Source organism: Falco biarmicus, chromosome 15 (genome assembly GCF_023638135.1).
Source record: "Falco biarmicus isolate bFalBia1 chromosome 15, bFalBia1.pri, whole genome shotgun sequence".
Classification (NCBI taxonomy): domain Eukaryota; kingdom Metazoa; phylum Chordata; class Aves; order Falconiformes; family Falconidae; genus Falco; species Falco biarmicus.
Genome location: NC_079302.1, coordinates 18,103,611 through 18,247,789, shown reverse-complemented (window position 1 = coordinate 18,247,789; position 144,179 = coordinate 18,103,611). Strand labels below are relative to the sequence as shown.

The 144,179-nt window shown below is 39.3% G+C and overlaps 1 protein-coding gene and 1 long non-coding RNA gene across 7 annotated transcripts; one reads left to right on the top strand and one right to left on the bottom strand.

Annotated features, from left to right (window-relative positions):
- The first annotated feature begins 30,126 nt into the window (after positions 1-30,126).
- TOX3 (TOX high mobility group box family member 3) lies at positions 30,127-135,788 on the top strand. 4 transcript variants are annotated; one of them, XM_056360976.1, is made up of 8 exons: positions 30,127-30,241; positions 54,353-54,480; positions 110,805-110,870; positions 114,827-115,078; positions 129,377-129,646; positions 131,006-131,233; positions 132,525-132,605; positions 134,787-135,788. In XM_056360976.1, exons 2-8 carry the CDS (start codon positions 54,382-54,384, stop codon positions 135,522-135,524), a joined length of 1,734 nt encoding a protein of 577 aa, XP_056216951.1. In that variant the 5' UTR covers positions 30,127-30,241; positions 54,353-54,381; the 3' UTR covers positions 135,525-135,788. The 4 variants fall into 4 exon arrangements, with proteins under 4 accessions (XP_056216951.1, XP_056216950.1, XP_056216949.1 ...); XM_056360975.1 differs by having other exon boundaries at positions 114,824-115,078; XM_056360974.1 differs by lacking the exons at positions 30,127-30,241; positions 54,353-54,480 and adding an exon at positions 58,785-59,726.
- Positions 30,238-58,826, bottom strand: LOC130159392 (uncharacterized). 3 transcript variants are annotated; one of them, XR_008825722.1, is made up of 7 exons: positions 58,714-58,826; positions 49,225-49,311; positions 48,113-48,665; positions 44,050-44,188; positions 42,153-42,203; positions 40,361-40,565; positions 30,238-39,725 (listed from the first exon to the last, which is right to left on the bottom strand). It is a non-coding gene; the product is annotated as an uncharacterized LOC130159392 (long non-coding RNA). The 3 variants fall into 3 exon arrangements; XR_008825720.1 differs by lacking the exon at positions 30,238-39,725 and having other exon boundaries at positions 39,767-40,565; XR_008825721.1 differs by lacking the exons at positions 30,238-39,725; positions 42,153-42,203 and having other exon boundaries at positions 39,767-40,565.
- Positions 135,789-144,179: the final 8,391 nt, after the last annotated feature.

Genomic DNA, 144,179 nt, shown 5'->3' with positions numbered 1-144,179 from the left:
CCAGAACGACATTAGACCAATGCAAAACACTTTATTCGAAGAGAGAACAACTCTAAGCAGCGGCTTGCTGAAGTATTATATCTGAATGTGCCTTTGGGCATTTCTTTGCTTTTTAAGGTTGTTGCCTACTGGCAGGCTTTGAATAAGGATATGTTCATCAAAGGCTGGATGGGGTGGGAAGGGCAGGAAAACATTTGAGAGAAGTTAGACAGTATTTTCCAGTATGGCCTTGGACGTAGCAGAGCCTAGGTTTGTCTGTAGTGTTCATAAAAAGGCACTGATATATGAAAAACCAAAGACAGGATTGAATCAAAGAAAGACTTTTCATCTTGAATCTGTCCTGTGAAATCCAGCTTCATTTAAAGAAGAAACTTCTGGAATTCCATCACCCTTTAAAGCCAATGTCTATTGGTTCTGATGCAGTTTTCTATAGGCAGACATATTAATAGACAAATGCTTCTAAGATTCAACTGTCTGGCATTCCCGTATGGGTCTTTCTGAATGCACAGCTTTGTGGATGGAAAGAGACACGATTAAAAGACAATGAAGAGTAAACAAATATTTCTAAAAATCCAGCAGTTTATCATTTGACACTAATTTTCTACATGTATAATAAAAAAAAAAACCCAACCAAACAACAGGGCAAGAAAATAGAATTGTGTGATACTCACTAGTGCATAGGATTATTTTTCCATTTTTTTATCATCAATGAAATAGATTGCTGATAGTCTGTGAATTTTCCTGGGTGAGAGCTTCCTGTGAAAGTATTTCCTTTCTGAAGCCAAGGAAATATATGCTGGAAAATTACCCTGTTTATCTCTACTGATGATGCCTGCCTAGTAAAAGTGTTATTAATTGCCCTTGCCTTCTAGAGAGGCAGTTCTTATCATATCACATTGTCATGTAATCTTCCAGGGCCTATAAATGGCATATGGGTTTATTAGTGGGTAACATCTGAAGTGGCGCAGTTAAAGTATACATAGAGCTAGTCAGGATGCTTCAGACCTTTAGGATCAACATGGATGATCAGTTTGAGAGCTAATGATTCCTATTTTTAAAATGTACATAGCTGTCCTCAGCAATGTTCACACTTTAGTGCTTTTATCCCTCTAAAGCAAATTAAATGATAAATTACATATAGTGTAAATTTTATACCACAACAGGTTTTAATAATAGAATTTTCTCTTTAAGGAAGTACTTCTGATCCAGTCTCACCAAACAAAAGAGTCTGCCTTAAAAAAAAAAAAAAGCAAAAAAAAAAAAGCTGTTTCATTTTATATTGGAAAAATACAATGTGACATCTGGAGAATAAATTGTTCAGTCAGCCAGAAATACTCCTTGTAAAAATTGCTTAGGTTTCTGTAACAAGATTATTTACTGGGACTGTTCACCTATAATACAGCACACTTCTGAAATGGACCTTTTATGAAACACATCAAGCACTGTGGAAATGTATTCAGTGCATTAATCTACAACACTACACACTTTACAACACTTTTAGAACAGATTTTGAAACTCAGATCATCTAATGAGACAGAAAGTTTTTTCTTTATATTCATTCCAGTCACGTTTTATGCGAAGCCCTCAGGGTATTTAACATAATGCAATAGTTTTTTTAGAAAATACAAACAAACAAAATGTATTACTTTTCAGATGACTAGTGAGCTCAGACTGTTTTCTGTGCATATTTCTGTTGCCTATACAGAAGGCAAATACCATGTGTATCTTTTGCTCCAGAGCTTTATGAATATTTAAGCACCTCAAAATATATCATAGTTTTGTGTAATTAATGGCAACAACTTGATTATGATCATAGTAGAGCCGAAGAAAGGGCCTGATTCAGAGAGGGTGGAATTGATTTGCTATGGTTGTAGGTGTCTTGAGTGAAGTAACATCGAAAAATGGAAGCAATAAAAAGGATGCATTTATGCCTTATTTTAGGCACTAGGTCTGCAAGGAGCTGTGTATTTTCTGTAATAAGGTGGTTTCTAAGTCTGAATGAAATCATAAGCAGAGATAGGATGAAAGCTGATTCAGGAAATACCCAGATGTAACAATGAAAAATTAAATTTTATTCATGATATGTGTGAATAGCTAAAGTCTAAATCCCAAGCAAGATGACAATAACAAAACAGATTTATTTTTGCTTGTAAGATAGGTTTCAATGAAGTTGCAAGAATGTAGGAGGGGTTTCTTGATAGGCGATTCAGAAATCACTGCATTCAAGTTGTGAGATAGACACTGAGTTAGTTTTTTAATGCAACGGAAGAAATGATGGTCACAAAAGAGGGTGTCTTTCAGTTTTTAAAAACAGAAGGCAATCTTTAATTGCTCTCTTGCCTGAAAATATGAAGAGTATTCTCTTGACTGGTAATAACATTGCATGAATCACACATTGGAATGCGTGATTCAGGCGCTGGGTCTGCTGTACTTTGGCAAGTCAGATTGTCCCAAAATAACATTTTTTTCTCAAGTCCATTATAAAAATGAGGATCAAGATCATAAAATTCCTGAACTGTCAATTGTCATTAAGAATGTAGGTCATAAGAGAAACCAGCTGGAACGTAAGAATGCAGTGTAAAAGCAAAAAGTATATAAAAATGCACTTATCTTTCAGTTTAGCTGCCCCTCTGTTCCAGCAACATGGTTTATGGGAAGATCTGAGCACAGGTGAGCTATAGGTCCACCTTCAGCCTTTGGGGCATGCATCCAACCTGTCCGCATTTCCTGCTGGTTTGAGTTGCTTATTATGAGTACTAGTCCAAAATGTGCATCAGTGTAGGATATTAACTTGGAGATTGTAACTGTGGATTGCAATTGCCTCCAATATTTTATACCAAGATATTACATTTTCTTTGTTGCAAGATGATGGTGCCATATGGGGAAGGCTAAAATTCACCAACTGGAGGAAATGAACTATCGGTTCTTGAATTTCTAGTTTCTGCTACTAAATTAGTGATTGGAACTCTGAGATAACTTGTATATCACCTTGGTAGTCTAATATTAATTTATCTTGATCATGAATTGTACAGTGTTTTGCATATATAAACTACTGTATTCATGGGTTTGCTTTTATTTAAATTATTTATTATATTAAGACAAACCTTTCTTAGGAATAAAAGTAATTTATGGCAGTGTATGGTAATTGAGAGGTGATGATATCAGCCAGAAATTGTCACCTGTCTTCTTGCTTTCAAAGATATTTCTTAATGTTTCTTCTGCCTTGCCACTTAAAATTAAATCATTCCAAGACTGTGAAGTATTTTTCTTTAGAAGCCTTCTGATGTTGTCATTTTTGTCAGTCTTCAGATGTTCAATTTTTGCAGTGCTCCTGATTTCCTGCAGATTTTATTCTTTCTTCACAGAATGATTCATGTCATTTTCTAGAAGTGGTGTCTACTGTATGTTTACTTCTTCTGTCACCAGAACACCCATGCCATTAGAAGTCATACCGTTTCCTGTAATAACCTCTGGTTTCTTTGTACTTAAAAAATATTGTAATTTATCTCAACTGCTGCTACAACATTCTTTTTGTTTTCCACCTTTATTTTGCTTGATTGCTTTTACACTCCGCTCCATTTTGCAGTATTGGTGCTTTATCTGTCTTCTATGTCTTTTTTTAGTTTTGGCTACGTTCTTGTTTCATGTCATTGATTTTCCGTATACACAATGACTTTGAGTTTATTGTTCGCTGAGATATATATGGAAAAGTAAGCATACGCTAACATATACTGCATGTAATTATGAATGGAAATAAATGAGATAATACATTCTATGTAACACGTATTCTAAAAGACTAAATAATAAAGAATGAGTACAAGATATAGAGTGAAGCAATTGCTTTACCCAATACCTACTTTTATGGTCAAGTAGCAAAGAGAGAACTGAATCAAAACCAACCCAGGGAGAAAAATTTCACCTCTTCCTCTAGAAATTCCATTACACCCTTTAACGTTCCAGCTAGAGTTTCCCCAAGAACTACTGTGTTTCTCAGCTTTTATGCCCCAGTGATTGGTGCTGTTGCTTAGGGCAGCCCTGAGACTTGTGTCAATGAACTAAGAAATGCATTGGCTATAGGAGCTAAAAAATAATGTAAAAAGTTATTATCGTGCTATTTAAATTTCCCCTGATTTGGAATTTGATCTTTCCATCACTAACTGGGATTCTAACTCCATTACAAAACTTCTCCCAAGAGGTGTGCTCTGTCTTGTCCCTCATCCTTTATGTCTATAATATATTGAAGGGAAAAAGACCCGAACTATCAAGAAGATACCAGCTATTCCTACATGGCAGGAGAGGGAGCTAGGCAGGCCATTGGCCTATGGCCAATCCAGATGTTTTTCTGCTGCTTTTCAGACTCAGGTAAATCAGGTGTTTCAACATATGATCAGCAGACTAAATGCAAACTACAATAATACTAGGCAGAGAGAACAAAGGGAGGGAGGGCGGGCTCAAGATATTACTGATATTTCACTGTACAATTGAATTAAAACTAAACCAGCTTGCTGGATGTGTGTATATATCACAATAAAAAACAGAAATCAAAAGAAAGTTAACTTCTTGAGCTACTAAAACTGGCAAAGCTTTTTTATGAAAGAATCACTGAAAAAACTGTTTCCCTGTACACATTCTACAGATGGAGTGCAGCAAGATGACTTTGCTTGTGGATTCATGGTTACAGCATTAGACAGCCTTTAAAACTTCCAGAGATTTTTCCTGTTCAGTTGTGATCCTGCAGTGAACTGACAATATTCGTCTTTCTGTACTCAATAATCCTTGGTCAGCTACCTGGGCTTACAAGATCATTAATTTTTTTTTAAACCAAATCCCATTATTAAAATAAAAATCCACAGTAAAAGGACATGAAATAAACAAGCTTAGGCTCTGTAAAACCTCATATAAACACATACAGTAAGCTAGCACTATCGTAGTAGCTACATTATAATGTGTACTGTAAATCAGTCCTTACATAGCAAAATGTAAAGACTATTAAAGCATAATGCTTGGAATAGGAAAATATGTGTATTCTGGTATTAAATTTAGTATCCATATGTAATAGCCATTCCTCAAGCCTGCACAACTGGTATCCATAGAACCTGCAGAAAATCAGCCTCTAGTTCTGGAGGAATTTGGTCTTGGGCTCCAGTAGCACCACTAAATGTTTAGATTTCTTAAATAATTATGGTTGCATATGTCAGGGAAAGATGCAGCTTGTGGTAATCTTGCATTCCCGTGCTGTAACAACACCATTTAATACAGCACTGTGGCCCTTTTTATAAAGCATGAGTTGGCTATTTCCAATATATACAATATTTGAGAGGGAAGAGGATACACTACTGTGCCATAACTACTTAGTGTGTTTTCTCTCTGTTGCAGACGTCAGGTGCTACCTTTCCTTCGCTGCATGGGTGGACATAGGAGGGTCATGTAACCCTTGTAGTGTTGTCTTCAGCCTTCCCTCAGCCACATCCTCCCTTCCCACGTCATTACGTGAATTGGTGAGTGTGATCTCATGTTTTTGGGAAGGCAAGGTTGGGACCAGAAGAAAGGAGTCTCCTTACTTGACCCAAAAGATTGTTGTGGTCTGGCTTCCTGAGCTGTAGGGCAGATCCGTGAAACGTCTCATGGAGATTGTGTACCAACTGAGAAGATGCATTGGGGTAAATAGCAATAGGAAAGGCAGTAGGATTGGGTTAATAAGGAATTGAGGCTTTGACTTGGAATAATGAATCTGTTTGGGCTAGACTAGTTCTGGGGGATATGGGGTGGAAATCTGTATTAGCAGGAAATGCACCGGTCCATTAAAGTGGGGAAGTGCCCAGCTGATTTGGAACTGGGGTTATCATGCTTCCATTAGCGAAAGAAGGAAAAATGTATAATATTTTAATAAAGCTTTCTCCAAGTAGTAGTGTGACAGTTCACTTATGCAATAGTTCAGCTAGGGCGCTGTGAAAAGACAAGTCTCTCCATCAGACTCAAAAACCTGAAGGACTCAGAAAAACTATTGGCTGAAAAACTGTCAAACGTACATATTTTTCTCTTAAAATTTTTATTCCCTTAAAAATTGGCAGTGAGTGATCTGAAAAGGGTTCTCTTGTGTGAAATTATCTTAAATATATTTTTCAAAATTATCTTACCTGGCAGTTCAAATACGTGCAAACATTCTGTTAGTGTGTGGAAAATCATTTTGCTTAAATAGAAGAAACCTTCAGCTTTCTCATGACATTTTCTCAGCTAGTAAGGAAGCTAAAAGCCTGGTTAGAAGTACTTTTCCCTGATATAAGTGGGAAAATTTCTCTAGTTCTTACAATTTGTAGCATGAGTTTTGACTGTATAAGGCTTATTAGTCTGATGTGTGTGAGCATTAGGTTACTTATTTCTGATAACTGCAATCCAATATATTAAAGAAAAACAGCCAATATCCAAGAATTAATATTACAGCTTGTTTTACAGTCCTACAAAAAAAGTCCAGTCAGGAATTCTGCCTATGTCTACGTATAAAAAATGGACTAACTTTACAAATAGTAAGTTTCACATAATAATGAAACAAGTTAAATTGTTCCCCTACTTAACAGCAAGGTAGGCTGGCAGGAAGAACAGTTGTAATTGAAGCTCCAAGTCTGCCAATACTTCCAATTTTCAATTTTTCAAAGTATTTATAAAGATCTTAATCTTATTTCAGAGTTTCATGGGACTTCTCCTTCAGTAGAGCCTTTGCACCAATGTACCTTACACATATTTGACAGATTGATCTGAAATCACACAACTTTGTTTTTCTACTCTGCTTCCTCTCTCTGAGACAATTGTAATGAATTTGGTTGCTCTGCTCTAGACATTTTGGTACATATAATCTACAGAATAATTTGCAGCATTATGTTATAGTTTAAAAAATGCTCCTTTGAAACAAACCCCCCCAACTTTAATCATTTATTGATTGACTGGTACTGAAATACTATAGATCTCTGGCACAATGTAAATTAGTATTTTATATCTGATGCCACATTGCAAAATATTAGCATTCAGATTAAAAACAAGTGCACTCTGCCAAGAAAAGCTAGATTTAAGGCCAAAGCAATTGGATTTTGAAATACATTTATGCTTATTTTTTAAAGCATTTCAATTTTGGGTAAATGAAATTGAGGGTAAGCTTTTTGCCCAGTACTGTGTACATCAGGGGTTTACCCAAGGGGATAAAAAACAAGCCATGAAGTTAATTTTGCTTCAGTACTAGACAAAAATCTCTTGGCTCACACAAGCAATGCTAAAGGTTGAGAACAGCTGCAGATCTCTTAAAATCATGCTTTTTCTGCAAAATTAGTTTTTGTATTTCTATATGCACCATCTATTTATAAATATTTCTATGGCTGTGTATCTTCCTCTTTATAAATGGGTTATTTTAGTAACCATTTGATCTACATAGAATTTATTTCAAGGTCAGGATTAAATTTAAAGAGAAAAGTGCTTAAAGAGTGAGATTTTTCTTGGGTGTTATTTCAAAAGGTGGTCTTTCATGGGAAAATCCAAGTGGTTTGAAATACTGTCTGTACGTACCTCAAAATATTGAAAATACTTTTTATTATATCATTTGGGTTTTGCTCTGAAAGAAAATCTAACTGTGCTAATTTCTCATTGGTTTTATTGATGAAAAAACCAAGAGCTGATGAAAACCAGTTCCTTCAGCCTGCGCTTTTGCAAACACTGCTGAGCAAAATCAACTTTTGTTTTATAAAATTAAAACAGTATTTTTAAAAGCAGAAAAGTAAGTGTAGAGAACCAAAATGTTGTGAGCCCCTCAGTCTGTTTCATTTTTACTAGAAATAAATAAAATAAATGTTGCTTGTGTAAAGAAAAATTTTTATATAGAGATAATTGGTTTTGCTAAGCAGAAATTTGAAACACCTATTGAAAGGTGCTGCCATTAATATTTGAAAATGCTATCATGCATGGAGTTTCCAGAAAGTAAATTTTTGATCAAGGGGTATAATTCAAAATTACACATTATATTTATTTATACGTGCCATACTAATTGAATTGTCAGTAGAATTTTTTTGTAGTTTCTCCAAAATGTCATCTTATGTATATGTAAATTCATGCATGAACTCAGCTTGGTTTTGCTTTTGAGTACTAATCTCCTGTACATATTTTGGCCTTTACTATAAATATATTTTGAGGAAATAAAATTTGTATATAAAATTACTTACACCACCTTGATGTCACATTGCAGGAGGTAATTTGTCTTCTGAATTTTTCCAAGTGTTATTTATGCTGAGTATTGTTAGCTTCACACAAGCTGTAGTTACTGTAAAAACGAAGCAGAGCAGTACGTTCTGATCTGCTGACTTTTATAGATTTTTTTGGGGGTAGTCTTTTATTCTTATTTTGCCGTCCCAAATAATTTTTTTGTTGATTTAGTTAGCTCAGACAGGGGCTGCTAGCTTGGGGTTCAAGTCTGCAGATTACATTGCTGACCGGTGGCAGTAGTTAGCCTGCAGGATTGCGAAGTGAGTATGTGGTAGCAGTGCAGCGTGAACATTTCCAAGTATTCAGCCCTAATGGACAAATCCTGCTACAGTAGGATTAATGGCTATGGACCTCACTGGTGTGGTTAGAGAAATGGTAAATGGCTTAATCTTTGTAAATACATCATAGGTGATCAGTTACTCATAGATTTAGTAGAGCGGTTGTAACACCATGCGCGTTCTTCCTGCTGATAATACATTTTTACCCCTTCTTGTACTGAGTGTATCTTTCGTCACAGTGTGTTAGTGCACAGAATGTAAATAATGCCAAGGCTTTTCTCTACCAATTTCTATTAGCATGCTATTTATATTAATAAATCAGTAAATCAGAAATTCTTTTCAGTGCCAACTGCAGTGGAGGCTTAAGTGTTCCAATTTTAAGACATCATTCATGTGAAGAACTATCACATAATGCCAGATATCACAGTATTACATGCTATAGCCTGTGTGATAGTAGAGCTTGATGTTGTCACCTGCTTGGCCTCTCTTATGTGTAGAGATATCCTAGCATCTGCCTTTTCACAGCTGCATGATTTGCTCCTCATCATGTCACGATAATACATTTTCTCTGCTCGTGTATACAATTATCTTGCCCAGTATTTGAAGTTCTCTAGTGTAAAATATCAAGTACAAAGACTCATATTATCTTGTGTTATCAATAAGCTAGAAAAAAACTGTTAGTTTCTTGAAATTGTTGCTTTATTTTTGAGCTGTGTTTTGGTGATAATTTACAGTCACCAACACGATACCGAACTCTCTCCCCCTTGCACAGCCATACATGCATACAGCCACATGTTTTTACCTGTCAGCTGATGAAGGGCAGAATTTTGACTCAGTTTCTGAAAATCACGTTTAGATACAAACTACAGAGCACTGCTTTATTGAGAACTATGCTAGTAACACTGAGTGAATTAAAAATTCATGCAAATTTCAATTTAAGAGAGTTTTTAATTAACTAATCTTACATTATTAGTTATCAAAACAGCTAGAGTATAACATGAGTATTTATGACTAAAGGACTGTTGTATTTTACCTTCTCTTTGGCAGTTAATAATTTTGAGATAAAAGGTTAATTTAGGGGTAAAAGGTATTTTTGAAAGCATTTTCAGGAAGTACAAATATATTTTTTCTGAAATTTTTCATAGGCCATGTTTTGCTTTAAATCACAAATGTGTTTGTCCTTAGATACTCTGCTCTGCCACCCCAGCATCCTCTGTTGTCCAGGTTTAATTGTCTGGGCAATTCTCTTACTTGCTGTGTTGCATTCAAAATCTACAGCATCTTTGAGAGCCTGAGTTCCTGATTTTATTCCAATATTATTGTATTTTAATTAAATGGTATTTCAAGTGACAGAGCTTGTCTAGAACTTCAGATTTGGCCAGAAATCCCACCCCCTGTATTACATATCACAATCACAATGAAAAGCTGGCTTGCAGAGTTAATGTTAGCCTGGGCATGCCAGTCCGTGAACGTGCATCTGTGTCATGACTTTCAGCAACAGCTCAAGCTTCCATTTTGCTTTATTTATCAATTCTACCAGTTAGCCAGTGTTGGTTTTTGACAGCCCTCATTGTTAACAGCATGAAGAAAAGGGAGTAGTACATGGACCAAAAAACAGAGTCCCAGAAGCTCTGTGAACACGGTAGGTATAGTTAACCAGTATCACAGGTTATTGGGATGACAAGTTCACTCCAGCACAAAAGGCACAGTTCATTGATGTGTTCCCTGAATCATTTGGGAGGTTAAGGGACTTGCTGATAATTACTTCACCACTGTATTGGAAAATACTTTTCTTTTTAAGCTGAATGATCCTATAATGATCTACAGGGTTTTGAGGCCAGAGTAGAAGACAAAAATAATAGCACTAAAAATAAATTAGGAGTTTTAAGTCGTAATTTTACCTCATACTTTCACTTTTACAAAAGATACAGCATGACAGATAACTTTAAGTACTGTGGGAAGGGATAGATATTTAAAATATCCTAACAGTACCATGAATGATCTCCAAGCAAAAAGTGTAGAAAAGATATTTTCCAGACTATGTCCCTTCCTCTTAAAATCCACAAAAAGCATCACTGTTAGAATGGAAAATGAGTATTTACTTTGGAAAATTGCTTGCTTTTTGAATAAGTCATGTTGCACAGGGTAGAATGGAATAACACACATCATAAATTAATGCTGTTAAAATGAATACTTGATATGAATCCTGGGAAATGTTCTTTGCCATCAGTGTTTGCAAAAAGTAGGAGCTGTGCAGAAGCCAAACCAATTTGCATTGCTTGAAAACACATAGGTTTCCCACTACTGATGAATTAGCAAACACTTTGGATTCACTCCATCTTGTAGTGTTGTTAGTGTTTACCTAAAAAGCAATAGTGCAAGAAGGTACAGTATGTGATTTGGAAGTAAATCAATACTGGAGTTCAATAAAGAATTATAAGTTAGAAGAGCAAAAAGAAATGAAATTCTGTGGACCTAAACACCTGGCATAGGCCAACAAAGGTTGTCCAATGCACAGTTTCTGTACACTTGTGAGGAGACATTTCTTTTATTTTGTATAAATCCTATATTCCTGCTAGGCCAAACCATCAATTACAGGATCTCCTCTCCAGTTTTGGATCTGTTCTTACAATTGTCCACCTTTTTCCTTTTTCTTCTCCTGATTCCATCCAATTTATTTCTTATGCTATTTTCTTCCCATTGCCCTCATAAATGGCTGAATTCTTCTCAGTACCTGAAATACTCCGATGTAAACTTTTTTTATGTTTTGTGATGAATTATCAAGCAGCTACTTTCTGTCTTTTCTGTATGAGTTAGTGGTTTATTTTTCCACTCAGAAAAAAAATGCTCTTTAGGTTAACCATTGTAAATTATGCATATTATTTGGTTAGAATGGCCAAACTTTGTTCCTGAGCAGCATTGCCATTGAAAAAGAGACATCCAATGACATTCCTGGGCCCTGTGACTTCAACATTTAGGAAAGAAATGTAACAGACCTTTGCTCTTTATCCATAGGATCACGTTTCCCCAGGTTTTAACTGAGCAATTGCTGTATTTCCTACTATGACAGCTGCTGTTTTGGAATCCTTCATGATCAACATTTTAAAAAATGATCTGATGACAGTAAAAATAGCTGGTAAAGATGGAGGAAATAAAAAGTCTTTGTAAGTTTCTTCCATATGGAATCTCTCCTCAATTGTGGTACATGTGGCAGTAAACCTTGAGCAGGAGTAACTGGGAAGCCCCGTAGTTTGCTCCCTGAGTTATCCCCTTCCCTTCAACTCCCTGACCCTAAACCTGTCTTTATCCACCTGGCAGTGTAAACTCATACCTTCAGCTTCATAGCCATGAAGAGTAACGTTCGAAACATAAGTACGTGGGAATTACTACACTGAAGGAGAGCTCTAGTATGGCTTAGTCCAACATTCTTCTGACTAATAGGGGTCATCTGTGAAGCGCTTATTAAGTTTGTCATAATATCTGAAACACGGAGATTTAAATCACTTCAAGTAATTCTTTGTCAACATTAAGCAAAACTCTTGGTTTCAACCACTGTGTATCTCAAGAATTTATCTATGTGAAATCTAATCCCTCTGTGAATCTTTTAAAATTTATGGCCTTAGCAAAATGCCGTGGCAAGGAGTTCCAAAATCTAATTATGTGTTGTGTGAGAAAAATTATTTTCCTTTTATCAGTTCCTAATTTGCCCCATTTCAATTTAAGAACTATCTCATTTTATTGTATTATGGAAGAGAAGAAGAAAAGCTCCCAGTTGACCTTCTTTACAGCTTTCATTACTTCTTAATACACTTTTTGTCATGCCTGTTCTTATTTGTCTTTTCTTCAAGAAAATAAACAAAATAAGAGTCTAAAAAGCAATTTATCCTTATCTGAGTGGTTTTCTCTGCTTCCATCATATTTGTCTGCTTCTGTGAACCCCATATCTTCAATATCCCTTATGAAATGCAGAAAATCTGTAGGGTTTCTTTTAATCCATGTTATTTAATTCTTCTCCTTATATAGTAAAACTTTTAAAAAAATGTTACGAGCTCGTTCCTGCTACAGGCCATCCTTCAGGTCTTCACAATATTGGTTAGGTGCCCTTCCCATAATGTATCACCTCATAACTTGCTAAGATGAATGACTAATTTCCATTATTTCTACAATGTACGTTAGTTTTCATTTATCAGTAATGAATTTTTTATGCAGTGGCTTTCACCTAGATTATTAAGCCGTTTGAAAGATACTTACAGTTGTCTCAACCTGAGAAACCTGAATAACTTTGTAAATTTTACTGCCTTGTTTATTTTTAGTTCGTTAAGTATACCAAACACCAGATTTTGTCATCCTTGGGGACCATTGGTGTTTTGTCAAAATGAGAAGTCCAAACAGATTTGAAGCTTGATAGAATTATAGCAAAAATCTCCATTCTTTCCTGACTGTTTAACTGAAGCACAGGATGAAATCTTTTGTGGTATTTGTAGACATACATTTTGGGACTAAATGAAAGACCTTGCTCTGGCATGATACTGATGAGATCCTGAGATGGATTTCTGATCTAGTTTGGCTGTCTTAGAGTGGAATCAAGGTTTGTAAGCGATCATCCTCTGCCGTGATATCTTGTATCAGGATTTCAGTGAACCAACCTTAAATAGACTTTACAACTGAACCGCTGGTAATGTAAATGAGCCATTATAACTCACTGCCCATTCTGCCCCACTTACCTATTTCTCCCCCTGCCCCACTGCCACCCCCCCCCAAAACAAACAAACAAACAAACAAACAAACAAACAAACAAACAAAAAAAGGCTGGCACAAAAAGCGTAGGAAACAGAACTGGAAATTTTTGTATTGAGCTTTGAGTATGTCCTGATTAAAGGTCCTTTCTGAGCTCAAGATCCTTTGCAGTTGTTTTTATAGTCTGCCTTTTAAATGCCAGGGAAAGGATGCCAGGGTGTCTTCATCATCATGATGGTAGAAATTTGCAACAGCTCAGCAAGAAGGCACTGAACTGTTTACAGGGAGTCTGCGAGAACCCTTTCCCTGTTCATATTTCATGTGACACATAGATTACCTTCTTGACTTCTTGTATTTCCTAAATCTAAATGCTGTGCTATTTGTCTGATGTGCATCTTAGTCAGGATTTGGCATAATTCTTATGAACTGATTTAACAGTCTTTGTCATCTGTTTATTGGACTTAAGAGGTCTAAATCTATCTGTCACTGAGCTGCACTGTTTCTTATCACTTAGCACTGCTTTTTCTTCACCTTCCTCGGCTCTGTAGTGTGACTGGTGCATTTTTGGCACTAAATCTGGCCCTGCTGCTCCCTCGACAGCCTCATTAACTTTATCCTGAGGTGTGGATTTTTGTCAGTAGCCTTTTCTGAACCCAGTCTCATCAGTAGATCAATTGTAATTGTGCTCTGAAGTGGTCCTTGTTGCAATTATTAAAGCTAGAGTATTTATCCGTTTGGTTTTAGGGACTTGGGTGCAAGTAGTGCTTGTTCCTCTTGCTTTACATCCTCCTGACATAAGCAGCTATTTTTAGGTGTGTAACTTAGGTTGTGAGCATCTGATGTAGAAGAACTGCTTACGGAGCAGGAGTATGTAGTTACAGAGTGTGTACCCACAGTATATGAGTGTTCCCATGAATTCCTCATTTTATTCTTCACTGACACTGTATCTGTTGAGTTTCAAGGGCATTTCAGAGTGGCAGTGGGGGTGGGATGTTGAAGGCAGCTTGCTGCTGACAATTCTGGCATAAGCATTCTTTGTAACATACATAATTTGGATACCAGGCTGATTTTTCAATGGTAATTAACAGGTTGAGTAACCTCAGCAGTTGTTTATAAAGTACCTGCAGAAGCTGTTCTCTAGAGGGTGGGCATTTTAGCATTGAGCAATTTATACTCTGGCAGATAAACTCTGTAAGTGGCATTTTACCTAGATCCAAATTCACATTAAATTAAAGTTGAGTTGGGTACAAGCAGGTTCCCCGTAAAAGCATTAGAGGTAGAATTATCACAAAACAATTTGTGGTAAATTTGGAACAATATGAGAACTCAAAAAATAATAGTTTTCATATTTCACATTTGCATTTTTTCTGGAGAAAAAATATTGGTAAAAATATTTTTAATTAATATTTCTATGTTCCAGCAAAAGCAAGCCTATTGCAGAAGAGACGCACGCAGAAAGCATGTTTTGAATACATATACTAGATCCACTGAGCTTTAAAATATGCCAAAATTTGGCATGTTTCTAAGGGCATTTTCTGAGCGTTTCTATGTATGTCATGTAGAATTGCTACTGCAGTAATTTTTTGTCTTGTTTTTCAGAAACTCTTGAAGTTGGTTTGGTAGAATTAGTAGCAAAATAATGTGTCTGCACACAAAATGATCAGAACGTTGTTAGTATCTTTAGGCCAGAGAGTGAAATAATGTCCTAGTCAGTTTGTGAAAGCTTGTGTTCTTAAATGGTGATCAAAATCACCTCATAACAGAGACCTGGGACTAATGTGATAAGCCACAGTCTCAGAGGCATCCTATTCAAAGAAGTGAAGTAGGTGCAAGAACCTTAGCGTTTGGGTCCTGTTTCAGGCTCGGAGGACAACTCTGTGTATTCTGGATTAATTTAATGCAACATAATTGTAATTTAAATCTCTGACTCACATGGCTGTTTGGAAGACTTTGTAAGCAGAAGGAAAGTCTCCCTGCAGTGAAAACCCAGGAACAACACCACAGTTGCCTGTGTTGCTGTTGACACTCACATCTGATCTATGCGGATGGTTTGATTCAGGTTTGAAGCTAAAAGAACTAAACCAGCTGGACAGTATTAACAAGCGAAAACAGCTAGGAACAACTGTATTTTGGAATGCTAATAATAACATTTAATAGATTTCAACTAAGAACTGGTATAATTTAGATACAGTGCTGCTGCAGAGGTAAGAGCTGAGCATGTTGCAGCAAATCAGGCACCGTGATGTGCTTCAAAAGCACTTCCATCAAGCCATCTAGATTCAAGCAGCTATCACTATTGATTATCACTTACTCTACTGTGAGTACTAAAGAAGATCGCAAAATGCTCCAACATATACCAAAAAGAATCATAGATTTTATTTTCCAGGTTTTTGTGACTGGGAATATAATGTGCTTCAGCATGTTTGTTTGAAAACATGTACAAAAGAAAGGAAATGGAGCTGGCCGAATTTATTCTCGGGGGAAAAAAGCTTAGGAGGTGAAGCCTCATGATGTCTCTTAAAATATCTTAAGGTATAATAAAGAGGGTTTGAAAAAAAGTCAGAGGTATTAAAACAAGCTTTCATATGCATGCATTCAGCAATGCAGAAGTAATAACATCAGTATAGTATGAGTCTTTAAATCCAATAGCATTACTGAAGAAAACACTACACAAGATCAAAAACGTAAAGTTTAGATTTTCAGTTTTCTCTGTTGCATTGCAATATCCTACAACAATGCTACATAGACAAAGATGTTCTTTTTGTATAGGTTAAGCACGTATCATTTACATGTGTTGTGGTTTAACCCTTGCTGGCTATCAAGCCCCACACAGCTGCTTGCTCACTCCCCACACAGTGGGATGGGGGAGAGGATCAGAAGAGTAAAAGTGAGAAAACCCGTGGGTTGAGATAAAGACAGTTCAATACATAAAGCAAAAGCTGCCCACTCAAGCAAAGCAAAACAAGGAATTCTTTCGTTACTCCCCATGGGCAGGCAGGTGTTCAGCCATCTCCAGGGCAGCAGGGCTCCATCACACGTAACCGTGACTTGGGAAGACAAACGCCATAACACCAAATGCCCCCCGGTTCCTTCTTCTTCCCCCAGCTTATATATACTGAGCATGACATCATACGGTATGGAATAGCCCTTGGGCCAGTTTGGGCCAGCTGTCCTGGCTGAGAACCCTCCCAATTTTTTGTGCTCCTCCAGCCTTCTCGCTGGCACGGCCTGAGAGATGTAAAGACCTTGACTTAGTGTAAACATTACCCAGCAACAACTAAAACCATCAGTGTGTTTATCAACATCGTTCCCACAACAAATCCAAAACACAGCACTGCATCAACTGCTTAGAGGAAAATTATCCCAGCTGAAACCAGGACATACTCATACCTTCAAGAATTTGAAAACAGTTTCTCTATGGGCTGCAGCACACATCAATAGTAAAAAGCTAGTTGTTCTTTTGTCAGTTTTTATTTTCTTTCTCCCCATCTTGTTCTTAGAAACAATAATCCAAGCTTCTTCTCTTTCTGCCATTTGAATGCCTGTATTCTGTATTGACTACTAACCAATCTGAAAGCTATGAATCTGTATTCTTTTTAATCACGTCTGTCATTATAGGAGATGGTCACCTTAGCAGAAAGATCACTATAATGGGTTGCTAATGGGCTATTAAGGGGCTTTCAAGTATCAAGATGATCATCATAAGTAAGAACTGAGAGCCATTCTTTATTTCTGTGTAAGATTAATTTTTCCCAAGTAATTCTGTGGATTAATAATGCAAGGTTTGTGCACCTCAGGAACCGCTTCACAGTTTCTTACCATATGCTATGCAAATTCAATAATTAGCTCTTGACTTCACAATTTAAAAATAAGGTGCTACTAACTCTATTTAGGGATGGGGAAAATACCAAGTCGAGCAAGCATTCTGAAGGAAACAGCTAGATGATATACTCAAAAGGGGGCTTGATTTGATCAGAGTTTTCAGAATTACCTGAACACATATTCAGCTATAATCCATAATCATTGTTCAATGGCACAAATGTGCAAAATATTTGTAACCTCAAGTCCTGTTTTATCATTGCTTTGTTCTCAGATTAATTTCTGGATACTAACACCTTTGAGAGCTTTGCAGACTATATAGAAATATCTGCCTAAGCTTGTGCTCTCAGAGTTGATATCCTTTCAAAAGAAAGCAGAAAACATGGGAAGTGGCACTAGACATTCAGATGTGAAATACTGAACTCATACTTTTGCTTATATAACAAATGGAAATGAAGAATGTGGGTTCTTTGCAGTCCTAGCTGGTTATACATCTTATAACAAACTGTCAAACAATTTGACTTATGTGTCAGATTTTGCTTAGGTATAGCTCTCAGTTTCTTCAGAGTTGAACGGGTACCCTTCACTGACAGGCAAAAGAATAAAGGGGCTTACCTGCACGTGGACCTTTCAGCTTTATAGGTTACCATTCCAAAGTTGTACATATATATGACAGACATATACAAAGCATTTTTTTCCCAGCAATAAACTTATTCTCAAACTCTTCTTTCCAGTTAAATACTTTTTTCTGCCTTCTTTTGGATCTGCATCTTGATCAACATGGTCAGCGCGCCATTTTAAATGGCTTTCTGAAGTTGCTCTTGTGATTCTGCCTGTATTTTCTGACAAGCCAGAGTCGCCCCATGTTGCTTCTCTTCCTCTCCTTTACTATTCTAACACTATCTTGGAGGGTAAGTGTCAGCAGGTGTAAACAGGAAAAAGACAAGTGGCACCATTACAGCATTGCTTTCACTTGAGAGGGGCTACTTTTAGAAAAGAAAGCACTTGCAGCAACTCTTATTTGATTGGCATCATTGTCTAGTGAAGCTGGCACACCATCTTGTGAGCAGGCACAATGCCATCATAACAGATGGGCATGTGAATAGGAAGCCAAAAGATAATGTACGAGTACCAAATGTGTGTATTGGAGGGCAAGTTTCCCAGTCAGGAACACCAGAATGGCAGTTTATAAGCTTCTGCACCTATGTTTAAGGGAGATAAGGTACACATTGCATCTTTACAATAGACGCGTGGGTAATGCACTCTGAAACAGAAAGGGACGTGCGACTGGAATTCAGTGACTGCAGAAGGAATTGTGAAATTTGTGACTTCATGTAAGTAAAAGAGCCACTTAAAACCGAAAGACGATGTCTCTGTAGTTGCAAACTAGGATACTGTTTCTGGCTATGACATTGATCAAGGGGGGATAACTGAAGATGGAACCAGGGACTGCATGCAGGGGTCCTCTCCATGGTATACCTCCCAAGGAAAACTATCCGAGCTGAAGTTTTCGTGTGGACCGTTGTACTTAGTAACAGCTAACTTAATTCCATGAATTCGTGTTACATCTTTATGAATCCATTTATACTTTCAGATTCCACAATATCTTATCTTAATGAGTTCTAGAAGCACATTATTCAGCATAAAATGAAGGAGCGCTTCCTTTGATTTCTGTTAAACTTGCCACTTGACCAGTGTTATGGGGTAGCTGCATAGTTCTTACATTGTCAGAAATAACTGCTTCTTATTCATCTTTTCTATATTGCTTGTGAATATAGACTTATACAATAGTCCCCTGCTGCACTAAGTTATATTTGTACTTCATGGCTATCATTTCAGGCCTCCCAGATTCTACTAGTAGTGGAATGTAAAAATAACAATGGACCAAGGATATAGGAGTTATACAAAGACCTGAGAAGATGTATTTCTCGGCAGACAGACACACAATGCATCGTTCCCTGTCAGCCCACTGCATACCGGCAAAATTACATAAAAGTTTTCATTCATATTCTCAACTCATTGCTAAATATTTTCTTAAGCATAGCCTGTTGGGTCTTTTTTCCTTATTAGTAACCAAAGGATAAACAAGGCTGTGATTATAATCTATCTGTTTTCATACTACCATAGGGATTTTTAATTCTTCTAACTGGACACCTGAGGTAGGACACAGCAATGTCCTCCTCTATTCCCAAGAACAACAAGAAATGGACAACTGCTCTAAGTCTAAATGCTTAGTATTTGTACCAGTAAAATTTCAACAATGTCACACAGCACAATATTTTTTAATACAGATAGCACGTTGTCCTGGTTTCATCTGGGATAGAGTTAATTTTCCTCTAAGCAGTTGATGCAGTGCTGTGTTTTGGATTTGTTGTGGGAACGATGTTGATAAACACACTGATGGTTTTAGTTGTTGCTGGGTAATGTTTACACTAAGTCAAGGACTTTTCATCTCTCAGGTCGTGCCAGCGAGAAGGCTGGAGGGGCACAAAAAATTTGGGAGGGTTCTCAGCCAGGACAGCTGGCCCAAACTGGCCCAAGGGCTATTCCATACCGTACGATGTCATGCTCAGTATATATAAGCTGGGGGAAGAAGAAGGAACCGGGGGGCATTTGGTGTTATGGTGTTTGTCTTCCCAAGTCACAGTCACGCGTGATGGAGCCCTGCTGCCCTGGAGATGGCTGAACACCTGCCTGCCCATGGGAAGTAACGAAAGAATTCCTTGTTTTGTTTTGCTCGCATGCACGGTTTTTGCTTTACCTAACTGTCTTTATCTCAGCCCATGGGTTTTCTCACTTTTACTCTTCCGATCCTCTCCCCCATCCCACTGTGTGGGGAGTGAGCAAGCAGTTCTATGGTTCTTCATTGCCAGATGAGGTTAAACCACAGCAAAGTAAAATGCTGGAACAGAAGAATGATTATTAATGCCAAGATTCAACAACTGAAGATATCAGTCTCTGCATAGGGTTCTTGTAGCTTTTCAAATTAATTTTAACATTATTTCTTTTCCAGTGGAATATTGCTGCTTCATAACAAAACAGGAGAGGTATCTGTATGGGAAAAGAGAGTGTTTGGGGTCTTACACTCAACACAGTAAGCAAGGCTGAAGATTAGGCAATCACAGAAGGTGAAGTGAGCTGCCTAAAGTGTCCAGAAAATTAAGTATCAGATCTGGAAATATATCTGGCTTCTGAGTTCCAGTGATGTCCTGTCTGGGTCAAACCATTACCTTGTGTGGGCAATAGGTTGGATAATGTCTAATTCACTAATATCTTGAAGTGATTGGACCTGGGTAAGCAGTGATAGGACCTAACACCTATATAGAGATGAAAAGGTAATAGTCCATGAACTCATACTGGCTTTGCAAAGAGAAATAGAAAGTTTTACATTCATAGTTTAAATTGATCTAGGAGAGTATCTGATATTATAGAAATACTTTATCTGTTCACAACTAAAGATATTTCACAATGTGAGAGTCCTCTTTAGTCATAGAAAATGCATAAAATCTCTATTATATGAAAAAAACCTGAAAGCCAACTTTTAAATTTCACTTTACAGAGAACAATAAAAGTCAATCATTGAACCAGAAAAGCTCAAATAAAGCTTTACTTATAATTCACATCCAAACAATATACATCAAACATTTTCTGAAGGAGAGAGATGTGAATAAAGCTTTGCTTATAATTTACATCCAAACAATTTACATCAAACATATTCTGAAGGAGAGAGATGTGAATGACTCATTGGAAAGTGTAATCTAGAATAACCCTTGACCTTCTGCTCTCTAATTCAGGCTGCTGAGGCTGTTCATTTAATGCAAAAGCAGCTCCATTCTTCTAAGGAAGACTTGAATCCATTGCATACTAGCATTATTGGGACATGGGATTAACACACTGTAAACAAGATTTGTCTTATCACAACTCATAGCAAGACACTGCTATGTAGAACTGTAAATTGTCATGAAGCTGTCTCCTTAATCCTTTCTGCATTCATTTTTATTAGATTTCTTACTGCTTCCTTCAATCATGTTTGCAGATTATTAAAAGTAGAGTTTGGGAAAATGCAGTCTTTTGAGCTGTCAACTCTGACACTGCTGCACAGACAGAATACATATACATAAAACCCTTCCTAATATTTACTTTAGTATTTTCTGGCATAGTATTGTGTGTAATTGTGCTGTTAGCTGCAAGTCCCCAGGTGAGATTGGAAGTGATTTTGTCTCCCTTATCATGGCTTGATGACTTTCGTAATACTGAGGGAACGCTCTCATTTATTAGAATGTCAGGCTGGGAAAACTACCCGGTTGATATTGAAATCACTTTGGTTTGTTAAATTCTTATCTTCATTTCCATTTTAACAGTTCAAACTTTCTGAGTTTGTCAGCAATAAAGCACCTCCAGCAATAAAAACAAAGTAACGGAAAGAAAAGGGAATTGTGTTCAAAGCAGGGGAGGAATGGGAAGTTTGTTCCCTCCATACAGAGATAAGGGAGAGACACACGGGAATACCATGCTATAATCAGAGTTTTTTTGTCACTGAGTGGCAGCTTTAAGAAGTCGTGAATTTAATCAAGGATGGAAGCAGACACAGCACACCTGTATCTCTCGTGCAGCCTTCTCTCTGAAGTTCAGCAAAGTCACCTGAGTGTGCTGCTGGTTTTATGTTTGCTGTAGCTGCCCATGACCTTGTAGGAAATCTCCCTGCCTTGCCCTGGCAGGAGAACCCTTCCTCCCCCTCAGCTTTTGCTTTATAATCCTCTTTCTATTATTCTTTTAGGAGAAGATAGCAACCCTTTCTCATTTCAATTTCTCTGCCCTCTCTAGAATATTTAATTCTTTGATAAGACTGCCTAAGCACCTTCGCTGTGCTCATTTCACACGGCAGGTAGCTGACAAAGTTTCCTTTATTGACAACAGGTTGGTTTTTTTCTTTCTAGCTCCTGCATAGCTTTTCTTCTCTAGAAAGCAAGAACACACCAGCCCTCCTTTACAGAAACCTTAAAAAAGGTATGTCTTCTTGTTTACTGGGTTTTTATGGGTTTCCCATTCCTGATTCACAGGTGTCCTTCCTCCAAGGTAGAAGACCACCCCTGTAAGCACCTTTGCCTCCTCAGGCAATCGTTACAGGTTGGATTTCTTCTGAGCCCCATCATGGGCCTGATATAAGCCTCCTTTTATGCAGCAGGTAGTTAGTATATCATTTATAGTAAGCTGTTAGGAATAACACGCTTCTGCTTCAAAACAAAATTAACTAATCACAGAAATGAGTACAAGTGAGTAATTAAATGGAGAAAAAAAGTTTAATTCGCACCAATGCCTAATTATTGTCAGATTATTACAATTTTCAAAATCTCTTACATATCTAAGTTGCTTTTGAAAGTGTGAAGGCAGCTTCTATGTCACTTAAATGGTTTTGGAAATTTTATACACCAGTTCTCGTTTCTTCCATTGAAACTATTTTATGTGTTCATGTTGAATGGTTTATACGCAGCTGCCTGTAACAGTACAGACTAGTAGGGTGCTGGATCATTAAGTATTAGGCCAGTGTTAAACTGGACCAACTGAAATGCATTTCATTGCCTGAGAAGGGAGAAGAGAAAGTTGCAGATGTCTATTTTATGATAAATGATCTTCACATGATTTACATTAATTTATGAGAGAGCAAATGTGTCTAGGGGTGTCAGGGTGATTAGAGAGAAGTATTTAATGGTTTACGACGAAGTGAGCTCTGTTTACTTTCAGGAGTGAGGCCTGCATGTGAGAAGATAAATGACTCTGGTACCATAACACATTTGATCGGATTCATTATGTGCGGCTTTACATGTCTTTGAATTCTGACTGAATCTGCAAAACCGAAAGGGCAACATCATGTTTTGGGGTGCACTCTAATAAGCAAGCTTTTTAAAATATACATATTTACCTGCACTGTGTGGGGTTTAAACAGCAAAAGAGCTAGAGGGCTGGCTGATTTTCCTCAAAGGGCCATTTCCAATGTTGTGTTACCTTAATTTTCACTTGTGGTTTGGGGAAGGATTTTTTAGGCCCAGCCAGCGTGGGTTTATGAAAGGCAGGTCCTGCCTGACCAGCCTGATCTCCTTCTACAACAAGATGACCATCTTCGTGGCTGAGGGCAAGGCTGTGGATGGTGCCTGCCTGGACCTTGGAAAAGCCTTTGGCACCATCTCCCACAGCATCTGCTGGAGCCAGCGGCTGCTCCCGGCCGGGCCGGGGGTGCCCTGCGCTGGGGTAGGGGCCGGCTGGGCAGCCGGGCAGTGGGTGGTGGTGGATGGAGTCACATCCTGCTGGTGCTGGGCACACGGGGGTTCCCCCCAGGGCTCCGTGCTGTCACACGTGTCACCCCGTGGGCACAGCGGCTGGGAAGCTGCCGGCGGGAAGGGGCCTGGGGTGCTGCTGGCGGAGTGTGAGCCGGCCGTGTGCCCGGGTGGCCAAGGAGGCCAGCAGCACCCTGGCCTGTATCCCAAACGGTGTGGCCAGCAGGGCCGGGGCAGTGACCGTCCCCCTGCACTCGGTGCTGGTGCGGCCGCCCCTGGAGCCCTGGGCTCAGTTCTGGGCCCCTCAGGGCAGGGGGACGCAGAGGGGCTGCGGGTGCCCAGGGACGGGCAGCGGGGGTGGGGAAGGGGCCGGAGCACCAGGCTTCTGAGGGGTGGCCGGGGGCACTGGGGGGGCTCAGCCTGCAGAGGAGGGGGCTCAGGGGGGCCCTGGTCGCTCCCTACAAGTACCTGACAGGAGGGGGTGGGCAGGGGTCGGTCTCTGCTCCCAGGGAACAAGCGATGGGACAAGAGGGAACAGCCTCGAGCTGCGCCAGGGGAGGGGTCGGTTGGGTGTGGGGGGAAATTTCTTCACCGAAAGGGTGGTCAGGCATCGGCACAGGCTGCCGGGGAGGCGGTGGAGTCACCATCCCTGGGGTGTTTAAAAAACGTGTAAACGTGGTGCTCAGGGACACGGTGTGGTGGTGTGGGCTTGGCAGTGCTGGGTTAATGGTTGGACTCAATAATCTTAAAGGTCTTTTCCAACCTAATCTGAGTCTATAATTCTGTGTGTAGAAAATGGAAGGGGAATGAAGAAAGTACATAGAGGAAGAGATGCTGTCAGACATGGTGGCTATATCAGGGGCTAGCTGAAGGTAAAGGGGGTAATTTATTGCCTGGTGGTGTATCCCTGCTTCCTTACATAGTTTGAGCTATGAAACATAATCTGGGCCGCTGGGTCACTCCCCAGCACTCACCCTGGCACCTGGCTGCTGCTGCTGTCTTTTTTTCCTGTGTCCATGGGCTCTTTCCAGACTCTTTCCTTGGTCAAAACAGCAGTGAACAGGGCTTAGCCTTACTGGATCTAAGGGAAGCCTTTTTGCCTCTAAAGTAGCACAGACATATTTTGTTATGTCTGCTGTAAGCATCGCATCTTGGAGACAAATCATGAAATTACAGTTTCAGCCCATTTGAAAAGGACTGCATTTTTCTTAGATGGACATTGTGGCTGTTAGGAAAATTTGGAAGTGTGAACTGCAGACACCCATGCTAACATAGGAAAAAACCACCTTAACAATCATTAGCTATTAAAAATCACAGCATTTTAAGCTTGTTTACAATTCATATGTACATGCTGTGAAATGTTTCACCTTCATTCCTATGTTTGTCTTCACCTGGGGTAAGCTAACTTGCATGGTAGAGGATTGCAGCTCCAAAACCTTAGACTGTCGCTGTTTTCACTAACAAACTAATACAATATAGTTTTCTGATTGTTACCACTTAGCTACAAAGACAAGTCAAGGGGAGAATCTGACTTGGTCCGATAGCAGTACTGTTAACCCCAGGCATGCCAAAGTCTTGATGCCAGTTTAAAAAAAAAAAAAAATCACTTATACTTAAGGAATTAGTAAATGTTGAGACCCCTGTATTTGCTTCTGATTTCTGAGGTTTGGGATTCTTTTATTATTATTTCTGAATTTAGGGAATGTTCCTGTTGCATTTTTTCAGCCTTTTTTTCCACAACAAATGAAGTGTAGAAGTATATTCTCTCTTTTTAATGTAAGAAAATCAGTGTGTTCAGTGGGTAGGGCATTCTTGTTTCTTATGTTTCTGATTCTGCCATGGCCCTGCAGGGTGATTTGGATTAGCAGTTTTCCTGTACTTACATGCTTTGCAAAGTAGGCTGAAAGCTGTGGGTGTGAGTTACTAGAGACCAATCATGTTACAGGGTTATCTGGATCCAGAAGATTTTCTTCTGTCCCAAATTCCTGGTAGGCATATTTCCTGTTCTCTCATGTACACCAAGGAACCACAAGAAACAATGGGTACTTTTTACTCTGATCTCTCCTAATCCTTGGCATCATTCCTCAAACAGTCTGTATATCTACCAGTATATTGCACTGCTTAATATTTACCTCTTTTGTGTTTATATATTCATTATCTTGTCTTTCAGTAGAAGTTTATGCGAGTGATCAACTTGCTTTGAAATGTTTTTCTTAATTTCACTTCTCTTCTAAAATAATTAATATTGGAAATGAAGTCCACATTTTATATGTCCTGGTTGGTTCTTTTTGCTCAGCTCTGGAATACTTTCCCTCCCAGTGAACAGTATATTTGTGTCTTCCTTTCTGTAACCTGGGGAGAACTTGGGAACAGTATCCATTCCTCAAAGTGTTTTCTTTAAAGTTTTTGCTCTGAGTTCGTTTGGTTTGCCTTAAATGTAACAATAAGCATTTCTCATAAAAGAGAGGTTCAAAGAATACCAGCTATGACTCAGTAATGTTAACTTTATTTTCCCCTCCTCACCCTTATGAAAACGTAGAGCTTCATTCTTTATTAACTATGTGAATTTCCTTAGATTACAAGGAACATATAAACCGTTTTTAACCTGCTTCTTTAAATGACTGATATTATTGGGGAGGGGAGGGCTTTGCTTCCAAAAAGCTTTTGTTCTCACTCTAAGTGAAATTGCTCATAGCATTTTAAATGAACTACAAACTAACACAGTTTCTCCTTAGCAACTGCTGTCTCTGCCAGTGTACGAGCTGTATTCTGAGATTTGAATATGCAAAATGACTAGGTCAGGCTGTCTTGAGGATATAAAAAATACTGGATGAAGTAAAATTTTGCCTGAAATTAAATTTACAGAAAATCAAATATCTGTTGTTTAGTTCTAAGCAGATGTTGAAAAGGTTTTCCTGGATGCCATCCTTATTGATAGTATGTCTTTTGATCTGAAGCCAAATAAGAAATCTGGATGTTAGTCTGGATTTGGAAATTTTCTTTAAATAAACATATTAGTTAAGTATGTAAATCTGCTTATCATCACTTAAGGAATGTTGCCAGAGTAAGAAACATCTGGAGCTCAATGTCAGCTAACTTATTAATTCACATTTTTAGTATGTTTCATCTAGAGTATTGTAGGATTCTGTTATCTCAATTGCTTAAGTCAGCTTTATCTAAAAGGCAATTAGTTGTAAGTTCTGTTGTTTACATTTAGACTCACATGAAATCCATGGAGTGTAGTCTTATAGGCCCAGTTACTTAGCTTTCCAGATCTGTTCAGAAGTAAGCCAATGCACACTGTGGTACGAGTGAATCAGAGCTAAAATAATCATGGCTTTGAAAGACCAGTGCTTTCTTTCACAGGAGACAGATTCTGAAAATTAATTGTTACTGTTTAGGATTATGAATTACATGGTCTAGTTTATTTATCTGAACTCATCACCATGTAATTCCAAGAAAGGATTATTTGACCTGTTCTTGATAAGGGTGTAAATATAGATACAAATAGATATACAAATACATATATAGATATACAAATACAGCCTTCTGCCATAACGTTTCCCCAGTTTTATGACCACGTTTCTCCTTAAGCTTAGAAAAGGTTCTCAGTCTAGTTCAACTTTAAAACGTATAGCAAACTGTTTGTATGTTAGCGTTTTCAAAACTGATGGATGCTGAATGTGTTATAGTGTACTTTTGCTAGCACAGATGATAGGTTTTGTTAACCCATGACATGGACCTCATAGTTATGGAAGTAAGAATGGCTAATGGCTGAACTTTTATATGTGAAAAGCCTGTTAAATTAAGGAAATGTGCTGTTTAAGGAAATACTATTTATTGTTGGTGAGAAATTACTATAAATCTCTACACAAAAAAAAACCCTATATTGAAACTATGAGTCAGAGCCTTAGAACTGCACAAGCAAGCATGAATTTGCACTTCTACATAATTTTTATAGAGTCTACCTAGTTCACATACTTGTGTTTGGCTGCACAGTTAAGTGGACTATGAAAAAACAAAGTGCATAACCTTCTGTGTATACAAATTGCATGCACATGATTCTGAAACTCAGGTAGCAAGATTTATTTTAAAACTATAAATACAGCTTTGTTTCAAATTTTTTTGCAATGAAGTTTGATGATAATAGTATATTAAAGGAAAACTTTGCAGACCTACAGAGAAATAGGAAATGTATGAGCTCCAGTGAATATCCTAAAGAGATCCAGGCCTTTCCAGGAACTTGGTAACAATGTAAGGTAGTTCAGGTTTGTGTACCTTAAAATTAAAGATCGTTTTTAGCTGCGTGCTCTTGCAAGAATATGTTTATGTTTTGCCTTTACTCCGCCAGAAGAGGAGTTAAGCACATGCCAAAGCATACTGTTCAACGTTCAGTGAGGTCACAATCACGTAGCAGTGGATCAGAAGCATTGGTCTTGTGTCCTTGAGCAAATCATGTAACAATTTATGACTACCTAGTGCTTGAGGTGGTATCTGCTGATTAATCTAAATACAGTCTTACAAACAGACCTTAATGATCAGTATTACTGCTTTTAATAACTTGGTTATATACAAAGGCTTTGGAGCAGGGGTTGCTTTGCTGTTGCTTGGACTTGTCATTGTGGAAGGGAGTATTGATTCACATTTCCTTGGTGCTGCCGTGAAATGAAAACTAAATAACAATTATTAATAATAATTTGGAAATGTAAGTCAAGTGATTATTTTAGTTTCTTAAGATGATTTTCTGTCTTTTTCTTGCTGCTGCTTTGACTATGGAAAGTCACGTTAGGGGAAAGAGAGCTCACTCATTTTTATATGAAAGGCAAAACTGAAATATCTTACTGATCATGAAATTAATGAAAGAATTTTAATACTAAGTGAGCAAACAAAACTAGTGGATGTGACCCTCTGTTACTGTTTAAATGATCATTATGTTTCTGCTTCACAACGTACCTACTGTGTGAGTTAAGCTGTTCCAAGTCTTTTTCATGACTCAGATCAATTAAGAATAGAAGATATCAGTGAATATCAGTGTTTGTGTACTCATAAATACAGTTGCAGTCTTCCTCTAGAGAGTGTATAGATTAGAAGAGGCATTTTCTGGAAGGAATAGACAGAATAGATCTGGATGACAAGAAATTACTAGCGCAGTATTGACAACGCATTTCCTACATGAAACATAGAAAGTGTATTAATTTGCATGGTATCCAGTAACTATACACTGCATTACTCAGCATGTCATGTACCTACTTGTTTTATTTCCTTATAATGTTATGTGTCTATATAATAGATCATAATTTTCTGCTGATGAAGATGAAAAAACAAAAGGAGTATGAAGCAGATATAACCCAAAAGTAATATCTACTCATACAGGAATATTTCCAATCACTTGTTTTTCGAAGGGATCTCAGGGTTGGACTGAGGGAAACCTATCTCATGTTATTTTAAAATCTTTTTCGCATGCATCTCAGCATTGGAAAGAGCAGTGGAGTCAAAGTAATCTTCATACTGGCTTTCTTATATACAGGCAAAATATCTTTAACAGGGAGAATTACTGCTATTTTCTATTGTGGTTTTATCTAATTCATGTTATTTCACCTGTGTACAGACGACATACTGGGTTGGGTTCATAATGTGTCTGTTATTGTGAATCCACTAACTTCAGCACAGCAGTATGCACAAGCTGAAACCTGTTCTTTGAATCATGTTACACCCAAGTGTAGGCTTATTTGTATTTATGTTAGTTTGGACCGTCTCCCCTTTCTCCTGTCTTCCATTTCTTAAATAGTGAAGATGCTTACCCAAATCATGGGGGAAAACTAATACCTATTGTGTAAAGAAACAGTTATCTGAAAAGAAATAAATCTGTGATACGGTTAATCTTGGGCAGGGGAAAGGCATGAACTGCCTGGTGCTCTCCTTGCCTTACTTCTTGTTCTGGATGAAGCATAGCAGGAGAAGGTAAATCATTAGTATGTTACAGGAAAAATGCAGCTCAGTAGTACACTCGGTGGAGCAGACTTACTGAAATGAGTACTGTTAGGAAAACACTATTGCATAGGCAGTGACGGGTCTAAGACTGCTTTTCCAGCCCCTAAATGGTCAATTGTATGCATGTAAATGATCACCAATGTAGCTTTTAGGCTGAAAAGTTTTGACAGAGGTGTTCAAACAACCTCCACGGAGCACTGCAAAGACAAATACTCTTTCTAATGTCATTGGGGGTTACAGATTGTTATTTGCTGAATGAAAATGCTTTCACTCACACAGAACACAGAATTTCATCACATTCATGTATCTGAAATAAGCTGTTGAAAAGGAAGATACTGGAATTCAGAAAGAATTTTCTCGAGTTCTTATGGTGATAATAGGCTCTCTTTCTCTGATGCATCACTCAGCAGGTGTCAGCACTGAAAATGTGGTCCTAAAATTTTCACATGGAGTTTTCTCCATTATGTTATTATTCTTTAAAAATAATATAAATAGTGGGTTTTGTTGAATCCAAGGAAGAAATTTGTTATGACTGTAGAATGTGATTTTGTAGAGGAACAATGTGTAATAGCAAATAGCCAATGAATCATACTTTCCAAACAAAAACTAGTGTAAAAAAAAAGATCAAGGTTTATTATACCTCACTTATTATCCAAGAAAAATGTACCGGCAGATGCAATGTTAGCAAATTCATGGTGCACTGTTCACGTTTCCACAGCAGATGAATGACTGTCATTGATAAACTGGTCAGACAGACTGGAACAAAATAACGTTTATCTTTTACAGATCAAGGATTCACCTTCTTTCTTTTCCAAGAAAAACATGAAAGTTGGAATGAAGTTTATTGGAAGTGATGCGCCTTCATTGTCAATAGCAGGCAAACATGTAGTGGAGTAACAGAAGGTAAGCTCAATGTTCATATTTAATATTTTATTGCTAAGAGGCGTGGGATTCTGCGTCATTCACACTTTTAAGAGCAAGATTGAGCAAGACTCAGTGTTCAGTACCAAGTGATGAGGCCAAATGATTTTTGAAAATTTACTGCGTGGAACAAAATCATTCAACTGCTCAGTGTATCTCAGGGTGTGCGGCATGGACTCAGCAATATGGAAAATAACCATGAGGTCCTCCTTCAGCCATATCTCCTTCTTGCTGGATGGTATTTTTCTTTATGGTATACCTAATGACTCCATGGTTTTTTTGAGGGACATTCCTCAGTGTGTTTAAAATGTTCTTGAACACCACAGGTTATCTTTGTACATCAGAGGAGATGAGCCCATCCACACTGGTAGAAGAGATCTTGGGTCCACACGCCTCCCCCCTTTGCCCCAGTTAGACTGTATGTTTTAGGTACAGGAGAAATGCCATAATAAAATGTTAATATAAGGACAGTTTTTGTGGACTTTGGTTGTCTTCCAATCTTTTGATTTTCTTTACAAGAAAAATACTGTGCCTACATAATGTACTACTCTAAATTTGGAAACAAGGTAATTCCTAAACGATAAATCTGAGAGCTAGGTCCCCGCTTTGGTTTGATTACAGAAAAAGGTTGGAAAAAAATATATCTTTGTCTTTCAGTTCCTGCTATGCAGACTAACTCATCTCCTTGTTCACATTAGTGTGTTTCTTTTATAATACTAAATGTAAACAGGCACTGGAGAACTGAATCCAGTGATGGCTTTAATGGGTACTCACTATATTTGTAGTAGGAAGAGGCAATAACTTAAAACTGTGTGAAACAAGCAGAAGACAAAGTTGGTGGTCTTATAAATCTAATTTTATCCAAAAATTTCCAATTCAATCAAGGATTTGCAGAAAAAAACCCATTCTTTCAATAAATATCTGTTATTCTTTAAAAAAAACACAGCATCGGGGGTACTGAAAAAAAATAAGGGAAAAGGGTTTTTTTGCTGCCACGCTATCTAAAGTGCACAGCCTTTGCAATGAAGAAATCCAGTATAGAAAGTAACTTTTCTGATGAGAGCTGAATAAACACTAGGCAGTTGGGCTTCATTTGCAAACTGTTAAATTTTCAATAACCCTCTTTAAACACTATGATTCTCTACTGTACTTAGCTGATATATTTCTTTTTTGCGGTATGGCTGTGTCCTTTCAATACGTGTTGTCATACCTCTGATAAAATGGAGTTGAGAGTGATGACAAAACCAGAAACATCTGGGAAATGAAAACAGAAAAGCTAAGTGTCAGATAGCAATCAATGGATCACTTACGGCAGTTATGCTTAGAAAGTGAAAGTAGTTCCTATGATGCAATTTGCAGATGATCAGGCTGGTGAAGGGAGTCAGTGCCGCTTCCCTTAGGCTGTTACAGAGATGTCTGTGCAGATGTCTGTCCCAGAAATGCCACGCATTCAGGAGAAGCTGTCAACTCCCTGAGGTACCACCCACTTCAGATGAGACAGAAGAGGGCATATGCCCTGTGGCAGTGCCATCCATTAGAACAGTCTGTGTAAGCTACACTGTAAAGAAATGAGCAAACTGGAACAGAATGAAACATGAATTGTAAAGCATGGAAAAGTTCTCCTTCCAGTCAGTTTAAGCTTCCTGACTCAGTCCAGTCTCGACACCTCTCCACTGACACATAACTTCCTCTGTTTTGCCAGGTCTGCCCTTTCCCATTTGTCCAAGTTTACTTTTTTGTCATTTCAACTTAGCCCATTTTCCTTCTCTACGTTTTCTAGTGCAGTTAATGTAGTGATTTTGCTCCTTTCCTTTTCACATCATGTCCCAAAATCACTTGCCTATATTTCTCTTGCCTCAGTTTGGCTAACGTTTCTCCTATGCAACAATTCAGCTTTATGCGCCACCTCCCCTTAGCGCCCCTTCCCGCCTCCCCCTTATTATTTATTAATAGATTGCACAACTCTTCACCAAGAACCTTGACATATCTTAAAGACGTTCAATAATTAAGCCCCACAATGAGCCTATAAAGGGTGCAATTATATTATCTATTTACCAGATGGCTAACCAGGAACAGACAGAAGTTAGGTAAATTGCCCTGGGTTAAAAGTTGGGGAAAGGCAGCACTGGGAATAGAATCCAGTGTCAGTTGAGTTTCTTTGCCAAAAGCTTGTACTACTACAAAGTACATACACCAGCTGTTGGGGAATCGCTGTGCTGGCCCAGAATTGTCCTGTTCTAGCTAAGAGCTTAAGATCTATTATTGAATAGGTTTTCAAACTCAGTCCTTGCCCTTCTCTTTCCTAAGGGGACAACAGAAATTGTAAACTTAAAATAAAAGCCTGCCTATGTTTTCGGGTCTATCCTGTTCTGTAGGTTAGTGAGGTCTATGCATAGCCGTTTTTTTTTTTTATTATTATTATAAAATGTGTATTAGCAGCAAAACTGTTTCAAGAAGAGAAGGTCATTGTCTGTCTGTCTATCAATCTATCTATCTATCTATCCTAGTGTGAGCCAGTCAGACAGTCTGTCCATAGCATCGAAAAGCTAGGCTAGATTTGTTATCTGTGCAACCATCTGGACTAAATACTAAATTCTCTGTCACCATTAAACAGATGAATCACACTTTGTAAATAGTGAGGTTTTGCTAGAGCTACTTGTTTTGAGAGGTTTGCAAATTCTTAAACAGTCCTTGTAAGATTAGGTCTTTTTGAGCATGTTCGTCCTATTATCATGTGTATGATCCTCTTTGAGATGTAGAATTTTGAACAGAATATAACCTGTTGAATATTCTAGATGCAGGGTTTGCAGGACATCTGTGAAAGCATTGACATGGTGCTCTAACCATTTTCATGAAATATTTTAGGTTGATTTTAAGCCTTTTTTGGGGAGTCAGTGTTGCATTGCAGTCTCCTAGTCATTACATGATCAATTAATACACTGTGATCTTGAAATCTCATTTTAGAGTAGATATTCTTAATTTTCATGATGGGAATTAATCTATGAAGGATAATGCTTATGGTGGACAAAAGTTCTGATTCTCTGCTGCAAAAAGCTGCAGGCCAAAGCATGATCATTTCTGTAAGGTGGGTCCCATCACCAGACATTGTGTCCCTGCTCTCACTGTCCTAAACTGCACTGCCTCTATGAAGGGAGAGCTGGCGTGCAAAATATTGCCATCATGCAGTTGAAAACATGAAGAAATGCCTTTTGGTCATTTTGCCTTTTGGTTTTTGATGTTTGCCTTGAACTATTTGTGGGTTCCTGGAAGCTTTCCAGTACAAACACTGAGGGCAGTAATCTCCAGGTGTTTGGTGTTCTCAGCAGATATCCAAACCTTCAGGAATTAGTGCGTTCCAGTGCCCGAGGTGGTGCCTTGCAGCAGGGCTAGTTGCAGTATCTTGCGTAAACTCAGTGGAGTTGCAGATCTGTAGGGGCCATTTGACGTTTTTGCAGGAGAAAGACTGAATGCTGAAATATAGATTGTCTTTCTATTTTGTGGAGGAAAGAAAGCCCATCCATATGAAATTGTGCTCATTACTGAGGAAAATAAATTCTTGTCTCTCAAGCAAATGGCCAGCCTTTAGAAGTGGTTAGACTTGCATATCAATTACTAGGGAAAAACACCACCTGTGTACACTAATTATTTCTTTAATGGAAGGTTTTCAGATATAGAGTCAAATTCTCCATTTGCATCAATTGTATGCCAGAAAAATTTCATTGTTGTCAGTGAGATAACTACTGATTTACATTGGTAGGTGTTAGAGTAAATTAGGTGAATAGTATGTTATTGCATACAACAGGAGTGGCATCCATAATAGGTGATGGCTTTAACTTTTAAACATGTACTTTATATATTCTTACATGATCAATGTCCCTTTAAATACTATTTGAGTTAAATTGAGTACAGTTTTATTTCTTGCCTTTGTCTGATGTTTGTTGACTTTTTACTCTCCTTACTACTGTCAAAAACATTTTGATGCTATAAATAAGAGCATGGATTAAATACATTCTTTGTGACAAGCACTGTGCAGTGTATTCACTTCATTCTTCTAGACGATATATTATCTTTTTTATTATTTTGAATCTGCACTCTTCCGTTATTCTGAAGATCAGTAGAAGTACCTCTGAGACCCAGTTATGAAAAAATGATGTGTCTGTGTGTGTATATATATACACACGTATACATACATATATTATCCTTGTGACAGATATATGCTTGCACCTGAAAATATCCACAGTCATATGAACTACAATTTTAAGGAAGTTGCAGATGCTGTGTTGTTGGTTTTATTCATTGGAGGGGTTCCATACGATGCTGTGATACCATATCTTGTGCTATGATGAGATTGCATATGATTAATAGGATAAATCAATTAGGCTTTAAGTCTTCCTTCTGGCTAAAGAGTTAGGTATGCAAAGGATCAAAATTGGAGAGGTCATCATGCATTGGTTGTACCTCCCTGTGCCCAGGCACTTGGGTTGTGTCTTAATTCCCACCACAGCCAAGCATTCTGCAGTGTCTGATGTTCTGGCAGGTATGTTTATGATTTATACAGATATGACCAAATCTTTTGCACGTGTAAGTTGACCGGCGTGAAACTGTGCCTGTTTGCATTAAAAGAAAATATCACCGATGATGTGCATTATACCCATTGCACAGGGAGACTGATGCCTTTTGAAAATCTGACCTTGTTACTCCCTGTGGTGCACAGTACAGTAAGGATTCACTTTAAATAAAACCAAGATACACACAGGAGGAAGCATCAAGGGCAGTTAGGTATACATTTTAGGTGCAGACAGCAGACATTGGCAGACATTGTATATTTTCAGGTCATATATTTTCACTGACTATTAGGCCAGTGATTTGCAGGCAGGCGGAAGACAGAAAAAGTCTTTCCCTGTGTAACTGTCGTAGGGCTTGCAAAGTCCAGTGACTATGAAGTCTATTCTCGTCTCAGGCAACTCTGTTTTATATTTGTCTTCATTATTGAGCATGCTTCATGTTCTCTTCCTCAGCTCACTGCGGTTTCATTTCTTCATTTTATGTATCAGGAAGCCGGACAAAGTCAGCTGAGCTGGCAGCAGAATTTAGACTTTTATTAAATCAGATAGGAATCATCTCGCTCAGTAATCTGGGAAGACGGTGAAATTTGTGGGTTTGGCACGATGGTCTTTTTTAATTACTGTGGATTTCTGATCTTCTGCATTTCCCTGCAGTTTAGTATATAGTTGTGAACTTGCAACGTGAGTGTCAAACTCCCCTCTAGTGGTTGCTCTACACAGAGAATAAACGTTGATTTACTCGACGAGAACTATTTAACTCTGGACTGAAAAAGATGACAATTCATATGAGTTTCTGATGATTGTGTATAGCAAAATTTGTTTTTTGTCTTTCTTCCTCTTTTAATGATTTAGTTACTTCACATGTTGAAATACTGCAATTAAAACATGACTCATCGTCAAAGCAAACAAACAAACAAACAAAACCAGACAAAAAGAATTATGGCACTAGACTCTGCAAAATGCGAATGTGCCACCTATCGGCGATGGCTCTGCAATTCCTGATCACTCTCCAGCAGGTCAGCAGCAATGTCACCACGAACAATGTCATTCGTCCCATGCAACACAACAGAGCCGCACACAGCCCTGTGCACAGTTGTATTAATGCAGTACTCGTGCGACAACAATATAAAAGCAAGAATTGAGCAATAAGTGTGAAATAAAGAACTGAGTGTTAAAAATGTGCAAAGAATAGAGTGACTCATTAAGTGTCATTAAGATTAAAGAGTTCCATTTCTCGCTAACAGAGTTCTTAGCAGCAGATTGTGGAACCAGAAATATACTCTACAAGGCAGAAGTTTTTTGCTATGTGTGAAGAGGAAAGATATGGTGAACTTGTGTGTTTCTCAGCCATCTGAGCTGTAAATTTGCACCTCTACAATCCTCTCAAGAGAATCTGTTAATAACTTTTTGGAAGCTATTCTGCTCAAATCTTATAAGGCACTAAGATTGGACCTTGCATGCACAGGGTCCATGCATGGAAAGGAAAAAGCCTAGGGACATCTGACTTTGCAAACTCTTTTGTGAAGGTTTTATTTCCCAATTTTCAAAAGGAGCCTTCGTTCATCCTTTCTGCATATTCAGAATTACATTTGTGTTGATTATACGTTTTACGCAGATACCCCTGGTCTTCTGTAAGTGCCGGTAATTACACTTGTGCATGCAGAAGTGAAGACTATATTTTAAAAGTGTAGTTCTTCTAATTTAATATTCTTAAGTTTTACATAGCAGTTATCAATTTTTCCAACTCTCCAGGATAATATTCAATCACTGCTTATGGTACAGTACCACTTCTACTTCATTTTATTTAGTAGGAAAAAATTTAATTGTAATATTACTGGTTTCCTCAGTCTAAAAAAGAAAACCTGCTGTTTAGTAAAAATTTTCGAAATACGTTTTTGCTCATAATCTTGCTGCTTCCTCACAGCTTAGTTTTGGTGGTGGTTTGGGGTTTTTTTGTTGGGTTGGGGTTTTTTTGTGTGAGTGGCTTAGCTTAGTGAAAGGACAGAGTCAACCCTGACTGGCTGGAATAAGCTAAGCACTGGTGTGTGACATTAAATGTACACACTAGAATGTAAGATGTCAATGAAAACAAAATCAGTTCTGGAGAGATAAGGTAATAATGATAGCTAGCATACAGCAAGCATGATTAAAATACACTGCAGTATAATATATGACTAATCATCTAAAAATATTGTTTTTCCTTAAACTTGAGATTTTGTCAGAATAATAAACCAACCCAGCAACCTAGGTAAAGCTTGGAATGAAGAACCAAAAAAGCACGTTTGAAAAGATGGGGTATGTTGTTATACCCATAAAGATTGTAAAGCAATAGCTGTGTCAGGTCCTCTTAAAAATAATATGCTTTCATCTTATGTCTTAATGTAAGACCGTCTTTTATAGCAGATGTTCGGGGAGCACACCCTCCCTTACGCAATGACAGAAGCATACCAATGCTCCTAGAGAGGTTTACCTTTCAGAACTGACAAGTGTTAAAAGAAAAGGGGGGTGAGAACAGGTTTATAATCTACATCACAGATATGTGGGAAAGGGTTTTAAAATATACTGTGTAAGGGAGAGGAGAAAAAATCAGACACATTAAATAAAATCTATATAAATAGTAACAGTGAAGTCATACAATGATCTTTAGCAAAATAAGCCCCGCTAAAGCAGGCCAGGAGCAGTGAGAGCCTGCTATTTCTTATGGGATGCAGTGATAAAGAAATTACATACTTATTTGAGAGGAACATAAATAAAGATTAATAGGTTAATGAGTTATTTTCCTTTCATTACTATACTATTGTACTTTATTATAATTGCTTTGCACTCATTTAATTAAATTTGAACTAGGGCCAACACAAGATAATTTGTTTTCCCTGTACTAAACAATGAGTATGCAGATTGGAAGTACTGAAGCAGTAATCAGCCCTCTGTTTGCAACACTTTTCTACTCTGAGTAGACATTATAATTGATAATTTGATTGTTGCAGCACTCTGTGCAATATATTTTAAAGCAACATTAACATAATGGAAATTATGTTGTGTGCCTAATCCGAGCTTTTCACTGTGTAAGTATACGAATCCCATTCTGTAACGAATTAGGGCACTATCCACCAAACGTTCGTACAACCTTTGCATGCCTCATTTTGGAATAGAGCTATCTGCTTCTAGTCTCCATGCAATGCCTTCCCTATCAAGTTATATCACTTAAGTTGAACACAAAAAGAGCAAAAGTCACAAGCTAAAACAGCTAAGCTAAGCATTTCAGTAAAAACTGATTTGTTCTGACATAAATCTGTCATTAAAATTAAGTAGTTTTTGTATAGTCCCTGTACAATTCTTGCGTTGTTTCAAAGCAAGATATTTATCCAGTCCATTAGAATTTATCTTTCCATTGTCTCTTTCCAACTTCTGAGAAACCTGGTAGCAATTGACCTGAGTAGCAAAAACATGATGTGACTCAGATATCAAGGTAGGACTTTTCAATACCTGTAACATAAACAAAGCTACCTCAGGCTCGCTTTTTTATATTTTTATATGCATTGGACTTATTTTAGAAAAAACAGTATCATCTGTGCATGTTCTGCAAGAATAAAAAGAAGGCTGGGGTTCTGTTTCATCTTTGCTTTATCCCAATCACGTGCCCACCATGCACTTTTAACATGTTGCTTCCTGGTGCCCCCAGTACCTGCTGAGGACTGCGTACGTCCTGACTGAATGAAATGCTGAGAACGGTGGGACAGTCCTCAGCAGTTGTGTGCCACCTCAGCAGTCACCAAGGTTACCTTGCCTTTCAAGTCTGGGCCACGAAAAAGAAGTGGAAAAACAAAGTGAAGTGCCATGGCTTATAAAACTCTGCCAACACTGAACTTTATTTGTTTTCTGGCAAAATAAGAGTGGCTTTGCTTGCGTAAATGTTTGAGTCACCTCACTTAATATTTGCCTATTTACTTTTACGGCCTGAAGTGTCCCTGTACTGAAAAGGTGAGTTGTGGGTTTGCAAAATAAGTTCAGCTTCTGTGAAAAATTGTTGGTAGAGGAGAGTATTTCACTTACTGTCTTCTAGGGCTGAGCTTGCAAAGCCTCCTATGATCTTCCTTAGGCAAGGAATCCTACTGAAGAATAATCATGATTAGTATTTTAGATAAGTCATCATGAGGTTAAATGCGCCTGTTGGTACGCTAAATGTGTCTGGTCTGGTCTGGTCACTCTGCTAGTGAGTGTGGGGTGTCCAGGTTGCCCGCACAAGCTTCTTTTGTTCTGTACCAGGTTTTCAAAGGAATTTTTTTAAGAAGGCAGGAGACCTGACTGACACTTTTTTGGTTCTAGTGTGTTTCTCTAGGAGAATGCTGTGGGAGATGGTGTCAAAGGTTTTTCCAAGGTCCAGGTGGACAACATCCACAGCCTTTCCCTCAGCCACGAAGGCATTCATCTTGTCATAAAGGGAGATCAGGCTGGTCAGGCAGGACCTGCCTTTTATAACCCACGCTGGCTGGCTCTGATGCCCCAGCTGTCCTGCCCATGCTGCCTGATGGCCCTGGGGGTGATCTGCTCCATAACCTCCCCCAGCACTGAGGTCAGGTTGACAGGCCTGTAGCTCCCCAGGTCCTCCCCTTCCCACCCTTCCTGTAGATGAGCATCCCACCAGCTAACCTCCAGCCTGCTGGGACCTCCCCGGTTAGCCAGGGATGCTGTTAAGTGATGGAGAGTGGCTTGGGGGAGTGCCTCCACCAGCTCCCTCAGGACTCTTGCATGGATCCCATCCATCCCCATGGACTTGTGCATGTTTAAGTGGAGAAGCAGGCCACCGACCATGTCCTCCTGGACTGTGGAGACTTCATTCTGTTCCTCATCCTCAGTCTTCCAGCTCAAGGGGCTGAGTACCCAGAGGGAAGCTGGTCTTGCTTTTAAAGAGTAAGACAAAGAAACCATTAAGTACCTCAGCCTTTTCCTCATCCTCTATGGCAATGTTCCCTGACACATCCAATAAAAGCTGCAGATTATCCTTGGCCCTTCTTGTGTTTCTAATGTATTTATAAAAACTTTTCTTGTTATCTTTTTCAGCAGTGGCCAGCCTGAGTTCTGGCTGGGCTTTCGCCTCTGTAATCTTCACCCTACACAACCTCCAGACATCCTTACAGTCCTTCAGAGCTGCCTGCCCCTTCTTCCAAAGGTGGTAAACTCTCCTTTTTGCCCCGAGTTCTGGCCAAAGCTCTCTGTTCAGCCAGGCTGCTCCTCTTCCTCACCAGCTCGTCTCTTGGCACGTGGGGGCAACCTGCTCCTGCACCTTTAAGCCTTCCTTCCTGAAGAAAGTCCAGCCTCCCTGGACCTCTTGACCCTTCATAATGATTTCCCAAGGCACTCTGTCAACCAGGCTCTTAAACAGACCAAAATTGGCCCTCTGGAAGTCCAAAGTACTGGTTCTGGTCACCCTCCTCCTTACTTCTCTGAGGACTGAAAACTATCACTTCATGATAGCTATGCCCAAGACATTGTCTGATCACCACATCACCCACAGCAGGTCCAGCAGGGCACCTACCCAGCTTGGCTCAGTGACCAGCTGCATCAGGAAGTTATCTTCCACACACTCCAGAACTCATAGGCTTTTTCCTCTCTGCTGTGTTGTATTTCCAGTGGACATCTGGTAAGCTGAAGCCCCTACGAGAAGAAGGGCTAGCTGTCTTGAGACTTCTCCCAGTCGCTTGTAGAATGTTTCATCTGCCTCTTCGTCCTGTTTGGGTGGCCTGTAACAGAGTCTCACCATGATATCTGCCTTGTTGGCCCTCCCCCTCATTCTTACCCACAAGCACTCAACCCTATTGTCAGCATCATTCAGTTCCAGGCAGTCAAAACACTCCCTGACATACAGAGCTACTTGGATTTTTGGGACTTCTGCAGATTTCCAGCCTTGTAATAGGTACTTGGGGAATCCTGCCCCAGATAGTCTTTCTCTCTCACATACTGAGGTTTCACTAATTTGCACCCTCAAGATCTATTTAAAGTCCAGAAGTAATGAGGTGGACTTCGTGTCAGTAAAATGAGATGGAGCTAACTGCCAGCGGTGAGGCACGTACGTCGGGACGGGGCTCGGAAGCCAGTGTCCCATCTGTAGGTTAGCATGTAGGGGACCTCCTCTCTTCTTCATTCAAAGCCTGTAGGCAGGTTTCTTTCCCACAGATAATAGCACAAAGCACAGGAGCCTTTTGTAACCTGTTTGCTGTGAGGCCTAACCAAAAAGTCTCCTGAGTCTTAATAAAGGTTGCAATCATCCTCAGTGCAGTTCAGTTTTGCAATAAAGGCTGATGCATTTCAGCAGCTTTTGAGTTTCCCAGAGACAGGCTTTGCCTGAGCAAGGAGACATGGGATCTGTGGAAGACAAGGCATCATTTAGTCTTCATCTCAAGGAGTGGTGGGATTTTTCCACACCACCTTAGAATTTGTTACGGTGGGTTATGCCTTCAGAAAAACTAATTTATATTTCTCAAGTAGAAAGTGGATCATAAGTGCTCTCTCTTTTTATACAAAGCCAATGCTATCAGCCCACAAGGCAAATCCAGGGAGGTTTCTGCTTTCCATTTACCGTACTTTTCAATTGATTGGTCAGTGGTGTGTATCCTTTTTCAGTTTCTTTATTCCCTCTCTTTCAGACTTGGTATATCATTGCCTGAAATCCTGAGGGTAACATTATAGATTTCTTTTTCTTTCACACAGAGACCTTTAAACACACAACATGCCTGAATTGCCCCTCCATCTAGCTTTAATTCAGTCTGGGTGTGTAGCCCAAATCACAGACTGAACACTATAATATTGCTTCTTTACACAATTTAAAAGGTTGGACTAAAAAAGGGAACAATCCTTGTCATAGGTGTGCATAACAAATATAGCACAGCTGGAGGTTTAAGAATGGGAGAATATCTCAATATGAGGTGTTACAACCAAGTTTGGTTTGTAATTAAATCAAAAAGTACATGAAAAAAGAAAAGCTTTAGAAAGCATGAGGATCATGGAAAGGTATGGGTGGAAAATAAAATAGGAGATTTTCAAAGCTAAAGTTTTGTAGCTAGAGAATTACACCTGCCATCCAGTGTGGATATTTATTTGGGATAAATAAAATAGCAGTTGAGACTGCTGAAATGCATATATCAATCATCGGCAAGATAAAGCTGGTGGGGAAGATTGAAAGATTACAGAACAAAGGGAAGAGTGCAAGCAAAAGGAACAAAATAAAAGAAGTTTGTGCAAAGAGCTAAGATAAGAGACTTTCTGAATACAAAAGAAACGAGGTCACTGGAGAAAGCAGTAGAGTTTGAGACATTGCAAAGGTAACCTACCTTTGGTTAAGAGAAATGTTTTTCAGATGTTAAGCGTTTTGACTCAGTTTTCTCAATGAAGATAAGGATAATACAAATAAGAAAGAAACACAAACAGAAAAAGAATAAGGCATTAATATAGACACAATACTGACAAAATCCAGGACTTTAAAAAATCAACCCCGATTTCTGTGAGAAGTTCAGACACTCAGGAGCAGACATGAAGGTGCTGACCATGTCATGGGAAATAGCGGCTGGCTGGAAATGCCTGGTGACTTGAAGTGACTTCTAATTCTTGGCAGATTGTAAATCATGCCAGATGTTTTGGACAGTCTGTGGTTACAAGATAATAATTTTGCACACAGCAGTTTCCATTATCCTTGTGTACTATGTGCTTTCTTTTTTTTTTTTTTTCTAGTTTGCTTTAGAGAGAAGGGCATCAAAATGGGACCAAGTTGAGGCTGATGTGGAGGAGCAGTGATGAGAGGCCACAGACTCATTCTGTTTGAGCAGAGTATTTAATGGTAAATTTAACAAGTAGAGCAGTTGAAGAGGAGAAAGAATCTGCCAAAGCAAGGTTTCCCAGTGCTTTGCTAGTGCTTGTGTTCATCATACCATACATAATCTAACCCAAATTCTTCTATTATAAATACAGTAAGGAAAATTAGACATATGGAGTTTCTGTACAGGCAATTTTGGGTTGTATACACTCTTAAGTAATATGTATCCTATTCATCATCATCCCATACAGTTCCAAATGCTAGGCATATGTAAATTCTCCTTAGAAGGAGAAAACACAAAGATATGCAATGACAATTTTAGATGGAAGTAGAAGTAATTTTAAGAAGCTGACTTAAAAATGTGAGAAAACACAATGAACAGTACCGAGGAGAACAGAAAAGACTATGAGCTCACAATCAAGTAAAGAACATATGAATTATGCCTTCAAAGACAGCACAAACCAATGGACAGCAGTAAGGCTGAAGAGTTTTCAACAGCAAAAAAAGAATGAACAAAAACAATCACAGCAAACTGTGAAATGCAAATACAGAAGCTTCAGGTAGTCTGATATTGGTGAGAGATGACAGTCTTATGGTAACGCTCAAAAGACCAGTCTCTGGTTTCAGTTATTTTAAAGAAAAGTTATCGTACAAACAGACAAGGTTCAAAACCAATGCTAGTATGGTCCAAGGGCAGAGAGACCTTAGTTATTTGTTAAAGTTAGAGAAAGCAGGTCTGTAGAAGAGAGGAAATGAAGAGGTTATCTCACTGAGTCAGAGATAATTCTGAAGGGAATAGGCAGGATAAATGCTACCAGGTTAGTTGAATTCTTCTGAGATGCAAGAAAAAAGGAGCGTGCATGAAAAGAAATCGATGGCAAAAATATTTAGCTGGAATTTCTGACACAAATGGGGGAACAAGTGCATATATAAAATATTTCACTCATGGCAGCAAAAGGAAAAAATATTTGAATCAATGATTTGAAGGGTTAGGGTATATAAGGTTTAAAAATTACAGACATTTAACATTAGCATGTGCAGTGAGCTCTTTTCTTTGCGAATAATTATGCATAATCTTTTTGCAAGGCAGCTCAATTTTAATACAGAGTAAAAGAAGGCAGAAAAACTTTTAAATAGAAATTTTAATTTAGAGGTAGTTATAATTCTGGTTATTGGAAAATTTTATGCAATGATTCCCCAGCAGCACAAGTGTGTTCCATGGAAAGGGGGAGTAAAAGTTACTTCACTAATATATTTTTGTGTCTACCATTTACCCAGTTTGGAAACATGTACAGCAAAAGGCATTGTGTCATCAGAGGAGTTATTTGTTCCTTTAAAAACCCAATAATTTAATCTTGCATCTATGCAGAGGAGTACACAATTGCACACACCAAATAAAACACAACTCAGGAATTTACCTGTTGTAGCTGTGAAGAAAAATTGTAAGAGCACTTCAGGGATGGTGCTTCCTGAGAGCCTCCCTGTTTCACCAGCAGCTCCCCTTATGCTTCAGCCATGGCCCTCTTCTGTAGCACAGCTCTTAATGGAAAGTGCTAACTGGAATGTGAAGTAAAAGGAACACATACATTAATTTCTAACAGGAGACAAGAGACCTCCTGGTTTAATGGCAAAATGGAGCATTCCACCTGTGGGTGCTACAGCCTAACACGTGCTGTATTTGCTTTTATACTTAGGAGTCACGCAAAAGCTCAGATGAGGCTGTAACATCATGCCTACAAATGGGAGCCTTTCTTCCAGGGTGATGATGGATTGTGAGATTCACTCTATCAGACAGAAATCTTAATCTTGAATAAATGAAGCTCAGGTGTCATGCAAGACCACTTCCATGCATCCAAAGGTGACCGTCTGTATAGAAGCTGTCAGCAGAGGTCCCTATGGTCTGCCGAAACCTGGATCTTCCATTTTTCTCTGAGGATATGAAGATGGGCAAAAATGTAAATTAATAGTAAATGATGAAGCAAATTGAAAAGTGGAGAGGTGTATGATTGTAAAGATGATCGAATATTGAATTGCTGTACATTGACACAGGAACATTGATTACTGTAGATTTTAAATATGCTGGGGGGGGGGGGGGGGGGGCAGGGAGGGGGGCATCCTCTGTCCAGGACATGTGCTTCTAGTATGTGTGCTTAAGAAGTTGAAATAGATGTGCATAACCCTAAAAAAAAACCCTATAGACTCAGAACCGTTCCTGAAACCTGCCTAGATTGGGGTTTACTTCACTAAGCTTATAGAAAAGAGAGGATTCTCCCTTCTCCTTCTCAGGCAAAGTGGGTCCCAAATTGGTTTGAATCCTGGTAATCCAGCCTGAGGAGTGAAATATTCTTGAAAAAAGGGGGTACGCTGTCTGCAGTACAGACTATGCCGGGGCTGCTGCCCTTAAAGGCATATCCAAGCTGGCTTTAAATTAGGTTGCTCAGCTAGTAATGTAGCCACGGCAGCACAGAGCCGGCATAGGGCAAGCTGTTTACCCAGTTTTTCAGCCATGGAACAACATTCACATCAGTGAATGCAGTGGAGACATACCCAGAATAAGAATGTGATTTATTCTTTCAATGTGAGAAGCAGCTATATGTTCAACAAAGGCTTTCCTTAGACTAATGGCCAAAGTAGGCCCCAGTGCAGCTCGTCTATAGACTATAGAGAAGAAAGGATTGTTTGTTGAGGCCCAACTGTCCCCAAAAACCAGTCTGCTGAGTGGATTCCGTCATGTATGAGTTCTCTGCTCACTTCATTGTCACGGGTGTTTCCGCAAGCCTGCCATGCACAGCATAACTGGGGAATTTACTACAGCAGTTGCTGATAGAGCAAATAATTCAAAGTCCTGTCACAGCTTGAAAAGAACAGATGACTACTATAAACCAGTTTAATATATATAAGATATTGTTTACTGATGGAATACAGGACAATGTGATTTTCTATAGAACCTCTCATTCTCAAGGAACGGCAAAGCATTTAATGAAGGGATGAGTTAGAGTCGTGGTTGTTCAGGCCAGAGCATGGCTGGTTTAGCGTTTCAATGCAAAATCATTATGTGCTCAGCAGTAGCTCACAGGGCCATGGCCAGCACGGGCTGTCATGCTGAGGCAGGGGACACTGGCCCTGAGATTGTCTTTGTCCCCTTGAACTGTTTGTGGTATTGCTTACCCTCTCCTTGGATGGGTACCAGAGGAAGAAAGAAGGAAACTTTTGTTAATTCTGAGCATTTCCCCAATGCCAATGACAATAACTTTGACCATGTGGCACCTTTAATAGTTAATTGCAAGGGCTGCAACTGGGTGAGCTCTAGTTTGTGTGTAGGAATTCTGTTCTCCACAACTATTTTCTTGGTCAGCATGTGCCTTCTGTATTCTTGTGAAACATGGGCTCTCCTGTTCCAGTGAAGATAGCTACCCTTCCCAAACAGTTGAAACAGCCAAGAAGTACAAGTACACCATTTTCTTTCCCGGGAAACTTGACTTCAGTTATATTTGAAAGCCATTTATGCATCTAATTCATGTAAACTAATGCTCCTGAAAACTGCTGCTTTTTAACCCCAGTTTATTATGTCACTCATTTTGGATGCTACTCATTTCCAGCCTTTTGAAATACTGATTTCGTTTGCATATCTCTAGCACTGATTCTTGGATGTAACAGTGCTGTTTCGTTTGCCTTTCTTAGTATTAGGTTCAGGTTTAGGTTATCATTACAGAAAAGCAAGACCACTCTTCCCAGCAATGATGTGTCTCACCAGTGTATTGCAAGTACATTCAAGCACGTGATGCAGAGCAAATGGTCATGCTTGAACCAGCTTGCATGTTTGAACTGCATGGGTTTGGTGTTTGTACAATTTGCAATAAACTTGGCTGGAAGGGTAAGATGGAAGCAATCACCCTTAAATAAAGGCAATCAGCTGAAGGACGTAGTGTAAACCTAGGAAGCTTGCAGAAGAAGGGAAAAAACGCATGCTTTCAGTTGTCTTAGGTGAAGCTTGGTTATAAACCATGTGCTAGAGCAGAGACTAGTCCAAAAGGGGCTAAAACTGCTGAACCAGAAGATCATACTGCTCATTTGACATAGAAAATGGTTTTACTCTGTTCTGCTGCCTGCCGTCTCTGAATAGCACATGCAAGTTTTCCATTAGTGGGGGAAATTTATTTAGTTGGACTAATATTGTTCTTTTTCTGTCTGTAAATAATACCAAGGTGGCACTGAAATCACAGCTATTAACCTTTGAGATCTATATGGCCTGAAAACAATGGAAATGGCTTTTGTCCTATGCTGCTGTCATTAGGGACATTCAAATCGCTCTCCTTGGTCTGCAGCAGACAGTATTGTTCTTATAATATTCTGGGAACCTGAACCACAGTGTGGATGAAACAAAGCCTACCAAAGCTTGCTGAGCAGATGCACAGCCTTGGATGTTGCAGGCAGTGTGGCTCATCTCTGAATTGCAAGTGTTTCCCGAGTTCAGCTCTGTGGCAGATGAGGCAGAACTCCAGGAGCAGTGTATCTGCCCATGGCTGGCCACACGGTATCCCTGTATGGGCGCTGTGGCTTTATGGTAGCAGCAAGCTGTAGGTAGGTAAACGTTGGGTTTCTGAGGGAGGTAGCTGGAGGCAGAGTTTCATTCCAGAACGCCCTGCAGTTTCTCTAAGCATGCAGCTCTCGGCACAGACGAAGCCCAGGCTTTGTGAGATTCTGACTTACTATTTGTCCCATGCATTATGTACTTACTATGCAGGCACTGGCAACATGCAGCTGGCAGGACATGAAGATGCCATGGCACCATGGTCAGAAATAGCTGGACTATGATGGTAAAATGCAAAAGATCTGGAAAGACCTGAGAGGATGATTTCTCAAGGGACAGGGAGCAGTTTATGGAAGTTGCTAGCTACCTACAGTAGCTGCTTTGGAGCTGCTGGGGTCTTAGCACATTATTAATGAGGGGCACTGAGTGCCTTTCTTCAGTATCAGTTTTCTGGCAATTATTTCAATACAAATTAAAAAAAAAAAAAATTGTCCATTCCAATTTTTTAAATACTTCCACTCAGTGATTGTTCAGGCAGCTCGCAGTTGTCTGGGAGCTTTGTCTTGAACAAATACATAACAATAGAATATTTGCAATACTATTTTCCCCATTTAAGACATCATACATTGAGGTTGCAATAAAGCAGATGTGGGGGAGCTAACAGTCTTTTCTGGAGAGCCCTGAATTTGCTCTTTCTGGAATGGCATGCTTTTTAAAGCTAAATTACCACTAATCCTTCAACGAGTGAGTTTCAGGACAAATTTTAAGTTACTTGTTGGAGAATATTCATCTAGAGTTATTCTGAATAGATAAATATGAGATTTTTCAGAAGATGATCAATTATTTCCACTTATCCCTCACAAAGAAGAGCAACTATACATCCTGACTGCTGAAGCCAGTAAAAGGCAACAAAAGAAACCCAGTCTAGGCATTTCACAATAGATACTCACATAAATACTCACGATTTATAGGCCAGTAAGGTCTCATGCTTGGGAGCATGAGACACATTCATGGATCCCCAGCTTTGCTCTCCCTGGTCCAGCCCTTGTGTATCATGCTGTGGTGGCTCAGCACAGAACCGTAGCTGCTCTCCAGCCCGGGTGTTTGCTGGCCCACACATGGTGAGTGGAGCCCCCGAGCAGGACAGGGGTCATGGCTTCATGATCCGCAAAAGCAGAACTTCTCCTCAGAAGACTGTTGTGCAGGTCTTCCTCAAATGTGGCTTGTCATTACGGGGCCTCAGGCTTCAGTACTCAGAAATGCGAGCGGTCTGGTTTCAATCCGTGTGAACAGATGCAGGTTTATTGAGAAGACAATACTCATAGGGGTTCTGGTTCAATCACTTAAGCACATCCCTACCTTAGCTGTCTGGTCCATTTAATATGTAATGATACGTACCTTTGGAGAAAGCACAAGCTGTTCATGACACTTAGTGGACAGAATGGGAGGCTGTGCGTGTCAACTTTTTTCTGCTGGAAACTATTCATTCAGGTGACCCTTTTACTGTAAAAGTATGGAATTGGGAGTGAGTCACGCCAAGTCCTTGAGGGGTAGAGTCACCCCATTGCATGCAGAATGTGGAAGAACAGGCGAGAGGGTGGGGAAAAAAGAGCTGCTGCACCCTCGTGCTCCTAATCCCCAAAGCACTGCATCGGGCACCGACGCTCCGCACCCTGGTACGGCGCCCGGGCTGCCGTCGTGTGCTCCTCTTGCTGGCCCAGCCCCGATGCTTCCCCCCACGTTAAGAAGCTGATTTCACAGTACCTCTCTGTGACTGTTTTGCCTGCCTCCCCCCAAACGTCCCATGGTATTGGTGGCCCGCAGTGTCACTGGGCAAATGCCCTTCCCCCTGGGCACACTGTGGGTAAAGCTGCCCCCACTGCCCCCTGTCCCCCTCTCAATTCACCCTGGGGGGAAGAGAAACTTTGCAGAGCTGAAGCCTTGATTGCCACGAAGGGCCTTACAGTTACCTCAGCAGCTGGATGGATGTCACTGGGAGCGAGAGAAGGGAAAAAAATAACCCCACAAAACAAGTTTTGGAAAAATCCTTGTCAGACAATACCTGTTGTAGGAACTGCTTTCAGCGAGATACGAACACATTATCCTTTCCTTTCTGCAACAGTTCTGAGCTGCTTCATTAATAACAGACCTGTTTTGGAGAGTGACAAGATGGGAACCAGCACTGTAATTACACACTGCTCTTTTTGTGAGGACTGCCATAAAAACAACTGTGTATTCTCATTACCTCCAAAGACAAGCAGCAAAACAAATTTCTAACACCTTGCCCTCCATTACAGCTGGACACTGTTCCAGAATGGCATGAATCATTCAAAAGTGAAAATGTAGCCAATAGAAATGTTATTCAGTAGACTTCATACAAAAGAAGGCATTTCTACTTGCCTAATTAAAGGATAATGGAAAAAAATATGTATCTTCTTGGCAGCAGTTGTGGAAGTACATCGCTTTTTTTCTCAAAAGTCAGATCATCATAGCACAAACAATTTGAAAAAGAAAAATGTTTCCTTTTCCTGGAGTTGAGTAATTAAAAACTTTCTCCCTGATCAATTCACCAAACACCAAAGGAGACATTCCATGGCTCTTTAGTACCTGGAATGCCATATTTATTTATTTTTTTCAGTTGAAAAACTGTATTAGAGTTAACCAAAATACACACGGCTTACCTGTGCTCTTTAAATAAAGCAGGAATAATCTTTATCATTACTCTCTTGACTTTGTTTCAACATGCTTTTTAATGCAAATTTCCTAATCTAACTTGTAAAACATTTAATATTTAGAATATACTCCTTTAAGATCCATCAAAAGAGGCAAAGCTGCATAACAATGCCTGGTGCTGGAGCATTGTGAGCCTGCTACAAAGGAATGAGGTGATTCTTTCTTTCAGGTCAGAAGGTCAGGCTTCACTGCATTAATTTTGCTGAGTCTCTTTGTTATTTATAACAAACAAGGTCATTTATTTTCATTTCCTTGTTTCTAATTGCATGCATCTCCTTTGGAGTATGAACTCAGTAAACAGGTGGCTGAAATGCTGGGGAAAATGCTTGAAGCTGTTCCAGAAAAAAGGGCATGTCCCACACTGGTAAAGCAATTTGATGAGTTAGAGATTTAGTCATAGCAGGATGTGCACCTGCTTGAAAGCAAACACGCTTCTCTTTGGCACACACAGATACATGCAAATTAAAAGAGATTATTTCACTCTGAATGGTGGGTTGATATTTGATCAAATTTAACATTGTATATTTTAAATAAAGCCTTGGTGTATATTAGTGAAATACAATCTCTTTTCAGCTGCTTTTGATTTTTTTTCCACTTCTCTTTGATGAGTATTACAAATGAATGATTTTTTTTTCACTAGCTGAGCCTACAAAAAGAGTATGTCTCCGGAGGAGAACTTTATCAGAGAATCTTTATGATGAGAACTACCTCCATGCACTGCAAAAACTGGAATAATGAAAAGCTAGGATGTTTGACTGACAAGGAATAAACCAGATCTTAAATTTTTAATTCTTAAACGAACTCCCACAAATTAAAGGGCATTCATCGCAGTGATAGTAATATGTCTTTTTAATCCAGTAAGACCCACGTTTCCAGGCAGCCCAAACAGAACTCCTAAATATATTCATGGGCAGCTTTTGCATAGGTAGTTATTGAATTTGCATTGAATACAGGCAGTATATGGCTAAATCTGTGCCTGCTTTGTCCTGAAAGGGGTAGGTTATGGACTACCTTGATTTTAGGGGCAGTTCAGAATGTGGCAGGAAGCATTAACTGTCTGGCATGGTTGGGCTTTTCTTGCTGATAGTTGAGAAGGGCTGAATCAAGGGAAGCAGAGGGAGCTCGTTTGGCAAGGTCTTCTACTTCCCTAAAGAATGGGAAGGACTGTGCCCTACGTCCACAGGCTCTGTGGCAAGCTCTGGGGTTTAAGAAACTACCTCTAAGCCAGGGGGAAATGTGGGATGAAAGCTGGAGAGATGGTCGCGCCATTCCAAGGGACAATTGTTTTGTCCATTTTCTAAGATTGGGTATTCTAAGATTGGTGGGGGGCATTTGGAGGAAGCACCACAAGGTCATGTATCCTCCTGCTCTCCCTGTCATTTATCTGCAGATTATTTCCTAAGAGTGGTACAGGGAAGGCAATTTGGTTGTAAGGATTATGCTACAGCTTTCATTGTTTAGGATGCATACTGTAGCCTTTCTATGAGAAGATTACTGTCCTGGGCTTCTTTCTCCATGCAAACACACTTTGTAATTTTAGGGATAAAATATCTTTAAATGGAATGTTAGAGGAAAGAAAATATTTTGTATCTTGAAAAAAGACAAGAATCCAAACCCTTTCTTAGTAGCAAAATATTTGTTTCTTGAATGTAATTATAAATGTCATTGTACATTCTTCCTGACTTCAATGCTTATCTTGAAGAGTTCAGTGAAAATAAATTGTTTTCATGAAAGCAGAGAAGCCATTTGATAAACACACTGTTTCAGAAAATTGTTCCTGAAGCAGAGGTCGTTCTCTCACTTTAAAAGAGAGTATGTTTTAGAAAACAAGCCAGGCAGCAGAAATAAGCATTTTTTTTGTTTCAGTCAATTCATTTTAAAAAGCAATGTGTAAATCACATGGAAAATTCTGCATTGATTATTTTGACTGCTGTAGAACCCTGGAATAAATGGAGTTGAAATGGACTTATATCAAAGAACATTGCATTTAGTAGCAAGTTGGAGTGTTATTTTAGTACTGATTTTTCTTAGATTTGGTTTTGTGATCAGATGTTTTATTAAATATTAGCCGTTCATGGAAATGAGGGCTGATTCTTTAAGAACAGCTTGGCACATACTGTTTATGAGCTTGGGGAAATAGTCTAGAGAACTGGATGAAATCTGTCTTCAGCTTTTCAGTGTTGAAACCCAGTTCATCGAAGCATCAAAAACAGAGGTTCCACTCTATAAAATGAACATAAGTCTCCTGAATGAAAGTATAGCAGTTCAGTTTTGAGATGTTTTTGTGGTCCCTAGATCACACTTCTAGAAATCTGTTTGTTAATTTTTAATCTGATGAATTTATATATGCGTCTGTTACTAAGTCCCAAATTCTATTGTACAAGTACTTATAAAATAGTGTTTTATTTTTTTAATTCTCAGCTAGAATTATGCTGCTATTAATACCAGAATTATTAATATGCTCTCAAAAGACTACATTATTAATTAGGAGACCTAAAGTATAACTAATGAGCCCTTTGGAAGACTACTCCCAGTTATTGTTGGGACCTGATCAATCTGAGTAAAGCTGTATGTCTAATGTGGATAAATTTTTGTTTATCTTCACATATTTTCTAGCATTGGCCACTAATTATTTTACAGTATAACCTGTGCTGGTAGAAGGTGGCATTAATATCATGATAAGTCCCTGCAAAATTTGAAAGGGCCATGAGAACAGCAGCATTCTTAAATAATGGCTTCTTTTTTAAGGCATTACTATGAAAATATGCATGGCTTTTTACTTTAAATCTTGGCAGCATCTCATCAAGTCCTTCAGTGCCTTCCAAGCAATGACCAAAAGCCCATCCCCTCCATACCCACCAACAAAAGATGTGCACTGTGGTCACTGAGAACGTACACAACCGCTTGCACAGCTGCCGGGGACAGCCAGGGCACTGCTGCTCGCAGCTCCCCAGGGTACCACGCAGGCTCTCAAGGGTAAGCGTGCCGTCCCTTTGGGGAAATACAGTATCATTGCATTGAACCCACCAAAGCACAGAAAGAGATTTTCTTGATTACTTCAGGAACATCGCCACAGCCTTATTTAGATGCTTTATAATGAAATGTGTGCACCTGAAATCACCAGAGGTCCTATAGGTATATGCCGTAGATCTCAAATAGCTACCTAATAGAACACTGGATGAAATTAAAACTGAAAAACATGTATGAGTGAATCTGGTGCAGATACAAAGATTAAATGTAACTTTTCACACCTGGAAATACTCTTCATCATATCTTACTAAGACTTTTCAGATAAGTTTCATTAAAATAATTCTTTCAGTAATTAGCTTTGGTTCTCCTGTAAAATGGAAGTTTCTGCCTGACAAATTCCACTAGACTAAGACTGAAATTTAAAGAAGAATTTGGGTTGCTCATGATGAGCATATTTTTCTTTCTGTAGATACTGTCCTTGTAAATTCCTTTAAAAAAGTATATGCCAACAACACCCCCCCCCCCCCCCCCCCCCCCCAGTCATTCTTTTAGTTTAAATTCAGCACATATATGAATGTGGAGAGGGCTGGAAGAGGGAAACAAACAAACAGAAACATACTACACAGCTTTATGTCAACAGATGATATAAATACTATATATATACATATATACACACAGACACACACAGAGCCATCTCTAAGCAAGTTTTTCTGTCTTGCTTTAAAATGGCATCCCTGGAAGAAAGGAGTACATTGCAACAATTTCTTAGTTTCAGTTAAAGCTTTTATTCTTTAATGCTAATCTAGAAATGACACTGTTCCAGTCATTGTTCTCTTAAAGAAGTCAATTTTTATATTACTGGACAGTTCCCTTTCTGTTTTCAGTACTGCAATCAGTTTGTTTTTCAGCGTGGTCTTTATCTCACAATAACTGTATACTAGTATGTCAGGATACTGTAACACTGCAGTCAATAGCAACAGGATATTCACCCTGCCAAAAAGTAATCCTATATTGTCCATTACACACAGGTTATTTTGGAGGGTTGTGGAATACTTTCTTTAAAGCGGCAGAAACCTTTTTGCTGTAACATAGTTCAACACTATTAGTGGTTGTCTCTGCTCTGTAAACAACTCAAATACCTGTTTTTCTGCTAGAATATAGTTAAAGCTGTCATATGTGAGTTGATGTGGTAAAATACTTCAGGTAAGATAAGAGACTTCAGAATCCACAGAAACATCAAAGCAGGCACATGTAAATGTTTGAAAAGTTTAATGTTTGTTTTTCCCAGTTTCACAAAGTGATGCGTTTCCTGACTTGGGCCTGAAAGAAATAGAATTTTCACAAACCAAAACCTTCCAGTTGTCATTATTTTTTTCCCTGCAACACTCCATACTTGTATTTTGAAGTACTGGTTGGTGTTTTTAAGGAATGACTATTAAAAATACTTTTTTTTTTTTTTTAAATCCTTTGATCTACAATTTTTTTAGATGCAGCAACTGAGACAAAGAGAAGGTAAATGATCATCTGGCAGACAAGCACTAGACTCCAGCTCCCCCGATTATTTGGCTGTTCCCATCTGCTGGCTGACATCCCCTCCTTTACTTCAGGAAACATGGTCAGTGACTAATAAGTGTTTATTGATCTCTGCTTGAGATACTTGCTGAGAAATGTAGATATCAATGAGTATTTGATCTGAATTAATGCTAAGAACAAAAGTTTTTTCTTCACTGCCTCATTTATATAGGATATTCATGCCTGCATGATCACTTATAAATGCCAGGCAGCTGACTTTACAATCTGATGAGAAGGGGACTTCAGTGAGATAAACTCTAATGAATTAATATGCCGTTAATTGTACTTTTTCTTAGCCAAAAGTTACCGGTGTAGTTGTTGCTTTGAGGGTTAAGTCAAAATTTTATTGATTCTCAGCAGCTGTACTTGATAAGTAGAATATAGGTCTAATTCAAAGCCCATTGCAATCAATTAAAAGGACTTCCTATTGATTCTAGGAGGCTTTAGATTATTTTCTAAACCAGACCTGGTTGGTGCTCTGTCTTTCTCTTCTTCTCCTGTGTTCCATCCTTTTTGTTTTGTGTCCCTTTCAGCCTCCACATGCTCTGGGAGGAAGGGGCTAAGACACTGCTCCTTAATAAGGTGACATCAGGGATGTTGTATTTGTCCATCTCCTCTCGTTCATCCCAGTTCTCATAGGAGCCAATAGGTGTGGGCCCTGCACTGTGAAAATGAATGTCAGTTTTTTTAAAATGTGGATTCTGCATCGTGACACTGGAGTGAACGGCCGCAGTCCAGCCTCGGTTCATTCCACCCCTTCTCCCCTCATCCTGCCCCCTCACACACGTGCCGTCTTTGCCAGTGAGGGGACATCGGCAGAGACGTGGGGTTGTTGAGGTGCAGTACTCGGGGAAGGCTTGGCTGGCTGGCTGAACGTTTGGGTGTTAGGAAGCTGGTGTGTCTGCTCTTATCTCTGAGCTTTCTTCCTGACTACTACTTGTTGGAGTAAATCTCCTCCCAGTGCCTTTGACTTCTCTATAGTAAAAAGAAAGAAAATGTTACCAAGCCTCTGGTACTTGATAAATCAAATGAGCTGTAACCATTAAGAATGTTCCCGTGCTATATCCCGGTACAAAGAAAAGGACGTGCTAGGCGTGTGTGGGAATCAGCTAGGCCTGGAACATTATATTTACCTGTGCAAGCTGAAAGGTTTCTGAGCAGCAGTGAGAATTTGTGCATGCACACTTTCAAGTTTGCGTGTGACTGATTCACTTCAATACAATTTCTGCACTTACATCAGAAAAGCAGTTTGAGTGTCATTAATGGCTTTTAAAATTGAATTGTGATGATGAGTCAGAAGTATAGCTGAAGATGGAACAAAGTCACAGTTTGTGTGTTACTGCCTGAATCATAATTGTTGGCATCTGTAGGCATATATTCCAATCTTTATGGAACAATGCTTTTCAAAGTTTCTTCGAAATCATGGCTACCTAGGACCAGGGAAATTACTGGAATACTCCGCTTACAGATGCTTACTTTTATTAAACCAGCAGAAAAGAAGGGAATACTTACTCAACATTGCGAACACTTCATATTTTTAACTGCTCTGAAATACGAAAATTAAAAGTAGAATTCCAAAGCCATAGTTTTACTGAAGGACCTTAAAGAGAATAACTTGAGAGAAGAATTTGTTGGATTCCTTTCAAGTGATATGTACAGAAAGATATAAATACTTTTGCTCATATTTCATCTTTAATGTACTTCTGAGATAAATGCATTGTTACTATACATCATGTATATGGATTGAAAGTGTAGCACAGATGACTCAAGTTTACTTATTTTATAAACTATATCAAGGGAGTGTTGAGAAAGGAAAACACACGTCTAGTTTTTTTAGTTTGTAAAATTCTCTCTGGCATGACATCACACAAAACCTAATATTTTGTTTAAGAAGAAAACGAAATTAGCATATATATCCCAGTTTCTCTTCTGTTTTTCTTTAAATCACTCATTAATCTCACTGCAGTCTTTCTAGTTTTGCAAAACACTTAATTTGGGCACTCGGTAGAGGTGCCAAACCTAGATTATAGTCAGGAACTGGAATTTTTTTTAGTTGGAATTATCTCCAAATTTCTGTATTTTAGTTTCATAATTGCATAAATAGACAGTATTCCAAAGCTTTTCACCAAATATATTTTTGGGATAAGTCTTTTGCGTACCTGGAATTTAATTTTATTTTTTTAATTCTGTCTTGTTCCATTTCAATTTTACATTAACTTTCTGTGCCAGTAATGTCAAGATGGAATATTTTTGGGTTTTTCTATTGCACCTGTTTTTTTATTTTCTGAAGAAACTGTGTTGGAAATGGTATATTCCATCAGAATACTTAAAATAATCATTATTTACATCACCAGCATTTGCTTATGTTCTGAGTTTAGGACTTCTAACCCAGAGGCAGTAGTTGCCAGCCCACCATGGCACCGTGCCTGCTTCCTGGGTGCCACCTCCTGCTCCGCAGGCGCCTGTTTCTGCCCCTGGAGCGGCGGCCAGCGCCAAGGCTGTGGGACAGGAGATGAGCTGGGCTGGTCAGCCTGGGCGTGCCCTGTCAGGCAGCCCCCACCAGCCAAGGCAGGGTTGTGCAGCAGCCAAAGCGCCTGTAGGCCCCGTGCTGCCCAGAAGCCACGCATTATGTAGGTCTGCAGCCTTTCAGAGGCTCCTTTCAGTACCATAACGGGACCAAACCCTGAACTTGGGAATATTTGCTGCTCATTCCTCACTGAAGCAATCCCGTTCTGAATTCAATGGGAATACGCTTTCAGATTTTGTTAAAAGTGTAGAGCACCAGAGCAAGGCAGTCTGGAAATACCTGTGTTTACATAGCAGAGCACCTCGGAACTTGGTGCCAATGATCCGTTCCCATACCTGAGAATCTGCTTATTCTAACGTGTGCACGTGGGTTTACAGAACGGCTCATCACCCAATGAAGAAAACAAAGCAGGAATTTCTTTATTAGCCTCGGTTGAAATGAGTAGGCTGTGCCTATACACTACCACTTTTCTGTCACTGCTTTGGAGGAACGCTCTAACGCAATGTCACATTCTGAAACAGATTCAGTATCGTCGTGTTTCCGAAAAATTTGTTTCTCTTAGGAGCATAAATTATTTTTGCCACAGGTATGGGGCGTGCCCATGTGAATGCTCTGCGCTGGATGTTCCTCAAGCATTTCCCTTCTAGCAACAGAGGAGATTTTACATTTTTTCCCCTTTGGTTAAAAATGGTTGACACAACAAATATGAAATTGGATTAGGTATTTGACAGAATATTCCTGTCTTCTTTTCTACCAAGACATTTACCACGTACCGATGTATATCTGTGCTATGTTTAATTCTGCTCTTAGTGCCAAATGTCACTTCAGAGATCTTTCTTCACTTCAGACTGTGACACTTCAGGATCAATACCCTGGATAAGGGTGATCTGGTGTTTCCTGTGCTAGCAGGAGCTACATGTGCTGCTGTAAATATTGAAAATCAGATTTCTAGGAGTGGAGTTGGGAAGATGTTCCCTTTCTACAAGTCATAGCTACTACCTGTTTTACGGTTTGCTCCCCATCTATCTAGACAGTGCAAAATCATGCCTGGACACGAGGAGTGGGGCATTAAGCTCCTGAGCAGCTTCAGTCCGAAGCGGGACTGCAGCACAGGCCCAGGATAGCTGCCCTCGGCAGCCATGGCAGAGACCTTCACAGAACATCTTGCTGCTGTTGTACAGTTAAACCTTGTGTACTTGCGCTGTCGCTGCTATTTGGCAACCGCATGGAGTAAATTCAGTCTGGGGTGTATTTCCAGTTGGGCCATAACCACACAGGTGCCAGCCCCAGACCCAAGAGGCGATTCTCTCCCTGGCATAGAAGCTTTGAGGTTAAGGGCGCATTTTCATCCTTCTTCCTCACATCTTGTCTGCAGGGCACAACTCACCAGGTCAAACAGCCTTTGTACTGCTTTAGTGTTTCCTCCAAAAGTTCTGGAGCGGGATTTTGGGTTAGGGTAGCTCCACGCAAGGCGGCACGTAGGGCTGGGCAGTGCCCATGGCTGACTAAAATCTGGATTGTTGGGGGATGCTTTGAATCAGCATCCAAGGGAGAGCTGAAGAAGGTTTCTGTGAGGCAGGCTACCGTGTCTTAAAGTCCTGCTCTTGTCAGTACGTTTGGAAAAATCTCCTTTTTCTGCCACCAACCTGACGCAGCAAGGCAGCGGTGTCAATCAATAAAGTGCATTACCAAAAAAAAAAAAAAAAAAAAAAAGGCAGAAAACTGGTGGAAGCGGTGAAAGTTACTCACCTAGAACCTTCCAAGGAAGAGGAGAGCCATGGCAAGGGCCGGCTGCCGCTGCCGGCCCCGCTGCCGGCCCGGGCTGCGAGCAGCGGCGCGGCCCCGCACCGGGCGCCGGGGGGGCAGCGGGCGGGGCGGGGAGGGGCGCGGACCCCGCTCGCTCCTCCCGGAGCGCGGCCAGCGCGGCGCCGGCTCCCTCGGCACTTGGCCCCCGCGCTCCCCGCCCGCCCCGGCCGGCGCAGCCCCTGTTGCACCAACTCCGGGGCGGCTGCCCCCTCTCCGGCGGCCGCGGGGCGGCTGTGGCACCGCAACGCCCGGCACCCCCGGCCCCCGCGGGAGGCGGCGGGGACGGGCCCCCCCCTCCGCCTTTGTCGGCGGTGCGGGCAGGGGCTGCGGCGGGCAGCGGCCGCCCGTCCGTCGGTCCGGCCGCCCGGACGCGTGGCTCCTTTGTGTACGGCAGCTGCTCCTGAATGCGGAGGCAAAGCCCGTGGCTTGGCACTGAGCTTTTAAAAAACAACAGCCCTCCCTCTCTCCCTCCCTCCCTCTCTCTCTCCCTCCTTCTCTCTCTCTCCCCCTCCCTCCCTCTCTCCTGCCCTCCCTCCTTCCCTCCCCTCCTCCCGCCGAGGCGGACGGGCACCCACCTGGGCTCCGCCGCCCACCTCTCCGCTCCTCTCCTCCTCTCCTCCTCTCCTCTCTTCTCCTCCTTGTTTACCTGCACTTTTCCTCCGCCTCTTCCCCTCGCTGTCCCCCGCCGTCTCCCGGCCCGCGTTGGTGCCCGCTCCCGGGAAGGCTCGGCGCCCCGCCGCGCCGCTCCCCCGACGCTTTGCCCGCGCCCCAGCCCCGGGGAAGGCACCTGAAGGTGGATCTATTAAACCTCCCGGCGGCCTCTCCAAGTGCACTTCTGGGACCAAAGCACCGGCATGGATGTAAGATTTTACCCGGCTGCGGCGGGCAGCGCGCTTCCCGGAGACCCCTCCAACCTGGACTTTGCCCAGTGTTTGGGTTACTACAACTACAACAAGGTGATTATCCCCGCGGGTGTTAATTCCTCCTGCCCGCTGCCAGGGCCGGTGCCCCGCAAGCCGGGGCTCCGTCGGGGCGGGGAGGCTCGGGGCTGGGGGATGCCCGAAAGCCCGGGGCGGCGGGGCGCGCCCGCGGGGTGCCCGTCCCCGCAAAGTTGGCGGGGGCCGGGGCAGCCGCGCCGCTCCCCCCCGCCAACCCGCCGCGGGGCTCGCCCCGGGGGACCCCCCCGCCAGGCCGCGGCCGGCCTCCGCCTGGCCCCGAGCCGCGAGTTCGAAACCCGCGCAGCCCCGCCGGTAACTTCGGGGTGCGCGTCCCTGGGCGCCGCGGCCGCGGCACAAAAGGCGGCTTTCCCCAGCGCGCAGCGCTCCGCGGCCCGGCCCGGGACTCGCTGGAGTTGTCCCCGGGCTGGCGCCGCAGCGGCTGCCCCGGCGGGTTGGGCAGAGCCCTGATGGAGCTCGGGCGTCCCTGCGAGGGAGGGAGGGAGGGGAAGGGGCGCCTCCCGCTGCTCCGCTCTGCTCCGCCGGGGGATTCCGGCTCGAACTAAGGGGTTACTCCAAGCAGGAGGGTACCGGGGGCGCACCGGCTGCTAGCAGGGGAAGGCAGCCACATCTCGGTGTGCCGAGGATGGGCTGAGAAGTTGCGGTACCACTTCCCCCTGCTTGCACCTCTCTGCGGCATGTGTAGTTTCTGGAGTAAACGTTACGGTCAGAAGCAATAGTCGTTTCCCGGCGCCTACCTTCATTTACCAAAACGTGTTTTAATCATACGGGGATGATTTGTTTCACAAATTGCCCAGATCTGGGAAAGGCAAAGTTAAGAATGACACTGTGAGTCATGCTATTTTGAAAAAGACTTAGCTGTTTGCACTGGGATGTGTCAATAGCACATTGAGCTATTAGCACTGGGCCCTCACACATGCACATAAAGATCCCTTTCACACTCTGTTTTTCCTGGTGCTATGTTTGTCCAACCTCTGGGGCCTTTTGTGAGGCGCTCTACGAGATGCTGGGGAGAAGAAGGGTGCTGCAAAGTCTGAACTTACGTTAAAACCTGGCCTTTTTAGAGTCCTTTCCCAACGGCTAGGTAAAGTTTGATGAAATACAAAGATGACTTTCAGAGAGAGGAGCAACGCGGGCACAAATAAAGAGATTCGGTAGCCGAAGAAAGCTTCTGCTAGAGAAATTGCATCTAGGTAGATGTCGCAGGGGTACTTTCCTGTTGCTCTTTGCGATAACCTCCGGCTTGGTTGCTGCGACGTTCAAGTTTGTCGGTACCGATTTGGTGGCTGCCTGCCTTGTGGAAAGGCACAGAGCTACTTTTCAGCGGAGACACAGCCCAGCGTTCCGTGGAGCGTGCACAGCCCCTGCCTCGCGCATGCTCGCTGGGCTGGGGCTATTAGCATGCTGCTTTGTTAGTAGTTAATATAGAAAGACACAGGAGCATGAATTAAAGATGAAATGTCAGCCTTAACTCTGAATGCTGCTAAGGACTTCAAGAGCTTGAAAAATGCATAGTAAATGTTCGCTGTTATCGGATATGCCAACTAATTTTGGAAACTTGCAACACTTACTGACAAACAGCATGCTTACTGTATATTTCACTTATTCAGTGACTTTATTGTGTTATGCATGGCATGCGTTTTTTCAGGCTGTGTTACAGGTTACTGTATGGGTTCTTTTTTATTTTTTTTAACATCCAGATTCTCAAATGTCTTCTGAAAACCAGTAGTTTATTGTGTCCATTAACTTGCTGCAAACGCACAGTTATATATAACCTTTTGACTGTATTTCCCTTCATGATACAATGAGAACAGAGCACGCATTCAGAAAAAGTCAAAAGTAACTAACTTTTGACCTATTCAAAAACTCATTTCAGTTGCTGTGCTCTCGAACATAATTTTGGCAAGTATCTCGTAGGCCAGGCTTCCAATCTGCAGCAGAAAATATTTTAATTAACAGAGTGCAGCTCATGATGCGTGTGCCTTATAATAGATATCTTTGTATGCAAAAGGCCCGAGCCAGAGCAGGCTGACACATGCAAAACGGTGTTGCTGTTGCTGTGAGCTCTTCTTCGGCTCAGCTGGGAAAGCAGCAACGTGGTGTACAGGTGTTTCAAGGACAGAAGAGGAATTTGTGAATGAGTTCCTAGAAAGGAGGATCTTAACTGCATTAATCTAATCTCATGTTCTGCATTGTTTCTAAACAGTAACTATAGGGATCATTGTAAGTTGGGTGGGTTTGGGTTTTTGTGTTTGTTTTTTGAACTATTCTGACAAAAGAGTACATTTCTTTTGAAATCTTTCCTCCCTCCCTCGCTTTCCGTCCATTCTGTCCTTTCCCCTGTGTTCATAAGGAAAATAAATGATTATTCTGTTAGGCTCTGAGATGACCAGAAGGCATAGAAAAAAAGAGTTGAAATATTTACTCGGCCGAAGTAAATGGGAGAACTGTTATTGATTTCACTAGGGACAGTATTTCACCTCAAGTCTTTCTGAAACTCATTTGAGTAGCCTGCCCACTCATCCGTGCCTGCTTCATTGTTAGGAGCTGAATCCATATTCTCCTTGTGACAGTGACATTGCCTGTGACAACTGCTGGGAAGCAGGAAGTGCGATGGGAAGAGTAAACATGCTGCGTGGTTGTATATATGTGCAAAAGCAGAATTATTTATGGGAAAATATTCTCAGGAACATTAAGACATGGAGTTGATGGCATGTGGCCTACCTGTGGAAAAGCAGACCTTGTGTCACAATGCCTAAAGACACTGAGCATGAAGCCGGTTGGCGTAAGTGCGTTGTCTCGGCCTGTGAGACAATGCTGTCTTCCACCTGCATGCTTTAAACAGATTTTCCCAGGACTGCACAGCCTTTTTCTTCATGCGGGTATAGCACCGGCAGAACCGTGGCAGGCTTACTGATGGCTCCCCGGGCAGGTCTTGGGGTCTCACGTTGCCCGGTGAGCAGAAGACTAGCAGTGGGTGGGGAATGGCAGCGTGAGCCCTGGGCTTGTAACCACATGTGCCTGGGAGCTGCCCCGGCCCGTACCGGCAGGTCCCCTTCGGTTCCATGCCTTCTCCACAACTGCTCTTTAAGAGCAACGTTGTGCTTTTGAAATTGGTTGTCAGTACTGGATAAGTAGATGTAAGGGTAAGGGATGTCGCCTTGGGTTTTTACGGGGGGGAGTGTTAGTTCTGAGTATATGACTTGCGTATCCCTGCCATTATTTGTAGTACAGCAGTTTCTAGAAGATTCTAGATTGGGATTATTTTTGTTGAGAGGGTGTGCAACATGACAAACACACGTGAAGGGCAAAAGAGAAATACGGTGATTTGTCCAAGGTTACACAGTTGGTCACTGACATAATCAGGGCCACAACCAAGGTATTCTGAGATTCAGTCCAGTGGTTTATGCTGAATCTCATTTACTCTAATAGGATTACTTACATGTTTAAAGTAAAGCATGTGCTTAAGTGCTTTGCTGGATCAGGGCCATATTTGATAAGTTTTTAGTGCTGGTGTGAGAGTACATAACTTGACCCTGCATGTGTCTGGCTGGTGGTAGTTTGGGATAACGGCGATCCACCTCCACTTCATGGAATTGCCCAAGTGAAATTGTGGTCTGCCTGCTTCTAGAAGAGTCCTGCTGTCGTGTGCTGAAAAAAACTCACCAAAATGTAGCTATAAGAATTACAGAAAGTTGAAAGAGACCAGCTGTTGTAAAACATTCTGCTTCTGTTTTGAGCCCTTTTACGGTTCTGCAGATGGAAAATGATTTTGGACATTCGCTATGGTTGAGTAGTTTTTTTCTAAACAAACTTTTTCACTTACTAAGTTACATATCACGTACTAAAAATATTTAGGGAATTCATCATAGCAAATACATTTTTTTGTTAAAGGAACCATAATTCTTATAACACAATTTGAAAAAGGGAAAACTCCAAAACCTAAGCACGTACAGCTCAGTGCTTGAGTTATCATTATGTTAAATTCCAGAATTTTTACTTCATTATTTAGCTGTCAACATTTTATAATGTTTATCTCTTCTACACAGATTGTCCTTGAAGGATACAAATTTCAAACATACATACCTTAATTTAGGCACTAGCATACATATGTGAATGTCAGAGCATGATGTTTTGGGCTGAAATATTTTGCATTTCACAAAGGAAGCTCAGGAGGGTTATCTTGTTCTTCCAGAGGTAAAGCAAAGAGAGTGGTAGTTTGGTAGCACGCTAAACTGGGGCTGGAAGTCATTCCTATTAGTGCACGTTGTTAGGAAAAATGGATTACAGTTATGCAAACAATTGAAAATTACTCTTCTTGCAAATTCAGTGTTGCTATATATGCATAGGTTTTTCTTTCATATAGCAGATGGTGGTGAGAGACAATGGGTGCATGTATGCTGTTAAGATAGAAAGCTCACTCATCATCTGCCCTGCATATGTGTTAGTTTACATCTGGGCTTTGCTCTGATGCAGACGGCATGGTCTCTGGTGTCCAGAAGGTGATGCATGCTGCGGTCATGCATGTACCTATGGTCTGACCGTGACAAGGGTGGCCCCAGGTGATGGGAGAGTGCCAGAAAGCACCAAGGAGCTCCCACAGGGTGGAGAGTAGAGATGCATAAGCAGAGACACAAATATGGGTCTCACTGGAGACAGCTGAAGGAAAGGGTTGGGAACGTTCTGTTGCAGTGTCAACTCAGTAAATACCATTTTATCTTCAGTATTTCCCATTGATCTTCTGGCACATGTGGCAGGTATGCTGAACTGCTGCTGTCCCAGAACAGCCCTCCCCTGCCTCCGATGCCTCAAAACCTCAGGACTACGCAGGCAAGTGCTGCTGGGGAGCAAAGAAGTTCCCAAAATACTTGGTTGTCCAATCCAGCATTAAAAATGTTGGATATATGATTCCTGGTGCTTGGAAGAAGAAGTGCAAGGATCAGATGAGTACGTCCACAGGAATAGAAATTATAATTTGTATCCTTACCACGGCTTGCATTATTTCATGAGCAATCATCCCGCAGGTTTCATGACATATTTGGAGAGCTAGCTGTGAAAGGAAACCCCTGTATGCCAAAGGCATCAACTGGGTGAGAACCTGTGCTGCTCAGAATGAAGATGTAGAGTGGTGATACTGGCTGGATTGTGCAGTGTACAATTTTTCTGTTGCTCAAATAATGCAGTTCCTATACTGAATGTACCATCTGTTATCAAGACATAAGGAATTGGTTGTACACAAAGTATACCTAGCAGAAGTCAATTTTAGAAAATATTTTTTCGGAAGTTTTCATTACAATGGGGTTACGATTGTATTAGTAAGATATTTGTAATAATGCACAGTAATATATGAATATATGCTTAGAGGTAGTCTGGAGTATTTATGGCATGTGTGGAAATGACTAGTGGGTGTGTTTTTAAAATAATGATAATTTGTAGCAGTCACAACTCTGATGTGTGGGTGCTGTGGACATGGACACCCACTCACGTCTGGCTCTAGAGTGAGGAAATATTGACTAAATCCATGAGGATGATAAGAGGCTCGTTCCCATAGCATCGCCTGCATCAAGCCTTGGACTTCACGGGGAGGTACCGTGAGTCCAGCCTAACCCTATAATGAATTATTGTGAATTTCCAATAAAATCCAAAATAGAAAGACAGGAAATAACAGCTTCTATTCTTTGGCAGATAGTGGAGATGAGAGGAGCTTGCGTTGACTGCAAGTTGTGTGACTCATTTGTTGCAGTTTTGTGCGGTGTCTGGCAAAGCAAGGCTAATCGAACTGTGACCTTTGTTTTGTGCTGCCGGCTTTTATTAAATTTACAGTTAATACATGCCTATATATTTGTTGAATTCTGACGCTCCCTCAAAACCTAACTAATGCTATTGAATGATGATAATCTAATTTAAAGAGGAGAAAAATTTGTACAGCACTAATCCTACCTTTTTATCTGTAATCACATTTCTCCTGCCGTAAAATTGAGTCCTGTTGTACAGACCTAATGGCAGGGTTGAATTTTCAAATGCTTCAAACTCTTATCTGATAGCCATCTTCTATACTGTTACCTGTCTGTGTGATGTATTTATAGAGTGCCAGTCACCATAGTATCTTTGCGATGATTGCTACCAAAATTGAGAACTCCGAGGTGAAAATCTAATCAGGACTTTAGATAACAGTGTCACATAAGCGCCTTCTGGTCGTTGCCACTATGCTCCGTTTAGATGAAGGCTTTGATGAGATCATGCTTGCTGCCGCGTTATTCATTATTTATTTTTGTAACAAGATTTCTAGGCCATATCTTTTCCACTGCACGTTAGCACGTGTCAAACCAATCCAAATCCTGTTTTGAATGTGTTCTCTCTGTTTGGACCTGGAACAATGTATGGAAAAATACAGGCATTACAGGGCTGCTGAAGTGGCAAAACCAGGAGGGGGGGACTGTCGTTACACAACTGCTTCTGCCGCAGGTACCTTGGATATCTGAGCAGGTGTTTTCATGAACTTCTTCAGACACTTTGTGGTAATGGGCAGGCAGGGCTGAAAGTACTATTTTCATCACATTAAAAATAAAAATGAGTTTTATGAGCAGAGTGCTGGAGGTATGATTGAGCAGTGCTGCAAACTCGGTTCCGTTGGAAGAGGTATGCTCCTAAAACTAGACAATATTGGTTTATTATTCAAAATGAAAAATATCGTAGACAATTAATCTATTTTTCAGTTTGTTTGTATAGTTCATGTGCCAGCTATTGGCATCAGAGTTCTCTGTTCACTCCTGCATGGCCAGTTTGCCCAGCAGACCACGTTTTGTTGAATAGCCCTGCATAAGTATGAGGAGGGAAGAGAAAAGCAGTCCATTCTCAAAAAATGCAAGTTGAAGGTATCCTATAATATCCCTTTAAGTTTGGTTAAAACACAAAGACAGAAATCTGATTATTCCCCTCCCCCCCCCCCCCCCCCCCCCCAACATCTCAGCTTTTTTTATGCTCATTGGAGACTGATTCAGTGTGGGCATCTTTCACTTACTTATACGGGCATTACATCAGGCTTGCTCTTGGCATTTCATGGGAGAAATTTGTTATCAATTTGATGTTTTATTTTTGCTGTTGTAAAGTTATAGCTCTTCTTACTGTCTGGGTCACTATGACCATATATTATCGTTCCTGGCCAAAGACTTGTGAGAGCTAAGACTAAATCTTATGGCAAAGAGTGGGTTGTGACATAGTGAAGTTAAAAATGAAGGGTATGTTGGGATGAAATGCCAGGGTTTGGACTGGCAACCTCTAAAGTAAGGGATCTGTTTGTCTTCTGCTTTTTTCAAATTATTTTTTGTTGTTGTTGGCATGACCTTATCTTCTACTGGCTGAGGTGAGAGCTGCAGAGGCAATAGCATGGGTATTTCCTCGCTTTCCTCATCTGCTTTACAAAGTGTGTAATTGATGATTATGTGAAATCATTATGTTAAAGCAGAATATTGCTTGAACAGACACATTTACATTGGGATTTTCTTTTCTCTGTATTTAATATTCTGAAGAGTTCTGATCGTCCGGGCAACCTAACAAAAGGTTGCATGTATGTAAAATTACCAGTACAGTGGGATTTGTGGAAAATGAAGTCTATGTGCAGATGTTTTTGGTCACTTCAAGCAGGTTGTCTTTATCTGTTGGTTTCATTTTCTTACAAAAAATTTTCAAGAGTATCTCTTAAGTACTCTTTTCAGCACTTGAGTTTAGCACTCGAGGTGGATGTAGTTTACACTGTAATTCTGTAAACAATATGACAGAAATTACATATGGATCTAAGAAACCCTAGTTTTAGATATGCAAATAATAAAGTATTAGGGTTTTTTTTGTTTTGGGACATTTTTGTTTTGTTGTTTTTGGTGAGTTTTTTTTGCAAGGAACCCACGTATGGGAGGCAACTTGAGCTGTATGAGTCATCATTTCTGTCCCAATGGGACAACTCCTAGGTTTAAAGTCACTGAATTATATAAAGGTTTGTAGGTTCAGGACATATTTAAACACCTCAGTATTGATTAACTGTCTAATTTTGATATGAAAAATTGTGTTAAAACCATGCAAAAATCAATTGCCGCATGGTGGAGTAGCTTATTTTCAGAGCGGAACATATTTATCTGCTGTTCTTATGCTACTTTCCTTACATTCATGTGGCTTATATAAATAGTTGAATTTTGAATGGTTTAGGATTCTGTATTTCAGCATTACTCTGTTATTAATAAAAGTGCTTTTGTTATACTGTACTTTTAATCAGTAAACTTTTATTGATAGAGGATTAGCAGACCTCTTTTTTTTAAGCAATTTGCTTTCTTAAATAAAAATTTGATTAAGCGTGGGAAAATAGGCATTGTGTTTGCTCTAGTAGGTTAATGCTGTTACTTTTGTGGGTACTTGGTAAGCGTGTGATAAAATTATATTAATAATAGGTGATATTAATTGCCTGTTGTAATGTAAATATGGGGCTGTCATGGTATTGGTTTGTTCTAGTGAAAAACTTGATAGTTGTGGTTTCCTACCACAACCCAACATGGTTCTGTTTTCTCCTATTCTTTTGCTTGATATGGTTTGAAATACATTAACCTTGCATTAAAATAAAAAAAGAAAAAGCCTACTGTGGCAAAATAAACAGAAATTTACAATGCATTTTCTGTTCTTTTTCACAGCAGAACTGTACGTAAAGGCAAGACTGATCTCAAGACTGCACACTGGACATACCACAAACGGAAATACTTTGTGAGGTGCAAACACAAGAGCTTAATTTAGTCTTGCACTACAAAGTAATCATTAAAGTAAATAGTATGTTTAGACCTATATGACTTTCTGTTTGTGGTTTTCTGAGTGTGTCTTTATCAGTTTATTTTACAAGTACGAATAATTATTAGTGGAAGATACTATTAAGTAAAGGGATTTAACAGACGCTTCTGCTGTGCTTTCCTTCTGACATTTTTAAAACCTACTTAAAGTTATCTTTATTCTCCCGTGGTGGTGCAACTGAGACCCAGGGAGCACGCGTGGAGTGATAAATCAGACTTTACTTTATACAAGGCAGCCTGGCTTCCTAAACGGTGGCTTGCATCATTGCTTCCACGATAGAGACCTGCGTGTTGTTTATGACATAGCAGAAGCACTGGTAAGGAAAGCCGCCTTTGGTTCTCATACCTTAGTCTAAGCCTTTTTTAACATAATAGCTTTGTACTGGGATCTTGGATGGTGTTTGTAGGGTGTCTAGGGTATTCTGGGGCTTGTTGAAAATATGGAATTGTTGTTTCAAGGATCTGACAAGCTGTATGTCCATGCGTTCTCAGTTCTGATGGTTGCCTTGCCTTGGTCTTTTTAAAGTAACGTTTGCATCAGATGTGTGCAACAGTGGCTTCAGTGAAGTGTTTCAGTACCCCACGCTCTCCCAGTTGTCATGCCTTAGGGGAATGATGACTTGCTTCTGAGATTGTGCCTTTGTGAAATCAGCTTTGTGGGTGCCTTTCTCTGTGAGGGGACCTTTGGAGCACGCTCTGCGTCAGCACATTCCTTGGGTGGCTCCCTCATGTCCCCTTGGCTCTGCTGCCTGCTTTGGCTTGGGCTTGCTGCCTGACAGCACAGAGCAAAACCCTGACGTTCGTGGAGCCACCCACAGCTGGGGCAGAATTTCAGTTGTTGTGCAGCTCTGAACAAGGTGAGAGGCCCGCAGAGTCATCTAGGGCTAGATGTCATTGAGAGACATTAATCAAAGATCATATGAAAGGAAAACATGGTGGTTTGGTTCATTAAATACATACTCAAGTGTGCAAACCAATAACACTTTGATATTTTGCATACACCGGTTTGTGGGATGTCCTCTGTACAGCTTTGGGATCAGTCTTGCTCTTCTACCTGTAATTCCTCCCCAGAAACAGCTATGGAATCGTATTGTGGGTTTCTGTGTTTATTTTGCCTCCGTCTCTGGCTATAGCTGCCCAGTTTAAGTAGCAAACTGTTTTTCTAAATTTAGTCAGCAAACAACTTGTGATAGGATAGCAGCCTTTTTCTGTCTTGTCTGTTAGAAAGTGTTTGAGTAAGGATGGCGAAGATTGGCTTTGATTTCTATCAGCACAAATATATTGCTGGCGATAACGTATCATACGAGTATGCTGCCTATCTTCCTGTATTCTTGTCTCTAGTAAATAGCAGTTTTTCAAGGAAGGTCTCAGAATTTGCCCTTTTGTTAACAGTCTGGTGGAGAGTTTACATACCAGAAAAGATTCCCGATTCTTCACTTGATAATGTATTAAAGGGGTGGTTTTCTTGAACTTTGTGTTGGTTTTTGTAAAGAAAATTGGCAGCTGTTACTTGTAACGCATGTAACTAATAAAATGTGACTCAAAAACGTGACTCTTGTAGAGTCACACATTTTTAAAGCGCAGACAGTGTGTATTGGTCTGCATCACTTGTAACCATCTTCCACTGCCTGGAAAATGTGGGGAGAGGCTGTTTGCTGCTGTGCAGGGCATGTGCATCAGGACACATCCATCTTCTCTGGACATCTTGGGGCTCCTTAACATTGCTCATAACTTTTGGATTGCTAATTAACTGGATTGCACTGTAGCTCTCTGCATCATATTCCATGCCATTTGTGTGTTTATGAGGAATTACTTGGAAATAAAAGTATTTAAGGTTATTCCATCATGAGGCATAAGAGAGAGACAGTGATGATAAAGAACTTGATTCATATTATGACTAACTGCAGGTGAACGTTATGCTGTTATGCCCTATTCTCAGTGTTTCTGTGACTCAAAAATGGTAATAAACTCCATTAAATACCGTGACATCAACACAGTGAGTATTTAAAATACATATGAAAGGATAAAGTATAGAAATAGTAAGAAAATAGAATAGCTATGTAATTTTAGACTGTATAAAATATTTGCAGATCTTTGGAGTTTCATCAATTATCTGCGTGGGTGAGAACTGATAGGAGCATACACCTTGCTTTCTGCCCCCCAGATGTAACCCTTTTCTTTTAAAATAAATGTGAAAGTGAAAAAGAAGGAACAATTTTCATGGAGGAAAATAAATTATAGTCCTTCAGAATCATGAACTCAGATTGATACTTCTCAGCTATAGCGCATACGAGCAATGCACCACAAATCTGGCACAGAATTTTGACAGTAAGAAATATTTGATCTCCTACTTCTTTAACTACAGTTTTCCTATGTCTTCTTATTTTGTTATATTTTACTGTTTTACTCCATCTTCCACACTGCTGTGGTAGGAAGCAATCATTGCATTCTCTGTTGCCAAAGGAAATGACCATTCATTGATTTAGAAAAGAATAGAGAAATGGCTGTGAAACACCTTAATGAGGGACTGGTGGCTAGGGAACACTGCTAAATACTTATAATTTTAGTATTCAGTATTTTCAGGTCTGTCTGAGTTCCTAACCTTCCTGAAGTTCTGAGTGTTTGGGTTTTGTTGTGGGGTGGGGTGGGGAGAAGAGGGTTAAATTACATATTATTCACATTTCAGGATTTCCTGTACATTTTGGAGAACTGATCTTGGGGTCTCATTTGATGAAAAGAAAGGTTCATGTTTGCTTCTCTGTTGGGTTGGCTTACGGCACCCAAACAGAAGAGCTCCTATTCTGCAGCCTTTTCCCAAAAACTCTAGTTGCCAGGGATCTTTGAATGTAGAAAAAGAAATAACAAGGTTTTAGGTGATGAATCTCAGTAGGTATGCTAGAGCAAGGCTGCTTGCTTTATTGATCCCAACTACCGAAGTTTTCCCTGTGAAGATGATTTATGTTTATCTTAAAAAAAAAAAAACACAAAACAATCAATGATACAAACAAACTGAACTTCATGTAAGAACTGATTTAAAACATACTCAACTTTTTCTTTCTCATCCTTTCTAAAATCTTCTATGGATTCAAAAGAAATGGGTGCAGTCCTGCTCTTGCACATAGGAATATATACCCCCTTTGAAGAACAGAGATGTTTCTGCTTTTGAATTGAGCTTCGTAAACTTGCTGGAAAAAAATCAGCTCAGAGGGTGTATTTTGAAGTAGTAGTTTCTTGGGCACTGAACCATTCATTTCCTAAAAGGGTAAAGTCACTTTGTACCTGCTGATGAGACAGAGGAATCAGTACTGATAGTATGTTACCAACCTTACAGCCTGTCCCCCATGTAAGCATTGCTGTGGCTGCTGGAAAGCACCAGTTCTATTTGGTCCCTTATCCTTACCGTAAGCAACACACCTGCTTTGCTGGAAATCATAAAAATGGTCTCCAATTGGTTTAGTCTGCACACTTACTAAATAAATGAACCATTATTATGTTTTCTCCAGCTTAGATGCAAAATGCTACATTCAGCTGCTTCAAATTGAGAAGGTCTAAAGAATCTTCATCTCTGAAGTGTGAAAGAACTGACACATAAAATTGCAGATCTGGTAACAAAGTTGTGGGGTTTATATATATATTTAATAAGTACCGAACAGTTGGAGAATTTATTTTTCTTAAGAAAAGAAGACATAAGGGACCTGAAGTATCTCTGCTTTAACAGTAATGCTGGAAACAGCAGGGTGAGAGAGAAGACCGTGTTGTTCCAAGTGTGGCTGTATAAACACTGGCTATGAGCTGTAAACAATGGGAATGAGAGGAAAACCTTCCGGAGGAGTAGGGTGCTGAGGCAGCCTTCCCGGGATAGTGGGGACAAAGGAGCAGCAGACACTCTCAAGGCGCTGAGTTTATACCAAGTATTGTACTGTGGTTGGCTGAAACAGGGACCAGGGGGTTGATTGTAATTTTAATCTTGTTCAACGTAGATCTTTTAGGCTTCAAGTTTATGTTTGTAAACTTACGGTATTGAAGTTGTGTTATGCACTCTGTGATGACGAGTGAGCCTCTGATTTGGGCGACCGTAGACATGAGAGTTATTTACAGACTCAACAATTTTGGAGTTACGCATAATGGCTAGTAAAAAACATTCATGCCTGAAGTCTAATTTTATAGTGAAAACCTATTATAAATGAGATTTACACATGCTGCGGAGTTACCTCATACCTGTGACCATGGAGAGATTACCCAGGTCTTCCTGCAGAGATGGTGTGCTCTTCTGTGGTGCTGGTGGGGAGGGCAAGGCTGAAAGTGTCTGAAAGGTGACGGGAAACCCCCACCTCTGGAGATTTGACAGTCTGCAGAGCCGTGGGAGTGACCGATTACCTGGTTTGTCTTGAGGTGGGTGTTTTGAGAGTGCCCATCAGATAATCATCTGCTTCCTTCCCTCCATGCTCTGCTCACTGGTACCTGCCTCAGTTCAAAGCTTCTAAAAATACTCTGGTCTTGCGGATCTGAATGAGAACTTCATTTCCAAAAAGCATTTGGACAGCAGAACTAAGCAGCCCTTTGGAGAGGTGTATGAAACACGCCAAAATTTGCAGCCCATTTTAGTGTCCATTTGTGTTCTTTAGCAATGCAAGTCTGTTTCTCTAGAGGCATAAAAATTGAAAGTGATCTTTATTTTGCCTTTAATCCATAAAGACAGAGTATGTAGTCTTGTTTGTGTAAAAAGTTCCATCTGCCAGCACTTATGTAAATATTCCAGCTGCGGAAGGAGCAGCTACTACAACTGTGTGGTTCTTTGCAGATAGACTTCCACCCCAATTTGGACACTTAATTACCTGACCTGATTCATTTGTGTGGCAAAGGGAAGACTCGTATTCCCTCATCCAGTTGGTATTTTTTGCCATTGCAGAACATAACCTTGTAATTTTTAAATTTAAGCAAAGCTGTTGACAGTACCAGTTGGTTTTATATATATGAGAAAAGTGGAATTACAGTAAATTAAGAATAAAATTAAATTATGGATTACTAGTTAATACCAAAAGTACACAGGTACAGCATAATTCCATTCTTTCAAAATTTCGAAAAGTCCAGTTGATAGTCCTATTAGATGGCAATTTGATGCATTTTATACAACTCCTTATATAATTTTATAGAGTATTTGTGCTTGTAGACATAGTAATGATACATATTTTTGTCTAGAGTTGCAAGGAGACTTCTAGCCTAGTTTAACTTTGCTAGACCAGTAAATTAATTCAAAAGGAATTTAGTTCTAAAAGAAGTCTTGTGTCAATTTTCTGTAAGCAAATCGCAAGTTTTTGAGAATGCAGCATGCCCAAGAAATAAGGGTTTGTGCTTTATCCTGTGATGTTCACTTGTATCTGTATTTAGTTCAGTGTACAAAAATGACAGCATAATTTCTTATCTACCGTACAGGGAAATTTCTACTGTCCTCTTACTATTATTATTATTATTAATTTCTAATTACTTTTATGATATATTTTGTATATTGCCTTTTCCTGGCCTATTATATGATAGAAAAATGTAGGTGGCATGTTTGTTCATTTTAAACAAATAATGTCTGGTGACTTCCTAGAGAGTCATCTGGTTAGAGTATATAAACCTGAACCTTCCTCCAATTCATTTTCTTTGAAAAGCTGCATTAAATAAGGGTGGAACTGAGCAGAAGCTGCATGTCAACAGTCAGTATCTTGAGAATTCTTCAACTGGGGTGGAATCAGTTTAGTTATTGTTTACAAAAGAGATGGCCCAAACGTGTGGTACGGTAGTCCAAGACCTGGTAGATCATAGACCTGTTTGAAAGCATCTCATTTGCAGCTCTGGATGTGGCGGGATGATGTTGCTGGAAGCGGTCATTCAGTTGAACTGGTTTTGAGTCTCAGGCTCAAGAAATCTGTAGATTGATTTCAGAAGTCCAAAAAAATTAAAAAAAAAAAAAAAAAAAAAAGCAAATACCTCCTAGTTCTGAGGTTTTATGAATTGGATGGCTCTTTTGGGACACCAGTAGCCTCATTTCTAGAGGTCTGATTGTTTCCAGCATGATTTCTTGGGAATTACTGAACTCTGAAATCTCCCGTAAAGATTTGCTGCTTGGTTATAAGGCAGTTTGAGTGCAAAAATCTTACTGTCAAGTTTCATTGCTGCTGTTTCTTACTGTGTCCTGGGACAGGTATGTAATGCTGTGCAATTAAAGTGTGATTAAAAACCAGTATGCAATTTTTTAAAGAGGGTTCTAGCTTTGTCCTTTTTTGAAGTGTGGGTTCTTTTGTTGTTGGAGTTAAACTTTGAAGCAGGTGGCTATAGCTGATGTAAGTTTTCTTTAAAGTGTCAGTTATCCAAAATAATGATTCTTCCTACTTCAGCTGCTTAATGCTAACAGTAGGATTTTATCTGTTGTGCTTGCCCGTTATATTGGTAATTATTTTACCTGGGCAGAAAAAATGGAAAAGGAATTTTTCTTTCTTGTAAAGTGGACTTTAAAAAAGGGTCTGGGAGACCTGCGAGGCACTTTTAGCATGGCAGAGCCCTGAAGTTCAATGTTGGTGCATTTATCCTTGGCCTAATGTATGAAAACCTTGTTATTGTGTATTGGCTTGAGAGAGAACTGTCTGGGGAGCAGATCCCTTGAAAAGGACCAGTGGGTCCTGGTGGATAGTAACATAAATCAACAACCTGGAGCGAGTTCCTGGTGGGCTGGCAAGACGGTCAGTCCCTGGCACCCTTGCCCTGGGAGCAGAGGCTCAGGGGGTGGGATTTGTCCAGCCTGGGGAAGGGAGGACTCGGGGGACTCGACAGCAGCCCCAGTACCTGCGAGGAGATGGAGTCAGGCCCTTCACAAGGGTACCTGGCAGGAGGATGGGAGGCGGCAGGCACAAGTTGAAGTGAGATATTCAGACTGGACATAACAGGGGGGAAAAAATCACATGGAAAGTAACGGGGTATTGGAATAGGTTGCCCAAAAGGGTTGTGTCTATCCTTGGCAGTTTTTAAGACCTGACTGAAGAAAAGCCCAAGCAATTCCTGACTTTAGCGTGGCCTGTGCTTTGAGCAGAGGTTGATTAAGAGACCTCCTGATGTCCCTTCCAGCCAGAATGCTCCTAGGATTGCACAGGTGAATAGGCAGCAAAGATTAGCTAGATCCTCCCTGTACTATTTTAGAAAGACATGCCTCTGGAAGAGCGGCATTGTTTCACCCTTTGCCTGGAAGGTCCATGCGGTGGGAGAACTGGGCACTTGGTTCATATTCAGGATAGCTATCTTAACTCGTCTGGTGAAGAGTTGGCTTCCAAGTTGAAGAGCCAGGCTGGGGATCCCAGTCCTGTGAGGTGTGCAGGTGTGGACTGGTGTGAGCGAGCTGATAATTGTGACCTGTCTAGAGCATATAGATTTAACATAGCCAGCTGGATACTCCTCCCTTTATAGTTGCATGTTAACTCATGACATCCTAGAATAAATTATTTTTGTTTAGCTCCATGTAATCTTGCTGTGAGGGATTGCAAGTTGGAGCCCATCGGTTTGGTTTGGCAGATTTAACAGTGTAGAAATATAACAGTGTGTAAAGACACTTTCTTTCAAACTCCAGTCTGGAATGTGTTTCACTGGTACCTGTTAGCTTTTTATATATGTGACTAGACTGTTGCTTCTATAATTAAGTTTTAGAGTTTCTTCTTTCTTTCTTCAGAATTGCAGTCACATGATAATTCAATTTTTATTCTCTGTAGTGCTCTTTAGAGGAAGGTAGTTCAGGCACCAGAATTTCCTATAAACCCTGTTACTTTTGACACACAGAAGAATAAATCACAGTAGTTTAGCACAGATTTGGAGATGTAAAGTAGTTTTCCCAGAAAATAAAACTTTGTTGTGCACAACATTCATGGAAGAATCTTTGTCGAAGGAAGCTTTTAACGTAAGTAAGTGTTAATTACTGCATTCTTCATTTCTTCTTCCTCTCTAGTTTGATGCCGATTGCTGGTTGCGTGGAGGCTAAAGTGCTCATGTGTGAGAGGAATGGGGAATATGGTGAACTTTAAAATCATGGACTGAATAATACTTTTAAAAGTCCTGGTTCCAGCCTCAATCTTTGTGGTATGTAATGGTACCCAAAATGTTTGCGTGTGGTAGCGTATTTTGGATTCTACGTTCAAGACACTAGAAAAAGATCTGATTTTCAGAGGATGGGTATTATAGTTATGAAAATGAAGCCCTTTAAAATGTCACATGTCCATGTCCAAACCCCTCCCCCTAATCATCATCTGTATTGTAATAAATTAAGCATTGACTGTTTTAGTGCAATCTGAGAATAGGAAGTGTGAGAATCATCATGGTAGTGATGCAGATCATAGCTACAAGAGAGTAGCCTAATCAAATTGCTTTGTTTGGGGGGCAGGGGGGGTTGGACCCAAACTCTAAAATTGAAAAAAGCTCATGATTGTCCTCCAAACCCAAAGATTTCACTGTCATTGAGATCTACTCCAAACACTGAAAGGCATAGTAGGTTGAAAAAAAAGTATCACCACTTTTATATCTGAGTACATTTAAAAGCAGCTTTTTTATTCTTATTAAAGTATTTTATAATCACATTAATTTATTAATCAGAAATAATTAGCTTTTCCATCTTCAGAGACGTTAGTCACAGACATCCTAGAGAATATGGACCAAGATTTCTTACATCTGGCAAAAACATGGTGCTACCTCTCTGGAAATGGAGTTTTCCCTGTGTTCTTTTGTATTAGTTAATAGAAACCCTCCCTGAAAAAGGATACTCATCAAAGAATGTTTTATGAAACAGAAAAACAGTACTCATAAACCCTGTTGGATTCCAAGAGTTATTACATTTTACATCATATATAGTTTATTTTTCCAGATGCCACAGTTCAAAATAATGTATTTTTAATACTGCTTGTAGAATTCTACAGATTCATAATAGCACGTGACACGTTAATATCCTCTGTGACATCCTACTGGTCATATCCAACTGTGATAAACAGTTGTATATGCTATAAAAGTGACATCTATTATAAAAATAAGGATAATGCAAAAGGATACAAACAATTCCTTAAATTTGTAAAGACTGTTACAAATCTTGAATGTTAATTTGAAGGAAAAAAGTAAATGCTAATGCTAAGTTTATGTCTTCAGTTAATAGTCCTTTATTCCTTCAGGAAAAAAAATCAAGCAGCTATACTTTAAATGAATTTAATGAACTGCAAAGACTGACATTTTCACTATAAAAGTCACACTTCATTTAATGAAGTAGTTAAATATTGATGCTATATTAAAATACAGGCTGAATAAAAATGGCAGTATGGTTTTCAAAATAGGAATTTGAGCTGTTTTTTTCTTGTTATATTGAAAATTTCATGAACTGACAAAAGGGAAATACAGCAGAATATCTCCATAATAAACACAAAGCACTTTGTTGAAATAACATTAAAGTTGAAAGAGACAAACCCGTAAAAGCAAGGAAATTAAGTCACTGTACTCTTAACTCGGCGTCTTTGTGCTTAAGCACTGAATCTCTTTAACAAATGGATCCCACATCATCACCATTAGATGTGCAATATTTTCTAAAATTCTTGAAAACGAAGACAGATTGTAACCCTGTGCCACAGGTGGTACATAAAAGACCTAGCCATGTGTTTACCCAGGATGAATAGTTATATCATGATACTGTTTGATCTTAATTCAAAGTAATTGTGTTTTAAATGCTATGATTTCGATGGATATATTCTGGCAAAGGTATGCTGCCTGTGTTGCGGCTTCCACATATTTTCAGTGATATAATTTGAATTTTCAACTTCATTTTTACATCTGCGCTTTCACCATAACAACGTAACACTGACAGTGGGTAAAGGAATATTGCTGACAAACACGGTTGAGGTTTTTTTCCCAGCTCCAACACCTCTGCGATGGGAAAGGGAAAAGAAAACAAGAATAAGTCTTACCATGGATGTGAGTAGGAATGATGATTGAGTGATGATATGATTGGCTTCACTTTGATGGATTGAATTATGTTGTACTGTACTTCATAAAGCTGTACTAATTCCGACATCAGGCTTCTGTGTAGAGTAAAATACTGAGGATGACATCTTTGGCCTGTTGAAGTCAATGGCAAAACTCCCATTAATTTCAGCTGTCTGTGATTTCATTCTCAGTGGCTGACTTGTAAAACAATGGCAAATTGATTTAGTACATTTTTATTTGTCTTCCTCCCTTGGGAAAGATCTCTACTCCATGTAAAATGATTTGTCTTTTGACTTTGATGCTCTTACTCTGAAAATATAAATTTTAATTCAGGATAAATATAGTCTGATTTCTTCCCCGTACCTATTATCATGTAAACATCAAAGATGATGGAAGAAAGTGGAGCTGTTTTGAAAGTGGTAGGTTGTATACGCAGTTATATACGCAATTATTAATAGAAACCAGTGATAAGGAATGCAGCTTTCCTGTGACAGACTAATGAATCATTTCTGTAACTAGCAGCTCTCAGATGCGGTCTCTAGATGTATTGGTGGAAGTGTGGTTTTTTAGGTGTTTGCTTTTTCCCCCCTTACATGCAAACAGTTTTTCTTTAAAACAACAATAGAAAAGAAAACATTGGAATATGAAGAAGTAATTATATAAATGTATTTGTATTTGGAATATGTGGTATTTGTGTTTATGATAATGATCCTCAAAATTCTTCATAAGATGCTAGATCAGCATCGATTTGCATAGTTATGTCTCTTGGTATTTTGCCACAGCAAGCACTGAAATGATCTACCTAATAGAATATAAAATTTTGTAGGGTGTTATGTAAAATCACCAAAATTTACTGAGACTTAATAGAGCATTGAAGAATTTCTTCCTTTTCTAGACATCCTTCCAGGGAAAGGAAGAAAATTGATGTCAGAAATACATTCATGCTTTTCATTGTCCAGCTCTGCAATAGTTGTGGCTCGTGGTTGCGTCTGATCTGCTTTCCGCTTAAGGCAGCGGTCCCACTGAATAGAAAAGGATAAGGCATAACCCAAAGAGAAACATTTGGTGACGTTTAGCGATCTTTGTCCTTTCGTAGGTACTGCAAAAGGTATCTGAAAAGGTATTTCTATACTGCACGTACCCAATGGTTACATATTAGAATGCTAAAATTAAAACTGTAGCAGTGCTGCTGTCTTTAACAGTAGTATAGGGAAAAAATGTTTTATTAAACACTAATTTCACTAGTTATTTAAGAAGTAGTTGGCTTTGCACACATTAATCTCTTTTTCTTTTTAATTCAAGGTTGATGGTCTAGGTCTTACACATTGTATTTATGAATAGGGCACTCAATAACTATGCAAAATATCTATTTCTCCCGTGGGAATCTGTGCTTTGATATATTCTGATCCTTATTAAATTTAAACAGGATCAAATTTATACAGCTTTGGCAGAGATTTATTAAAATACACTGAGTGGACAGCTTGTGGGAGTGCAGTGTGCTGTAATAACATATGCCTTTTACCAGAGAATAGTAATTATTGAGAATCAAATAAATCTGTAGGAGGTTAAGTATATATGGAAAAGATATCAATTGTAGTTTTCTACAACCAGACAGAAGTACTGTCTGAAGATTTGTTGCTGTATAAAGAAATGAACTACTCTTATAAAGCCCTAAATATCCAAAATGTCATTTACCAACAAAGCTAATATTCATCCAGTCTTCAAGAAATGTTAATGACATTTGCTCAGTAGCATTAAGTTAATTGTTTAGTGCTCTTCAGCTGCATAAGCAGCTATTCAGCTTTATACCAAAGATTTATTAAATGTAATTGAAAATTGTCTTTGTTATGAAGTTTTGTGAATTTCTTTTCTTAATCAGAATCATCATGTCCTTGGAAAGGAAAATCCACAATAAAGGTTTACAAATTAACCACAGAAGTTTTATAAAGTTAAAAATATGTGACATCCATCATTTATCCAGAGTTCAGCAATATTCTGTTTAAGCTTAGACACTTTAGCCTTTTAAATTACTGTATGTGGTAATTTTAGTAGTGCAAGAATTGAAAAATTGATATGTGGGTCAGTAAAAGCAGTAACTTCTGGCATAGCTGTGGTTTGGATGAAGTTACCATATTTTGTAATGCAGTTCTTTGGAATTTCAAAGCTTGAGATATGTAAAAATGACAATTTTGTCAATAAATGTGGAAAAAAAAAAAAAAGACAAGCAAACCATTAGTGGGTAGGTGGGAGGTGACAGTATAAAGCTTATCCCTGTCTTTGCTGCTCCTGGCAAAAAGACTCATGGTTACATGTCCAGACAGGAGGATTTGGAGAAAAGCATTGCAATTTGTGAATCTTGAGGAGGTTGTCCTGTGCTCAAGGAACACAGCAGGGAGAGGTGAGTCGTTCTGGGTCTTGCGTGGTTTGGAGCTTCGCAACAACTTTTTTTGGAAGGCCAAAACAGCGGTCTGCTCAAACACCTCATTGGTTCCTTCAGTTACGTACGGAGTTTCTCTACCTTGGTTTCCATGTCTTCTCTGCCCTTTCAATCTAAAACAGATTTGTATTTAAGCAGTAGTTAAAAAATCTGTAATTTTTTGTGCTGTAGTAATTTGTAATAAGCCATGATCATCATTTTTATGGGTTAGGGATGTTTGAAAGTTAGCAGTATCCCAGTCTGTTCTGTGCGTGCAGGAGTGATTCAGCACTAATGCGACCTTGGGATTCTGCGCTTTGCTAGGGATGGTTTAAGCAAGTAGGGCTTCGTTTGGACTATTCTACTTGCATTTCTCCCTGTGGCATGAATGGAATGGAGTAATTTCAGAGGGAAATGTATTTCTCAGGGCTTAATGTATTAAGAAAGTGACTTTTTAAAGAAAACGCATTTAGATAGAGATTATGTTAATACTAGTACCATCAGAATTCCTCTGTATTTTATTACGAACATCTAGTGAAAGCTGTCTAGTTTCTTGGTAAGAAATGTAAAAGATACTAATTTTGGTGAAAGTCTTTATGCTTGAACAATTGTATCCTTTTAAAAAAATTCACCGATTCACATTGATGTGGATGTGTTACGAATCCAGTTCACTCCTTATCAAATTGGTGGTGGTTCTTTTATTAGTCTTTTATCCTATTATTCTTCTTTTGTCCCATGGTTCCAAACATAGCTCAAGATTTTTCTAAACAAACTAATGAAACCTGATTATTTCAAGCTAGCAAGTGTGCTCTCTTACAATAATGTATGTTCTGTTTCTGCCCTTTATTATAAGAGAAGAAACACTGTGTATTTGTTAAAATAAAAGTCAGGGCATTTGGGTTCCAATCTCATTTCAGTTATTACATTGCTGTATGACCTTGGGCAAGCCGTTTATTGTGCCTGTCCCTCACTGACTTTTTCTATGGAAATAGAGATGATAACATATAGGGACCTCCTGGTAGTGCTCTGAAGCTTAATACATTGCTATCTGGGGAGGGCTCTGGGAGACCTGCCTAGGCACTACCGTGGACTTTTCTATACGTTCGTGCAGATTATGACTGTGTGTAATGCATGTTGTTAAAGATGAAGTAGATATACATAATGTGTATCAGCATGTTTGACTGCCATCCTGTGTAATTATAGTTTATATTAATGAGTCATCTTGTGACACTACTGACATTTTTGTTTTCTGTTCATGATTATAGTAGAATAAAGATGTAGGAAGTAGGAGCAAATTCTTTTTTTTTTAAATCCACAGGTGTTTTGACTCAGAATGTCTTCTTTCTGTGAGTGTCAGGTGGGTTTTTTTGGTTGGTTTTTTTTGTGTTTTTTTTTAAAGTGGATACACTGTAACAATATACATATGTATTTTAATTTATATGGGGTTAACAAAAACTGAATAATTACACTAAAAAGAGGAATTGCAAAGTCAAATTACTAGAATAGCAGTCTGCTTACGTCATTATACAGATAGCTATACTGTATGGTAGGTGGCTGCCTAGTTGTCCTAAATTTTCGTGTTTAAGGCTGTATGGAATCAAGTAATTGTGGAATAAAACTGAGAATCTGATGTGCCGCAGTTCTAAGAAAATCTTTATCTCATCTGTTAAATGTTTCTAGGTCATGCTTTTCATTTTCTAAGCCAATTAAAGAAAGCATAATGTTTTACAATGGATTCCTGTTGTGTTTTCTTGGGAATACACTAATTTCCTTTGGCGCAATACAGATTATGGAGTCCTTTGCTTATAAACAGACATGAGACAGTTTCTAGTTTAAGCACAGGGAATTTATTGTTAAAAAAGATAGCTTTATTTGTTGATGGAGACTGGCCACGTTGTGCTGGTTTGTGTTTGCTTTTATTAAATCTGATATGTGACAGAAAAATTGTAAATCTTCCGGGGTTTTTAAGTATTTTATAAGGACAATCATCTTTTGAAATCACTTCCTCTTTTAATGTCTCAAATCAAACGTATTGCGACAAGCTATTAGGCTATGAATTTATTCATTCATTACAGTAAATCAAGTTGGCACAGTGGCTTATAAAAGATCTTCGTCTATATTGGTATCTTCAGGGTCAAACAATCACATTGCTTCTTACTTTGAATTGCTGCTACTGTCTATATGTTTTACTACAGGCCTTAATAGAGAGGAAGATTCTTGACTGTATTGAGGGGTTTATTAAGGATTTAAAAAAAATTTCTTTTTTCTTTTTTACCAAAATTTTATCTTGCCTGCAATATTTGGATATTTTGTACAATGCAACGCTAAAAATTGTTTGCAGATGTAAAGCAATTTATGTAATGATTACTTGTGTATGTTCTGTGAAGACAGCATAAGGGAAAGGTAACAGCCTTGTAGTATTTGGAGAAAGCTAAATAATTGTTCTAAAATGTCAGTGGCTGTGACATTCTGAAAACACCGACTTTCTCTTGAATTATGTCTGTTTCTTCTTAGACTTGCATTGATTAATTAATAATGCTCAGATAGTAAAAGTTTTAATTTGAAGATAACATATGAGGTACAAGATATTAATTGCACCAAAGATAACATGCTAATTAAAAGGTTCATGCACAGTTGTTGAAGGTTAACAGCATGCATTGAAATACTTGGAAAAGAAACCTAATTATAATCTCTGAATGCTGTATTTTTGCAAAGGTAGCATCTTTGGTGCTTTCTGATTTTCTTTTTCTGGGGAAGAATTCTTTGCAATGTTCCTTTTGCAGTGAGGTAGTTTGATACAAAAACAGACATTGTAAGGCAATGATTTAAAGCAGTATAAATGGTTCTGCATTGAATATTAGTTCCAAATGTGGTTGCAAAGAGTGTCAAAACAAATATATTTACAGTCACAGTTTAGAAGAGATGCGAATTGCAAACCTCTTGCATCTTTAAAACCAGGACATTGTTTTCAGCTGTTAGATGCCTTCTTTTTAGGTAGAGGAATGACGCACAGTGTAATCAAGGTAATTGATAAGTCTCAAATATTAGTGCCTACAGTTTATGTGGTGATCTGGAGTCTGTCTCGTGGGCCAACCTCTGTCTCATTCTCTTAGCAAAAATGGAAAGGAGAAAAATGCAACTCCTGTGGCTCTCCTGTGATTTATTCTATTGCAGTGCAATTTTCCAGCACAGCAGTTTCTACCATTTCTTCCTCTGTCCTCGGCAACCTTTCAGAAGTTTCAGTGTCACCTTATCTAGCTCACAGGAGTGAAGCGAAAGCTTCTAGCTCGGGAAGGCATTGGTTTTCAGCTACAGGAAGGCTGCAAGTCAGTGCTGGCTTCAGGCTCAGTGCGATCAGTCTGCCACTTGTGCCATGATTAACATAAATAAATAGCATATATAATGCAAGTGTTGTAGTTTAGGGTACAAAGATTATCTCACGTTGAACATTCGTGACTTGCTATGCAGTGGAAACACCTACCTTTACGTTCTGCCTAGATCAAAATGGAACCAACAAATTCACACCAGAATAAAACTAGATTAAGTGGTAGTGAAGTGGGTTCTGAATTCTTACCGGCAGGAAGGAATGGCTTTGGACATCGACTGTGATCACAAACCAGTGTTAACATTCATTAATTGTTGGCTTGGAGGGAGCAGCCATTCTTAAGCTCTCTGAACCATTTATACAATTCACTTACTCAAAGTGCAGGAGCAGTATAACTTATATTTTAAATCATCAAGGTGAATAATGGAAAAAAGTCTCCATGCAAGAAAATTAAGCAAATATTTAAAGAACATAAATCTTCAGTCTTGGCTTTCTCCAGTGCTACTGTGGGCAGCAGCAGCAGTTGCTGCTCTGTGCAGTTATATGCATGTGCAGGGGGAGGTACTGAGTTGCACGTGAATACGATGCGTACAGCTAAAGGAGCTTCATATCACTAATATTGTCCAGTCCTCTTTTAATGAGGAAAAAAAAAAGTCTTAAATTATTTGAGCCAGCCAGATGAGTTATCAGAATAAAATCTATCAGTCCCTTCTGATCACTTGTTTCAGTCTGTGATCCTGTAGTGCCAAGGACTAATTCACCAAATAACATTTCTGTCATTTAGGAACCTGAATGGTTTAGAAGTTTATACCATAGTATGTAGGACTGATGTCTAGACAGAAAGTCTCTAAATCCAAAAGTGTGAGCTTTAGAAATTTCTGCTTTAGTGTTCTTTTCCCTAAAGCCCATAGAAACCTGCAATTTTTTTCAGAAGTGTTTATACCTAGAAAAAGTTCCTGTGTTTCTACAGGCAGCCACCAATGCCATCCGTTTGCAGAAAGCCTGGCAAAGAGAAGACCACAGCTTGACAGGACCTAGATCAAAGAGAAGCTTTGCAGTTGTGACTCCTGCTTTCACTCAGGGCTGTAGCTTCTGCTGGGGAACTCGGATGCCTACGAGTTCTGTGCAGGCAAGAATCACAGAGAGTGTTTTGCAGATGGAGCCCTAAGCCAGCTGAAGGGGACTCTGTTTTAAACGTGCCCCTGTTACCCTGGTATTTGTTTGCTGCTTAAGTGTATCTCCAAAGAAAGACTGCTACCTCTTAGTTCAACCTGTAAGTGTGTGGCTTTCTGTTGCTGTTTTTGGTTGTCTGACAAACATTATTTAACAGAAGTACAAGCAAATATCAACAATTAGTTTCTAATCGGCAGTTTTCTATGAATAGAGGCTGTATGAACATTATCACCTTTTTGGCTCCTTAATTTGATACCCAACTGGATGTTAACATATGGCTTGGTGATTATATTTTGGAGCTTGATTTATCCTTATAGATTTTAGTGCTTTTGGCTTATTCTCTTTGGCTTTGAACAACAGTCCTTTAAGTTTTCCTATGTATGTTTTAGTGGTACCTAAAATCCATACCCTGTGATGTTAGAAGCTTTCTTCTTTTTGTTAGATGCTCAGGGCTGAGAGTTATGGAGAAGTTAAGTAAGTTGATCAAGGTCATGCAGACTCAGGTGGCAGAATTAAGAACTGTACATATCTTTTCTTAGCTGTAACTCCATCCTTCCTTTCCTAGTAAGATGCAGAAACCTATAGGTAACTCCCTTGAGACTGTTACATGTGTATCGGTGGTTCCAGGGAAGAAATTAAAAAAAGTGGAATTGGATTGTAATCAGTAAAAGTCCCCAGGCTGGTTACAGTTCCCTGGGCTCAGGAGATTGCACCGTAGCATCAGAACTATTTCCCCCTGCCCCTTGGCACAAGTTGGGGTTTCTGCCATTACCCCATCAGTGTGTCTGAGACCTCTCGAACTCTTCAGGGAATCGTGTTCAAGAAATAAATAAAAGAATCTGTCTTCCAAGAGTAACGATTTCAAATCAGCCGTAACAGATGTGAGAATAACTTACTGTGCCAGAAAAATAAAAATAAAAAAATCACAGGAATATGTTCCTGTTGGTTATTGCTCAGGGATAGAGACACCTTCAGATTTGATTCAAACTTAAATGATGACACGTACCATTGTTTAAAAAAAAGCTTGAAATGAGTGTACATAGACATACAGATTTGAGTTAGAAAAGTGGGGTTTTTCTTAGGGTATTTGTGCTTTTAGTGAAGTGCTTTTACTTGGATGGACATTGTTTAGTTTATGTGCTCTTAATTTTCTTTTTCTCGTCTGCTTTCAGGAACAGACCTTACCATCCAATAAGGTGCAAAGTAATTTCTTCCAAAATAAAAAAAGATCTGAACTACCAGCTATCTAAACAGTAAAAGGCAAAGACATTACATTTTGAAAATCAAAACTTCTGCATATGTTTCTTTCTTAATACACTAAGCCCTACAAAAAAGGTAATGTTTTTGAATGTTTTCCTGAAAAACACTGAAGTGTGTGTTTTGCATCACATGGCATTAAGTTCTTTTCTTGGCATTCAAAATACAGCTTTTTTCAAGGCAGCTTAGTTTGTAGCATCTGGATGTTTGAAAATAAAAGAATCCATATTTCATAGTCAATAACAACTTGGGCTTTTTCAGCCTGTAGATGCCTGGGTAACAACAATTTGATATGGCTGATGCTTCAGTTCAGCAAATGCCCAAGTTTTCCATTAGTCATGATATATTTTTTTTTAACATAGTGTGGTTATATGTAAGAAGATACTCTAACAGCATTCGGAACAGAATGCTGAAAGTGCTTATTTGAGTGGAATGGGCTGAGTTGTCCCTATCTCATTGAGCAAGTGATGGTTAGTACATTGCCCAGTGGTGTGACAACTTTCAGACTTTGCAAATACAGCCTTCAGGGCAACTTACCTAACTGTGGTAACAGCAAAAGTTAGGGCAGTTACCTGTTTCACAGAGGTTATTATGTTGGTGTCATTAATATAAAACCAGAGATCATTATTTCATTGTGACGGGTTCATATCAGGAAATCTGGAAGACTGTGTTTCAAGGAGTTATTGTCTTGGCAAGTCATAAACAAGTCACTTCTGTTCAAAGCTGGTGAGTGTGCTGTGTGGAGGCAGCAGTGAAATTCCATGTTAACAGAATATTCAAGGGACAAAGGACCTTTTCCAGCACCTTTTGATCAGCTCCTTCTAAAGAGAATTGCTGTTATGAGTACTACAGAAAACAGTATGTCAGTGGCACTTATCCTGGAAAGATCATCAGTAACTCTTAGCACAGCATATGTCAGAAGTATTATAGCCACTGTAATAGGTGTTAGGTAGAAAAAAAAATATCTGAGAACAGTTTAAACAAGCTGTAACAAGAACTAAGGCAGATTAAGCTACTACACTAAATGAGGAAGAGATGCTCAATGAAATTATATCCTGAGAACAACATGTGTCAGATGAAAATATATTACTGCCTCGGAAGGAGGGCAGTGTGGGGTTCTTAATTTTAAGCATAATAAACAGCTGGCGTAGCGAACTGGTTTGATGATTCAGGGCTGATTGTTGGGGAGGGGAGGAAAAAAAGGGACTTGAATTTTAAAGTATTATAGTTAGAACCCAGCTGTGTAGACCACAGAAGCTGTGTACATGGAATACGTAGTCATTGCTACTGTGGAGGAGTGCGGGAGTGCCTGCCTGCAGGTAGCTGAAATAGGGGACAAACAGTTGTCAAAATCTGGGCCTCTCTAAGCCATACCTGGGAACGAGACTGATGCAGACCATCTGAAATTGCTCTTCCCTCTAGCCCAAGTTGTTCCAAGCATACTGAACTAAAATTGGAAAGAATTCTTTCCTCTGCAGGAACTGGAAACATGCTAGAGGTAAAGCTCAATGTCTTTTTAGGTAAAGTCAATGACTTTCTAGGCACTGCTATGAAGTGCTTAAATTTTGAACCTAGGCATCGAAGTCTTTCCTTGCAAGCTTTTTTTATTGATGCACATTTCATAACTGAACAGGTTCAGTATCACAATGCGGTATCACTGTATTTGTTAAAAGAATCAATGTGTAAAAATCCAGTTTTGAACAAGGGGAGGCTGTCGCTGTGCATACGTAATGTTTTGGAAGTCCAAGCCTGCACTTGTAGGCGCTGTATGTTCTGACAGCAAGCGTTACTGTTCACTGGGTGATTAGTTGGCCTTCTACCCTGGATATGTACTACTTACTCTTTTTAATGTGATAGTTACTATTAAATGTTCTCCTAATCACTATTTTGGAAGCCCTGCGCTAGTATAGCAAGCAGCTCTATAGTCCACCTAAAATATGAGTTTTGTGTGTTTTTTCTCCTTGATGTCAGCTTGTGCATCATAATGAAAAAGAGGAAGAGAAAAGCCATGACAGCTTAAGTTTTCTACTACTTTGTACTGAACAGTGCTTAAACGGTATTACAGAAAGGACAAGAAAACTTGCAGAGCCTTTAGGAGAAGTTATTTATTTGTGCTTCTCGATATTTCTACTGGAATATTTGCATTGGGAAGGGAGTTGAAGTGGTTTAGTTTTTAATGTCTTCTCCAATGGTAAGAATGTATCTCTCTGAATTTTGTCAAATCATTATAATAGCTTCACACCTTGTATAACATTTCAGATTTTTGCCATTGTTATAACCTTTGCTAATGAAAATGTCCATTAAAGTGCCACAAATATTTTAACTACATATTCATGCTGTGCTTGAAATTCTGCACATCGTTTTCTAAGCTAGGCCATTAGCATTGATAGATACTGTTATTTTGCAAATCTTCACTTCAGCAATTTGTACATGTCAAATTTAACCACCGCAGAATACCTATATAGAGTAAATAAAACCATCTGAGTTTAGTGCTGTCTATACACACAGCTCTCAGTATCTCTTTTGACGGTTGATAACGATCATGCTGCTAGATGTGTTTTGCACTGTATAATGTGGAACACAGGTCACTATTGGTAAACCTGTTCTAATCATGGCTTCTCAGAACACAAATCCATTAACCTGTAGCGATAACCCTGCTGCAAAGACTTGACACGAACAATGCTGCACTATAAATGATGGAGTTCATGGCTGAACTGCATTTGAAAGGGCATTCTGAATGAAGTTAAGAAAGTAATGTAAAAGAAAAGTTAATGAAATTTAAGATGAGTTGCCTGCTAGCAAGCTCCAGCTGCATACTGAAGTTTCTACTCAGACAAAGGCTAATTCCAACTAGAATATCGCACTAACATATGCATAGCCTAACTCAAGCAATATAGAATACTTTTGCCTCTTTTTTGCTGAAGGTGTTCAGCAAATACTTTTCCAGGTTGCTTCAGTGTCACTCAGTCTTGAAGAATTGAAGAGCCACTTCATAATCAAGAGCTATAGAATAATTCTGGCATGACAGACGATGGTGATGGTAAAGCTGACATTATCATAACACATCATCATCACTTTCGATGAAACGTTCCACAGCAAACATCAGCTAGTTAAGGTGAAAATCCGCTTTGCTTCATGTTCAGCTTCACTTCTTGGGATGGGTGGTGTTTGCTTGGGCTTTTTCCCCCCTCTTAATTCTAGCATATAGGGATTCTCCTATGTGTGTGTGTGTGTATGTATGGCTTCTTGGAAGCAGATGAAATGATTGCTTTTTTTTTTTTCCCTTAATCAGGTCTTCTGAGACCTCAGGTTCTGTGACTCGCCTCCTTAGACTTTTGTGTAACAGAAAGTCTCTTGCTGTACGTAGGATCATCTTTGGGGCTGTGCTGAGATCTCTTCTCTCACTTGTGTTTTTTCAACAAGTTCCCTGAAAACTGCTTCAGGCCTCTCTCTTTCATTGTTCAGCATTTTGATTTTTCTAGCTCCCAACCTTGGCAAAACAATTGTTTTAATGTTGTTGCAACCAGGCTTCGTTCAGGAACTGAATCCTGTGAAATACTGAAAAGTCATTGTCATGCTGGAACCAGAGGTTCCGTTTAAAGCATTTGTTTCATTGTTAACTTGATATTAATCTTTCTAGAAGAAATCACCTCAGGCAAAGAGAATTGGTAGGTAATTGGCATGTGGCTGGTTTTGAGAACCCCTGGATCTGCAAGCTGATCTTGCCAAGCCACTTTCTGTTGAGAATCAACTGCCTGCAACAGCCGTAGAGTGAACCAGATGTGAAAACCACTTGTGAAGTTTTTTGATCTCCCTGTCATCATGGAGACATTCGCTCCTTCTTGAGAATGGCCAAGGCCTGTGTCATCGGGGAAGGAAAAGTGACAAACTTGGAACTTGGAAGCAATGCAGAGGGCCTGAAATCTTCAGCATCTCAGATGAGCAAGTGAAAGAGGAGCCAGTTTTTTCCTTCCAAAGAGAAGGCTCAGGGTGTGTTGGTAAAGGCATTTGCAGTCACAGATGCTAGTGCAGATACACGGATGCTCATGCAGATAATACCAGTCCAGCATAATGCTGGATTGGCTGAGGTGAAACCTAATGCCACCAGCGGCTTTCCCGTGAATTGTCCGTCCTCTTGTAAAAGCCTGACAAAAATGTCACCAGGGAGTGTGGTGTGATTGCTCTAATGCTGATGTAAGAACATCTGATTAAAAGGAACTTCAGATCAGCATCCCAGCTTATAGACAAGCATTCCTTCTGTGGTGGAGGAAAATGCACCACCTTAGCAGAGATTATTTAGTTACTACCTGTAATGCCTTCTGTAGCCAAGAAATTAAGGTACTTACCATAAATACACCTATGCCAGGTCTTGATTGTACATTGCACACCTGTTAATTTTTCTTGTCCACGCTTTTGGAAGTATTTTCAGTATTTCAGCATAGTTTCTGATACTCATAGAACCCTGTAAAATAATGATAACAAATAAGATGTTCTGTGTCTTCCCTTGGTAAGATACAGTTTGGATGCTTTAAAAAAAAAAAAAAAAAAAAAGAGTAAAAAATATAGTGCTATAAATCCAACTTAGCATGACTGAAGTATCTGTTTGTTAAAAGACTTATTTGGTTTGTATAAAAGAAGTCTGGTCATTTTCTGGAGATCTCAGTGAAATCCATCTTACCTCAGTATTGTACATACATATTTTCTGTTTGATTCTGTGGTCTTTACTTGCATTCAGCAGTGTTTTCCTGGATGGGTAAGTCCCTGGTGTGCTTAGCAGCTCTATGGAACCACTCATGTAAGACCTGATCAGCATGAAAAAGGGTTGAAGAACTTACTGCCTAAAAGAAATCTATGTGGGTGTATTTTAATTGCTACATTACCATGACAGTCTACAATATTTATAATTCTAAAGACTTCTTTGAAAAAAGAAAGATAAGCAGCTTGTGTGCAATAGAAAAACAGAGTCAATACATCCGACGTTTGTCAGATAAACATTTTAGATCTACCCTAACGAAGGTATTGCAATTGCATGAATGTCTGTGATAGTTGTAATGTCTAAAGCTTAACACCTTTTGGTGCTTTTAGCCTTTCTGATTTCTCTAAGCGATCATAAAGTTATAAACAGTCTTTCTAGGAGGTCTCTAAGAATCCTGTTAGAAGCTTTTTATTATACTGGCAAATTCATATTGAATTGGTATTCATTTTCACTATTACAGAATAATCGAATCAGTGCTGTTATTATTATACTGTTGAAAAAGAAAATAATGGGGGTGTAATGTAAAACTGGTAATGTGATGAAGAGCTCTTATTGTGTTAAGTTAAGAATGCTATGGCTGCTTGTCCCAGCTTGCTTGGAGCAGCGATTGAGGGAGGAGATGGAGGGTGTCTGGTTTGTGGCAAGAGGTTGCATACATTCTCATTTGAACCTGTAATTGTCTTTCAGTGGCCAAAAGCATGATTGCTTTGCCCACTTGTGCTCTCTGCTGGGCTGTGGTGTGGGTTCTGGGCTGTAAGAACGCTACTGTTCCCACAGTCACTCATACCGTGCTGCCATCTCCTTTTTTTAATCACGACTAGTATATGGTTCTCTCTCCAGAAGGAATGGCTCATATATTCTTTTATGTTCATCTGAGTTTTTTTTCCAAAAGGGAATAGAGCTTTTAGAGTACATTGTTAGAAGTACAACAAGCCCCCTGAAGGTTCAAATTTGACAGGGATGTTAGGAGGCAGGTCAAGTGACTGCCTAATGAAGATGAATGGAGAAAATTGCTGGTACAAGAATCACGTGGTGGGTGCTTAGCCCAGGTTGCTGAAAGTGTGATGGAATCTCACAGCTTCATTTATCAGTGTCATATTTGGGCTAAAAGTGAGCAGTATTGTTCTCATTTCTTCCAGATGGATAGGTCAACTTTAATATTTATTGCTCTTGTAGAACATTTGTTTGATGTATTTCCATTAGCTAGGCAATAATAGAAAAGCAGTGGAGAGAAACATAAAACAGCTCCCTTACTCTTCAGCCGAAATATGGCATTCACTAATGTGTAAATATTTCTAGGACTATCACTGTTTTTAAAAAATATTTTTTAATTTGATGACATGATCATATATACTGGAATTTTATAAAAATAATGGAAAAGCCACATCACGAAAATATAAAATATTCTACTTGTGGTCTGTGGTTGTAAATCTTCTAACTTTTCATGAGCTTATAGTGCCTTTCGGGAGTGGCTTTTGCTAAAGAATGTCAACTTTATACACATGTATATATCTGCCTCTATAAAAAAAGACAGAAGAGCACTGTGTTTGAAGGACTGTTGTAAGACTGGAACCATTTTAGCAAAATCAACTTCCAATTTTAGATTTCTAAAATGGAATATAAAGATTTTGTTTCTGTCATATTTTTTCTTCATTTCTGTTGTTGCTAATGACTTTTTCTATGATGGGAAAAGACCACTTAATCTGGGTGGGTGTAAAATTTTAAATAAACAAGGAATCTAACAGTTACAGAATGGTGGCTTGTAGCTAATAGTGGTAACCCCTGGTTACTGTTTATTAACTGATTTTTTTCCCATTTATAGGAATCGGGTTCAAGGTGTTTGACATATATTATTTAATACTGTGGAAGGAAACTTAGCTGTTTGTGAAGCAGGTGTTGTGTTAAGTGCAGTGCAAACATTCTAGCCATATGTTTCTATAATTTAAATTAATTTGGTACAGTCATACTGTTAATCTTTAGTGACTTGTTGATTGGCATTTTGCAGACATATTTCTGGAAGGCACCCAATACCATTTTCTGTAGCCTTTCTGGCAGTAGCAGAGAGTAACATTTCCACAAATTGGAATCTTGTACAGCTCTGGGAAGGGAGCCAAGATTTAAATTAGACAATAACCTCTGCTCTGTATATAGCTTCTATTCTTCAGCTGTAGGGAAAGTGATTTGTTTAATACAGTCAGCTCTGTAGCATATAATAGACTGATATATGAGTCACTCCTTGGCGCTGTGTGTTTCTTAAATTTATATAGATTGAACAACTAGTTGGTAATGTACTTAGTTACAGTTGTGCAAACAATAACTATTAGCAGAGCTGAACAGACCTAGAAAAAATCGCATTTGGTTGGTGTTTGCTCAGATTCTGCAGAACTGTTGTTTTTTAGAACAGTCCTTCTCTTCAGGTGCAGAGGAAACTATTTCATAAGCATGAGTATTATTTGAGCTTTGGAAAATCAATAATAAAGCTTTTACATCATAGTTTAGTGTTTCTTGCATTTTGTATATGGACATGTGTACACAATGTTCCTTAAAAATAAACGCAGTATCAGGCTGTGTTGTAGCTACATAATTAGGTTGCAGCTCTTTTTGTTTTGCACTTGTATGGTTTTTTTTCCTCTCTTCATGTTAAAATCTGATACTGTCAATGGATATCTGTGAATGCAAAGAATTCTTTTCTTTCCAAACAGCCAGGATCTTGTCTTAAAAGGAGAGCTCTTTACACCATTCGGTTCATGTTTATTTAAAAGCTTAAAATCATTAGACCAAATCTCACTTTTTGTCCAACAGAAAATTGATTTTGCTAACAAAAATGGTGTGGGCCTGAAAGGGAATATTCAGAAATATGCAAATAAGTAGAGATAGAAATCTGTTTGAGCAGCTGAACAAAGCAATCAAATTTTTCCCATTGAAAGTTTATTTAGCTTCACTGTGAGCATTTTTGAACAAAATTATAAACTGCCGTTAGTGAAATACTTCTTTTTATAGGGAAAAGGGGATTCTTTTTAAGTAGGACTATTTTTAATACTCTATGTTTTTCTGCCAGGTTTTATATTTTCAAAATAAAGCACATTGTAAATATTGAACAATACACAGATATATTTCCTAACAGTTTATAGTATGCTGCATATTCTGGGTGGGTTCCAAGCAGTAGTTAGTATAAATGATATGCCAATCAAAATTATTTTTGCAACTATAACCTGTTATAATGCAGTCTCTTATCTGAAGCGTCAACTTGATATAAGCCAGATCTTTTTTCTTAAGCTTTAACTCTTACATGTATAATTTCCCTTGTCCTGAACTAATCCTGCTTCTGGCCCATAAGCTTCTAGGTAGTGCACGACAGCAAAGCATAATTTATCTACTAGTTATATAAATCTTAATCATCACTGCTTCCATTAGGTCATATGCATTTTATTCCTTGGTCAGGAGTGGTTTTTGTGGATATCTGACGTACTTCGATGAGTAAATAAGGTTTGCAAATGTCCCGCATGTCCCTTCCAGGCCAGTTTTCTAATGACTCAGCTTCTGTGTAAAAGGTGGTTTTTCTTAAACAGTCCCCTGTAGCCAGCAAGGTGATTATTACTGAAAATTTGACTATTGCCATTGGTAAATAAAGGTGTGATTTCATAATGTGCCATGTTGGTCATTTTAGCTAGCTTAAGGGGCTCCTTCTGCCGCTCTTCATTCCTGCCCCAGATGAAAAAGAAACCGTAATTGCACTTTCCTCCCCAAATCCTAATGAGTTCAGTATTTCATTTTTGCAGTGGGACCTTAGAAACAATTGTATCAACATAAGCAAAGGGATACTGAATTAAAAAGCAAAAACCTAAACAAATAAGTAGGTGGAGGTTTGAAGCATGATGCATAATGAGATCTCCGGAACTTGTGGCCACTTGACAGCATGGCTGCAGGTGGCAGTGCCAACATCGTGACTTTGAGTCCCTGGAATGCCCATTGGTTTGATTCTCACTGCTGCTGATAGCTGAAATTGAATCCTGATGATGACCATTTTATGGAAGCTGGAGATGCTGGAAGTCTCCTTCGTTGTTGTTGATGATCATTCTAAGTGTTGACAATGCTGTTTAGATGACCCAGGAGCTTCTGGTGTGAGGAGAATGTGTGAAATTGCCATTTTTAGGTTCTGATAATAAAAAAAAAATCCGTTGATGAGGTTCAAGTGCTGTGATATTCACGAGCTGAACACCATTCTATCTCTCTCTGAAGGATCAGAGGTTGCTGAGGCAGCAGCACGGTTTGTGCTTCTGAGGGGATGAAGAGACCAGAAAGGGGCCTGACTTTCCCCAAATTTATGTTTACAGAGCAAGACGTATGAGGAGTGCACAGCAGAGAGAGAATTTGCATTTGAGAACGGTGAAGGGTTTATAGAGACTTGCCATATTCACAGAGATGGGGTAGTCTTTCAATTTAGTGTACATCTCTGTAAGGAATGTAATCAATATCTGCACCCTCGCTCGCTCTTTACTACCTTTTCATTTGTGCATGGTTAAGTATTACAACATGGCAGAAACTTTCTTCTTGTCTCAGAAGATGATATATTTATATGTTGACATGAAAATTGATAGCCCTTTTATTTTTTTATAGTAGCTAGTTTAGCTAAAGATGATATTCCAGTTACTGGAATATAGCACACAACCACCGCCACCATCTGAATCAAATGGTACAGCCTGATTTATGTTAGCACACAACCCTTCACCGTTCTTCTGCCTGGTAAGTACCACTGCAGATTGCTGGTCTTCCTAGGTGACTCTTACACAATTTATTGTTTGTATTTTGGTTTTATGAGCAATGCGGGGGTTTTGGCATATGTATCTAGAAACGGAGGTGTTTCTTGTAACCAGTGGCTTGTATGTATGGTTGGATGAAGGTGTGATTGTAGCACTGGAAGAGATTCTTGAGTCACCTGTAATCTGTCGTTATTGGTTTCAGTGGTGGTAAGGAAGGTCTCGCATGGAGATGTTTGAAGGATCGTTGTGACATGTTACCCAGAATTTTCCATGGATGTATGTGAGCTTGGGTGTGGACAGCTGTTCCATGCTGTTGGGAAGGCAAAACCATAAGATTGTATAGGAGATGATGGCAAAAGACCTTTTTCTGTAGAACTACTAGTGGTCTGGAATTGTGAGATTTAAGTTAAATTTCGTATTCACTGTTACAAGCTGTCTGGTTTTTCAAAAAATAAAAAAATGACTATGTGACAGTTTATATAAATACGTATGCTTTGAATTGCTTCTAGATGCTCTCAAAATCATAGTTTACAAGATACTACAAACTTCTAAATCTTTTTTCTTTTAATTTTGAATAACTCCCCTTTGTTACGTGTTACTTTTTCCTCAAAGGTTATTTTCTTACCTTTTCTCATACCAGTTTTCAGTTTATCTTTTCCTTATCTATCAGATAAGCTGATTTCTGTTATCCTGCTCTGATAACTTTCTTCCACCCTTTCTGTGCTTCCTAGTACCCAGCACTTGTACATCATTTTATAACACTTGTATATAATTTTATTCCTCTCAAAACCAGACTATGTATATCGGGTTGGATGGGGCTTTGAGCAACCTGGTCTAATGGAAGGTGTCCCTGCCTATGGCAGTGGGGTTGGAATGAGGTGATCTTTAAGGTCCCTTCCAACACAACCCATTCTGTGGTGATGATTCTATGATATTTAACAACTCAGTTCTCCCATTAAAATACATATATATTTTTAATGTTGTTAACAAGTTTTGAAAATACCATTGAGCAACCTGGTTTTGATTTTTGAAGGAAATCTCTTTCACTGGAGAACTGTTGAAATAATTCCAGGGCAGATCAGGCAAGCAATTAAAGGCAAAACCATTATCTTAGGGATTGTTCAGTCTGGGGATTTTGAAGTGTAAAAATCACTGGACAACAAAACGTTATCAGAAACAATTCTAAAAGCTTATACAAATGAAGAGAAAGTCATGATTTATAATACCATTTCATTTTTACTGTGACCAATTAGTTATTTACCCACCCTTGGTTGGTATTTTCCTCTTTTGATGGCAAGAGAGCTGCCAGAACATTCCATGCTATTCCTCTGTTCCTGCCACCTTCGTTGTGTTCACACTAACAGTGTGCAGTGTCTCCCAATTCAGGTAGAAAAAATTACTGAGAAGTTTTATGGTAGAGCAGAATCTCCCCAGTTTTGCAGACAATGAAGCAACCAACCTTGTGGATTTCCTGTGATTTGTTCTTACTGTGAACATATAAAGCAATTTTCATGTTTCATGCTCCCTTGCATGGTTTTGCATCATTTTACTTGCTCACCAGAACTGGACGTGGGATTAGTAGTTCTCAAATTTTACCCAACTTTGATATCACATAAAGATAGTCTGTGTCGTAAAACTTGGCTAAAGTTATGTGATCCGAAATATAATTTAGTGATGAGGCAGCTTTAGCCCTGGGCATTTGGAAAAAAACCCAAACTCCAAATATATAGGATTTTCTGAAAGTACACTGAGTCCAGGTCTTGCTTCTACTACACAAAGATTTCTGATCTCTGGGAAATTTTCTACTTAAAAGAGGGATGGAATGATAAGGTTCAAGGTGTCAAATAAAAATGCAAGAACTCCCAGTAGTTTGCAGCTAATTGTAGCAGGTAGCTGCCTGCCAGAAGCACACGGTTATGGTAGAATGTATTATTTGTTTCCATCAGGATGGTTTCTGTATAAAAAAGGCTGTCTTCAAGACACCTGAGGAAATATTTCTGTAGACCTGATCATGCCATCAGCTGGTAGGAAAACTTGAGTGCTACATGAGTATGAGCTTGTGACTTTTCCCGTTTGACCTCCAATTATTAACCTGTCTTGTAATTAACAGGTATTCCTAGGAATATCTTACATAGTTTCCAAACATTCAGACGAAGAGGTTCATGACAAGATTACAGCTAATTCATACATCTAATTTGAATTCATACTAAAGCTAAATCTGATTATTTAAATTCAACTAAGAAGTATTCAACTTCTCACACATCTTTGGCATGAATAACCCAAGACTCAATTGTCTCAGTCCACTAAATTGGGAGAATGTTTTCAGAGCATGAGTTGTGAGCTGTGGAACAGCTTGGCAGCAGAAATGCCACTAGGATCTGATGTCTTTTATACTGCAAGAAAAGAAACTCAAGAATTTGCATGTACCAGAGCTCAGGCTTGCTTACATCAAGACATGAAGGGTAATACTTGATGCTTCAAGAGAGCTTTTATTACCATTTTTAGTCATATTTAAAAACATGGGGTTTTTTATGGCATCTGAAAATTATGAGGAGAAATTACATTACTCAAATGCCTGGTGTGCTTTTTAATATGCATTTAATTTTAACACTAATTAGTTGTTTGTATTTTGAAATATCAGTGCTGAAGATCACCTGAAGACTTGAGAGGGCAGAGCTTTCATACAGCACTAGGTATTGCCAGCCCTGCATTTGATAGGCTATCGGTCAGGGTGCGTTTGAAATAATATTGTAAACAGAGCAACCAGATTCTTCTTAACTGGCATTAATTTGCCTAATACAAGATTTCAGTATTCTAACATGAGGATTTTCATGGTTGTTTTTTTTTGTTTTGTTTTGTTTTTTATTACTGGGAGTGAAGGTTTTGAAATTTCCTTCATTTCACTCATCATAAATGGAATTTGCCGTGTACCCTTTGTGTGTCCTAAACTCTCAGCAGAACCTCAGGGGCTGCAATCAATATCAGAAGTAATTTCTGTGCCCACTTACAAGAAGAAATACAGTGACCCAATTAAGTGAAGAAAATGCTAGACTGTAGTAATGGATGAAAATGCAATTAAAGTAGGTTACTCACCTACAAAATAAAGTTTCTGCTGCCCAAAACGTTGCCTTTAGGTTGGAATGAAACAGTGGGAAGCTAAAGATAGATAAATTAAGCTTGATTAGTCTCAGTGGCATAAATTAGGAATACAAGCTAGCATCAGGGATTATTTCACTCTTAAATTTAAATCTTCTCTACTGTTATTGCAGAGCATTGCATCCAATTCCATCTTGCATGTTTAAATAAAGTTAGTTGTTGCTGAAGACTCTCCAGAGGCCTCTCTGCTGTGGGATTTGTAATCCAGGCCCAACTAAAAATAGTGGAGAAATCCTCCAGGTTTAAGGTCGATGGAACATAAAGAGACAGCAGGAAACAATGCATTATGTGCCTGTTTCCAAAATGCGTCTATAATCTATATTATATTGGCACGCAGAATTTTTCTAAATTGGAGAACATTTTCACCTGAGGAAAATTCCCAATTCTCGTGCCTGTCAGTCATCTCACACAACTCCTGCTTTTGCAAGGAGAGTGTATGAATTCCTTGAGCCTCACCAGTGCTTCCCTCGTGGAAGGGCATTGCTTACTGCATGCTGCGGCTTAGAGCTTTGGTTGAGGGTGGCCATCACAGACTCTGGTGCTAGAGTCGGTGTCCTGCTGGGTGGCTTTCCTCTGTTTCTCATGGATGTGTGTGTAATGAGAGTGGAGTTACGTCCTACAGGCTGGCTTTGCAAGAGACCGCGTGCTTCGTACGGCCTGCCATGTGGTGAAGTAGAGTTAGTATAGATTTTAAAGAAATGCTATTTTTTCTATTTGATTATGATTAGTATTTCTAAAGTGGAAAGTATTTAATTTCAGAAAAAATCACAGGCACCCACAGTATCAACCTGTCTGAGAGTTGGGATATTTAAGATTTTATGCATGTACTGATTTTAGCCTGAAAGTGTCTTGACTGATCCTCCATTATGATTATTATAAAATGTCTACATCTGCTTCACCCTTTCTCTATCAATTTTATATTTAAAACTTGATATAATTTGCTAGTGTAGTAGAGCTGAATCATAGTCTAGAATGGAATTTACAATTTTCACTGGAGTGAGTGAAATTTGATATAAGATTCTAAGAAAAGCTACTTACAGCCCAATTGCAGTATAATCACATCACTTTAAATTTGTGTGAGAAAATGTTGCAGTAATCTTGAATATAGTGATATAAAACTATTTCTTGGGATTCTTAGAATAAAATGCTCTCATTATGTTAAGAAATGCTTAGATTCAATGCTTAGACAGTTTATATAAAATAAAGGGGGGATGTTGGAAATTATTAACACCTTGGTTGTATGAACTTAATGCCTTGGAGAGGAATGTGAAACAGAAATGTTCATATGGCAAAACCAGTTCCGTATTTATGCATTTCCCCCTAAAAAAGCTATAAAAATTTTCCTTATAGCAGTTAAAAATAAATGGTTGGGGCTAAAAGGATACTCGGATAGAGGTGTAGGGTTGTCTAATACCCCTGCTGAGGGGGCGCTGAAGAAGGACCCTTAATAGTGACCTTGGTGTGTTATGGCAGGAGGTGGCATGGGGCTGCTCTCTCATGGGACCTTGCTGGCTTTCAGGTCTCATGTGTGCTGGAGGGCTCCGGTCACCGAGCAGGGCATGGGCCTGCAGCCTCCAGTCATGGCACCAGGAGCTGGCATCGGTGTGCCTGTCGCAACCCGGAGGGGCGTGGGAAGGTAGATTGGAGGGGCGGCCCCAGAATCGGGTCCACAGGTTTGCTTTGGGTCTTTCTTGCAAGTTATCTTGCAGTACCACGTGTTGAGGCCATTCTGAGAGGCTGCTGGTCTTCTTCCATTTGGAAAATGTCATGGAGAATAGAGACATTTCCACCCTCTTACAGGGCCACAGAAAGGGAGCAATTGTGCTTTACCCTTTCTTCAGTTCGTTAGAGCAGTTGTGGAAAAAAGCATCATTTAATCGCCATCTGTCCTCTGATGTCATCAGAAATAAGATCCTATGTGTAATGTGAGCTGTTCAGAGAAATGTAACTCATAAAATACGTACATTGAATGGATGCTGTGAACTGCGTATTTGAGAAGACCTTTCTCATCTGAAATTCAAATTGCTACAAAGTTCTAGAAAAATATATATAAATAAGAGACTTAGCCGTATAAGTTCTTTCTCCATTTTAGCAGTATATTCCTTCCATGACGTACATGTCTAATCTGGTTTATTCCAGCAACAAGTACGGGCTCATGAGAGCGATCACAAAAATCATTTTGTGATTCATCACCACAAACGTCTCTGGGTTAGAAAGCAAAGAAAGAAAACATGTTCTTTAAATATTTGTATATTTTTAAACAAATGCTTAAATCACACTGGCCTCTCCTTGGCTTTGCTACTGAATGGGTTTATCTTAACACTGGGACTCTTCCTGTATTTTAAGTTTCGGGCAACAACAGGGTGCAGTGATACTCAAAACTCTTTGAAGTAACATCTGTAGATCTTGTAGAATCTTTTTTATGTAAAACTTAGTGGGTTGATCTGAGTTTGGTATTTGTATTAGCCTTGTCCAGAGGAAAAGTAGCCTTGGTGTATGTAGGTGTGTGCAGAGGTCTGCCCAGAATCCATGTTTGATTCTCCGTTTTACTGCCTTTGAAGGCAGTGTGGGCAGAATGGAGAACCCATTCTCGTCTACAAAGAGCCAAAATGGTAAATTGAGACTCTTTGAACATGTGACAGCAAGGTATTTGCTATGTTTGTCTTGGAGAGAACTGTCAAGATTCAGACTAATTATATAACACCTTAATCTTGTATAAAAATTAGGACCAGGACTGCACTTTGGACCACCTTTTACTATTTATGCATTTAAATGTGGAGCAAGTAGCATTAAAAAAATGGTATGTATTGAATTGCCTTGACCATAGTCAACAGAATAATAATGCTGTGCATATTCATATAAAGTTCTTGCATATAAAAACTTTTGTAGGCTGTATCCTTCTTAAGAGATCTGAAAATGTCTAACATGAGACCATTAAATATTCCTTTCATTTCTGTTCCTAACGCTTGTGCGGTATCACACTTTGCAAAATATCATTCAGTTACTGGGTTTGGCCGTGGAATTCACTGAAGAAGTTCATATTAAAGAGTTTGGCTGGAATCTGAGAGATTAAGTCAGTGCTTTTTATTGTTATTGTCGAAGTTTTTTATTTGCTGGCTGAAAGCTTTTAAAGTAACTGCAAATGTTTTCATTCTAATTGCTTTCCTAAAACTTTTAAATCTGTACTGTCTGCAAACAGTGTGTCTGATGGAGGTTTGAGGATATATGAATGAATTTTTCTTTACCATCTCGCTCAAGTATTTTATCCCACTGAGATCTTTTTGGCTCTAAGCAAAAAGTAGAGAATGTGTGTATATGTATATACACGCATAGATAGACACATGTATATGAACATATACATAACAATTAGGGTGGCAGATGCTGAAGACTCAAAAATTGGAACCTAAATGGTCCCCTGAATTAAAGGCTTTTCAGTTTTTAAATATCAAAAGGTTGTCAAATGTATGACTGTACAGATACTTATGTACAGATTCAATAATTAATGAACCTCTAATGAGATTATTCATTTGCCTAAAATTCAGCTTTGGAGATGTGACTGCAAAACCGGGTACTTAGCTACATTCATTTTTACACGTTGTGCTCCTGTCTGTTGTTGGCTAGCTGTTCATCAGCGATGTGTTCTTAAGCTAATGAAGCTTTCTGGTGTGAAATCCCCTATAGAAACTCCTTTTGTTTTCAGTGGGGTCTGCATTTCCTCCTGGTTATTGCAGGATCCTCTTATGATGTGTTAGAGAATCTTGATGTGGAAGAAGCAGGGAGAATTAATTGTGTAGTAAGTTCTGGTGGCCAAAGTCACCGAGGCTAACACTGCTCAGGCAGTTTTTCACATGTACGTGAAGTTCTTTCCTATAAAATTTGTAGGCAGAACCTAGCAGGAAATAAACCTGCTTCCAGATGTTATTTGCTGAAAATAAGAATAATACTGTAATATGTCTCAAAAAGCTGATTTCTATTGCACTATCCTTTAATAACCATTATAAATTTGCTGTAAGAACATGAATGGAAAGGTTGAAAAACTTGACATATATAATGAAAAACTTGACATATATAATACATGCTGCCTGGTGGTCCAGTACTTCATGAAATTCTTCAAAAATTTTACCTTTTGCTGACAAAAGCATTGTCTCTGTGCGTGTATCCATACCCTGGTGCGCACACATGTAGTGGTTTGATCTTTGATGTAACCGCGATACCTTATCTGCTGACTCTGTTTGGTCAGAGGCTGCCCCAAATGGCCCAACCACATCTCCTTCATACTCAGCGGCTCAGTCCTTAACCTCCAGTAGCTGCATCTTGTCTATGGTAAATAATACTTCTTGCGTTTGGCAGTGCCTGCTCCTTCTTTCAACACGTTAGCGTGCTGCCAGAGGAATACAGACATTTCAGTGGGTGGCCACGTAGCGTCAAAATTGAAGGTACCATTTTGCATGCGCTCTGAGATAAAATTACTTCTTTATTTACGAAGTTGTAAAATATGCTTCATTCACTTAGGATGGTACAAATCCCCAACATTTTAAGTGGTATTGTATCCGTGAAGTAGCTGCTAAAATCTGCCTCGTTGTTTCTAGTAGTAAAAATAAAACAGAAAACTTGTATTTTGTAAAACAATATGAATACCACCTACTGCTTCTGAAGGATTGAAACTGTCGTGAAGGACTTTCTTTTCCAGAAAAGAACACTCTGCTCCTGCTATGAACACATCACGCTTAAAAGTAAAGCCGCTACAGAGATTAGCTGGATATCCATCTAGAACAGAAATGACCGGAGAATTCTTGCCTGTTATTTTTATGTTGTTCATTGAGAAAATAAATTGTGTTTCCTGATGAGAAAAAAAATAATATTTAACTTAATACATCTGGGGAGGACACTGCTGTTCATAGATGGTGATAGTTGATACTATTTTAAAGAAAAAAAAGACAACACCCACCTTTCTCCCAACCCTCCTCCCACTCCATCTACTTCTGTTGCCAGAGTAATTTTAGTGTATATTGTTTTGTTTGGAGTAATCAGGCTGAAGTAGCATTAGTCCAGCTCTCATCTTTTAATTACAGACAGTTTATTGTCTGTGCTGTCCCACTTTCTGCATGGTTCCCCACCAGCCAGCTAGACTTAGCAATCTCCATTAATTTAATTTGGCATTTCATTCAATCAGGCAGGCTGTGAACATGATGAATTTTTTTTTAAAAAAAAATAACACAATGCTCATTTTTAATTGATGTCCTTATCAGACATTGTATTTGCCGGAGCTGTAATTATTGGTCAGGCTGCAAAATCAAATCTGCCCAAATGCAGTGAAGATGTTCTGCAGTGAAATTATTAAGATACAGTAGTTAGACCTGCAAAGTAATTTAGTTTTGGTCTGTAATTACATCTTTTGGGATCGTTATCTTTCTTTTTACTCATAAGGATAGTGTAACCTCAGAGGAATTAATTTGCCAAATATGAAGATAGAAATGAGATCCTTGCCATAATATATATTTGTGCAAGTAGATATTATTCTACATAAAAAAAATATGAGCAAGCTTACACCATAAAATAATGATTTTATTAATGGCCATATTTTTAAAAATATGTTTCTAATTTTATTGCAGGAATACTGGAAATGTGATCAGTTGAGGCTGCCATTTTCCATAAGCAATAAATTGGCATCAGAAGTGATAGAATTTGGATGTGTAACTATCTAAAATACATATGTGAGTGGATATGTAGTGCTGTGACAGAGCTGGTTCTGTGGATAGGAGCCCAGCATCAAGCCAGTGAGATTTTTGTCTGGAGATAATATCCCGAGAGAAACTTTTAAATGTGTATTTTGACTAAACAGTAACCAATAATTATGAAAGGTCTGTTAGTGTTGTGATAACTCAGCCTGAATTCTGGTTTGCAGTAAGGGTTGGGATATGGCTTTCTTTAAAAAAGGGGGTGTGTGGATTGTGTAATAACTTAATTTTTTTATTCTTTCTCTTATTTATGATATGTAGTCTTTGAGTACAGAATTACAGTCATTCCTGTTAAGCAAAATTTAAGTCTCAGGATTAGTTATGAGAAGATGATAAAATGTGTTTCATTCCTGTTCCTATTTTGTTTGACTTTTTCATTTGGGACATTTATTCACATTCTGTGGTTTTGGTGGTATTCCCTAACCCTTCCAATAGTTTTCATCCTTGTGGTTGCACTATTAAATTAAGCAGAAATGTTATAAAAAGAATTATTTAGAACATCTAATGTATTAGCCTGAGGAATCTAGTTTTAATGTTGAGCATAAAAATACTAGTATTTAAAAATTTCAGTTTTGTTCCATTGACATGCTCAGATAAAAGTCTGGTTCCTTTATGTCTGGTTTTAAAATAGGTATTTCTGTATTTGCTCTTTTTAGGAAATGAATAATGGCTGTGAGTTCTAATGTTTTTCAAGTTAGAGTTGCACCATGATTGAGTGGATTTAAAGACTGAAATGTAGACAGTTGCAATAAATATGAATGACTGAATGTTGTAAGTGAAATAATTTCTCCATTAAAATCCGTTGCAACATTCCCATTAACTTTTATAGGTTCAAAATGGTATTCTCTGTGTCCATAACACCTTCAAAATCAGTTATTTGCTTTATTTTCTACGTTTTTTTTTTAATGTTATGGTTGTGTCGCGTAAACTCTTTTGCTTGTTTTATTTCTTGCTGTGCCTTTTGACTCATCACAGTTGCAAAAGTAGAGCCCAGACAGGAGTCACTATTTAACCTTTTGAGATTTTCTGAAGTTTGGTGGGGTTTTTTTTGTTTGTTTGGTTTTTTGTGGGTTTTTTTGGTTTTTTTCCCCAGTAAGAATTCAGACTCTGTGGACATTTAATCACTGATCTTTTTTATCCCAGACTGCCCAGGTTTTCTGTGATGTTCATCATATCAGACTTCTTTCTTAAAACTACTGTTCAGTAGCCGGAGCTTTCATGACCAACCAATTTTTAAGCTCTGGTGAGTGCAAAGGGGAGCCTGAAAATGCAAGCAGCGTTGTGCGGTGCTGACTTAGGGTGGCTGATCCCTTGATTTGCAAACAGGTATCGTAACGTCTGGCCTAGGAGGTTTGGTCTTTGAAAACTTGCCGTTTGTACAAGTGGGGCAGCAATACAGTTTTTGTATCCCTGGTCCTGGGCAGGAGTTGGTTTGGTCTTCACGAGGGCGTGTGTTGGGAAGGAGTAGAGGGCGTGAATTTTCCCTTAACATTGCAAATACACACCCTTCCTAGAAAAGATGAACAAGACTAGGTGTTGGGCTCTAGGTTTGGTAGTCAAAGCTAAAAGAAGAGCTTCAACAAGCTATTTAAGAAAGAATCGATTTTCTTGACGTTCTTTATATGAGGTATTAGTAAGCAAGCATCCAGTCTCTCTTGTTACAGTCTCTATGTCGATTCCAACAGATTTCAGCGGGGCCAAGATTCAAGTGCCCTTGTAGTACAAAAGGCTGAACTGTCGTAGTTTTAATGCACTGATTTGCATGAAGAATCAAAACTGTGATTCATAACAAGTTCAGAAGAGGTTTTGTTTGCCTGCAGTCCATTTACTGAAATTGGCATATGCCTGCAGTGTCCATGGGTTTGCTGTGGCAGTAGGTTATGGTACTTACGCTTAATATATTTATCAAAACCTGAGATGGCGTTTGAACTCCTGAGATCAAAGGAAACAAGTAGTAGTTTGTAAAGCAGTGGTATGTGTTGCCAGTGAAAAGATTTTATTCTTTCATTGGTACGGAGCAAGGGTGCTCTGAGATCTTTAGATTCAAAAGTTTATGCAAAACCTCAGTAATTGCTATGGCTAGGTCATTTGCGAAGCATCCCAACACCACCACAAAACACAAAAATAACTGGACTAGGTGCTGCTCTCTGTCCCAGGGAAACCCAGCAGGGGGGACCCCTCAGGAGTATACCTGGGCAGACCAAATTGCTGGATGTCACCTTTCTTTTGAGTGCCTGCTGTCAACTACAGCAATGCTCTGAGATGTTTGTGAGGGGTCTGAGCAAGGGATCCTTTAGAAAATAATTGGAGAAATTCGAGAAAATAATTTGGAAAATAAATGGAGAAACTGTTGACTGCAACAAGAGTTATTTCACAAATAACATCTTTCCCAAATTATTTTACTAAAATAGACAAGAACCCCTTGTTCTATTTAGAATGATTTATAACTGTTCCCAGCTGATCACAAAGTGTTTCTAAATTAAAAGCCATTAATTATAGCCTTATATAGATACAAAGATATGCAAGAAGTGCTTTGTAATTCCAGCTCTGCACTTCAGGTGAGAGCTTTTTAAATTACTTGGACCGTTGGAGCCACCTGCTTGACTAAATGCTGAGGGCCCTGTGTTTCAGTACTCATCAGTGCATTGCAGTGTTAACATTGTTACTGATTTTTCTCATTTCTCCAGGGCAAATACTAATTAATGGATACAATTCACAGCTGATTAGCTGTAGTTTCTTCAGTAATTACATTCGCAGACTAACTGTTCAGAAGAGGATTTCTAACCCAGTTCTTATTTCACTCTAAGCTTAATTTGTTTTTTGAATTGTTTAGGTCCTTAAGATAATAACCATTTTATTTTCTTTTGTTGTTATAGGTACCATTAGATAATAAGGAAGTTTAATCTTAGAAGTACTCACTGATAATTGTTGCGTGCCTTCAATGGATTTCTAACTCAGAGACAAAAAAATAAATTTAAATATTTTTTAGTTACCATCCATTCCAACAGAAGCCTAAATATGCTGGGTTCTGACCTCAGTGCCCGAGTCACACACGACAGATAGGGTCTTAAATGCGGTAGCCCAAGAACAGAACGTATCTAAGGATATGTACTTGTAACTTTTAGCTTTGACTTTCCTCGTTACATCATTTCCTTCCACAGTCCTAATAAAACGGAAAATTATGTTGTCACTTTCCTTATTGTCTTACTTAAATAAACCAAAAAGGAAGAGAACCACTTGGCAACCGGAACAGCAGTAGCTGTGGCATAAGGAATACACGTAGATCAAAACAATGTAGAATTTTACTCCTCAAGGTAAAAATCAGCTACATTTCCATTTTGAGGCACTGGAGCCCCTAGGATGCTAAGCTCATTAAAATAGGATGGGGTTTGCTCCCACTTATTTATCCAATGTTGGAGCTATACTTGCCTATTGTACCTTTGCACTTAGGTAAAATTTGAAAGCTTGATTATCATTATTTATTTAATTTTTTTTTTGTTACAGTAGAAAGAACAGCTCTATTGAAGACGTTTGAGTTTTTAATATAAATACTTCTTAGTTTGCCACTAACCGAGATGAAAAAAATCTATCCTGTTGATCTCACTGTTGCGCTGAAGTACCATGTCTTTGTGCAACAAATCTGCACACACGTATCCTTATGTGCCAAAACAGTAATTTGAATGTGCAATTTTATTTGAATTTTTTAATCTCCAAAAATGGGTGACATCTGGGCTTTTAAAAATGGATGACATTGCTTGAGTATCTGCATAGCTGGGGATAACAGAGTTTTAATAGCTATGAGGCAGCCTACATATTGTGTTTAGACCTCGGTTGCTTAACATGTGATATAGGTTGAAAGATTCAGCATGTTAAGTACACAAATGGAATTTCATACTTCAGAAAGAGGGATCTCATCTCATATTCCTTCTTCCGCATGATTGTTTTCTGATTTTGTTGATGTCCTCTTTCGTCAATCAGACAATTCATCAGGTACACGAGACTCAGTTCTTTGTGTCCGTCTTCCTTCTTGCATCCTCTATCACTATAGTTTCCTCCCTTTTTTTCTTTTCTTTTTTTTTTTTTTTTTGTTTTTGTTTTTCCTCCTTTTGATTTTTGGTCTTATTTTCAGAAATGGATTTTGGAGTTTTCAGGGAAAGAGCCTTTCTTGAAAGGATCGCTCTGGCCCCTCCACTGCTCTAGGATGCTGGAGGAACCTGGGGAGAGTCAAGGTCTGAAACACTTCCCTGCTACAAACAGTCTTGCACCAAGTACTGCAGGAGAATTGAGCTGGAGCAAAGTGGTTTTCCTTTCTGGATAGGGTCAGCCGCTCGGAAAGCACAACGGCCTTTCCTGCTTGGAAAGAAGAGTCTGTGCAAGTGCATCGTTACCCATCCTCATGCACTTGTTGCAGAGCTTATGCTGGTGGTGTTTGCTGTTGTGGTTTGGCAGGGGGGCAGGTCGGCTGAGACAAAACAAAGCCTTCCTGAAAAATTTGCTGTACGGAACTTGAAAATGGGAGTTAAGGGAAGAATGTGGCTTTAGCAGCAATGACGTGGCAGGGCATTGCAGGGACAGCACAGGGACATTTCTCTGATTTGCTACTCTTACGTTGCAGCGTGCACTGTGCCTGATAATAGAAATGGGAAAATGTGAAGGCTTGTGATTTAGTTTTTAGTGGTAGCGGCGTAACAGGCATGGTGTCTGTTCCTTGAAGCAAAAGCAAAGGTGTCTGCCTGTGCAGGGACCACCCGCAGAAAGAGTTACCAGGCTACCTGCTTTTTGGAAGTGCCGTTTGAAGGAATAAGGCTCACTAATGAACCAATTAACCAAATGCTGATAATCTTTCAATTCTATGCTCAGTCTGTAAAAGCAAAAGTACTTGTCGTCTTCAACAAATGTTCAGAGTTGAGAATATGGAGGAAATGACTCTGTGGCATCCGGGAGGATCATTTCAGATCACTCCTGTGTGAGGGGAGATGCACCTCGGCAGGAGCAGGTGGGTGCTCAGCCCGCTCCACCCCAGGTAGATCTCAAGGTCTCAGTGTGATAGTTTCTCTGATTTGCAAAGTCTTCTGGTGTTAATATCCACTGGGGGTGTGGGAGCTCAGCTGGAATGAAAGATAGACAAAGGGGATTGCTTGGCTTTTTAATTTTGTGGAAAGAATGGGATTTTAAGAACAATGCTGCAGATTCTCCTTCTTCCCCTTATTGACCTTCATCTCTTTAAAACCAGGTCTACTTGGAATAGTAATATGCCAGCTACTTCTAGCTGCAGCAATCCTCTGGATCAGGATCATCTGCAGAAATATTGTAATGTGTGCCAGGAAAGATGTAGTAGAGTCGAAATATCTTTTTGGGAGAATATTCTCTTTCTAATGGACACTTAATTTCCAAAGTCACCTCTAGGTCTGTGGGGTGGCTTTGCTACATGGACAAAGAAATTTGAAGAGATACGCTTGGATATCTACCATGTACAGACCTGGGGGTGCAGAGTATGTAACAACAACAATAATAATAATAATGTTGACTCCAGTCTAGTACTGACTTCAAAGGACATCTGCAAAGTTACATCTTATCTGTTTGTTGTTTTGTTTTTGTTAGGGTTTTTTCAACTTTTTCTATGCCAGTGAGGGGGTAAAGAAAAGTTTGTTGTGGCATACATTAAAATCCAAATATTTATTTTTCTTTCAGTTTGGAAACAATAACAACTACATGAACATGGCAGAGGCAAATAATGCGTTTCTTGCTGCAAATGAGGTAGATGTTTTTCTTTTTTATCTATGCTCATGTTCTGCTGTTTGCTGTGATAATTTAACAGACTTTGAATGGATGAAGAGTGAAGTGCCGAATTTCTGTGTGTTTTATGGAGCACAAAATAAAGACTTTAATGAGAAAGAAAATAACCTGACAGCTCTCCATTACTAGTCAATTTAGCTGTCCATAAGGCTGTTACTTACATAGCATGTCAATAGAAACAAATCTGCTTTGTGTATGAAAAAAATTATAAACAGAAGGAAACAAATAAAAGGCACAGTAGGTGTACATTTTGAAAGCAAGCTTAGTAATAGTCGTTACTAGCTAATACACTGATTTCTGTTATAGATATAAACGTTTTAATTTGGGTTCTTAATACTCATGTAAGCTAGAAAACAAAAACCAGCTTTGTTGCAGGAGGTGTATGTGTTGCATGAAGGGAACTTCTGACCAGGATCAAGAACAAACCCATGGCCGAGCTGGTGGAGGCTGGCTGGGCTGCGGAGCCTGGTGTATTTGATCCCTGCCTTTGAGAATGGAAACAGGAGGAAAGTATGGCAGCTACCGTCACCGTGTGTTTGTTACAGTGGCCCTGCCATACAGCCAGTTAACAGACTGTCAGCCTGCTAATACCAACCCCAGCTCCAGGCACAAACACTTATTGCTAAAACCCCACAGCGCTAAAAACCTTTATTCCAAAGGGAAGGATGGAAAGTGTAAGATGCACCGCCTAGTCACGTGCATAGCAATACGGAGAACAAAACCTGATGGTTTGTATAGGGCGCATGCCATAAATATCTTCCCAACATGAGGAAAGGTTAGAAAACTGGGCAGCCTTGATTGTACATGTTGTAAGTGGTGATGCAGTCGCAGATGTTCTTGTGCACTTTAAAAAAAAAAAAAAAATCCATCTCAGAGAAAATAGGCAGAAAGGTATAACAATAAATATGAAGGTTAGAATTAAGAGTCGTATTTTATAAATCATTTATACAGTGGTCACCATCTCTTTTTACCCAGCAAGACTGCTTAGATAAGGGAATATTGTTTGGCACTAGCTCCAGTGTTATTTGTGATAATGAACACAAACCCCATCTGTAATGACAACATGATGTTTCTTTCTGTAGAATTTCTTTCCTACATTTGAATCAAACATTGATGAAAGCTCTGCTGCCAGCAGCTGTTCAGAGACAATTTAATTCCAGCTGTGATAATTCACCGTGTCAGACATTGGCTGTTATATGTTGATACAACAGTTCTCCAGATTTGCATTTTTATCAAAAGGAACAAATGTTTTAAACATTTCAGTACAGATGGCATTTAAACATGCACACATTATTTTTTTTTTTAAATGTGTAAGATATTAACTTTTCAAATATTTATAACTTTGAAGAATGTGATTGTTAATATAAATCCCACAAATGTTATACCATCTTTTGGTCATAACAGCACCTTTCTGCAATCCCAAATTGCATAGTATTCAGGCTCTTTTTACAGACTGAATAGCCCAGTGATTTGGATTTAAGACTACTTCACTCTGGGGCTTGCTTTCTTCTTAGATTACATCTATTTTATCTTCAGTCTTAGGTCCCTTATATGTTTTTACAAAAAGATATATACATGTTTGAATAAGTTATATTGTGAGAATTAAATTCACATTTAAAAAAATGTGAAGGTTTCCATCAGTTTACTCTCCCTTTTGTAGCAAGCTATAAGTATGAAGACAAATGCTACTTTTCTAAGTAAAATATTGTATTATTATCTAGCTGTGTTATATATTTATACAGCTGTCCTAGAGTTATTCTGTTAGATGGGGAAAAAAAGACCCAGTTCTTATAATTACTACTATCTCATGAATATGTCAAGTAAAGAGAGGTTCAAATGTACTATAATAATACTGATTTCAGTGAACCCTTTTGCTTGAACAAGGAATAAAAATATGATTAAGTGTTAGCGTTCGCATTAAAGCGTGAACCTAACTTTACAATTACTGCATTACAATGTATTTAATTACAGTGTTTTTACATTAACATGAATGCAGCTTTCTCGCTGTGATTTTGGGCCTGAGCGCTGCTAAACTAGAAGCCCATTTTATTCCAGTAAATAATGCCTTAAGAGTGTAATCCTAGAGCACATTCAGGCTTAGAAACCACACGTTTGCTTTATGTTTTCTGTCTCTATGTCATGATTACTATGACCCATTTTAAAGCACCTTAAATATTTATTGAAATAATATTTCAAGTGTTAATTACAGTGGTAATGAAAACAGCCAAATGCCACATATCAAGAATGAGTGTTTATCCGTATTGTTAATGTGATATGTTAGATTTCATTAAGCAGTAATGGGGTAGCAAATGAGTCACAAATTACAGTTGCATCTGTTACTAGACCACATTAGTGCCAAAATAACTGCAAATGCAGCCATAGGGTTACGTTCATTAGCCAACCACTTCTCCTGGCCAATCCATCCTTTGTGTTTGTGAACTACGGGGTCCACAGGAAGAAAAAATCACACCTTTTGTAATATAGCAGCGGGGAAGTCAAACGTCTCCCTAATCCAGGCCCAGCTTTCCCATCCAGAATTAAGTTACAGTCTTGCAGTTGGAGCAAGATAGGGAGGGTTTCGGCAGACTCGGAGGGTGCTGCAGACTGCAGCAATCTGGGACCTCATCATTTCTGGTGTGAGACCAATAATGACAGCTGACAGGTTCTATATGCAAGCAAAGGTTTTTCTTGTGTTTCAGTTTCCATCTTCTCTCAAGCGGTTATTAATTTATATCATCATTAACAGTTTGAAGGATGACAATTTGCAGCAGTTAATGAGATCTTTCACTGAACTTATCATTTTTAAATTAACTGGCATTAAGTCACTCTTTCAAACAATGTAAATAATACATAAAACAATTCCGCCCCCCCCCCCCAGCCCCCAACTCGAATCCTGAACGAACGCAAACAAACAAATCTCAGAGCAGCCTTGCATGTCCAGAACAAGACAAGGGTGCCTATTTTAGGACTGCCAACTGCCCAATTTGATCAAGACGGTTCTGATTTGGGTACCTTTAAAATGGCCTAATTTCAAGCACTGAATTTCTATTATTAAGTAGCAGTGGACCTGAAATAATATATGAAAGTTCATTTAACTCGCAAGAAATTTGAATAAGCATAGCTCATTTGTTTCCCAAAGAAAAGTCAGCAATGTTGAAGCCAGATACAGACTCTACTTGAATAAAGATTATCTTTGACAGGCACATGCACACGTACAAACACGCACAAACCCTGAAGATAACTGGCAGTAAATGTTTTGCTCAAGGCATCTTAACAGGTGTTTAGTTCATAACAAACCTACTGTTCAAACAAAGCTGGCTTGCTTCAGAAAGCACTGGAAGCTGCTGTAATCACCCTCACTCTTTCATACGTGTCTCTGCTCCAAATTACAAGCCTCGTTTAAAAGGGTGCATTGTACTTTTGGGATGGAAACGAAAAGAAATGAAGACCAGAATTACTATATTTCATGTTTATTAGTGGATAAAAAGGAAACAAAAGATGTGAAATGGTCAGTGCTGAATTAATGGGTGTGTGTGTGCGGGCGTTACAAAATTGTCAGTATTTTATGAAGCATGAGAGTAATGTAAGCTGTTTGTGCTCTTTTACGAACATATCAATAAACTGGCAATTTGTTATACAGCCAAATCCAATGTAGCTGATATTCAGACTAACAACAGACAGATGTTGCTAATTAAGTACACATTAAAAAACTGTTAATACTGATACTCCATTAAAACCATATGATAATGAGACTTAAATCTTTAATCAGAATGATCCACAAACCTCTTCAGCATACACAAAAATTTTGTGGCGTATAGAGTTTGCATTTGGGAAAGGTTTGGACCTCGGGTCCGGAGGTCGTTGCCGAGAGCGGTGTGCCCTAACGTGGTTTGCCTTGTCCTGTCCTTTTCTAGCAGACGTTCCATACGCCAAGCCTTGGGGACGAGGAGTTCGAAATCCCACCCATTACCCCCCCGCCCGAGTCAGACCCTGCACTGGGGATGGCAGATATACTGCTGCCCTTTCAGGGCCTTGGTGACCAGCTGCCTGTACAAGGAAATGAATTTACACCTCAGTTTCCCCCCCAGAGCTTGGATCTTCCCTCTATTACAATATCCCGAAATCTCGTGGAGCAAGACGGTGTCATCCACAGCAATGGATTGCATATGGTAGGTCCGGTTCTTTGTGTGATTCTGTTGCCTAATACTGTCTGTCAAAGCAGAGTAATGTAGATTTGTGTCATCTCTAGTTTTAATTGACCTCTCAGAAGGTCTGTATTATTTCTTGGTGTTGTAGCCTGACTAAGCATTTGCTAATGTTCTGTGTTGTGTGCAGATGTATTCTGTATGAATGATGACACGTGTTGTCAGTGTTACACAGCAAACAATGATCTGCTATTATTCAGTTCCCTAAGGCAGTTGGCAAATGGTGAAGGGTTTGGGATTGGTGGATTCGGGAAGATAAACATGGCTGTTAATGTACGGTGCAATGTTATACGGTCTGTTAACAGATCTCTTGTGAAGAAGCAGACAGGCTTTATAAACAAAGATTTTTAATTTTGGGAATGGACTTGGAAGCCCATGTCCATTGGCAGCATCTGCGTCCCAAGTGCTGCTGAAGTTCAAAAATGTGTTGCACAGTTGACACTGGCACCAAGAGTTGAAAGACCATTGTGTTGGCTAGGGTGAACGACAGCACTGAGAAGAAATTGCTTGTGTGTATTTCAACTCTTGGACCCACATGTGAAAGCCATCAGGGTATTTTGGAAGTGCAGGGTTGAGAGTAGCTCAGAAAAAGTGCCAGAAACAGTATGCCAGCAGTAAAAAAACCACGTATTTCCCTATATTCTGTATATTCTATGGGCTAAATCTTTATAAGTGGTAATTTATTTATTTATTTATTTTAAATTAAACTCATAATAGAAGCGATAGGGATGTATTACCTTGACAATACTCAGAAATACCAGGCAATAAGAAAACTTTGTTCTGTCCATTGCTGTTGTTGACCATAGAGGCTGGGGCAGGTTGGGCTATTTCTGAGCCCTCTGGAAAGGGGAGGGATGATCAGGATGTGGGGAAGGGCTGAGTGCCGGCGACAGTTAGGCTAATTCCAGTGATCATTCCTGTTAATTAGAACAATCAAAGCCAAGGCCTTACGGAGTCTTCTCCAGAATCCATACAGGCTGTGTGGCTGTGATCTCGGTGGGAGGCTATACAGTGCAGTTTCCGCTTTCATGTTGTGTTTCCCTTTCAGCTTTGGGGGATCTCCCTGCTTGGGTTTCTCAAAGATTTGTGCAGTAATGTTCGTACTCGCAGTGATGAGACACAGCTGTGAGTCAGTTTATCATACTTAGCATTTTAAACTCGGTGGTTACAATTAGAATTAGTTTCTGTATTGCATATTGAAGACAGAGTGAATGTTTAGCTTGAACAGATTTTTTACGCTGACTATTTTTTTCTGATTAGCTGTTTTATATTGGACCTTTTTCTAAACTTGGTGTAGTGAAAATGGAGATTTACTGCAGGACAGTAATAAAGGTCATCGTGTTGTCATGTTATAATTTCATATGAATCTTTTTTTTTTTCTTTTTTATTATTCTGGCAAGTGAAAATTAATTAAAGATTTACAAATCAACATGCAGCAAATATGAATTCTGCAGGCTCCTGGCTTTGCTGCAAATTTTAATATACCTTGGAGGTCACAAAGTGTAGCTAGCACTAATACAGAATTAAGTACAAACTGCTCACTACTGAGGAGGTACAGAATTCAGTAATTCCATAGGTACAAAGCAGACACTGCCTAAAAAGAAGCCTTGGAGGATATGGTACTTCTTTTCGGATCCCATTTTGCATGGGATTTTGTATGCACTGGACACGTTGGGTGAATATTAAAGAAAGATCAGAGTTAAAAAAAAAACAAACATAAGAGCCAGGAATGTTGTGCCCCAAAACTAAAGTAATGGAGTGTGTACATATAGGCTGGATCAGTGTTGTGTTACATGTGTGACAATCCCCTCAGTGTTATCAAGCAGTTTGTAACCTAGCCCAGTTTTGTCTTTTAATTTTGCATCCTTTCACCAAATGTGATTCTTTGATGATGCTGCCACCCCAGCAGTGCCAGCCAGAAGAGGCATTCTCTCACCTCTTCTTGCTCTGGATGAGAGGCATTACATCTTTTCCTTTTTTTCTGGACTGTGCAATGTAGAAATTAATGGCATCTTTTACACTGACTTTGGTGGTAAGAATTTCTTCCCGTATAGGCCAAAGAGAAGATCTAGAGAAACTCACGACTTCTTATCCCAGTAGTCCAGTGGTATTTTCTAGGGTGATTGCCAGCTCAGAACTGTGGGCTGGGAACTTGTGTGTAGTTTTGCTGCAGAGAATTGATGAGGAATAGTGTGATTTGATACAGGGGAGCCACACAGGGAGGTTCGTGTGTCACTCTTCCTCACAGCTGCTTGATTTGTTTTATACTGTGAGATGGAGCGGCCCCTGCCATTGTATTTTTACTCAGTAGCCTTGTTCTCTTCCACTCATAAATGCTGGGTAGCTTCAGGAAGTCAAAAAACATTAGCAGAGGGTCCTTGCGTAGGTTTCCCCTAACTCACATAGCTCTCTAGTACTCAAATTTTCCAGCAGTTAATCTGTATTTCAAAAATAGAAAATGAAAACATTCTATCATATTTTATGTGAAAAACGTGCACTTTATTAAACTGGTAAATATTTATTAATAATATTAGAATTCATCTTTAAATTAGACGTTTCATGAATTACCTTGCCTTGGAGCTATAAAAACTTTATTGCAGCAATAAAAAAATGTAAAGGAGGCATTTTGACTATGAAATTTCATTTCATGGTCAATTGAATTTACTATATCTGAAAGAACTAAAGATGGGGTTGTAAAATAATTACGATGTTCGTATACACTTACAGAACAATGTTCTTATCCAGCGATACAAGGATAGTCTTATTTAAAGGCTTTATTAATAGTGTATTGCTAATCACTAAAGCTTCTTTAGCTGAATACAAACTTAAATTCTTTTAATATGAACTGCGTTGAGTTTATTGGTTATCTTGTGAAGCATTAGAGAGCTTTACTGTAAGCAATATTTAATTTGGATGAATATAGTCCTACTCTGTTGAAAAGTCCAGTAGAAGAATTTCACCTTGAAGAAATGTCATGAGATTTTAAATCACAAATGTTGAAAAAATGAAATGGGCTTGGACAGAATTATGATTAATACTGTGTGTCTTTGGCTTTTTTCTATGTACTACCTGACATGTTCACCTATAAACTTGAATGCAGAATCGCTGGAGGCATGGTTAAAAATAGGTTATGTCAAGGTTTTCCTATGTCTCCCTTAGGGTATGGAGCTGGCTAGCTACCTCGTAATACTTCTGCAAGGATCTCACATATTTCCCACAGGAAGGCCAAAAAACCCTCCCACCAAACAAAATACCCAAAACCCACAAAAACCCCCAAAAGGAATAATTCTCTTTTTAACACGTTCTTTGTATATTATTATAGTGAAAAAATCATTCACGGTGCAAGAAAGATATTTATTCTCAGCATAAGTGTGGCCTAGCAATTATTAAAAGATCATATTGATGAGTTAACAATTAGTCATACTATTAAGATATACATACTATGGAAAGAGTGACAATTTGCCACTATGCTGATTAACTTCATTATTATTGGCAACAAACACAACACATTCATCTTGCTTAAACACATTTGTCTCCATTCAAAAACAGACAACAGCAGCAAAAAGAGGAGAGAAAATGGAGGCAGTTAGAGTAATTTTAAGATTTTAGTAATATGCAAATGAAATCCTGATGTTCAGAAATGAGTCACTGAAAAATGGAGTGTTGATGTACATTTGACTTCAAAGAACACATGGATTTACATGATGCAAATATTATCCCCATAAATACTTGAATGTAAATAAGTAGAAATCAACAGCGGTATCCTCATTAAAAATCAACCGCCAATATTTTATATTAATGCTCTCTTTTCTGTTGAGCTGCCCATAGAAAAATTATTTTAATCTGCAAACTGTGGCGATTCTATAAAACTACAACTTGTGCTCCTGAGGGTTCCTTTTTTTAACACCTCTCTCTAATCTGCCCAGCCTGCTGAGTAGCATTGACATCAGTAGTACATCAATTTCAGAAAGTGGATTATTTTTACTAGACAGCTATTGTGACATATTGGGTCAGTCATAAATGAAAGATATTCATGCAAGCATGCAATACTTGTAATGAAGTCTCACTCTGACCTTCTGTATGATTGATTCTGTAATTTAGTTTTCTCAGGCAGTGCCTGAAATGAAATGAAATCATGTTGAACAAGTTTTGAATACCCACAGTGCACCAGGAGAAGAAAAATCTGCAGCCCCAGAGGCTTGAGAGAGAGCAGCTGAACGATTTATCTCCATGCTATTATAGCCTTTGCCAGCATTCAACGTTTCTTTTTTTTCTTTTTTTTTTTTTTTTTTTTTTTCTTATTTGGCTTAAGTACTTAATTCTGCAGGTAGCTGTAAATGGGAAAATAAAATGCTGTTCAGATTTAAAATGACAGGACAGGAGTATGTGCAGGGGACTGATAAAATATCTTGAATAGAACTGACCTTTCATGTAGCTGAAAGTTACTGGGGGATTCATCCTCATAATTACCATATAGATTATTTTTATTTCTTTCCTGCAATGAAACATTTCAGAGAGCAGTAGTGCTGATTGAATGAAAATTGAACTTGTTAACATTCTTTTCAGCTTAGCCTGTTGTACATAACAGAAGGTTAGCTTTGATGAATTTCAAAATTCTCTTTCTGATATCTAAGAAACAGACAGTAAAATAATTGTCTCTTTTCAGTCTGATTTTTTTCTTTTATTCAAAAAAGTACAGATGTTACAAAAACAGACTGATAATTTTACATATATTGCTCCCTATATTACTTATGCCGCTAGAGGAAATGTGTTTCCTATTTGATGAAGATTTGAGCCTGTTTATATTTTATAATTGTTACAGTGCTGTCACTGCATTCAGGATTCTATGCAGATAAGGCTAATTCATAGTGGAATATGCTCATCTTTAATTACATTACTACTTAGGAGTGGCATTGTGCTCAAAGGCGTGATGGTGACTATTGCTTTTATTTCAAGAAGAGACTTCTGAAATAAATGGCTCGATGTGGCTTTAGAGAGCTGAGTTACAAATTTGAGCTTATTAAGGCTGCATTCAACAGAAATATTAATGTTTCAGAACAGTGGTGCCTTTTACTTAAAGGTCTACATTTTTTTTAGTAATTTAAATTCCCAAATTACTAATTAACTTTAAATGATTAGATTAACAGAAGGTTGCAAGAATGAAAGCTGGAAAAGTTGCTTTAAAATTTGCAAAAGACGGTTAATTCACTACTCACCTGACTGCATCCCTCTAATTTATATGTTTAATTTTCCTTTACAAAGAAACTTATTTGTAAATCTCTCTTTTAATACCCAGTCTGTAATCTCCTATCTAGAGAGAATGCAGTAGGTTTTCAATTAATACAATGTTATAACAACATTGTTTAATGTGTTGCAGATGAAACAGTTATTTCATGGGTCATTAATGTGTTTAACGCCTGGAACGGTCTATTAAAACAAGCCCTTGTTATTGTTATGAACATGTTTATTGTCATCTTTAATACAAAACATACAAGTAATTCTGGAAGGTTATAATTATTCATTTATAGGAGTAGCAACTAGTTGTGCTAGAAAGAGAGATTATTTTCAGAGTTTTCTTATTTCTGATTTTTCTTTGATTACTTCAGCAGATTACTAAATTCAAGGTTTAAATCAACAGTGGCAGTCTGGCCTGTGTTGGACTTTCCCAGCAGGAATGGTGGCTGTTATCACCACTATTTTTAATAATTTGTGGTACCAAGAAAAATTAATCTCAAAATTAAGTCATACCAAACGGAACGATGCTCTGGTGGCTCAGATCCGTGACATTTGGCTCTATACAGAACCTTTCAAGTGGTGGCGGACGCTTTATAAAATTAGACATTTAGGACTCAGTTGGGATTTTGCAGCTGCGGCGCCACTGCCAGCGCAGCCCTGATGCTGGTTCCTGCCCACAGGTCTGTGCTCTCTGCTTTGCTGATTAACTTTTAAGTCTTTACAGTCATCTTTTTTTTTTTTTTTATGGGTGAATAGTTAAATATTATTTTACGTCTCATGTCATGGTTGCACATTTTTTAGTTACCTTTCAGAGAGTGTCTGTGCACAGCTCACGGGGCATCGGGGGAAGGTGGGTGATGGGCTGTAAATCCTGGAGGCAACAGACAGCAGTGGCTACTGCGCAGAAGCTCCATGCTACGACTTTAACATGGTGTGAAGATGGTGCTAGCCTGATGATGCACTAAATAATAGGGTTTGAATAGGTTTTCATGTCCTCAGTGACACTGTTATACTTGGTGTGGATAATATAGTCACTTCTCTGAGGGACATGCTCTTCCTTCCTTCCTCATCAATACAGGCATAATGGGCCATCTGTTAATGAGTCATTATGGTTGGAAAAGGAAATGTGTTCTGGTGTTCTCCTCAAAACCAGGCAACTTATAGTAACCACAAGAAAGGACATGTCAGTAGGAAACGAAGTGGCAGCAGTTGCCAAGGACACCTATCTGAATAGCAGGTACTGCTGGTACTAAAAAAAACCATTTAATTAAAAAATTCTGCAAGTAGGTTGTTACCTATCAAGGTACATGAGGGACTCCCGCACAGAAGAAGAGAAACACAGTAACATTGGCAGAACAGTCTGGGGAAAAAAAAAGACTGTGACTATTTTATATTAATAGTGCCTAAATCAAGATCTATCAGCTCCAGAAAACACATTGAGGTGCCATATGAATATGTGGAAAATTATATACCCCACGGGGAACGCTGTCAGCAATTGGAGTAGAAGCTGAATCTCCGATATCCCTCAGAACAGAGCTCAGAAGGAATGCGGACATATATGACTGTGGACACCAGCTCAGCTTAAGCCTGGGCCATGGGTTTAAGCTATTCTGCCTCCTGAGTTTAAACTCTAGAATCGGGTGCTGCTGTCTGAAGCCAGCCAAATGAGGCAGATGCAGCAGCTGGTCTGGAGATGTTGTACCAGCCCAAGGGCTTTGTTGGGTCCAGGCACCCTTGTCCTTGGGTCACTGGAAAATTTCCTTTGAAATTCCTGCCATTCTCTGCTGTGACCACCTATGTGTCCTCATGGATGGCTTACTATTACGCAGCTTCCACTTCAAGTTCTCAAGCTATGAAGAAATGCTCAGTCTCTACAGAGTTTTAAATTATTTTGTGTTGTCACGTAGATGGATAAAAAAAACCCAAACAACTGGCTCTGGTAATACAAAAGATAGCGAGACAGTGAGATCTACTTTTCTGATTTGCTTTAAAAAACAGCAACAAAGAAACCCCAAAGTCCCCCAAACCCAAAGGAAAAATATACACCACCACCCCCCAAACATAGTTACCAACACTTGTAACAATTTTTAAACAAACAAATGCCATGTAACCCCCAAGTCTGTCTGCCCCAATTCCTTGCACAATTTCTGTTACCTTTGATAATGTTTGTTAGTTGTCATGCTTCCTTGCAGCCTCTCCCCACGTTGCTTACTGCATAATCAGGACCTTTGAAGTCTGCCTTTGATTTTGTAGCTGAAACACCTGAAGTTGCAGAGGTTGTAACAAAACTGCTAACAGCATTTATCTGACATTCTGGGACTTCACTTTAACTCTCCAGGGTTTGTTTGCAGTGTGCCATCACTGTTTGCATACAGCAGACCTAAGCTTGTACTGCTAATTTGGAGAGAAGCTCCCCATGCCAACAGACTCATCAGATCAGAGCCGAGATCTGTGATCTGAGTCACACATGTATTGTGATCATGCTGTTGGGTACCTTGTCCAAAAGGAGTGTGATTCAATATGCTTTAAAGTATGGTAGATGTTTGGGGAGAAGAGAGTGGAGAATCTGTTTTTAAATGCCTCTACGAAATGGTGTAAAAATTATACTATAAAGAAGTTGTGAATTAGGTGATGCTAAAGCATCAGTACCAGCTGCTGTGGATGGGTGGAGGGTCATCTGAAGCCCATGGTGCCGGTCATCTGCAGGAGCAGAAGGACTCAAGAGCAACCGAGGCACCCAAGTAGGATTGCCCCTTCCACCCATGCTGGGGACTCTGTGAGGAACCTGCTGGGTCACAGGAAGGTAAATGAGTAAAAACAAAGTTCCCAAAGAGCAAACACTCTGTGCTAGGATTGTGTGGCCTCTTGGGGAAGAATTATAAGTGTTCCAGAGAAAAGTCTTTGTCCCTTGGTTTATTAGTTGTGTGATTTTGGCCTGGCTGTGTACTTTCAGTATTTCTTCACCATGTAGTGAGATGTTTTGTTAGAGACAGCTGGGCATGAACAAACAGTACCACCAAAGGCCACAGAGCAGCGTTGCGGTGGAGCCTAGGCCTGGCCTGGCAGGTGCCCGTGTTGGTTGGCCACTGTTCCTTGGCACCATCTTGCTTGGAATCACATATCTGAGGTGGTGCTGTGCCTAATCCCCGAATGTGATTCCCTAGAAGAAATGGCTTTAACTGGTGACTCGGTGCTCCCACAGGACCCTTATCGGCCTGGATGAGGCCAGGCTGCCTGCTCTGAGGGAGCCGCGCCAGCGGGGGAGGCTGAGGGACACTGTCCATGCCAGGTGGCACAGCCAGCGTGGTTGTGGGTCAGACCCCAAAGAAAAGCAGGGGACTGTAAATCAGAAAGATTCCAATAAAACATGTTAAACTAACTCAGAGGTTGCAGCTGTATAGGAAAGTTCTGTCACATAGCAGGAGGTTAATTTCTGGAGACATCCGAGATCACCAGAACAGGAGGAGATGGCTGCTCGGTTTTGAGGTCTAAATCAGTGGGCCCTCACGTTTGTTGTTTCTGGTTGAGTTTTTGGTCAGGTTTTTGTTGGTTTTTTTCCCCTCTTCATGTCCCTTCTGTGGCTGCTCTCTATTAGAGCATATAACAGTAAATTCTGATTAATCTTTTTTTCTTTCTGATTAGAAAAGAGTAGTTTCTGATGTAGTGGGATGGGGTAGGGAAGCACACAAACCAAGAAATTGCGTATTCTTCATGTTCCTCAGGCAGCAGAACGTGGGTAAGCCTCCTGTCTCCAACTGATCTTTAAGATCTAGCTGCAGACATATTTTTTTTTTTTTTCCTGAACTGACATGTACTGTTTGTTGTAGCCTTTATTTGGGAATTAAATTAGGTAAGGTTTGCTTTTCTACAGAGACGCAAAGCAAAACATGGGAGTTTTCTCATTGCCAGAGAAAAGGAGCTGCTGCTTGTAGTGGATCTTCTGGTAACTGTGGTTTGACAGGTCTATTAGTGATGGCACTATCTGTGAGGGGGAGAGGAAGGACACTTCTTCAGTGGTGGCAGCACCAAGTGCAACTGTTTTGTATTCTGTTAAGTAAGGATTTAATCTCTGACAGAGAAAAGCATCCTGTTGGTTTGATTTGTTTTGATTGGCAGTGAATTCCAATCTTGTAAAAATTTAGATTAATGGATTCTTTTATCGATACTTGTGGAGAAAAAGAGTATTGAGGATTTCTTCTAGAGATATGCTGACTTGCCCAAAAGTAAAGGGAGTAATTTACAGACAGGGACAACTGAGGATTTCACTCTTTGCGTTGCAGTGCATTTATATCCTTTAAAATATTACATCAGCTCATGGTGCATTGACAGTGACGAATTCCTAAGGCAATGGAATATATAATGTTTGAAGTTAACTTCTGAAGCCGGGGCACAGTGAGCATAACCATAAACGTTGGGTTCTGCGTAGTTATTTTTGTTGGCAGCTTTCTCACTTCCCTTAAAGTAGCTGCTGTGGTATGGGGTCAGAGTCCAGCCCTACGTCCTCCTGTAGGCGCTTCCATGGGCTCAGTCCTGACATGGCTACAAAGAGTCTTACTGGAGGTGTTGCCTGTGTAAGTGATTGAAGGCTGTAGACATTGATTTTAATCAAGACTTCAGTATTACTCAGAATGTTCTAAAGGGTAATTTCCCAGTTACATTTTTAAATATCATGTTGAATGTTGCTAGACATGAAAATTGTATCAGGGTAGAAATCCAGGATAAAACTACTGTATGTAAATGATCCTCAAAGTGCAGAGTAAGTGGAAATTAGGGCATCTCTCGATTTAACAGCTGGATACATTTATCTGTCAAAATAAATACTGGCTGTATTATTAGCTGTATTAACTACTGGATGCTTAATGAGTTGATAACAGAAGAACGAACTATCTTTTACTACCTTAATTTTTCCCTTAGTACTCAATGGTATGTTTTCCTTTCGCTGGCTCAGGTACAGTCATTGTTGAAAACACCTTTGATAATACAATATAAATTAAAACATGGGAGTTCACACATTCCTTTTTTGTTTAAGTCTCATTGCTCTGTTGTTTGCTCTCCAGTGGCTTTTGAGGAATGGATATTTTATCAATTTTTGAGAAGTTACACTTTTACAAATCACAGTAAAACAAGTTATATATTTGGCATATACCATGAGAGATGTATCCTTTGGCAATATGACTAAACATGATTTCTTCAGCATGACTATCTAAATAGATTAGAATAGTTGAGAGTAGGATAGTGTGATGGACAGATATCCTTATGGTTCCTTTGAGGTGGCCTTCTATGCATCAAATGTAGAATGTCTTTGTAATGTGTGCTATTGGAGCTGTGCAAGAGGGTGGTGACAGAAAGCCAATGTGCTTAGGTACAGTCACCCTAATGTTGTTTAGAGAAGGAGGAAACATTTTGGACCAGGTTTTGCTTTTTTTTTAATCGACGTGTATAATTGAAGAGACCAGAGAGGTGGCTGGCATTCCCCTCGGTAACTGTCTCTATAGCTTAGGGTTTTTTGTAGCCTTGACTTAGGATAACAGTAGAGAGATCTGAGATAAAGTCATTTCAGTCTGCAGAGGAATCACACAAGTTATTTATCTTTTTTGGTTTTCCGTTTCACACGTTATGTCCTTGTTTGATTGTCATGCTGTGTAAACCAGTGGTTGAATTTTGCCTGACGTGTTAAAACCACCAAGTTTTGCCTAGCTTCAATCCAAGACTGTAAAGCAGATCAGGCTCAATCAAAAGTTGATTCTGTCTGCTTGAGAAGTTCATGAATTTTTGTCAGAACTAATCTGTCATTTTTGCATAATGTTATGAAAATGCTGAACGCTTATAATACTCCTGTATCACACTTACTTCTGGTTAAGTCTATGTAAAAAAGCTTGTGATATTCTCTAAAATTTTCATAGTATTCTCAGTGGATTATTTTGAATACATGAGCTTTTCAATTTTCATGTAGTAATGTAATTAGGATGTCATGTGGATGTTTTAGTGCACTTGTATTTCCATGCATGCTTCTGATATAAGATAATTTTCGTTGTTAAACATTTATTTGATAAAAATTTTGTGCATAATGACATGCTACTGCTCCTTTTTGTTCACTCTTGGTCTTTGTAGTATAAGGGGAAAAATAAGAGTTAAGAGAATTGAAGGAAATTTTGATTTTAGATTCTTCCTTAGAAGACTTCGTTTGCTCAGGAGCTATATACAAATGCTGTGGACTTTAATGTTGCTATTGACTAGCTTCTCTAGTGTCTTGCTACTTGCCAAACCACTGTACAAATATAAAAAATTATTTATACTTCCTTGTCTGAAAGCTCTTCTGTAGGTACCGTAGGTTGTTGAGGCCCACAACACTGTACCACAAAGTAAAAAAATGAAATTCCCATTCCTTTCTGTGTGATTTTTTTTTAAAGTGTTGATTAGGCATATAACTTAAATTCAAAGTCCAGAAAGTACGTTGTTTGTTGTTGTTATATGTGCATATGATGTAAAGTATAAGAGATAGGAAATGATACAAAGTATTTTCCTTTATATAATATGTCTTAACTGTTAGGCACTAGATAGCCAGTTACCGTTTCCACATCTAGCTTTTACTGAAGTTTTTAAGATGAAAAAAAAAGCTTATAAAATTAAGAAAATATACAGAAAAGAAAAATTGGAATTAAATAAGTGGACATAAAACACACAAGCGTCAGATAGTGTCAGAAAAAGGGACAGTTAAGAATTCATGGGCTTGTGTATAAAATTAGATTCTGGGTCAGTGCAAGTCAAGAGAATTTAGTCTCAATAAAATCATAGATGCAACTGAAATGACAAGACTTGGCGTAAATGGTTTGTAACCCATGTCATCACATTTTGTTGCCTGGTGTAAAGGCCAGAAAGGCCTGTATTGTGTGACCATAAAGAGAGAACAAAAGCTAGCCTTTTAGGTGTAGAACACTTCCAAGAAAGTACTGTCTGCAAAATAACAAAGAAAGTTAATTTCTGAGAGAAGGCCATTCTGATGATCTGCACCTTTGCTTTACCAGCAGCGTATTTCTTCGTGCAGTAAAGTAATGTCTATAAACTAAAATGAATGGAGTAATATGCAGAAATTGATATCCTTTTACAAAAGACTTTGAATGACTTCCAGATGCCGCTGCCAATACAAGTCATAATCAAAATGACCCTGTAGTTAACAGTAGTAAATTTTCACAGAAAGGTGCCCTGAAGCAAATGGGTATTTCAGCCGGTAAGTCTGATGTTTTGATCTTTCTATATCAAGTGCACCACTTTTGGCACATGCCTTCAACTCTAAGGAACTACACTCCTTTATTGGAAAACATTAGAAGAATTTAAGAAGTAGGAAAAGCAGTGTGGTGCAGTATGGATCATGAGCCAAGCTGGCAACGGCTTGGAATGCACGGGGAAAATAAGGGTGAGACTTAGTGTATAGGATCTAGATCACGAGCTTGTGGGGTTTACTTCATCTGTATTGCATCCAGGTGCCATGCTACATGTACTTTTATGCTAAGAAGGATTTATTTTTTTCTGTACAGGCTTCGGCAGAAAGACACGCAAGTGCCCAAATCAGAATTAATATGATTTATTGCTATAGGGAAGCAGTGTGCTGCAGCACTTGTATGTGAGATGGATGAGGCAGGCTGTGCGTCTCCTCTAACACACGTATAGCTGCTTTGTATGGCTGCACTTGTCCCGTCCAAGAAAAGGCTTCCAGGAGCACAGACCCCACTGCCTCTGTTGAGGGAAGAGTGGTACAAAGTAAGAGGAAAGTCACTTGGGCTAAACTTACCTCCATGGTGACACAGATTTTAGAAAACGCGTTTGGGCTTATCCACACTTAATAAGAGAGCACTGGGAAGGTCGGATTCCTTTGTGGAAGTCCAGTGGACTGTATGCTTGGCTCCCAGAATCGCTGTTTTGTTCTGTCATTTCATTAAGGATCATTGCACCTGCTACTAATTGCAATGTAGGTTATTAATAATGAAAGAGTTTTCAAAATCTAATTTATTTCTCATGTTTCTGTCTGTTCAAACAATGGCTGTAGATTAATCAGTTTGCTGAATCAATTTGTGAGCTATTTATTCTCTTCACTTACTGTTTTAAAAAGCTTGTTTTCTGTTTAAATGTTCCTTCTTTGTGTATTGATCCATGTGTGGTTAAAAATAAGAAAACTGAGTTGTTCATAGGCAGATTTCAGTTGACTTTACCTTCAGGGTCTGGCTTCTTTTTATTTACAAACACAGTAAGTGGTGTGCAGAGGTAGAAGATGACATAGTTTGTGCCCTCGAGAAAGAGTAGAAACAAACCATGCAAGCACTTGAGTTTCTGAGACGTGAGGTACAAGAAAAATGAAGCTGGTGATTGGTACATAGCTTACTGCGCCCACCCGTATTTGATTGTTGGATTAAATATGTAGGTTTGTGTGATACTTGCAAACAAGGATTTTTAGGAGTGATCGGGATTACTTGAGCGGTTCTCCAGTGTGCTGCAGTGGCTGCATGCAAGACCTGGCAGGGCAGTGTTCTTTGTTTAAAACAACTTTAAAATCCCATTCGGACAGGATTGGTTTATACCTACTACTGTTAGTAGTAACAGCTAAGAATAATTGAACGTCAGAAAATAAGAAAGAAGATTTTTCTCTCTCTATATATATCCCCACCCCACCCCCCGCCCCGGTGTTGTTTACTTCTGGCATTTGACAGCAGCTTGTGTCTTCTCAGTTGCAGTGTTTTCCCTGTACCATCAGGCAGGCTGTTTCCCTGTTGTTTATGTGGGTATTTCACACCACATCAAGAGGACAAATGTTTAAAAATGGGGAAATGCTATTTTTTATTCCACAAACCTTCCCCACCGAAGAAGTGAAGTCTGGGGCAAGTACAGTAACTGTTGCTGCATTTAATTTATTAAAAAGAAATGAAACAAACTGCAAGTTGATGGTGTCAGTTCTGTAAGCCGGTGCAAATAACTTGATGTGCTAATGTTGTATGGCAACTGCTAATGACTAAATAATGTTTCCATCTCTTTTAGGATCAGCCTCACACACAAGTTGCCCAGTATCGCCAGGATCACTCTCTGATTATGAGATCTATTGTCCATATGACTGACGCTGCTCATTCGGGAATGCTGCCTCCCTCTCAGCTAACCACCATTAACCAGTCTCAGCTAAGTGCGCAGCTGGGGCTAAATTTAGGAGGCACTAATTTGCCACACACTTCTCCCTCCCCTCCTGCAAGTAAATCAGCCACTCCTTCCCCATCCAGCTCTATAAATGAAGAAGATGCAGATGAATCGAATAGAGTAAGTCACTCCATGTGCTGCAGTGAGTAAGCTTCACATGTCTATGTGCGATGTTTTCAGAAGTGTGGTGGTAGCATCTCAGCTGCAGTGGGGTCATATAAAATACAAATGTTACAGTATAGTGGAAAGTGATTCATTTGCTGTGTAGCTGCTTTACTGAAGAAGTTTCCATAATACCTCCATACTAATAAACTTAAGAATACACGTATATATTTGGTCTAGTACACTCATAATTCATTTCAGATTTTATAGATATGGTGAATCTCTTTACTTGACAACTTTGGACAGTTTTGTCATTTGGGTATTCTCTGGAGTCATATAAAACATAGATGCATTTAGAGAGAAATAAAATAAGCTTTCTTCTGAATGAAAACTTAGTTAATTTACATTTTGCTTTCAATAAATCTGTTATAAAAGGAAAATTTTATCAACAAAGCATGAATGTTATTATAGCAGTATATTTAAGGGGCCTAATTTAGACCGCTCCATGAAAGGTTTTCTCATTAAGGTAATGGAAATTGTGCATATGGAAAGATCAGGGTACAGGAGCCTCAAAATATCAAAGTATGATGACTATCATAGGGGTGCATTTAGAGCCGCTTTACCCCCTTGTTGCAGTGACCTGTGCGTAGCTCAATGAAAGAAGGTGCAGGACACATGGCACACATGGGGACAAGTCACCTGCAGTCCTGGCGTGCTGCTCTGGGGGTTCCCCATCCCAGAGGCAGGAGTGGGGCATGGGGCAGGGCTGGTGCCTGGCGCCACGGAGCCTCCAGCTGCAGGCATCCGTCCCTGCCCTGGGAGCGGCAGAGTGGGGTGGTGGGCACGGTGGGCGCTTGCTGCGGGTGGATAGAAGCTGCAGAGCTGGTAATGCTTTTTGCCTGAAAGGTGGGCTTGTTAACCCCCTGACCCATGTCGAAGTTGACCATCATATCTGGGAATCAGGAAATGCCTCTGAGCTCTTGTCTTTTGAGTCACCACTGCTGAAATTACATCTTAATGGAAAAACATAGATTGCCTATTCAAAATATACTATAGATTAAATCTTAATTTTTTAAAATACAAATTGGCATTGGGGTGTACTTTTTCAGGTCAGGCTCATAGGATTTGACTCTCCGAGCCATGGTTACAATGAGTAGTACCTATTCATGCATTTAGTTCTGGTAGATCCGACGAGATTAGGCTGAGACTAAGTACTAGCAGGTAGGAGAAAGGCTTGCACAACAGGACTCGCCAGAATATTGCCTACCCAGTAGCTTTATCCATATATTATTAACCCAGACTGTCAATAACTTTTTGGAATTAATCTGACTTTTTTTCATGCTTATATTGACTGTTCTTGTTATTACTGTTTCTTAGGCTACTGGAGAAAAAAGAGCCGCCCCAGATTCTGGCAAGAAGCCCAAGACTCCAAAGAAGAAGAAAAAGAAAGATCCCAATGAGCCACAAAAGCCAGTGTCAGCGTACGCCCTTTTCTTCAGGGATACACAAGCTGCGATTAAAGGGCAGAACCCAAATGCTACGTTCGGAGACGTTTCAAAAATAGTGGCATCTATGTGGGACAGTTTAGGAGAAGAACAGAAACAGGTAAAAAATTGATCGCGGGTTGTCTCACAAGAGGTGACATCGTAATCCTCGTAAAAAATTCCTCCTGCCTCTGCTCGGAGTGGACCATGACATTTTCTAGTGTAGGCTCGATAGAGCTCCACTGATTTTTAAGCTTGCTGAAGCCCCGGCATCTAAAAAAGCATTTTGTTATAGGAGCCAGTAGGTAGCTAAATGGCTGTGTTTGTCTTTAAATTTTAAAGGGCAGTTTGTAAAAAAGCACAGGTGATACTGTCCTAGAGTCCTGTTAAGACCATCTTTTGATGATTCCTATTTCAAAGCTCTTGTTTCCTATTAATCAGAAGTTAGAAGAGAAAAGGGGAAGGTACGGCACATTTACCATTTTCCTTTGATCTGCCTTATGAATTTGTTACAAAGCGTGTTGATTTCCAACCTTTGAAGCCAATCCTCTGTGCCTCATTACAATGTTGTGTGTGAAATGTTATCTCCAACTCAAACTGGGTACAGAGTGATGAGTTTTGTTCTTCCTTGAGGGTTATTCTTCTTTCTATACACATGTAACTCCAACACATGGATTGAAGGGGGAAAAAAAATTAAAAAAAATATCCTTTGAGGCTGTTTGCCTGTTGATACGCAGCGCAGCTCCCAGTAAGCTTCTTAGTTGTTCGTGAAACAGATTTGGAAACATTTAATCTGATCTAATAGACAGTGGTGGACATGTTTTAAAGGTGAACTTTAAATTTACTGATGATGAAAAATGCCGATTAATACATTTCTGCCTAGCTGTTCTTGTTTAACTCCATGGGGTTCTTTCATACTGTCTTTGGGGAAAGTGAATTCTCCAAGCTCTAGGAAGCACTTTTTCTAAAGGTATAAAGATATTTTTTTTAATGCATAGTTCTAATATTTCTTTAAAAAGCAATATTGCATAAGCACTTTTTGCTATTTATGCTGCTGCAGATACCTTTTCAGCATCTGAAATACTTAGTGTTCTAATACCCCTGTTACTTACAGTCATTAAAATATATTTTCCTGGAGAAGTAAAGTATGCATAGGTAGTCTGCTCTAGCAAGTTTCTTATTCACGATAAATCAACAGAAATTGTGGTGCAAGTCCAGCAAGTAGACCTGAAAGTCTGTAACCACCTGCAAGAATATTTAGATCTTTCACGGAAGAAAAAGCATATCTAAGAGTAGTGTGTTTTCAGGTTTCTTGGTCTGTGTTTTTTATTTCTTTGCAAGTGATTTTGACAACATTCTGGCAAAAAGGCCTTAATAATTGAAGCTGGTGAAATTATGGTCTTTTTTAATAGGTGTATAAAAGAAAAACTGAAGCCGCCAAAAAAGAATACCTAAAGGCACTTGCTGCCTATAGAGCAAGCCTTGTTTCTAAGGTAAGCCTAATAATGCCTTCAGTGTAATGCAAGTTCACTTTTGGCAATGGTGTTTACATTGTTAAATTTCGGGGGGAGGTGTTACTCAAAATAAAAGTAGAATCCTAGGATTTCTGTGATATGGCTGTAGAAGATGTGCTGCTGCTTGAACAACCCTGCTTAGTCTCTGCAAAGAAAATTTCATCTCTCTAATGGTACAGTTATGATTACCAAACAATAACTTGGTAAACGTGCATCTTCCTGTATCTATGGAGGCAAAATAACACACTTAGCTACAAAAGTGAAATTTAGTCATGAAGGATGTACTGCCCTTTTGCCATTAACATTTGCAAGCTATTCACAGAGTTTTGTTTTTTTTTCAAATGCTCCTTCTCGAAAGACAGACTTGCTTTGCGTGGAGCTGGAGAGCAGTTATTGTCCGACAAAGCTTAAGCATTTCTTGCAGGTGAGGGGGGAAAAAACCCCACGTGGTGGCTCTGAATTTGGAGAGTACTTACAAATGGACTAGCTGGCAGTGAGCCACATGGAGTATTTTAACAGACCTCGAGTTAAAATAAAACTTGTGAAGAAAACAAAGCTCTGCTGTCTTATTTGAGAATTTACCTTCTTAACTGGCAGTGCTACACTGGTTGTAGACCTGTTGCATTTGAATACTACAGATCGAAATAAGCTTATAGGCATCTAAGATATGGGTAAAAATTAATTGAGGTAGTTATTTCTCTAATAACATTTCATAAAGATCCATTACAAAAGTATCTTTGATCTCAAGAAAGCAACAGAAGAAGGTGATGTTATCTAACTCCTGAGAGTATTTGTTTTTATGTACAACAGCAGAGCATTAGTAAATCACACAGATATTTGTGTATTTTAATTAATGATTAAAAATACAACAGCCAAAATTACACACATGCATTCTTGGAAGCTGGAAGATTTCTTCTTCTATGGAGAAGCTGCATGTTTTCTCTTGTCTGTAGGACTTAGATAATATTCTCAAAGCCTTTAGTATCAGTGCTATGTTCAATGACAGCTAGAACTGACAAATTCCATTCCCTCAAAGGTGTTTAGAATTCCAAGTTTCCTTTTCAAAAACATCAGAAATCATGTTTTCTCCCCAAATCTTTGGGACCTGGACAGCCGAGTAACTTGTGGGAAATCACACTCCTAACTCCAGTATCCACCTCATCTGCTCTAACTTAAGACATCCTTGCTGTAGCTTTTTCACCTGAGGTAGCTGCTGAGAGTAGGGGTGGAGTAGGCACTTCTGCAGCACAATTCGACACGTACTAAGGTAAATGTCTAAAACATGTAAGCTAATTGTGCTGAAGAGACTTTTTCTCTCCATTGTCTTTATATTGGTGTTCTAAACAACTGTTCTGCTTGTTGTGTACGATACAGATGTGTAAAACTATGAAAGAATCCTACCTTTGAGGCCTAATTATATCTCATTTAAGCATACATAACATTTTAAGATATACTGGCTAAAACTATGCCTTCAAAGGCACCAGAGCACTCATTTATTGCCACAGGTCTCTCTGGACTGTGGTTTTCCCACAGGTGTGTCTCATCGGTGAGCTCCAGGGCACTGGAAGCAGGCAGGATTCCCTAAGCAGTCACCCCTCTGGTGCCGCTGTGCCCCTTCCAGGGGACTCAGCTGGGTGCCTTGACAGTGTTCTCCTGGATGTCTGTCTAAGGTACCTTGGTTCAATACCTTGGATGCGAAGAACGGCAACACCCAAATTTAAAAAGTTTGAGAAGTTTTGTTGTTTGCATGCTCCTCTTACGTTATGGTAACTGGCATGGGGGGAAATGCTTCTGCTCAGATCGGTCTCCTAAAGGACAGGCTTCTTTCGAAAACATATAAATATAGAAGGTGTTGAGCCCTTTTTAGCTCTTTTAGCCACAGAATGTGTATGACTTCTGTGACTTTCTGGTGTTGAACGAGGGCACAAGTTAGGTTTTTTGTCCAGGTAAGAACTGGAGGTACCGTGTACACAGCCAGAAGAAGAGGTGGTATAGTACATCAGTGGATCAGTGATCTTTATCAGACTGCCGATTGATCTTTTCTGATAGAAAACAAAAGATAACAAAGTCTCCCTGAGTAGCTGTGACTTTCATTTCCATGTAAACAGTAACAATGTTTTTTTTCTGTTGAAAGACAATTAATTTCTTTTCCAAACACAGGCTGCTGCAGAGTCTGCTGAGGCCCAGACAATTCGTTCTGTTCAGCAAACATTGGCATCCACAAATTTGTCTTCCTCCCTCATTCTGAATACTTCTCTTTCTCAACACGCAACAGTATCGGCATCTCCTCAAACTCTTCAACAGTCCCTTCCTAGAGCGATTGCTCCAAAGCCTTTAACCATGAGACTGCCAATGAATCAGATTGTAGCTTCTGTTACCGTTGCACCGAACATGCCAACAAACATTGCAGCTCCGTTGATAAGCTCGATGGGAACAAACATGGTGGCAACGCCATCTCCATCTCAAGTCAGTCCCTCAATGCAAAGCCAGCAGCACCAGATACAGCAGCTGCAGCAGCAACAGATGCAGCAGATGCAACAGCAGCAACTACATCAGCATCAAATGCATCAGCAAATACAGCAACAGATGCAACAGCAGCATTTTCAGCACCACATGCAACAGCATTTGCAGCAGCAGCAGCATCTCCAGCAGCAAATTAATCAACAGCAAATGCAACAGCAACTGCAGCATATACAGCTTCAGCAAATGCAGCAGCAGCAAATGCAGCATATGCAACACCAGTCACAGCCTTCTCCTCAGCAGCATTCTCCGGTAGCCTCTCAGATCACTTCTCCCATCCCTGCCATTGGGAGCCCTCAGCCAGCACCTCAGCAGCACCAGTCACAAATACAGTCTCAGACACAGACTCAAGTACTATCGCAGGTCAGTATTTTCTGAAGATAAATGATCTTGCAACATGGCTTTGTGTTGATGGAGGGGGTAGGGGTAAACCATATTTGGCTGAAAACTGTAAATTGTTGATGGTAGTTATGCAGGGATGCATAACAGATCAAACGATCCTCTAAAGTGTCTATTAGATAGGCAATAAAGAACTACAATGTAGCTGTGTATCATCTTTTAGCTGACTATAAATCATTTGGTTTCAAAAAAAAAAAAAAAAGCTGTGCTCTTTTTCATGTGATGCCTTTTTAATTTATTTAAGCTTTACCTACAATATGTGAATCAAATGGCCTAATAAATACCTGGACCTTATGACTGCAAAATGGCCTTTCAGAGTTACACGATATATAACCCTTCTTTCTCTAAAAGTGAATAGTGCACTTCAAGGCAGTATGAACTCATGAAGCCCTTAAAGCACAGTTGTAACTACCTGTAAAATGATGATTGGATTTCATACAATCATACTTGTATGACGTGAGTTAGTTGATGGCATTTTTTGTCATGAAAAAATAGAGTAAAACAGATTTTTGCCAAAGCTCTTAATTTTTTTTTTCTCTCCTAAATGTCTTCAGAGAAACAAATGCAAGTAACTGAACTTCAATGTTTGACCCAACCTTTCACTTCATTTCTCCAAATAAACCTACCATAGTTTGTAAGAAAATATATATTGACATTTACCCTCTTATGTTAATTCCAATTACAGAACAAATGTGAATATTATATTCTGTGTCGAAGTGATGAGTTTCAGATTTAATACACTGTATTTTTAAAAGGGAAATGCACTTAAATAAAACTGTTATTACGGAAAGCTGAGATGAAAAATACAAGAGTTTTTAATACGCTCTAAAACCAGTAGAATATTTAAATGAAACTCCACAACTGAATAATCAATGTAAATATTTTCTTTAAAAGTTGTAAGTTTTCATATCATGTGTTGTAAAGTTTTCATAAATGAGGCTTTAATGTAAACACTGGTAACATGAATTATTAATTGCTACATTGCTTATTGTGTTTTTATGCTGTTTTATACTTTTTTATGAGTTATGATAGCAGCAATTAAGTTGTTTGTATTTTGCTTATCTAAAATAAATGCTTTTATCTTGCTATAGAATAAACACATTTCAGTAAAACTGATGAGCCACCGGTCTTTGGTAGAAAAAACAGAAATGTCTCCTTAATGCAAACCCTTGCTTGGAAACGTTCCTTAACTTTTTGGATTTTCATCAAATGTGCTGGGTAAACAGGTACCGCTCGGAACCGAGAGTGTGATTAGCTCTGGGATCCATCCAGACACGGTGCTGAAGAGTCGCGTGCAACTTCTCTGAGTTTTCTGTGGCTTCCGAGGGGGGAAGCAGGCGCTGAGTGACGGTGTGTTCCTGGTACCCTGTGCTGCATTTAGCTGCAGGAGCAGGAGAGCCAACCTGTCCCGCAGCGGTAGTGCTCAGAGATGCAAGTAAGCACAAATGACTGTGGTTTTCGTTGTATCCCTGAGCTTCGGATGTACAGGCAGCTACTGCCGTGGGCTTCCCGTCTGTAAGGCCCCAGCTCTGGCTCGGGCTGGTCCTGAGGTTCTGGCTCACTTTTATTTTGTCATAAAAGTAGGACATGGTAGAGAGGGGATGGAGAGGGCACGTATTTCATATGAAGGATCTGGAAACATTCGCGTCCAATGTGCCGTCAGGTTATTAGTGCTGTTGATGTATTTTTACTCTGGACAGAGAGGAGAAATCCTTTTATTTTCTTCTTTCTATTCATGCAATATCTGTGCTGTGAGTGCAGTCTGACCACTATCCCCAGTTGTCTGGCATGATTAATTACAGCATCTGTCCTGTCAGAAGCTATAATGAAGAGGTCTTGATAAAAATTGCAAATTACCACTGGCAACAATCTTAAACTGCATATGATAAAATGAAAATTAAAAACAGCAAGTGTCAAACCTGAGCAGAATCCTAATCCTGTTTGAGGCGATGTCCGTGGCTACCACGCTTAGACCACAACCCAAAAATAATGGAATATAGATCCCCAAAAAGTTGCAGCCAGACTGGAGAGAAGAGGTGCTACACTGTGTGAGTTTATTAATAATGAATTCAGCTTTCAATATTTCATCGTCCTCAGGTACTCTGTTTATTATGTACAAATATTGAACAGCAAGAGATTCTAATTATAAATTTATAGTTTTCTTGGAGCAGAAAAAAAAATTATGTACGAATTGAAGCTTTTCATAATAGGTGTTGGTTGACGGCTACCCATGCTCCTAATAGCCTTAGTATGATATCTAATAATGTCTGGGACAGAGGATGTTTATTCCAAGTGTGAGGAAGCCTCCCTGCATCAGAGATGGCGTGGCAAAGGCTGGCGGAGAGAGATTCTCGTGTGTGTCGGTTTTAGCCAATGTTACATAACAAAGGGAACCATTTTATAGTCGTTTTGAAACCTTTAGACAAATGTCTTCAGAAATAATTGCTAAACTGCATGTGACAGTAATTGTGTATTAGTTCTATAATTGTCATTTTGAAGACCTATGAAGTATCGTTGGAAAAATGTCACTAGTGATAAGAGTTAATTACAACTGAAGTCTGTTTTCAACTATTTGCAGCGAGAAGCAGGTGTTATTACACTCATTAAATGGTTTCATAAATCCTGGGTTTTATCACATTTGATTAAGAGCTGCTGAACTACTGATGTTCAATTCCAGGAAAAATAGTTTTAATTACCGCAGCTAAAAAAAATTAATCATCAAGCGGGACTGTACATTTTAAATATCAAAATTTGAATCTTGAAAAACTGGAGCGTCTCCCTGCTTGCCTCAAAATTATATTTTACATTACCCACGACAGCATATTGCAGAACATCTTGTGTTTCAAACTGTGCAAGTTGGCGTTCGTATTCCCTCAGTCTAAGTGAATAACTTTGCTATCATAGGTCATAAATAAAACTGTTAATTTAAATCGCTTAATATGCAATTTATACAGGAAGAATGCAGAGCCGTCTGATTCCAGCGTCGTGCACGGTTTAAAGAATGTTTTCCTTCATATCATTTACAAGCACTTAACTGCTCCCTTCTTTTCCCAAGGTTTCAGATGCTTTATCACCCCGGTTAACCACATTCTACTTTCACATTAACCCAGGTTGACACATGATGAAAGAACATAAGGAGGTTTAATTTTTAGCTGACACAGGGTCATTAGTTTCTAACTTGGAGAACAAAGCCTTTAAATACCTCTATGCAACATAATCTCAATTTTATATTATCACCTGACCATTGTGGTTTGCAGGACAGATGGATTAAATATCTCAAGTTTAACCAGAAGTCTTGCGGTGACTCTTTTCAGTGGGGATTGGCTGTTTGAATGGCTCCTTTTCCATTTCTCACTTCATGGAGTATTTTGCAGCACTGGACTTCATTCTAACCTTTCCCTCCCCCCTTTGTTTGGCTTTTGTTTTGCAACAGCTGTTATTATCGTTTTTGGTCAGCTGTGATTGCTGGAGGCAAAATAGGACCAGATGGTGTTTTGCTATGCATGAATGGCGAGTTAGAGGAGTTTAGATTGAATAGGCCAAGTTTGAATGGTGTCTATGCACCACCTGCCCTCTTCAGCAGCAGCATACACATCATAGGAGCATGATCTGTCTCAGACCTACTAGAATTGGATGGGAATGGAGAGAGCCTCGTTGGATTTTCTCCATATTTATTGATCTTCCATGCACTAACAGCATAATGCAGTACACAGTCAATTTGAGTTAATTGGATATGACACAGCATGTACGTGTAATCTATCACTGTAGTCTCCTGGTACACTTTAGGTTTTGCTGCCACAAGAACATGCAGTATTAGCCTGCATTAATAAGCTAAGTGGATGGAAGGAAAACAGGATCATTGTAGGGCTTGATTTAACAAAATATACTGTAGTTTTAAAATGATACCCTGGCAACTGCCAGAGATGCAGTTAAATATGAATGTTTCGGATTTGATAGACCGGACTGAGTGTTTTGGCACGGAACAAAATATACCTCATTCCCGTACTTTTCTGAGAGGCTTGCCAGTAAAATTTAAATGAGCAGTTGACTAAAAGTAGGGAGCAGCGTCAGTAGGGATGAGTCGGTGCCGCTCCAAAAGGGGCACGTGTTTATGTGGAGGAATCTGTGTCTTTCTGATTACTGGCCCCTAAACCACAAGCATTAAAATTAGGCGTCCGGATTGGGTTTAGAGTAGCAAAGGGCTCCTTCGGTACCCGAAATCTGGTCACAGAGGCAGAATTCAAACGTTGCAGAAATTTAAGATCTGTTGTATCCTCGGTTAAGGTTGACTGAAAGACATTGGGTGTGCAAGACTTGTGTCTAGACGTTACGGAATAAAGTGCATATGTTACAAATAACAATTAAAGTATGTAACAATAACATATAGCACATAAATTACTTGAACGGTTGCAGCAATTGGGTGTTTAAAAGCCTACTTACGTATGGAACTGGGGGTTGTGATCATGCTCTGCCTAAGTTGGCAGGAGCTGCTCACTCGGTGTCTTTGTCTGCGGTGTCAGGTAGCTGAGTGAGCTACTTTATTATGAAAATTGCATTCAACTGAAAAAATGCTAAATATTTTCAAGTGCCTGTGGGAAAAGCTAGGTTTGTATTAAAGGATTTGGTTCTTAAAGTCACCAAGAAGTTAATGCTTCTCAGGTGCATCTTAGGGAGAGAATTTTTGATTATAATACTAAAATCTTTCAGAAGAGAATGTATGGCTTTGAATGAGCTGTTCTGACACTTCAATGGGCTACGCTGGAGATTTATAGTGTACTCTGTTTACCGTGGTTAAAAAGTAGAAGTGATATTTTAAATAGTGGATTTTGTCCAAGTTCTTGGAGCGTTAACATCTTCAGCCCCTACACAAACCAAAGGAGCACAGAGTTTTCTTACAAGGTTTGAAATGAAATTTATTTTAATCCTCTTGGTAAAAAAATAATGAACGCATAATTGTACTTGACGTGGTGTAGGTATGTGGGCGCTTCCTACACGTATCATTTATTCTCTTTCCTCTGAAAATATCTTCATTGACATAGCCACCTTTGGTCTGTTATTTTCTCCAAACTGGAGTTGTTGCGTTACTTTAACTCTGCTGCTCTAATTGAAACAGAAAGGCTTTGATCCAGCAAATCACTTAAAATGAGTGGATAATTCATGTATATAAGTAGTAATTTCATTAAAGCGACTACTCATATGCTCCGTTACACAGTTGCTTGAGTGCTTTCATAGATCAGGGGTCTAATTATAAAACGTTGTATTTGTTTTCCAAACAATTCCAAGTACCGATAATAAGAATAATCAGAACCTAAAAGTAACGTAACCTGACTTAACACTTTCTGCATTTTCCTTTATTAAATTCTCTGCTAAACCGGTCACAGGTCTGATTTTCAAGTACAGGTATCTAACCTTTGTGCTGGTTCAGTGACTGTGTATCATCATAAATGTGTAAAGAATTAACTACCTCTCTGGTGGTTTGTACACTCAGTTGTTTAGCTGGGGCTGTGCTGCGCGCAGGTCGGGAAGCCTGCACCTGGATCAGCAGCCACAGCTCCTGGCTGAGCAGATGCCTTGACCAAATATTTGTATTTACAAAACAGAGAAATAAATGCAGGCAAACAAAGCACCATTAGACCTGCTGGCAATATTTGTGGAACCTAAAGGCTATAGTTACTGCTGGCAGGTTTGGTTAGTGCTGTGTCCCATAGCGTACTGATAACAAACACATACATTGCAGTAGCATAAAATACGTAAATGATAAATCCCACGTGTAAGGCTTTTTGCACTGGTGGTTATAGGTGCCGAATTTTGGAGGTTTTGGTGTTCCATGAATCATAAGACTTGACCATACAGCATGGATACTGAAAAAATCGTAAGTAGCTGTCCCGTTGCTTAATTTCTCTCCTGTTCCTAATTTTGGAAGTGCTGAATATTCAGTGTCTGAAAATCAGAGCTCACTTTTGAGAATTCTGCCCTATCAGCTGTTGATCAGGGGCTTCTCTCTGCTGCACCAATGTACATGCGTGTATCTAAGCATAAACCAATGGTAGCGAGCAACCTGCGTGTGTACGTGTTGCAGCCTCACAGGAGAGCAGCCGCCTTCCGTGCTCTTTGCACGGGGCAGTAGGCGTTGGGCTATTGACTTCATGCCATGGGACCCAATGGCCGTGGAGCTGCTCTGTAGCATCAACCAAATCATGTTCCCTGTTCCTCCCAGCCTCTCACTTTTCTGATTGTCCCTTTCCACATCTCTCGCTGCTTTGCTCATCACAGTAGCAGTCAGGACTGACTTACCCCACGCCAGCTCTTGCACCCAGCTCCTCCCTGCTTACCACCTTTGGAAAGTTCCTGCTGAAGAGCTTGTCCTCTTCCAGACCCCCTTCTTGTTCCTCCTGTTCCTGATGATTAAAAAAAAAAATGAATAAATAGTCTACATCCGTGATCATAGAATCATGAAGTCGTGGGATCACAGAACGATTCTATGATTCTAAAACCAATAAACAGGCCACGTACGTGATTCCTATTTGTTTAAATAAGATGTCCAGATGCGTGCACTTAATTTTATGTGGAAAATGTCTATAATATGTGTAAATAGATATAGATAAATATGTATCTATGAGGTTTGGGGGGGTTTGGGGGTAACATTCTAGGTACTTCGCAGCACAGGCTGCCAGAGGATTTGGTTACTGCTTAGCGTACTGTGGCACTGGCAGAATATAGATGAAGCTAGTGATAACTATCATCCTTGTATAAACAGACTTTCTCCCTTTATAAGATTGTGGCAGATAAATCTGTAAGTGTTTATGTCATTTACAGCAGGTAGTCTATTATGGCAGATCTTGAGCTCCTGGTAGAATACATGTAATTCCAGGCGTCGATTTAGAGATATTTGTGTTTCTATAAGGAACGAGCAGCCTTTCTTTTTTGATTCCTTTATTTATTTATTTTATATCCCAATGCAAATGAAACCCTTATCCTTCGCTTCAGAAAACAGCCAGAGCTTGCTAGCAGGCTTGGACAAATTAAACATCTTTGAACAAAAATAGTATTTAAAATGTAATATTTTGACATTCACTTCTGTTGAAGTCTGCTGAAGCTGTACTTGGCTTTAAATCCAAGGCTGAGTTTGTTCTGATTATTTCTTTCCATTTTCAAAGCTGCTGATCAGCAAAAATTAATTGGTACATGATTCTGCATCTCTTCCAGTTCAGCTGCACAACAGGCAGATCCCGTTGGGAATCTGTTCCAGGCCCAGTGCCCGCAGCACAGCTGATGGACATGGCAGGCACTGGCCATGAGTCCATCAGCGTAGGCTCCATCCTCATCCCATTTCACATCATTTTAGTGCTAAAAGTCAATGCAAGATCTTATGGTTAGTTTCAAAGGGAGCAGGAGTGGCCAGTCATGGAGAACTGCATCTCCTCGGCCCTGTCGCGATCGGTTGCGCAGCTGCCGCCCCTTCAGCGGGCAGGGGATCGCTTCCGTGACATTGGGCCAAATTCTCTGCATGAGCAACTCCACTGAGCACCGGACCTATTAAAAATTAAAACAAATTTTGCCGTGCTCTCAGGGCTAAGTAACGGGTCGTGAAGCCAGTAGAAATAATCCCAGTGACTTCAGGGGACTTGGGGCCAGGGCTTAGCTGAAGACGGGCACCAAACCGCAGCCATTATGAGCGTGCTTCTGAGTTTTTCAGATCCTGTAGCTATAATTCTTGCATAAAGAGAATTCAAAAGAAAGGGAGGAACAGCAGCTCTCCTCCTGAACTGAGAAAATGAACACTGTTGGGGGTGTGTTGGTATCACAGCAAAGTGTTTCTGCCCAGCCTCAATGCTTTGGCACGTAAACAACTTCCACTGCGATCTGCAAAGTGACTCTGCAGAGCATCTGGGAAAATATTTGTGATTTAAATGCATTAAGCAAAATGATAATGTTATTTGACTTTGGTTAATCAATAACAGAGGAGAAACGTAACACTTTAGTTTGATTAACCTTCTGCCATACACTACAAAGTCAAGGAAATCAAAAATACTTTGTTCTTTTTCCTCATTTGCATAAATTATAGTGGGGGTTCATATCTGGGAGTGTGGGGCTTTTTCCCTTATCTTTATCTGTATATTTTATCTGAAGTTTGTTTGTTGCTTTAGAACAACGTATTTGTCCACTGTAGACAAAAGCACTTTATTCATTTCCTTACTTGAGGTCAAATTCTCTTGAGGAGAACAAGTGTGGGTTGTGTAGCTGTCAAAAGAGGGTTTAGTGCTTGACCCTAAGAAGCATTCAAAGCCCAGATCTCTCTCTCTTTTTTTTTTTTTTTTATTGCTTTTCATTTTCATTGTTTGTACTTTATACTTAAGAAGGGGCCTCTGCAGAGGGAAAAGCCCCTGCTTTGGTATTCACGACTGGCAGCCTTCTACTGAAACACCTCAAAAGCTTTTCAGGGCAAGAATTTGGAAACCAGGGCTCTGTGTCAGCCCCTGGTGCGTAATCGTACCAGCGCGCCGAGGGGCTGGGGCAGGGTGCGGTGGTACACGCGCCGGAGGGAGCCCCGGGAGGGCTGGATGCAGGTGGAGCCAGGGATCCGGCCCACGGGCAGAGATGTGCTGGCAATAAACAGAAAGTACCGGAGGTAGG

Coding starts and splice junctions, on each gene's coding strand:
- TOX3 (XM_056360973.1), top strand. CDS start 59,625: ATGGATGTAAGATTTTACCCGGCTGCGGCGGGCAGCGCGCTTCCCGGA. Junction 115,079..129,376: donor ACAGCAATGGATTGCATATG/GTAGGTCCGGTT, acceptor CATCTCTTTTAG/GATCAGCCTCACACACAAGT. Junction 132,606..134,786: donor GAGCAAGCCTTGTTTCTAAG/GTAAGCCTAATA, acceptor TTCCAAACACAG/GCTGCTGCAGAGTCTGCTGA.